This window comes from Crassostrea angulata, chromosome 1, assembly GCF_025612915.1.
Source record: "Crassostrea angulata isolate pt1a10 chromosome 1, ASM2561291v2, whole genome shotgun sequence".
NCBI classification, from domain to species: Eukaryota; Metazoa; Mollusca; class Bivalvia; order Ostreida; family Ostreidae; genus Magallana; species Magallana angulata.
The window spans coordinates 30,778,799-30,900,694 of record NC_069111.1 but is presented as its reverse complement, the minus strand read 5'-3'; the positions used below and the strand labels follow the sequence as shown (position 1 = coordinate 30,900,694).

Here is a 121,896-nt window from a genome sequence, read left to right as displayed (position 1 = left end):
CTTTTTGAATTCTGTATGTAAAATGAATGTTGTCTCTATGTTTTACTACTTTGATATAATTGCTGTCACCTTAATTCACACCTGTTTGATGATTGTTGTATTCTTGTTTTCCTATCTGTGTAGTAACTCTGGTCTTCCTAATTCTAATACTGTATCATGAGAGTGTTCTTCTTGATTTTATCTTTGTGGATTTATTGCTCAATGTGCATGTGCAGACAAAAAAGCTTTTAGTGTCGATCGTTTAAGAAATAGACAAGCATAGGCAACCTCAGAACTATAAATTTAGACATTATTTAACTATGTTTAGATTTTTTTCTATATATATATTTGAAGAAAAAGTATTTCGCTTTATGAACTGATAACAGCTAGAGAATGTTTTTAAAAGCAGTAATGATAAATTCATGGAATGCATATACTAGTATTCCCTACGCCAAATATCTTAATTGGTTTTAGTTTTATTGAGTTGCATATACTCAATCGCTTTGCTTAAGAAACAGTGTAAAATACTGATTGAATATAAATATTGAAGTTGTCTTCTTGATGTTATGTTGTGTAATAACTGTTTGTCCTTTTAATTGTATGATAACGCTATTATTACCACTTACATGAATTCAGTCAAAGGGACTCAAATGAAGACGACGAAGAAGATGATAACGATGAAAACAAAGCCTCCGATTTTGTGTCGTTTAGAACGTGAGTCCACCAAATTGATTTTGCTCGTTGTGTATAATTATAAATCATCAGACTGAAACCACAGTAAGTTGGTTGAAATGTGTGTTTTTACAAATTTTAATAGGAAAAATAAATTCTGTACACGAATGTCGAGCTTTTTTTATGACATAAGACCTCAAAGTTACAAACAGACATATTTTGTACCTGTATATCACAAGCAGGAGGTATATCCATTTAGCGCAAAGGAATAGGAAAATAATGTATTAAATGCCCACGTCAAATTGAGAAACCAGCTCAAGTTCACCATCATAGCCCATAAAACATAATAAATCAATTGTATTTCTTCAATTATTGGTAAAAAAAAAAAACTGTTATTAGAATATTTAACACGGTTTTTCCCCTTCTCAAAACAGAATATCGCCTGGAGCAGGCTATGTTCCAGATTTTGAGAGTGATGAGGAAGATGGGCAAGTTCTTTTTCCATATACATATTGCATCATTGAATTTATATCTATCTTTTTAGATATTGGTTGTTCCATAAGGTTAAAGAAAATTTTATACTAGTCATACGTTTAGGATGTGTTTAATTTTTTGGAATTTTGAAATTACGTTTGTTATGGACACCTAACTTCCTTTTTCTTCAGTGACAAAGACGAAGTCGAACAACTGTTGGCAGACGCTGAAGATAGACACGGTTTTCATACAGTTCGGAAGTAAGAAAGATAGCATATGCAGTTTGTGCATTATGTGCTACCATTTTTTTTTTACTAAAGGATATGCTAACGTTGTGAGATATTTTTTCAAATTAAATAAGTATATATTCAATGCGCATACGTTTCTGCGAGTTTTAAATTTAACGCAGCATATTGTCATTATTTTAAGTTTCATAAGATTGTAAAAAGTTTAACTTATGTTAAACGTCACCTGCGGCTAAGATTCAAAAGAAATTGTTGTTTTGAAACACTGACTGAAATTGTCTAATATCTGACAGAACAGATCATTCAAAAAATTTTATATTGTAACATGAGTACTCAAACTATTTTTTGTGTGTAAATATAATGTAAATAAATAAAACTCACTCTTTAGAAAATATTGTGTTTAAATTTGTATGCTGAAGGTGACATCAACGGTGACATTTAATGTATGAATATTTTATTTTTATCACTTATAGGGAGGTGGTGAAACCCCACAAACCTTTAGTAGGGGTAGAATTTGATCCAGCATGGAACAAAAAGATCGGAGCAGTAGAAAAAACACCAAAACCGCCACAGTAAGAATTTTTTTTAAAAATTCGAGAACTGGTCATGTCCCTCAATCCTTTTTTCAATATTGTAGATTGCATTGTTTCATCGTTATTTGTAAAACTCGTCAAACAAGTATTTCAGAGATGGTTTCAATGAACATAAAATCTAACATTCATTAATAATCAAAGAGCAAGAAGCAATGAAAGTGCAAAATGTTTAATTAGAAGGACGATTTCCTCGAATGTACAATACGTTTCCTCGTAGCTGTGAATTTTACGATATTCATTTTAATCCATTTAATTAAACAGTTTAGAAATTTAAAATCGTTGTAATAAAGACAATTGTTAAAAAACCCAGCATAGTTTTCATTTTGCAATTTTCTGTAGACAGGATGAAGATTCTCCGGCAGAAGAAGTAGACAGGTAACTATACGTTGCAATAAAGCAAATAAGGAGTACAATGGTAATGATACGAAGTACCTTCTCCCCAACCTTCTATAAACAGACAAAAAAAATAAACTTTACAACTTTACAGAACTTCACATGTTAAAATATAAGAATTCATACATGTGATAGGGAAGGCTGAAGTATCTGATGTTTTCCTACTTTTTAAACAATTTTAATTTTACTTCCCGGGTAAAATATCAAAATCGTTTTAAAAAGGTAGAAAACGTCAGATATTTCGGACTAGTAATAGGGTTAAAAAAAACCCAGATAAAATGGTGTTAAGAGATATTAAATGATGATGTATTTGATGAATAGCAATTCTGTCTTTCCCTGTTTAAGTGAACCAGAAAATTATATCGACCACGCGAGTCCTAGAAGCTGGTTAGAGGAAGTGGACTTCGAATGGTATGCTTAGCAGTTTTAAAATATTTCAATACAGTGTTAAATAATTCAATTTTGGATTTATTTCATTATTCAGATTGTTGTCTTTGCTTGCGTCCTTTGCATTAAACTGTAAAAAGGGAAGATACTGCACAAGGGTATCGCATGACCGTATTTAAAAAAAAAATATTAGATTCTTTTGAAAATATTATAGGTAATGCCAATATTGCTTTTTTGAATACTGGTAGTTTGGCAAAATGATTTAAAGATTATAACTAATATGCTAGTAAATTAAAAAATATAAAGATATTATTTTGAGAATTTTTTTTTAATCAAAAAAGAAATTGTAAAACACTACGTCACCTACATTGTATTTTGTGCCTTTTTGTTTCACATTCGAAATCTCATGTAGATTCAAATACCCTCCTAATCATTTCTTTGAATATCTAGTATCTCTCAAGATATACATGTAAACTTTATTACCTATTTTGACTTTATTAAGGTATAATAATCATTTTCTACATTAATAGTGAATCTGAAGTCACTTCAGACCCCGAAAGGTGAGTTTACTTTCAAATGAGTGAATGTATTTCTTGAAACAAAAGAAAGAAAGAAAATTCTTACAGATATTCATGACCGTAAGGTAACAAATGATCTCCTATTTCTAATATTCGTATGATGCTATTTCTTAATGACTGTGAAAATAGATATTAATATTACTTCTTTTTTATGTTAATATGGTGAAATATTATTATCATTTTATTCATACATTTGACGTTTTCAATAATTTATAGTGAGTATGATGCACCTCCAGACTTTGAAAGGTAACTTTTTCCTCTAGGGGGTATGTATAATGTCAATTAAATTCGTTCGTAAAAATCTTGACTATTATTAGATTCTATTTTAAATAAAGTAAAAATATGTGAATTTAAAAATTGAATATGCATTTCCCTAGCACTTCCTTATAACAAAGAAAGGAATAAGGAAATTTTATTACGTATGAGCGCATATCTTTCATAGGTCTTGCTATTATGTTTTCCGTTTTCAATGTATTCTTTTTGATTGATTTATTGGCTATAAAACCTCCTGTCGGGAATATTGTACTTGTTTTAACACAAAACTACATTTATATGCCACAGAAGCGCTTAACATTTAGACCTATGCTCTGTGCTCTGGGTCATCGAGCAGTTAGGATTCTTTCATATACACTTTCCTAAGACACAAGGCATCCGTCAGCTGTGTAATTTTAACATAATATCCACCACTTAGCGAGGATGATTTTTAGATTATCTTTCACATCCTCAACTGAGTTTTTTCCCTGTTGAATTGGCTTCTATAAAAGATGAATAAAGTTTGTTTTTGATAATCCATTAAGGTTATGGATTTATGTATATTAAGATCGAGAAGCCACGATTTCACAAATTTTAACTGTACAACTAATTCTGATGACTTTAACAGTTACTTATTTTCTTTCAATTTATAGCGATTCCGACAGTGATGCACAAGATGATAAACCAGCGAGGTATTATAAAGCATTTTTAGAGTGCATTGGTCTTTATAAAACACATAGTTTACAAGTTATTGTATTGTTATTATTACTGCTAAGGTTTAATGATATATGTACATCTAGTGGGCATTTTATTTTCTGGTTTGTCTCTAAAGAAATCTTATTCTGTCCATACACAGTCAGGTACTGGTTAAACCGTATCCGATCTTATAAGTTTCCATCAGTTTGTATGCAAACATACGCATTTTTTTACTTTTATAGACTGATGTCAGGCTATCAAATATAGTTGTATTATAATCTACTAGTATTAATAATAGATCTTGCTATTTCTTCTATCAACCAACTTTTTGCCGACAGTTATAACTTTCTTTTACCCAATTTATAAATAATTGATAAGAGATCCAAAACGAGGTAGGTGTCAATAACCAATATATCATTTTTCTTTGGTAAACAAGAGGCTAAGAAGGTAGGGGAATAATACATAGCCCGCAAACGTGGGTTTTTTTATTTTTGCTACCATGCTCTTTAATTTCATGTCCGCTTAAACAACCAAGAAAAGCATTGAATATTCTAAAGGGAAAAAAATACTCGTTTATATCAGTATATTTATTTTGCAAGATTCAGCATCACTCAACAATCATAAGATATTTCCAACATGTTCTTATAGTTCGAATCCTGTAGACGCATGCATGACAAGAATGACACTGTCCCAAAATGTGACCATCGAGTACCCCGATAGGTACCACGTGGATCCTACACGAGCTGTCACGTGGTCACAAGAGAAGAGGGCTGCTGAACTAAGGGATATTACTCTGCGATTCATGGAGAAAATGTGCACAGATATTTATTTGCTAGTAGATAAAAGGGACAAGAAAAAAGTGCTGGTATTTGATCAGTCTGACGAAGCAGTTGTTACTTTTTCTGTAAAAGTAAATAAAGGCGAAAAAGATGTCGGGTATAGGTATGAGGCAAGGATAAAGAACAAGTCCAATTGGGTAACCAGAATGGCCTATTGCGAGGTACTTTTTCTTACGGCAGTTCACGTATAACTGAAGTGAATTAAACAATTTTGATTTATCTAAATATTATTAAATATACCTTTTAAAATAAAATGAATTTTAAGCTTATATTAACTAGATTTCGGAAAATATATATTGTCAATTATATGAACTGTTTGCACTTGAAACCGTTTAAACAGGTATTTGTTCATCATAAAAAGTTTGAATATTTTTTACAAAATATGAACCGTTAATTATGGTTTTGATTTGTTGCATTTTTTAAAAAGGGAAATCTTGTGCAGTTTGTTACCAAGAGATTTTAAGAAGAAGAAAATCTTGCATTTAAATGACGTGTTTAAAAAATGTATTTAGATAAAACTTTTAAAATTAAGATATGAAATATGATATACTAATGGATAGACTACTTTATTCAATTATCTTTAAAAATTAGGATTGAACAGGTGTTTTCAATATAACTATATAATCAATTTCGGTTTATGAACTAAAAACGCATGGGGTTTTTTGGGGGGTTTTTTTTTGGGGGGGGGATAAAAATATACTATAACATTATGACATTATATATTCAAATGTATAACAAATTCAGTTATAACCAAATGTTCAAAAATAACGTGGAGTATAGAGTAAATGAATGTATAGTATTTCATTTCACAGGGAGACGAAATAAAATTCCACGCAACAGAAGTTGAATCGTTCTACATCGTCAAGATCCCCATAAAAGAAACAGAAATAATTCAACCCGAGGGGAACACATTGTCTTTCAAGCACTCAGGGGGCGTGTCCATGGATATGCCATCACAAACTGTGGAAATACCTCAACCAATTGCTATGCAGGTACCTTTGCAGATACAAGGTTTTTTTCTCAACAAGTGCACTGCAGCTGTGTAATTTATCAATCATACCTAGGAATAGTGTGTTATACATAAGCATCTGAATTCCTGATGAGTGTACATCATGTTGAAGACGAATTACATACAATTTTCTATTTCAGAGGGGTTTTTTTCAATTCCAAAGTAATATTTTCTATTGCAGTGGGTTTTTTTTTTAAACTCCAAAGTACTCTTTATAAAATTCTTTTCTTTATATTCATTGCAGCTCAGTAATGTGGATAAACGTGCTATGGTGAAACGTCACAGTTTATTCCCAGAGAAGTTCAAGCTCCAGAAAGTATCCCAGAGGTTGTACGTTCAGCACGACATCGAAAAGTTTAACAAATCCTTTTCCGTGAAGCTAGATCTAGAGAGTTTCCGAGACACTGATGCTGGCCCACTGGAACCAGTGGCGATCCTATGGAATGATGGGGAACCTACGATTAAGTCCAAGGCAGAGTGTTCCCTGAGTCAAGAGGCGAACAGAGTCGTCATGACAATGAAGAATTTTCCTAATAGATCGGGGTAAACGGTTTCTGATTGAATATTAGGGTTATATTTACTGTCTCATTCCAATAAGACGTTATAGTTTTATTTCCTAATTGTCAGTATAAACCTTTCAGTTAAAACTTCAGTGACGTCTGCTTTATACATATGTGTAAATCCACAAAATTTTCAACACAAGTATTAAATTACCAGTAACGCACAAATTTAAAGTCAATATTCAATATAAAAAAAATTTGATATTCGAATTCAAAATATTTCTTATTAATTCAGTTTTATCTTAGATTATCAGTTGGCTTAGTTGCGCCTGGGAAGATGAACCAAGATGAGGCTAAACTAGCTTACGCCGATGTATTCATGTGTAAAATTACCATACACATAAAGATTGTCAATCCCCAGGAAGCCACGGTTTACATCAACTGCATTATGATAGAAAACTTACCAAGCCTTCTGGACCAATATAAGCCACTGTGGTTGATTGGTATATCAGAAGACTTCTATTTGAAAAACTTTCAAAGAATCCGTATACATCTATCCGGAAACTCTATACGAAAAAGGTCCAGCAGGCAAAAGGTGCTCAACTGTTTCATAGTGTTTTCAAATCGAGCAAGGGAAAATTGTTTGTCTTTTAGAATTGATAAGGACACTAGAATGGGTGGGTGTCCGAACACGGTTTTGGATTTTAGTTTAGACAGTGGTTCAAAGAGGAAACTCCATCGGCAAGAGTTTGACCCATGGATGCTCGTAGGGAGGAAACCCGGATGTCTTGATAAAAGTTCTGTTTTCACATTGTCTAAAGGACAGACGTTTGTTGGTTTAAAGACACCAAGACCCTTATAAGCTTTGTTTGGTGTTTTGGGTTTTTCTTATCGTGTGGTATTTTCAAATTTTATAAATATGGATGGTCTTATTATTAAAAGACACATAAACTCATGAATGATTAATATTTGAATAGAGAGTAGTTTATTAGCATGTGTGTATTTTGGGTATCTACAGTAAATATATACAGTATCCACAGCAGTACTCCAATTGGACCATAATTCCTTTCCGCCTTGTATGCGGACTGAGTTGTCTTAATTTATAATCGAAATTATCGATATAATTTATGGATTTTGAAATTGTGCATATAAATTTTTGTAAGAGGTTTTGGGTGTCAGAAAAAATACTTGCAACAGTGCAGTATATTATGAACTAAGTAGATTTCCACTAGAAATATTCAGGAAACAAAATAAATTTCAATACTGATTAAAATTAAGAAACAGTAAAAACTGTATTTAAAAGCATGGTACGAAGACGTGGTGAGAAAAAATGACATATGGATTTCAAATGTTTGGAAAGAATTGTGCACCTAAGGCTTGACCAATTTGTATCACAGTTCTATGGAAGAATCTGCTATTTTAGATATTATATATGATAGAATGTGTGATGTCTTTAAAAAATTTAAACAAAAAGTTGTTAACGATATAAGCAATGCGTCAAAATGTATGTTGTATAAACATGTTGTTGATCACTTTTGTTTACAAGTTTATCTAAAGAAATCAATTCATGTGAAATATCGTAAATTAATTACACGATTACGGTTGTCTTCACATGACTTAAAGATTGAAACAGGGAGGTATGATAATTTAAAACGTGATTGTTGAAAATGTGACTTTTGTAACTTAAATGAGATTGAAGATGAATTACATTTTTTACTTATTTGTCTATCACTTCGTCGTTTAAGAGAAAAGTATGTCAAAAAATACTACTCCCGAAAACCAAGTATGTATAAGTTATACAGTTACTACGTTCCTCGAATACTAAAGAACTGTGTAATTTAGGGAAATAGAACCATTTTAACAAGAGCTTGGACTTTGGGTAGTTGTGTCAAACAGCAATGTGACGCAGGCCTGTCTATTTCATTGCTGGCCACTCAACCATGCCTCTTTGAAATCAACAAGATTTGTCTGGCTTTTGAGCCAAGACTACACAATCGGTGTATATTTCGCTTAAAACCAGCGTCATTTTTAACTTGTTTTGACGCAAGAAATAGATAGCTACCTCCTACTGAAAGTCCAAGGCCTTGTTAAAATGGTTCTATCTATATTATGCAAACAAGCATCAAACTCTTCATGAGAATAATCAAAATTGATTATGTACACTTTGTATATTGTTATCCTGTTGTATCTAATATGTATGTTTACATGTATAACCTATGAGATATTTTGCCTCTTGGAATAAAGACCCTAATATGCTTACAATAATATACTTATTACAGCTTAATTAAAGTTGCAGGTTAAAATTGCAAGCTAGTTTTATTAAAAAGATATCCATAGTTGTGATTAATGTGTGTAAAGCGATTAGGGTCAACTAATTAGCATTCAAACTCCATTGCTAAATATTTCTTTGATTTCAAATTTCTCATATCTACGAACACATTTCTTCCGTATATTATAATTTTGGAGGATGTCTTTTGATCATAGACTTATGGATTCAGCCTAGCAAGTTGTCTACCTTTGACTTGAAGGGCGAACCACTTCTTTGACACGCCAAATTTACAAACATGAACTGAACATAATTTCACATTTGATAAGCATGGTTTATCGACTGTTTGTCATAATCAACAAACCGTAAACAATAGTTAACGATTAATTAACTATAAATGTACTTAGATTTGTAAAACTATATTTAGTGGTCGTGAACTATAGTTTATGAATGATAATCTACAAGTAAGTTTATCTATCTGTAAACAAAATAATGTTAACAATATATTTTGCTTCTAAATAGAGATTCATATATGAAAGCTATAATTTATATTCGTTAACTATAGTTATAAGTGTTGTTAATCAATCATGAAACTTCATTTATCAGATAAACAATGTTTTGCACTTGCAAATGATTGTTTTAAGTGTTTTAAAATTAGATTAACAGTTCTGAAATATAGACGATCGCGTTAACTGTGGATTACAGATCTTAAAAATAGATTAACGGCGTTAACTATTATAGTTTTCTGTCCGTAAACTACAGTTTACAACTGATAAATCTAATTTATCGACCGTGAAGCTGTGTTTAGCTCATTTTTGTGAATTCGGCGTGCCATGCACTTTTAGCTGCTATCAGTATTTAATTTTTTTATTTGCATATTCAAGCAAATATTGTTTGCAAGGATAATATGTGCTTTTATTGGCAATAAATTTATTAAAATATATGTCAAAATATATTTTCGTTATCGTTTATATATACAACGGATAACAACATATGTATTAATTAAGATACCTTTCTGCTGTATTTCACTATATCGGTGGTTTCAAAAGCACATGTCTTCTCTCATAAAATTGGAACAAGTGTAGCATGAACCCGTGAATACGAGTCACATTTAAAAATGAATTACTCAAATACTTGTTATTAATAATTAGAAGTAACAAAGGCAAACTTGATCGACGGTTTTTCTATTTTTTAAAGCCAAGCAGCAAGTTTCAATTCAATTCACTTAACTATAATGAAAACAAGTGTGGAAAACGAGGTTGGAAGAGATCGAATGGTTTACAGACAGACAGACAGACGGAAATACAGAGATATATACTTTTTAGTCCCCGTAGGTTTCGTTGATTTTTTTTTTTACAGGGGGTATCTAATAAAATGTTATTGTTTAGTAACTTGATAGAATATATCAAAACAGGTTTAGAAATGGACATAAACCTGGCCTATCTCTCCTTACGATCTTACGATGGGCGGGGTACATTCTTTTCAGCCAAAGTCCAGTATTTTTGACTCGCTCCTGTACAGTTTTATGGTCTTCTATTTATCACATATATGAACATCTCGATCCTCACATCGCTATCTATGCTTCATACAATATTCAGCTTTTATCGTTGTCCACATCCTAGGTCACCAACTTGTCAGTTTTTTCACTGCCATGTGATCATTTTAGCCCACGGGCATCTCTCTCTCTCTCTCTCTCTCTCTCTCTCTCTCTCTCTCTCAATATTTCGTATGTGATAGGAATTTATAACATACTGTATCATTATTAAAATAACGCAAATGTCTAAGAGAAACAAATCGTTAAAACTTCTTGCCGCGACTTATCTTTTTCCCCATAGCGAACCTCGTGACGTCAGAAAACAAAGATGGCGGCTGAAGTGGTAACGGTGGTATGGAAATATGTGTAAAAAGTTCAATTTAGAGACGGTAAGTGTATGGGTTTGATGAGACGACTGTTTCTTTTTTGTAAGATGTTGGGCATATTCTTATTGTACTCCTGTTTTACTTTATATTAATTGTTTTTACGGGCTTCAAAAACGAGCTCCCTGCAAGTGCGCGTTGTTGACAACGGCCATATACCGCCACTATAGATCGCTATCAGAGTGTCAGTTATCCAACTTGTTTCAAATAATTAATTAATACGAAAACGACATGACACGTACAATGAAATTGCAAGGACTGTTGTTATAGATAAACTATATAATTGTTTAAGACGAGTTTTGCAATCCCAAATCACTCATGGGACCGAGGTTATATTTATTAATAAGCTATATATTTTGAACTATAGTAAATATATGTAACTGAAAACCCGTTTTAGAGATTTATTATGAAAGGAAATATTGTTTTTTTTCGATTTTTATGGTTATTCCACTTTTCCTAACACTTAATTTAAATTTTTAAATGTGCACACCATGCAATGTTTATTTATAATGTAAAAATGATTTAATTGTTCAAATTTTTAACTTTTTTACTCATTATCAATTATTGTTTAACTGACACAGTTTGTGAGAAAAAAAATTGCAATTTTCAATCAATACTATTAAATGACTGAAAAGTAATTATAAACCCTTTAATAATAATGTGCTGCTGTTTTTATTTATAGACAGTTAAATTAAAATATTAATAAGTTTAGCAGAGTATGTTTTAGTTTTTCAATCAGCTGCTGTTGATTAGTCATTTATTTTTCAAACTAGTTGAAATTTTGCCCTGCCAAAGAGCAGTATATTGAAGTATATAATTATTTATGATCGAAACACTCGATATATATAGTGTTAGTTCATGCATGCAAATCGTGCATTATACAACCAACAATTTTTAGAACAAAAATCTATATGTTGTCATTCTGTTTTCCTTCAATTTATTGACCTACCATACATATATAATTAAACATGCATTTAATGTTTCATTGATAAAAATTTCTCACCTATAACTGCTCATGTAGAATATTTCAATTAATCAATTAATACCATGTATATGATATATAAGATAAACTGATACTATGTCATCTAAAATTTTGATATAAACAACTTCATTTTAATAAAGAAATATATATAGCACATACGTATATGCAGTCCTTATTTTCCTCATAAAAATCAAAATCTTTACACCCAGTCCCGGACATTTTAAGATTATAGATTCTTCTTGCCTTGGTTGTGATATCTAGGTAATTAGAACTGTATCTCTGGTACAGATATTTGCCTTGTGACAGACATTGTAAGAAAGGCTTTAGAGATTTTAATGATGGATTCAAAGCTAACCTTATAAAGCTGTCAGATTTGAGAAATTAATAAATTTTAACAACAATAATAAAGGCTCACAAGTCAAGTATACACACAAATTAGAGGAGTGAAGCAAGAAGAAATCTCAGTTCCCATTGAATTATTAAAATGTCTGAGAGAAATCCCAGAAGATTGATATAAGTTATACATGTAAGTCCTGACTAAAATTTTAAATTCCAGCAGGTATAATAATAATATATATAACTCTTGCCCTGAATATGAAAACATATATATATATAACATTTTAGTTATACTTCAAAACGACAAAGACAAATATAGTTACAAACCAGTCATAACTTTTTTGTACCTCAAATTTGAGGCACTAAAAAGTTACCAGTTTAGTTGCAAATAGTTATGACTCTGTATAACTTTTTTTGGTATGGGTAGTTGCGTGCATGGTAAATGACTTAATAGATATTGCTTCAGCTGCATGTATTCAAACCAAAGATCTTGCTATTTCAAATGTATTTTGGCAATTTCCCTAACAAAGACACATAAACATTTAATTATCAGTATAAAAAGATTGGAAATCATGAAAGAAAATTTATTTATTTTTTGAGTCAAATCATATTTTTTTGACCCTAGAAATTAAGAAATGACAATTTGTACAGGAATTTATAATGTAAAGATTTGACATCCTTAAATCAAGAAGAACATTTGACCGAGTATACTGTAGATTCCTTATCTTATGCCAGTACTTAATTCCATGATTTAACTTTTTTGCATCAAATCACAAGGACTTCAAATCGCGAATGCCTAACTTTTATCATATAGTTTTATTTAGTTTACATCTGTCAGTAAAATAAAAGCGATATTTCAAAATCTGCGAAACCCATCTTGTGATTTTACGCGCAGATATTACCAGTAATTTCTTACGTTTAATTATAGGAGCTTGCTCAAACTACAGTTGAATACATTAACAATTAAAAGTTATATTTATTTGAAATAAAGAAAACCCACCCCGCATTGTATCCACCATATCTACTATGCTATATATCAATTTCCAGCTACTCTGCAGTAAATAAAGCATTTATCATGCAATCATATAACTAGGACAAAAGTCAAGTGCAATTGGGCAAATAGCAGCTTTTAAACCTCAATCACCACATTTATCATTATTTTGCATAATAAAATCCAAAGTCGATTTTCCTAGTTTATTATTACATTTGGGACTAGTCGCAATGTGAGAATTAATTTAAATCTGACAAGAAATAAAAACCCAAGAATATAGGTGAATATTTATTCAACATCGGTGTAGCTGAATTTGCTTTATTGATTATTGCTGGAATTAATTCACAAGTGTAGATATTAAAATATTTCATGTTTTTTATCTATTAAAGAATTTACATTTAGTTTTAATTATCGATTTAAATAATGTAAATGTACGGCTTAAATGAAGTAAACAGTTTACAAGTAATTCATTTATTCCCTTTCCCTTCCATAAAAGAGCTGCTAAATGCTATTTAAGGATTTTGCCATACTTTTCCATTAGCCATGATTAACAAATATTTACTTTGCCTAGTTTGCCAGAATTAAAGGAATGAGTTCTTTATTAAAAAGGGAAATGTTTGATGGAAATAGGAAAGTGGCTGAGTTGTCAATTCTACTAAGAAATCTTTTAATTTAGCAGAAGTAGTGAAACTTAAACCACCAGGGATCCTTTAATTATATAATTCAAAAAAAGCGTATGGAATTTAAATTGAAGTTTTTTTTTTTATTTTGAGTATTAAGTCACAGTGTTTTTATATTTGTATATTTATACGTCCATAATTGGTACTCTGTATTAGAGATTAGAGCCAGCAATCTTTTGTTCAAGTGATACTGCATGGATTTCTTTAACTTTAACAGGTGAATTTTCTTTTATACATTAAGAGCTAAAAAGCTGTAATCAGTCATGATTCTAGCGTTGTTGGAAATCTTTGTACCTTTAAATTTCAACAGATTTGTAAATAGAGTTATATACCTACTATGTATAAATTGCCTTCCAAGGTTTCTGATAGAACTCATTTTATCAAGACATCTTAATTTACACAATATAGAACATTAAAAAAATGCCCTGGAGAGGAAAGATTTACCTCACTCTGAAATTTTTGTTATGCTGTCCTACAAAAGAGTAACATTTTCACCTATAAAATTGTAGCTTTTAAACTTCTAGCTGGCAGAAATAGATCACTGAATGTATTTGATCGAACATGCAATGTGTGGAGTTTTTATCTGTTGTCAGAAATTTGGTAACTCTACCCGCAAGTCTTTCAACGTACTTGATAGTGATTTTGGCAAAGGTCCACAATCAAGGGAAGCAACTGAGCAGATCTCTGTTTTGTGTTCATTACTCAGAAGACTGCACATTGTTCTTTTAAATGCTGAGTTATATTTTTTTTTATCCTATCCTTTTTATTATTCTTTGACAAGGACTTAAAATTCTTCACCATTATCGACAGTGCTTTGGCTATATCTGTGTTGTCAAATGCCGATGGATAAATCGTGTTTGAGATTTTATTGGTGCAATGAGATTGGGAAATGTGTTTAAAGAACCAGCCTTCGAATCATCAGTAAGCTGATGAGATTAACAAAGGGATTAATTTTTAAACTTTGTATGAATTTGCATTATAACCATAAACAGTCACTGGAATTAGAGTAACACCCTTGTCAACCATGGAAGCTTTAGATTAATCAGGAATATTTCATTGCTGAGCAGGTGGAAAAAAAGTGTTTTATCGAAAAGGAAAGAGAATCAAATGACCGTTTTTTTAAATTGAGAATTCCAGGTACTTCAAATTTGTGTACGTGTTACAAATGTTCAAACATTGTTGATTTTGCATCTTGAGGATTTTGATAGAATTGCTTATTTGCATTCACTGTAGAGAGCATGGATTTCTTCCTTGGATTAACCTTGTAATGTACTGGGATTAGCGGTAGGTTTTATGGTCCTAGTTACCTACTTACTCATATATTTATATTGTGTATTGTTTGAAATATTAATAAGGTGAGCTATAAATAATGAGGTCACTTCGTTTGCAGCCATATGACTTGGTGCCTACAAAGTAATACGTTGCTCTGATGCTGTTTCCATCAAATACAGTTTTAATAAATTGAAGAAATAAATAAAGTTCGAAGATTTAAAAATGTCTTTCACTGCAGAGTTCATGCACTTATTGACATTTGTCATGTTGGCCAATGAATTGTTATGCCAATTTACGAATTTTTCATGGTACTAAAATGCATATGTATGTAGCAGGTGACTATTAGAATTAAGTCTGAAAGAGAATATCATCACATATGTAATGACAAAGTATGAATATATATCGCTAAGTTTGAGATGAAGAAATTTCACATTTTGCATTGATACCATTATGTCTCATGAATTTTATGGAACTTTTTAAAATTATAATGCTATTGCTTTTTGTAAAATGAAAAGATAGTGAGGCTAAAGGATGGGTTAGGTGGGGGCATTATAGTTTTGTTCTTTAATTGGTATCTCTCTCTTTTTTTATTCAAAATCAAATTATTTTGTACAATAGTTGGGAGCATTTCTCTGTAAAGAGTTTTTCATGTTTTATATATATTTTGCTCAATTAATTCTACAGTAAGCTATTTGATTGCAATTGAAGCAGCAAATGCATTACATCATAATGAAAAGAAGTTTAGTTGGTTTTTCTTTGATATAGTTGTGCATTGTTTGCTGGTAATTTAAATTGCCAGAAAGAAGTTATTGTTAAATGCCAATTTGTTTGAATGAACATTTTCATTGAAAAACATCAATACATTTACCGTGACATCAAATATAGATATGTAGTAACGGTTGCCATTTTGTCTCTACGTTCCTATGTTTAGTGTATTGGCACACTTCATGTACAACAATGCGATCTCATCATTATCAAAGATGGATAAAACTGCACCAGATAATGTTTAAATGCCTCTAATGTAATGGGCCAATGGAAACTTTTATGGTGTCAATAATTGTTAGGATCCTCTGTTTATTTTGTCCAGGTTTTGTTTGGATCCTGGCTCTTTTAGTGCTTTGTCATGTAGATTTGGCAACCCTTAATGAGGGTAAACATCTAAGGCTTTGATTTTGGAGCAACAGGACAACAGGAGAACAACAGCAACGTCTGAACATTGTCTGGTTACAGAGATTTTGTCTCTTGTTGGTGAGGAGTCCCTGTCATCGGAATAATTGCCAATATGGGACCGTGATAGTACACCATCAGAGCTGTTGTTAACACTCTGTGAGAACTCTGTCCAACCTGCTGAAAGTATAAAAAAATTCAGTTGCATTTTAGATCATTCTTATCATATTGCATCTTATAACTATAAATTGAAACACTGTCTTATAACTTGTACATTATGTACATTTCTTGTTTATCCTCTTTCTCATCCATTCAAAGCATATACATTTTGTAAATTTGTATTAGCTTTTGATAATAAGGGACTGCAGTCTTTGATTTCAAGTAAAACAAAAAATAATGATAAATAATTTTTAAAAAGTACTTTTATGATTTGCTGTAAAGAAACTCTGGCTGTGTTAATTACATGTATTATATCTTTTCAAGTGAAGGGTATTTGGTATCACTGCTCTCATTCCCAAAATATGGCCTATAGTTGCATTAACTGTACAGAAATCAATTTGGAAATCATAAATAATTTGATTAAACTCGCACACCTGTTTAAAGAGTACATATTGTAAATCAATCTGAATTTGTGATGTTGCAACCTTTAAGCATTCCTGGCTTATGCAAAATATCAATTTGGTCATATTTTTAGATCTGTACATATCATTGCATTATGGCAGAAAGTTCTGTTGATCGTTATAGATAAAAAATTAAGAAGACTTTAACTATTTGCAGTATAATACCATGGACCAGAGAACCAAGTGTATTAGTGTTTGAACCGAAAAAGTATATATGAAATCAATAATACAACACATAAATTAAGCATGTTGATTCAAACTGAAGAAATAATATTTTGGAGCAAACATTTTCATTTCAGAATGAATTCACAAATCAATATAAAAACGCACATTTTAATGATGGTACAATAGTTTATAGGCAGATTTCACGGAGTGAACATCATTGACTTTATTCCTCTCAGTTTGTTATGAGAATCTCAACCATTTAGGCATTGCAGTATAGTGCAAATAAATGGCTCCAATGCTGCTTTTGCAATGATATCTCTACTCAAAGCAAAGTATCCTTTTCAAATTTGTTTAATGCATTTATTTTTTGCATTATGTAACAATTCCAGTGTTACAAAAGCCCAAAGCCTTGATGCTTTCAAAGTGAGTTCTGATCAGAGAGTGAAGCCAACGCTCTGAGGCATATAATGCATAGACTTCAAAAATGGCTTTGAACTTGAACTTCAGGCTTTTGACAAAGTTATGTCACATTGATCATTATGCGGTGGGTTGTTTGTACATGACATTGAGACAAACATGCTGTTTAGGAACTTCAGTAGTGTAGAGAAGGTTGTCTTGATCTTTCGAAAGATCTTCGCAGGACTGCATTACCCTGTTTGTTAAATGTCAAACTGGAGTGGAGCAACTGTTTACATGGTTTTGCGAAATTAGGGACTAATTCTCACTTTATAAGCAAAAAAATGTTTTTGAGTTTTACAATTTTACTGAGTACAACTGTTGGCAACAACGATTAGGATATGTTGAGTTTTAGCCAGCAATCATGAACAGAATTGATTTCTTGTGATATTGAAAGAAATTTCTTTAAATTCCTAAAGAGTTTAAATTCAGGGAGATTGATATCACACACATATATATGTACAGACATATCTGTGTGTTGTTGAATATCTTTGTTCTCTGATTTAATGCTTGTTTCTATAAAAGTGTCTTCTGCTTTATTGCAATACTTTATGATCTGATATCTTCTCTTTGATTCTCTCTGTCACACACATATTTAAGTTGGATTCAATTTGAATAGGAAGACAGATTTCATTTTCACTTTTTGCTCTTAGGAGATGATATGAAATATATTTGCAGTGAATGTTTGCCCAGTCTTGCACACAGAAGGGAACACCCTCATATGGTAAATAGCTCTAGAGATTGAAAAGAAGTTGGAAGGGATTGATCCTAGCAATTTGTTTCATGCATTTGTGTACTAAAATTTACCTTTTATGTAACTGATATTTGTTTACGTGATATAAGTCTTGTTGAAGCATAATGGCTGAGTTACGTATAGGTCCTGAATTCTTTGGTTTTAAATTGAACATATTGTTCTTTAAGAGGGTTGCCTTTGTATGTTCAGTATGTTTATTGATTTCATGTAGATTAGTTTAATTACTTGACTGCCCAGGAAATATTCAAATTGAATGATTTGTGGGCTGTAAACAAATAAACGAGAGTGCACTCCGGATTTCAGTCTTTAGTTCTGAATTTGCATAAAGGTTTTTTTTTTCTCCAATCTAAGTGAAAATTATTTTATGTTACTTTAACCCTTGAATGAGGAAGCATAAACATGCATGTTTCATGCTCTGATATTTATATCAGAAGATTAAATATCTACACATATATCCATATGATAATACAGTTAAACTTGGCAATAGCGAAATCATAGGGAATAGTGTATTTTCTTTACTCTATCCATATAACAAATTCATAATGATAAGTATAACAAATTTGCAATAGGCCCAATGTAAATTTTGTTATTTTTCACCACTATATATGGGACTCAAAATCTTTTTACTTTGTACCCATTAATTTGTTACAACCAATATTGTAGTGAAAAATGTCAAGGATTTGCGAGGAATTTTTCCAGAAACTTTTCCAAAATTTGCTATATCTGAGACTTTACTAGATCCGTATTCACTCTACATGAGTTTTACTGACGTATTTAACCAAATAGATGTTCACCCAGTCCCATGTTCATAAAGTTCCTTCTTGCATGCATGGCCATGGATGCACTGTGAGTATGTGATATTTCCCCCAAAACAGATTTAAAGGTTTGCAATTTTAATTAAGTTTTGATACCAGGATATTCTTCACAAAACTTGAGATACTTCTGAATAATGATTTTAAATATTAGCTTATATTCTGTAATCTGTATATGAAAAAATGCAAATTTTGATTGAAGAAATAAACAACCTTCAAGAACTATTTCCTATCCCTGACACCCACTTAGTCTTCGATCTATATCCTTATCTCATTATCCTCTACTGGCACAGTGGCCATATCATGTTTTAATTGATACCCTGGAGATGACAGCTCAGTGTACTATTCTTTATCAATTCTACACTTTTTGAATTCATTATAATTGTTTTTTTCCCACTATGTTTCCATATATAGACATATGATAGTGAATTTATATTAGAAATGTATAATATTCCTGCTTTGCCAGTGAGCAACATGATCTGTCACATCCTGTACGGGATTTAAGTCTTGATCGATGCATACATTTTAGTGACAACTAACTCAAAATTTTCTTCTAGTTGGCATATGCTTGGTTTTGAATAGCTTAATTGAGTGCACAGGGGGTTTAATTCATGTTTATAACAGGGAATTATTCTATGGGAATGACAGCATTTTATCCTGATGTTCATATCTCCCAGGATGCAATGTCCTGCCTGTATCCAATCCTGGTCCATAAATAAATCAAGGGAGATGACGTACACATAATCTGTACCTGAGTGCACCCTGCAGCAAGCTCTGTGTGTCAGGATGTTTAATCCGACAGGGAAAGAAGATCTGAACAAAAAAATGGAAAAAAAGAAGCATTAAATCTTCACATTGTATAAGAACAAATCCCAGAAGTTTTATGACAGCATTGTGTGAGTTGATATAAAGGCCTGCATGGCGGAGACTCGTGTTCCAGTCTTCAAGGAATGATTTATATTTTTCTGTACAGAGATTTCGTGGTTATCTCTAGGATAATCCGCGGGAATGTGGGTGTCATCCCTTAGTCCATCGTATTGGAAATCAATGCGTTTCGCTCCGGGTGTACAAGATAAAACACAGAAAATGTAACCACCTACTGGTTTTTGCCCGTTGGAATTGTCATGCGTATGTATATTGACCTCTAAATTCATAGTATCGTATTCATTCTGAAGAACTAAGATTTGCAAAAGAAAAATTGTTTTTTTTTTTAAATAGTTTTTTTTTTTCTGACAGTACATATCAATGGACAAAGTTTTGGTAGTTTCTTATATGACCTATATTTGGAGTGCTTTGTAGGAAAATGGATCAAATTCAATATGCTGTGACAGCTGAAGTTTTAATGTTAATGTATTGATATGAAGGACATCCAATTTTAAATATTGGAAAATTCCAATTGTCAAAAGTTTGTAAGTGTCATTCCCACCATACTAGTAGAAAAATAGAGTAGGATTTTTATTGATTTCATATGGTAGTGAATTGGAAAAAAAATTCAATACAATTCACTGAATGCCATTTACAGAACAATCTAAAATGGCAAATTAAAGCAAGCATTTGTCTTGCGCAATTGTCCTCCCCCATCAACCCCACACCAAAATATTTATAACTATATTAAAATAATAGACTCGAATTTTTGGGCTTTAATACAGAGAAATCGGAAGAGTATACTGTCTTTTGTTTTGTATATTTTAAACATTATTGGTACTTGAAGATTACCATTTTGTTTTAATTTTTTCTCAATCAAGCTTCGCTAATTCATAATCAACAAAAATTCCTTTAAAAATCTGTGAGTTATCTGGATTTTTTGGATTTTACAACCTTGCGCATGCGCATTACATTCACGCTAAATCACGGGATGCTCTTTTAATTAGTTTATGTTTCCACATATCACATTTGCATGGATAAACTCATAAACGATATTATAAATACGTGTTTTCATTGAAAATTTGTCATATATTCTGTTCATCAAAGGAAATACCAGAGATAACTATAACTCAGTGCATTTAATATGAAAAATCCCGAAAGTTCCGAAGGTCAATATGGTGTGTAAATTCAAAGCAAGTAAAAAATGTTGATGAAAAAGTGTTGAATTCCTCATTAATATGAATTAAATTTTTAGATGAAAAGTATTTACAGCCTCAAAATGGTTTGTTATGAATAATTTGAATGTTATTTTCAATGCAATTTCAATAATTTTCTCCAAAATCGTTTCGGAGCGATTCTGCAATTTGTTGCTACATTACGGGTATATGGGAGGGATTTTAACTGTGGTGAAGGCCTGTCCCGAGACAGTTAGATTATTCTATCTAAGCAGAGTGTAGTGAAATTAATAGCATTATTTTAGGTTTAAAGTGTCAACAACACGGTGTGTCGATGCATCTATTTTGTAAATGTCCGATATCATATGCAATGTCAACCCGTGCATGCACTGGTCAAAACTAGTTTATGCTTAGTTTATTTAGTTAAAAATTTGTATAGTCTTGATTAATGACTTATTAAAAGCAAGTAGGGCATAATATTGTGATTTTATAATATTCTTTAATGAAAACTTTAAGTAATAAACTTTTGAAAATAAAAGAAGGACTTTACATATTGATGCACATTCATTTATCGATGTTTTATCAATTTCGCATTGCAGAAAAAATACATATAGCTGTGTCAACTGGTTTTGTAAATTTTTTACCCCAATTAATTGATGGGCTGGTGTATCACTTCATCTTTCATAGCCCCATGCATGCATGGACCACAAAAAAAAAAGCTGTTTATTAATTGTTTACATTTTACATCCTAATAAAATTGTATGATCAAAAAACAAAAAGGTTTCTCCTAATTTTACATGTTACCTTTTTGGTTAAGTGCTTATAGGTACATATATGTATATCAGGCATGTAGCAACAGGGGGGGGGGGGGGGGCAGGGGGGCCCCACGGATAAGGGATTTCATGTTTTGGGGGGAAAAAAATTTTTGGTAGGTAAGAGTTTTTTTTTTGGAAGTAAAGTTTATCGTACCCCCCCCCCCCCCCCCCCCCCCCCCAAACGGATTAGGATTTTGAAGATTTTGGGAAATTTTTTTTTTTGCTTGTCAAGATTCTTTGGATGAGTCTGGCCCCCCCACTTTCAAAAACGATGCTACGTGCCTGTATATATATATTTATATTATTTAACAATTATCAAACTTCCATTTGGCGCATCTAAATTCATTGAAATCTGATATTGAAAAGCCTAATTTTAAATTTACAGTAAAATCAAAGGATAAGAGGGGTATTTCAGACTAACTAAGGCACCCTGTTAGGTTACAATTGTGTTATTGAAAACTGCATGTATTTTAAACCTTAGAAAACTTCTTTTGATAATAAAAACCAATCCAATAGATTGCATGTCCTGGAGCAGTTACTCAATACTGTATGAATTGCAGGAACTGCACAGTATTCTCTATGTGTCATACCTCTCGCGATCCTTATTATTTGGAACTGCATGAATGTTTAAATTACAATTTAGAATCATTTCAACTACAGATTTACATCTTGGTCTCTTACCAGTAATTGTAAAAGTAAAAAGTCAAGCACATAATTATATCCTTGAATGATAAGTATTTTCACCCAAACATAAAAGTATACTTTTAAATAGAGTACCAGTTAATGTAAAGACACCAGGAGAAATTACAAAAGTTGCTATTTTGGCTTAAGGCACTGGTCACTTGAAGTAAATATGAACATGGAGTATATACATCTCTTAAGTTTACGAAATGGCCAATAACCATCCCAACCCCCTCCCCTCAGTCCCTCCTAAATGAAGAAAATAAATATGTAAATATTTGTCTGAATTTAATATTTGGATGAGATTTATCATAAGGTGAAACCATTTTCTCTTAATGCCAGTGAATGGGCAGAAATAGCATGTAGTTTTAGTAGGCATTTACTGGTTTATACTGGACGGGTGTTCACTAAAGTACATTTATTGGTTACGGTAATGAAATGGATCCAAAGTAAGTCATGCATTGCCAAGCATATATGAGTGTAATGTACATGTATATATGCTATTTATAGTTTTAGCATTCTTTTGAAATTCGTGAAGACAATAAACATACCTTATTAACCTTAAACATTTTTTGTTAAAGAGTTTATGTTCAAAACGAAAAGAATTAGGTGAATACAGTATTAAAGAAATTAAATGACACAATGGCTTCTTTACAATGGCAAGTTTTAATCTGGTAGGGATATATAAAGATTACTTAGTTGTTTAAAGTATTAAAGGTTGGTTATGACTTTCATTTTGATCATGTGTTAATATATTGATTTTATGGTTTTGGAATTTGTCAAATGTATCATTCTATTGTGTTCAAAATATGACATATATATACTGTAGATTCCTTATTTTACAATTCCGAGATCCGTCGTTGCGAGAATATGAAATCGCGAATGCGGTATTTTTATCCTTATCTCTTGTAGTTCTCCCCTCTCATAGAATAAAAGCGAGATTTTAAAACCTGTGAGGGGTGCTTCTCGTGATTTTACGTGGATATTAATTCTTTGCTTTTCATTAGGATTTATTAATTCACAGTATACTGCAGAGCAAATTAAGAGTCCAAGACAAAGAGCAAGCCTAAATTTTTGTAAAAATTGTCCTTCGTTCTCCATTGATCATGAAGATATTGCTACTTCTATTGTTTATATGTATCAAAGGGTCTGATTTGCTTATTCTCAAGTTATCTCTGTATAATTTTCATTAAAATACACAACTAAAATGGACCCTTGTCTAGCAAAAATGATATTAAATGGGGAGTTGTACTGTGGGTATGTATTAGAAAAAATACCTTTTTTTCCAAATTTGAATGCATGCAGACTAATTGTTGTTGAATATTATTTTGTAGGATAATTGAAAAATGATGAACCTGCTACAGCATCAAATGTCGGGAGAAGGAAACCATTGACATAGTAGAAGCTGTGAGGTCAAGGGTCATCATCAACTTATCATATTGAGGAGTGGGAGATTTGCTCCCAATGTTAAGTGCAGTCCAAATGACCGATACAATGTCCAGGCGCCCCTACCCTAACATGAATGTATCTGCCTCCCAAACCCACAAAGACGTAACGGATGACAGATACCGTGATCTACGACGACCCAGGAAGGTCAGATTTTTCGTTAACGGAGACAGGTACTTCAAAGGCAAGAAACTGTACATCACTCCTCATCGTTATTTTAACTTCAACGATTTGCTGAACGACCTAACAGGAAAATTGCCCTCAAATTTGAGCCTTCCCTATGGAGTGCGGCAAATTTTTACGCCTGTGTCTGGGAGAAGGGTGACAGAAATCGAGGATTTAAGTGATGGTGAAAATTACGTTTGTGCAGGATTTGAAGGATTTAAGACCATCAAGTATGGTAAAGCTGAACTGGAGCCTTGGTCTGTCGGTATGTAGAATTCTTGTTCATTAGAGGCTTATTTTGGTGTAATCTATCATGTGGAAGAATTAGAACTTTATTGACAGCACAGTTGACATTAATTTTGGAAGTGCCACTCATTTTTCACTTCTGTTCTTGGCCATTGACTTATTTTTGGCTGTGGTATTGTGAATGGATTTGTTTGTGTTTGCCTGGACTATAGGTTACTCCGAATAATGTTTACTGTAGTTAAAGCTAACCCGTGTGTTGTCTTAAGAAAATGTTTAGTTTTACGAAGGCAAAGTCCTAATGGTAAAATGTCAATATATTTAGTGATAAGTTGTTTGAGATCATTTTCAAAAGTCGGTTAATTTACTTCTTTTGAGAATTTTACAATTTGTTTTTGAATAATGCCAGGATTTGAATTGTTACACTTGAAATAGGTCTTGTTTGATTCACGTTTTTGTCCTTTTATAGCCAAATATGAAAAAAAATCTTCAATTTTTTAAGTTTGTGAATAAATGGAAAAAATGAAAATAACAAGCCTAAATTATTTTGATCCTTTTGTGAGTTGTCAAAAGAAATCTATTAGCACATGAAGGTTTCACCTAGCAATTGATAATCAACGACTGTTCTGTTACTTCATCCAAATCTTTGCAAAATGTTGAAAATCATTTCAATATTTATAGGAATGAAAGTTAAATTTTTTATTATAACTTTGAGAATTTTGAAATGAACATTGGCAAGAACCAAAAGAAAGAGAAAACTTAAGTTTTATATTAAGTCACTTATATACTAAATTACTCTTTAGTTAAAAAAAAAAACATTAACATGAAATGAAGATGGGGTTGAAGATCATTTTTGCTGCTGTATAATTATCTGAAGCAAGCCTTTTGGCCCATGGGCCTCTTCTTGTGAAATTCTAATGACAAAACAAAATTTACTTCTCCTACAGAACAAACCAGAAGAATTCAGAATGGTAATTGATAATACTTGTCTAACGTTCACCTCGTTTGCCTAATCAATGCTATGATGTATAACCCATTCAACTGGAATGTTCAACTCACATGAAATGTTACCATAATATTGTGCATTGTACCAAACCTCAAAACCACAGCAATCAATGGAAATGAACTGCAAACGGAACACAATCGAGGCTCCAAATGATGAGTTATCAAAAAGCTGATTATTCAGTATTTATTTTGAGTAGTTTCTATTTCTGTACACATAATCATTGACAGGGACACAATTAGGTGAAGAAACATGCAGCCATTGTTTTTTTTTCTTCTCTCTAGCTCTCAAGACTATCACTGCAAGGGTTATATACCGTTGTTATTGAATTTTTATCCATTTTGCCTTGAAGGACCTTCTGTTTTCCAGTTTTTGCAGATTTACTTAACAATAATACTGGTTTGGGATAAAATTCTTGTTTCTTATGACAGTGCAAATTTTTGTCAAACATTTCTTGTTAAATTTTAATTTGGTTGGAGGGGAATATGGTTATGTAAAGGTTAAAGTTATTCAGCTTTAAAATAGGATGCATTTCTTTTGAAGAAAATTTCATGTATCAATTTGAATACATATAAGATACTCTACAAATCAATATTCAAATAATGGGAGGCAGAAATGAGCATGGTATAGTTAGTGATAGCCAATGCTTTAAAGAAGTTTGCCATCTTGAATTGTTTATCTTGTTGCAGTTCAGTTCCGAGAAAAAGTAATCAAAAAATGACAAAATTAATCAATGTGAATGTAATGTTTGAATTTAGAATAAAAATCACGGCCTTAGCACAGCACAGTTATTGAAGAAAAAAAGTCCAATCACTAAGGGAAAGAACACGGTCACCCCAGAATCCTGGATACAGTTTTGTTCTCCAATTTTCAAGTGTTCAATATCCCATTTAATTTTGTTTGAATCACATTGCATATTTGTACAATAAAACACAACATTGACCCACTAATGCCCTGCATGCCAGCTCACACATTATCCTTGCTTCCCAGCTGTCATACGTGACATAAATTATTGAATGGACCATCAATATCTTAATTCAGGTACATTTATGTGATCAACTCACCTGCTTATGATATAGCTATACATGATTATGTTGGCTACATCTTTATTGAATATTAACCAGTAGGAGTGAATGAATTAATGCTCATGCATGTACCAGAAGAAGTGACCAAGAGCCAATGTTCATTCATTAATTATGATAAGTTTGCATTTTTTCTGCTGAAGTTGCTATAATTAGGGTTATGGGGCTATTGTGTTGGTTGATACTCATGTGTTTTTTATATATATATATATATATATATATATATATATATATATATATATATATATATATATATATATATATATATATATATATATATATATATATATATATATATATATATATATATATATATATATATACACACACACAAATTTATTTGTGTCTCATTTATATAATGCTGATAACTTTTTTTATGGTGACATCATACATCATTTTACACTCGAGTTAAAAAATATTTTGTATATACCGGCGGTAAATTTCATTTTTACCATTTAGATTTAAGAGAGTTTTTTAAATTTAGCAGAATTTTTGTTCTCATTATGAATTCATCCCTAAATGACTTTTATGTAAATTTTTCAGAGATTCTAAGTGATCATAGATCCACCAAATATGGTACTTAAGTGTGCATTTCCCTGCCTTAAGCTTGCTGAGTTCAGGGGCTGCTCAGATTAACCTCGTCCTTTGGCCTCTGTAACCTGGTGTGAATAAAGCTAAACTCTGCATATTTAGAATTTGAAGAAATACCTGAAAGGTGGAGGGAAAATAGCTCAAAAAAAACTATAAGAAAAAATTGACATCTATATAGAAATATTGTGAAAATTCATACACTTTTCCAAATTTTATTCAAAAGCACATAATTGGAAGCAAGCATTTTTTCAATAATATTTTATTTGGAATATTTTTAACATAAAATTAATGAAAAACACTTTTTGGTCAAACTAATTAGAGAGCAAGAATATGTAGTGAATTTTTGCATCAGAAAATAGTAGTTTTAGCAAAATGATTATTGATTTTAGAAACTCAAAAAGATCCCCTTTTCATATATATATATGCAAGTTTAGCAAGAGCCTTGATATTTTTTTGTTTTCTTCATAAGTATTCTCAGCCTCCAATATTATGTTATGTTTTTTTTAATTGTGAAAAAGCATTAATTAACTCCAGTACAGCTTTTGATGTTGTATATGTATCTTCCTTTTGTGTGTCATAATCCAACAAATCCACTACTGTTTTGTCCATAAAAAGCCCCCTGTTTTTAGTTCGAGAATTTGTTTCATTACGTTAATTTCCATTGATAGAATATCAAGAGGATTTAGGGGGGGGGGGGGGGGTCTGCTCCAAGCATTAGGCCATTATCATTCAAGGTTGAACTGAATTTTTCATGAATTTGACTGCATGTAGAGGACGTACATTTAATTTTTGTTAGATTTTCCTTTTTCTGTTCCATAGTTTACAAATTCTTGACCAGTTTGGTTTAGAAGTGATTTTTGAAATTTGGATTTGGATTTATATGTATTTGTATGTGTGTCACATCTTTTCATTGAAGTCCATTGAGTTATTGCAACAATAGATGCTTGGTGTATGGGCTGATCAAGTTTTAACTTAGGCCAAACCAATATATCGGTAATTTATAAAGTATAAGCAGGCAAGCGATTAAATAATAAAATTATTATTTGTTGTAGCCAAAATTTTTTGGCAGTACATAGAATAATTTGTGCGGACCGTTATATTTTTTTCATACTTGTCTCTGATTTTTAAGTAAAACTATTTAAAATGCGAAAAATAGAGCGGTAATAGGACAGAAAACAGAGCAGAATTTCCTGGATGCAGGAAATTAATAATATTATTTGTATAGTTTTATTTAAATATGAGCGTGTGGGATCTGAAGAATAAGAAATTATCTTGGTTTGGCCTTATGAAAACCAAATTAGATAAGCAGCCAAATTTCAATCAATAATTACTTAAATTTAAGGAATAGTACTGGTATCTTGAATAAGATTTACTGCTTTGCTAATGACAAGCGCATCTAAAACATCACTTTAGAATATCAATGGTCCTTGATGCGTTTGATTTTATTTCAAATTTTTACGAATTCTATTGAATATCAATGACCATGGGTAATTTACAGTGAATACATTTTTGCATGGTGGGATATAATTAATATGATACATACGTGCTGTATGGTATTGTATAGACTATCGGTATTTGGTATGGAATTTAATACTTTGATGCTTTTTTTATATGGTGTAATATATATTTTAGTTATGTGATATATTATTATCTAAACTTGCACAGTATGCTAATCATTGATCTATTGCAATTTTTGATTACCATATAGGGCTGAGAAAAAGTAAGTTTGTGATGTATATATATATTATTCTGAATAACCAACCATACAGAAATAGCCATGCTACAATAACTCAAATGCTTAGCACTAACTCTGACACAGCAGTACTTTAAACTGTATTGTACATGTCAAATGCTTGAATTCATTCAACACAGTAGTATTCCATTTTTACAAAGCATGCATGTACAGTTAAGCTTCCAGCAAACTTGTAGGAGGAGCTAAATTCCTCATGTTTTATAGATAGAGTAGTGCTGTGTCCAGCTGATAGTAGAAATGTTTTTTGGGATGCTATATATATATGGTGATAGATGTAAACTTCATAGAATTTTGGCTGCATGGTGCTATTTAATTCAATATATGATGAAACCTAAAAAAATATTTATTTTTTATGGTGATGGAACCCTAGCTGTTTTGATCAATCTTTAATTTTTTTTAAAAGAAGACATATCTATCTTTTTTAAATCGAAATTTATCATAAATGCACAAGTTTTTGTGTTTAAAAAGATAACTCTAAAGTAAAGAGCCAATTGTGACCTGGTATATACCAGTACATGTATCACATGATATTTTGAACCCTGCAAAGTTCTGAATCAAAATATTGCTGTCAAATATTAAACCTCTTCTATGAAATATATTGAAACCCCTACTCAAAATATTAAAGGCCTAAAATAACCCCCACAGATTTTCACAATAGATTGAACCCTTCTTCTATTTCAAATTCCTATGGGAGAGGGGGTTCAAAATGTATTGAACCTTCCTCTGTTTTCATTCTATTGGAGACTGGTTTCAGAATACTATGGCTGTGATAAATTGAACCCCCCACCCCCCTCCAATTTCCAATTCCCATTGGAGAAGGGGGTTCAATATTTTGAAGCCATAATATTTTTAACCTTGCATTCTGAATATTGCATAATATTTTGAATCTGGGCTCGAAATCTCGATCTCTGCTTTAAAATATTATGACATATACCAGTACATTAAATTGTGTTTAAAGTTCACTGAATGAGACCCTAACTTTGTACTTACACTCAGAGATTGCATGTGCCTTAATTTCTTTCTAATGTGTTTTTTTCTGAGTTTATGAACAGTTCAAGGTTATGATTATCATGCATGCAATCAGAGGGAGTATTTCTAAACCATGTTTGCCATACTAAACTGTAGCACTAGAAAATAAATCTTGCCAGGTACAAAAGTTGCTTGTAATTTTAAACAGTGTATGACCTTCATTTAAAAAAGGACTGTGTCATTTATTGGATCAAGGTCTTTTTGCAAAGAAATTTTTTTCCCTTTGAAAACTCCAAATCATTTTCCATTGATGAGAGTTATCTCTCTTTGCAGAGGAAAAAACTTAAAGATGTGCATTGCATTAGGGCTACATTTTTTAATTTGTTGTTTTTCAAGACTTTTTTCAAAAATTGGGTCGGTATAGCTCAAAATATAATATGTAAAGACACATTTTTGCACAATTTTTTTAATGTCATACCACTCACTCCTTTCCAACAAAAAATTTAAAACATATCCATGCAGCTTAAATTCCCTCTTGTCAATTAAACATTAAGATTCCCATTTTATATAATTACGCTGAATTTTCTGGTTTATATGATGGTCTTGATATATAAATTTATTATTCATCCACTTCACTCCACAAACTATCTGAAAATTTGGGTTGTCGGTCTTGAAAAACAACTAATATTTTTTTTTTAAAAGTGGCTTAGAGGTTAGAATGGAAAAGGAACAGTGAATGAGACTTCCATTTAGCTTGGACATGGAACCATATGGAATTCCAAGTATCAATATTTGAGATATCACAGCTAGCCCAACTGATAATTAATTTCTTATATCAAGTAAATATTAAATATTTATTAATTAAGTCTAATTTAAATTTCTTAAAAACATCTGCAGCTGCAAATGTCCTGAGAAAGTTTAATATATGATACATGCTGGTTTAGTATTCATAAAAACATCAACTGAAAACTTAAAAATTTAATGAAAGAAGATTTTATTACTTGAATCAAATTCAGCTATTTTATTTCTATGCAATAAAACATCCTCAACCACTTGCATTTTCCATCTTAGTCAGTTATGAAAAGCCTCAGAAAGCAAGCATAGAATACTATTAGTATAGAGATAAGTACGGAAAATTGCTATAATCCATCTTAATGGTCGGATTCCCGTGGGAATGAACCCTCCTAATCCCTGATACCCCCCACTCATTGATTTTATGTGTAGTCTGATACAGCAGTTAAAAAATTGTTGGGTACCTAGATGCTTCAATATTCAGAACTTGGGGTTGCCAGGTGTAAGTGCAAGCTTGTTCTCAAAATCTTGGACTTACATATTGAATGGACCTTCAATAGGAAAATTATCACAAAATGAATTGCTGATTTTGGAAAGAATGTTGAATTTGAATCATTGTGAACCTGTTCTTGGGATCTGGCTTGAGAACTTTAATATATTAGCAGAGCTAGTTGCGTTCTTTTGGAATTTATAGGATTTGACCAAAAAATACTCGTAAAATCAGACATGAATATCCGACTTTGGCAAGTTGGATAAATCATGATCAGGAACTTTTCCCTTGATCTTGCTTGACATCTATAAGATATATGGGAGACTTTGGTTTACATGTGGAAGCAGGGCTTGTAAGATCATATTGCGTATATAGGAATGGATTTGAAGGAACTTTTTGAATTGGGAATGAGTGCGAATCCCTGCTGAATGAGGATTCGATCCATCTGAATAGAAATATTTTCCCCATTTTTTGAGATTTTTTTGTGAATTCTCCAATATGTTTGCCCCACCGCAACTTCCATCACGCCCTGACCCAAGAGATAAGCTGCGATGCATGTACTCTCGGCACCCCTCGGGACGTATTGAGTTGGTCAAACAGCAAAAGACAGAGACTTCTGATACATGGAAAAATCGTGATGTGGAGGTGATAGACATTGGTCCAGACCCTCCATTTCTGTATAGGAGGTATATTTGGGGTCGCCAGCGTGAGTATTTAGTTTAAGGCAGTTGTATCATCATCAGTGCAGTAGTATAATTATTACACTTTTAAAGAAATCAATGGATGTCTTTATAGGATATAAGATCATTGAAATGTTGATCAATCCTAATGATGAAAAGATTCAATGCCTATAGAGAAAAAAAAGGTTTCTAACCAGTCCAATTTATTTTAAAAAAAAATATTTATGAACCAATACGATCTAAATTATAGAAAATCTAATGGAATGGCTTTTTATATTAAGTTTAACTCTAAAAATCAATATCCCATTTCCTTCACAAAACAGTGTACCATTTGTCATGAATAATTCATTTCTCAAATACATTCACAGAGTGTCATTAGGGCCTGAGATATTTCCAGGGATTGGAGTTCTAAGTCTAAACTTTTTAAAATTTTATACATATATTGTATTTTGCTGCATTAATTGTCAATATAAAAGAATAAATATTTGGTGTATTGTAGAGTTATCTCTCTTGGATCAGATTAATATTGCACATGCCAAACCTTTTTTTTATAGCTCACCTGAACTTAAGGTGCAAGTGAGCTTTTCTGATTGCCTGTTGTCCGTCATCAGTCTGTCTGTCTGTAAACTTTTCACATTTTTGACTTCTTCTCTAGAACCACTGGGCAAAATTAACTACGCTTTGTACAAAACATCCTTATATTAAAAGGATTCTGAATTGTTAAAATAAAGGGTCAAACCCTTTTTAGAAAGGAAATAATTATGAAGCAGTAAAAATAGGATGGTTGTTTAAAATAATCCCCCAGATCAATACTGGGGCCCCAAGAAGGGTTCAAAGTTTAACATAGAAATATATAGGAAAAATGATTAAAAATTAAAGAACTACACTTGTATAATTAGTGAAATTAATATGCAAGCATCCTCAAATAATGTATATTCTAAATTGTTATAACCTGTGACCCTTAGACCAATACTGGGGCCCCAAGAGGGTTTCAAGTTTAGCATAAAAATATATAGGGAAAATGTTACCCTGCTACAATTAGTGAGAATACTATGCAAGCATCCTCAAATAGTGTAGATTCTAAATTGTTAATATTATGATCCTTAAGACAATACTGAGGCCCCAGAACTGGTTCAAAGTTTAAAATAGAAATATATTGGGAAAATGTTTGAAAATCTTATTCCCAAGAACTACACTGCTACAATTAGTGAACATACTATGCAAGCATCATCAAATAGTGTAGATGCTAAATTGTTGATGCCAAATTATGACCCCTAGATCAGTACTGGAACCCAAATAGGTGTTCAAATTTCAAAATTCAAATATGTATGGAAATTGTATGAATTTAAATTGTGAGATTATTATGCCGGCATTCTAGGATAGTGTACTAATAGATTCTAAACTGTTAAAACCATGACCCCGAGACCAGTACTAGGTGCCCAAGATGGGTTCAAAGTTTAATTATAGAAATATATTAGGAAAACTGTTTGAAAATCTTCATTTAAAAAAACCAATGCTGTGTTTAGTTGCGGTATTTAACTATGTATCAGCATCATCATATCTTCATATCAAGGTCAAAGTGACCTTTTCAATTTTTTATAATTATGTTTACTTCATTTTACATTTTTGATATCTTTAATATGTTGAGACCTAGAATAATGAGATTAGCCAGTTGATGCATCATAGATCTTAAGATATCTTCGATATGATGTCCAAAAAGTAGGCTTCTTTATATATCGTTCTTTAATATATTGTAAAATCTTGGAATATAAAAGAGTTTTTAATACTTTTGAAAAGTTTCATATTTAAACATTTCGAAATCGAATGGTACAAGAACTATTATTCAGGTGAGCAATGTGGCCCATGGACCTCTTGTTTTAATAGATATGTAGGTGCTGTTTTTGTTTAAAATTGATACATCTTGGAGTTAGTGCTAGGGATAGGTATTAGATATGGAAATTTTGGTAAAATATTATTGATAGGGATCAATTTATTTGCTTCTCATTAAACAGTTGCACAAGAAAACAACACAATTAACAAATCGATCTGGCAGATTATCAAAAATACCGGTCCCAACATTTTTTGTTTTGCTTTTGCAAATAATTTAAAGATCTTCAAATGTTAGGACAACAATATTTCATAATACATGTATTCCCAAGGCGTGTTTGTCTTTATCAGACTGTTTTGAAAATTAAATCCCAAATCATAAATTCTCAGAGAGCTCCTTTCAGTAGTTGCATGTACAAGATAAAATATGTAGTTTCTATATGACCTGATTGACTCATTATTACGTCTTTTTCCTGAGGTTTTAAAGGCCATCACATTTTACATTCATTTATAACTCAGAAGGTATGCTTTAGATATAATGCAAGTGTTATTATAAAATTAAACTTTATTTTAATTGGATATTGAAATTCATTAGAAAAATCTTCTTTGATATTATATACCGGTACTTCAAGTTTTGCTTTCAGTAAAGACAAAAATGTATTAATTTATAAACATGTATAAATTCTAGGCACATTGTACTAATTGATAAGCTTAAGGATTTTTTTAGTACATGAATTTATTTTGATTAAAGATACATTTGTACATTAATTAAAAATTTATTAATTTAAACCATTACACAGCCTTTAGCAAGTTTCATTACTTATATATGTACATGTAATTTGTATGTTGTCCTGAATTTGATGATAATCAGTTTCAAGGAGAGAATCTTAAAAAATTATAAATAAATCAATTTCAAATTGTTTGAAATATGGACTATGGTTTGAAATATAAAATATGGTTACAAGCATGAAAATTTGCCAAAACTATGGCCTTATCTGGAACACTCTGCAACACACTTGCTTATATACATTTGCATTGTATATATAGGCAAGCACTAAGAAATGGCACCACTGGCGTAAAGCAACATAATAGTGCACAACTTCAAACTATAGACTACCTATCCTGAAAGTTTCATAGTGATATCTCTGATAGTTTCTGAGATCAACTCTGCACAAAATAGGTCGTAAAAATGTACAAAATGGCCGATAAATCGTTACCGGACGTGACGACAACAGCTGTTTAGGGACAATGATTAAGTACCAGTATTAAGTGAAGTCATCCTATATAATACTGTAAACGTATTACATTTCGCTGTGTATTCTATTTAGCGTTTTTGGCGGAAAACTAAATCAAGTACACCGCCAAATGTAAAATATATAAGTAGATAAATACGTACAATCAGAAATGCGCTAAATCAAATCCACGCTAACTTGTTAAAAATCACATTCCGCTAAATATCATACACGCTAAATATAATACGTTTACAGTATGTCTTTAATAGGTTGTTAATCAAGTCATTGTCTGTATGAATTCCAATCTTCACTCTCCATGATTAATGTCGAGGTTAGCCAGAACATCAAGTCCAAAGAAGTTTGTTCTGGGTCTAAGTATAGTAAGTCTGCTCTAATCTAGAAAAATTACAGTGCTGAATCTTTTATCTGACAGCAGAAGTTCCAGATGTTTGGAAGGATTTTCAAGTGAAGGTCAAAGGTGGTCTGGGCAGAAATCACTAAAGTATTTAAAAAAAATTCTGGGTGCAATTGGATACTTCAAGTTAATAAATACTTTCATGTTTTTTCTTCGGAAAAAAAAAGAGCTTTTTTAGTTAAAAATTTCCAAAAATAAAAACAACACCTGACAATAACAGTATGAATCTTTTCATTTTATTGATGATATCTAGATAAAATTAAACGTATGGTATATAGGTAAAAGTACCCAGTTTGTCTGACCCTGCAGGTCCTCAGAGACCTGTTTTCAGGGGAATTTGATTATTGAATTAACAGGTATTTTTATATTGACTTAGCATTTCTTTAGTTGGTTGTTTTCTATAAAGTAAGTAATTATATAAATCAAAACATTCAAGAAAAATACAAATATATGTTTCTAGATCTAGTACTTCATACTGGCAATATTAATTTAATACTTTTTGATAAAAACTGTCAGAGCCATTCAATGGGAGTGCGAACCTCTCAATTTCATTAAGTTCATATCATGGAAATTATTTAATGAATAATGAGGACTTAAGATTAATGCTTTTCAACAAATTATTAATTTAATAATTAATTGGAAATTATTTACTGAATAATGAAGACTTAAGGTTAGTGCTTTACAACAAGCAAAATGAGTCGCATAGAAATGAATTCATTTTAAATATGGAATCTGAGAAATGTTTCCCTGTACTTAAATGTTGACTCTAAGTTTTTGTCCAGTAGGAATTATCAAAAACTGAAATATCTGGTAAAAATTAGGTCCTTCAGGGCACCTGATGAATCATACCAGTACTATAATACCGGTAAACACTCTGAGCGCAGATTGGTAGTACAAGATATCCTCCTTCTACTTGATTCAAGTCAGACCCCTAACTACATGTGATAAGAATGATATTTAGGGATATTACCTTTGTTTGAGGTGTGGTTTATTGGGGTGGAATTAAACAATTTACCGGTAATTAATTACTATTGCATTGTAGTTTATGCACTGTACTGTAGGGGTAATGGAGTGTGGCCTGATCAATCGGGTCCATATTAACTCTGTCCATTCATTGTAGCTAGCTGTCAGAAACAAAGGGTTTGATATTTTTGGGAGATTTCTTTATTTGCCATTCAGATACATTTCATGACGGGTGCTTACAGTTGTCAGGAACCATTGTTAGCCTATATTTAAAGACAACGGCCCTGTGTTCATGAAATGTTAGAGCCTTCCATGTAACGAATGCTTTGACGACAACATTTTTATAGATTTCCATTTGATTAAATATTATTTAAATGTTTAACAAAAGGCAGTTAAGTTATGGGTTCTATGACTGAGGTTTGTAAAACAACGGAAAACTTCAGAAAGATGAGGAATTCAAAGGTTACATAATGCCCAGGAGCCAATGGATGATCTTCTATATAAACGGTAAATGGTCTCTCGCATGTTGAAGTTTCAACGGGTCTTTTAAAATTATTATATCTTATCTTCATGCAGTGCCTAATCTTTGCAAAAATTTAGCTATCTATCAGCAGGCCTTTGTTTATAAAGAAGAAACGCATGGGTTTTTGTTATAGAAAATCTGCTGAAGACTTAGATATGGGAGAGCGCCATTGGGCCATTGTTTGCTTTTTAAGGTGAAGCGCAGTGTGCAATGATTCCCTTGTCAATGTCCCGACAGAACGTGCAATACTTTTCAATCACGACAAATCAAGTTTATCTAGTCTCAGTTGAATTCAACAATCTTGGGTAGAGACAATCAGTGATAAAAATTTTAAAATCAATATTAAGATTTCACAGGTACATGTGTCAAGACCATTAAAGATTGAAGCGGGAATATCAAGTTGATAGTAGAACCTCTCTGTGAAGCATGCACTTTAATGTAGGATGGCTGCAGAATAAGATTTGTTTGCATTTTGGAATAATGTCTTATGTGAAAAGGAAAGGGGTCCTAGCTACCATCAATTCATTAAGGGAATTGTAGATGTCCAAAATGAATGATTTTATAAGAAGTTTTTCGGCCTTGATTGTGTAATTATTTGTACTTTATTGTCATGGATGCACACAAGATTTTCTACTAAATGGCTGGAAAATCGGCTTCTGCACGTAAGTTATTGATGATATGGAAATACAATTACAGTATAATTGATTGAATCAATTATTACAGAAATGATATGATAATATATAAGATTATTCTGGCAATTGCCATTAATTTGAATTTTACCACAGATATATGTGTTATTTTGCAAGAATTTAACAAATATTTCTTATTTTACATTACATTATTGATTCCTAATGATTCCTATTGATACTAAAAACTTGACATAATTTCATAAAGTTCACAATTGTCAGAAAAATAAAAGCGAGTCCTTAAATGGTTGCTTCTCGGAATTAAATGCAAATATAAATTAATCCCTCATGTTTATGATTAGGAATCTACAATAGTACTTTTAGATGCTTAAAAAGTAGAACTGGTCATTATGATCAGTATTTCCTGTTCCTGTACAAAGATTGATTCAAAATCCATCGTCACATCACTAAAGAACTTGATGTTTACCATGAACTAATTAAATCCCATACAAAGTGGTCATATTTGTTTTCCTTTACTTGTATCTATATAAGGCTTGAATAACTATAGAGGAAAACATGCTGGTTAAATTAAAAGAAACAGGTCAATATAACAAAAATTATTTCAAATTGTTTGTTGATTTTCAATCTCGCATTTCAATAAAGATTTGTCAAGTGATAAACCTTTGCTTCATGACTAAAATTGAAGAGTCATGCTCAACTCTTCTGATAGCTAGATTTCAAAAGAGTATAGAACAGTTTGAATGGTAAATTCTCTGTGAGAAAGCAGAACATCTCAAGAGTGTGCCTAAAGATTTGATATGCACTTGTCCGGATACATTATACAGCTATGCCCTAAGGCTAGACATCTCAGCCACAAACATGTATTAAGAATCATAATGTTTTGAATAATTTTCACATTTGGCAGACTAGTACAGGTTGATCAATACACTTGTCAGTAAAAAGCGGAAAAGTTTGAATCACGTTTGATTTTATGAAAGGTCTCTGCCCCAAAATCGACGTGACCGTGGCAGAAATTTTAATAATCTCAAATAGGGACCTTCTTCTTTTTGAATTTTCAAAATTTGTTTGGCTCTAATCAGCTTTACATTGTACATCGATTTGGTGTGCAGATGACAGGTGTTTTATAAACTGGAAAAAAACTTGGACCTCCGATTTTGCAATATTTGAAGTCAATACCTGTATGACATCTCATTCATACATCCATAAAGCCTGCATGCAAATCCTTTGTTTGCAAAATTAAGATCTATTTGTTGTAGTGCGAGTAAATGTACCTGTTGCAAATGGAATTTATCCAATATATCAATTTGTATTCAAGTGACCTACATATTTCAGAAGAATTAAAGCTGGTTTTTTGCTCAAAAATCAGTTGCCTTTCAGCCATTCATTATTATTAGAGTTTCCTGGCAATAGAAAATTGATGCAACATATTTGATTTTTTTTTTGCTTGGAAAAGGATGTATATAAACCACATTAGGTCAATAGATGGTAGGAATAGATATTGAATTATTCAATATGAGTTAATGTTTGCGAAGATGAATTTTATCAATTTCTGGCTAAACCTAGAAAGCTGTGCAAAGATTACCGGGTAGCTTCAATGTATGTTGCAGATCTGCCAAGCTTTGACAATATTAGTAATTATGATATGAATTAGGAACATCAACAACATATAAGACTCAATCGACTGGAAGTTTATTGAGAACTTATAATGTCTTTGTTGGTTAGGGGATGTGTCCTATGATTCAATGTAGCCTATTAAATAATGGGGAAGACCATTACAATATTCTCTTGGGCAATATTTTGACAAGAAAATGCATGAATAATGTGTTCAGTACCAGTTTGGTTTTAATGGATGGAAATTGCCACAAAATGATGAAGCTGTTTTAAGATGATACAGTATCAACTAGACACAACCTAACACCAAAGCAGACCCCAAAAGCTGACCCTGGTAGCTTTGCTTCATGCACACATTAAAGTGTGAAGTAGACTCATCTTTTTTTATACAGCATGTATATGGCATGCCAAATTCACAAAAATGCTAAACATAGTTTCACAGTTGATAAACTAGGTTTATCGACTGTTAACTATAGTTTACTGGTCGTAAACTATAGTTACCGACGTTAATCTGTATTTCACATCTGTAAACTATAGTTAACCCGATAATCTATGTTTCACATCTGTAAACTATAGTTAACACCGAAAGCAATCATTTGCGGTTGTTAAACATAGTTTATCTGATCTGATAGGGTTTTATGATCAGTAAACTACGGTTTACAAATCTAAAGCCCGCCAAAGTCACATAAATTAGCAAAACATAGTTTCATAGTCGATAAACTAGGTTTATCGGCGGTTAACTATAGTTTACGAATCCTAAACTATAGTTACCGACGTTAATCTATATTTCACATCTGTAAACTATAGTTTACGAATGCAAATCTATGTTTTTCTGTCTGGAAATACACGTTAACAATAGATTTTGCTGATAAATATAGATTCACATCTGTAAACTATAGTTTACATTCGTAAAGTATAGTTAAGAGTTGATAAATATAGTTTCACGATTGTGAACCTATATTTATCAGATAAACTATGTACAATTTGCATTCCTGAACTAAAGTTTAGAGTTGTTAATTATAGTTTCACAATGGTGAAACTATATTTATCAGATAAGCTATGTTAAACAATCGCAAATGTTTGTTTTCAGTGTTAACTATAGTTAACAGATGTGAAACATAGAATATCGTGTTAACTATAGTTTACAGACATGAAATATAGATTAACGTCGTTAACTATAGTTTTCGATCCGTAAACTATAGTTAACAGTCGTTAAACCTAGTTTATCGACTGTGAAACTATGTTTAACTCATTTTTGTGAATTTGTCTGATAAATGTAGTTTCACGATTTGTGAAACTATAATTAGCAACTCTTAACTATAGTTTAGGATTGTAAATTATAATTAACAAATGTGAATCTATATTTATCAGCAAAATCTATTGTTAACGTTTTTTACAGATAGATAAACTGTGATTATCATTCGTAAACTATAGTTTACATTCGTGAAATATAGTTTCATGGATGTAAACTATAGTTAACGAATCGTTAACTATAGTTTAGGATCCGTAAACTATAGTTAACAGCTGATAAACCTAGTTTATCTACTGTGAAACTATGTTTAGCTCATTTTTGTGAATTTGGCGTGCCATACATGTAAGCCCGTCCCTTGTAAAAATATTTTGGGTTTTTTTCCAGTTGTGATTAGACTTGATGATACAGTTATATCATATATTCATATACATTGTTCATGGTTTACAAATTAATGTTTGATAATTATTACTACTGTACCAATCTGTTGTATAAAAATATATTAAATCAAAAAAAGCTACCGTCTGCTTTTGAATTGGGGTCTACTTTCTTTGTCCACTCTGTGTCTGCCCTGGGTCAGCCTGGGGTCTGCTTTGGGTCAGCTCTGGGTCTGCCATTAGCAGACCCAAAGCAAATCCTGTGTGGACATAAAAAACAGACCCTGGTATTTGGTTGGGGTATGCTTTCTGTTAGATTGGGTCTGGTTGTTACTGTGATGTTGCATTGAGACTTAACAAAATAGAGGTCCTCTTACTAATGAACATGATTCATTGAGTACCAAGCATATGCATGTAGGTCGTAAATTCAAAGCCCTTTGCCTGCAGCAGCCTTAGTATTTTGAAATATTCCATAATAAGTAAAACAGCAAACCACAACAAATGGAAGGAAAATTTTATGTGGTTGACTTGGTGAAAAAAAGTAAAAGAGAAAATATTGAACAAGAACCTGTGTTCCTTTTTCGAGAGTAAATCCTTCCATAGATTTCTTGTTTTATTTTACAGTCGATTGTGTTGACCCCAGTAGGGACCTCCATTAAGCCCCCCGATTTTTAGCTTTTTTAGTTGTTGTGGTAGCAATGATATCCTGGCAACGAATTACTTATACTGCTCTGACACTGTAATCTTAGAGCTGCAGTAGATTGACAAGTTTAATCCAACTGCAGAAATGGTTCCACCAAAAAAACAGTTCAAAGTTACAGCAGTAGCTAATTTATTTCTAAAGATATTTTTTTCTTCTTGAAAATGGAAGTGTTTTAAATGCAATCTGTAGAATTGAAAAGGGTTGGACTGTTTTAACAAAGTAATTTATGTGGAGTCCTCCTCAGTATTTTTTAGTCTGACTCTGCAGTTATGTTTTGTTTTACAAAATATCCATTCTAGATTGAGTTTATGAGTTTTTCACTCACTTTCATGATTCTTGGACAGGGAAGTTATATTTAAGTCACTGACAGGGGCATTTCACAAGTCACCAGGTGTATCTTCTAGAATTTAAAATTCAAAATGGAAATTGGCAGTTCTACCTGTGTGCAGATCATTAAATGTAAAGTTTACTGTGCTATATTTTTTTTTATTTGATAAAAGCAAACATAAAACTTGTTTGGTGTACTAAGTCTACACATTGAACATGTTGTGAATTTTTTGTTGTACGTATGAAGTTGAATAGAATATTGCGACTTAATAGATTTGTATCGCGTAAATAGCTAACATTTATCTTTTAAACAAACAATGGCTGGTCTAAATGGGAACTAGGTACAGAAATGGGCATGTTTTGTTACAAATTTATGCAGTGGTCGAGGCGCATTGTGATGATTGTTGTTGATTAGTTGGGACTTGGTGATTCTCGGATTCCTTCCAATATTAATTCAAGGACAACGGTACAGCCAAGCCTATAGGAAGGAAGTGATGCTTCATGGGAAGGCTATATAGCATGTAGGAATTAACGTCACCGATACTGTGAATCAGTATGGATCTTTTATGTGATTTGTTGTGGTCTTTTTTGCCGATATGAATCATTTAGATTCGGGATCTTTGTCTGTGATGGCCGTTCAGGCTCCTCTTCACCATGGTAATCATTTATTGTTTTTTACCATTGATTTATCATGTACCGGTTTGCCATTTAATTTTCCCTTAGCTCAGGTATAAAGTGGTTGGATCTTGAAATTATTTGTTCACCAATGGGGAAAAAAGGGGGAGACTATTGAATTTCTAAGTGGCACCGTTACATACACTCTTGCGAGTAATTATTCTTAAATTTTACTGCATTTTGACAATCATTTTGAAGTGTAATATTGCATTTAAGAAATAAAATTTTTATACCAGTAAAAATAATTTTTAAGCCTTTAGAGTTTCATTATATTTGGTTTAAAATCAATTACGTGCACTAGTACATCTAATGATATATAGTTTTAAGGTTTATTGTATCATGAAAATACAACTTTCTGGAAATAGCTATAGTGTGCCGATGGGGTCAAATTTTCTAAATATTGGTCACACTTAGGGCCAAAGACCGATTGTTCATGTTGACTTAGAGTTGAGTCAACAGTTTTGATATTCGGGTATATACAAACGCCAAACCTGACTGTTTAATGAAGGATGTTATTAAAGCCGAACAATAAGAGAAGTTGTACCAAGTATTCCAATTTCTGAAATATATAAGCTTACTCCATTATTCATGGAGTCTTGGTACACTTTCAATTTGTGATGGGGGTGATATTGTCCTCGCAAGATCTTGAATGAAATGATTTTTTCTCTTGGTTTGTCAGTGAAAGCATTGTCTTCGTGTTTACAAGTCTGATAATCTGGCGTTACGTCTATAAAGTCAATTGACTTGCATGCCACCTTTGCTGCAATGACAAGGGCATTGATTGTGTTGTTCCTCTCAGCAAGGTTTTTCAACCCTGTGTATATTGTGATAAGAGTTTTCACACCTTTCATGTGGGTTAATTAAATTCTTGCAGCAGGAAGCCAGTAGGTGCTCTATGTATTGTTCAGATGACAGATCTTGGTGATACATAAACTTTGTTAATGTCCCCATTCTGTGGTCTCTTAACATTAACTTTTACCTAACATTAAATCATTTTAGTGGGGAACCATGCAATAAACTTATAAACAAGAATATTTGCTTTTTTTCATTTGCAGGTTAAGCAATTTATAGTCTAGCTTATCTATTTAATACATTATTTTTTTATTTGCTGTAAAGGTTTTGATATATGTACATGTACTTCCTAAACTTTTATTAACACTTTTCAGAGGTAATCTTCTGGTTTGTTAAATCATTTTACATGTATTTTGAGAATTTGAGGAAAAAAAACTCGATAAAGAAAATTGCACATTTAGATGAAAGATTTTATAGTGTCAATTTAAAATTTTATAATTAATTTTGCAGCTCTTTTGGCAATCTGCTAAAAAGAATTCCGCTGTCTCAGGAATATTAAAGAGAAAAATCTGTATTTATATTTTCGTTTTTTTTTTAATTGTAGCTCGTCCACATAACCATGAATTCGGAGAGACAGAATCAAACTTTGGAGCAACTCAAGGAGCCTATGGGAGGACCAGAGGAATGTATGGAAGTAATGCCTTCCATCCGGGGCGATTCTTTCACGGAACTCAACCACATCGACGATGGGCGGGGACATTCGGCCATGCCAATAAAAACACTTATCTACCAAATGCTGATAACATACCACTTAAGCCAAAAGTTGTGACGATAGTCAGAAATGGACACAAACCCCGAAACAATGTGAAGATTCTCCTCAATAGGAGAAGTGTTCAGTCCTTTGAGCAACTTATGGCAGACATTTCCGAGGCCTTTGGACCTAAATATAAAAACAATAAAGTGAAGAAATTGTTCTCAATTCGTGGGAGGGAGGTTCAAGGAATTTCAGACTTTTTCCGTGATGACGATGTGTTTATTGGTGTGGGTGGGGAATCTCTTACTGAGACAGACATTGTTGATATTGTAGAGGAATTGTATCCAGACAGCTCAATGGCCAAAAGCATTCTCCGAGAACTGGAAAGGAACAAACGTAAGCGTCATAACCTTGCTAAACAGACGCAAGCGGATCACGATGCTGATAAGAGAGACAGTGGGTTTGGTGAGGGTAGTGATGGCAGCAATAGGGAGCAGGATGGAGAATATGTCATCTACAAGGGCAGGCCTCAGGAGAAGGGAAAACGAAGAAATGATTATCCCAAGGAATATGAACTGGCTGGTAAACTTGAGCAGGAGAAGGATAAGGCTGTCCATGACGAACGGGAGAGGACAAAGAAACGGCAACAAAAAATGATGGAAACAGAGCGACGTGCATTGGATGAAGAAAGGCGGAAGAGAGGTTTAGTACCAAACAAGCCAGAGGATCCGTTTAAGAGAATAAAGGAGCAGAAAGAGAAAGAAAAGGAAGAGGCTCGCAAGAAGAAGGAGGAAGAAAGATTGAAGAAATTGGAAGAAGAAGAAAAAGAGAAGCAGAAGAAAGAACAGGAAGCTCGAGAAAGAGCTATTCAAGCTGCTCGGGATAGACAAGCTGCTGCAGAGAAGGCAGAAAGAGTTAAAGCAGAGAAAGAAAAGGCAGAGAGAGAGAAAATGGAGAAAGAAAAGGCAGAGAAGGAGGACAAAGAAAAACCAGATAAGGACAGTAAAGAAGCTGCCAATAAGGATAAGACACCAAGAGATCAGAAGGCAGATGCTGTCACAAAGGAGAAGTCGCCAAGAGATCCAAAGGCAACGAAAGAGAAGACGGATCCAGCTCTGAAAGACAAAGAAAAAGCAGAAAAGAAGCGAAAATCAAAATCCAAGATTGTACGCAAATCGAAACTGGAGCGCCAAGTGAGTGGTGATGAACACATCACAAACAAGTATGATCTAGGCAGGACTCTTGGAGATGGAAACTTTGCTATAGTGAGACAGTCTAAGCTAAAAGCAGGTAGTGGTGAATATGCCATGAAAGTGATAGACAAGCCGAAACTGAGAGGCAAAGAGCATATGGTGGAGAATGAGATTGAAATTATGAAGGACTGTCACCATCACAATATTGTCAAGTTGTACGAGGAGTATGAAACGTCAGACAAAATTTACCTGGTTATGGAACTTGTCAAGGTTGGCATTTTTCTTGAAATTTTAATGTGTATATGTAAGCTTCAGATATGAAAAAGGTATACAGAGATGGACCAAATAAAATTCAATACAATACCATTCACTAACACATATATTTCAATTTTTATCTGGCAGTGCTTCTTGTAGGGTACTTACGACATAAGTCTTTTATCTGTTTCTGTTTTGTCCTACTTTCCTTTGTTTTACATCACAGAAGTAGAATGTTTACAAATTCTTACACCAAATATTTACCCACAGTTCAACTTGTTACACGATTGATTTTTTGTAGGGTGGGGACTTGTTTGATGCCATTACTCAGAGTGTGAAGTTTGGGGAAGTGGATTCTGCTCGTATGGTCAAGGATTTATGTAATGCCCTTTTCTACCTCCACTCGCGCTCAATAGTCCATCGAGACCTCAAACCTGAGAACCTCCTGGTAAGTAATATAAGGTTATGTTGTGGGTACAGGTAATGAGCAAGAGAGAGGTCAAGGGTGATATAAGTTACCAGAACTTGTGCCCAATCCCAATTGTGAACTAGTACAATAAAAATATGTTCAATTCAAATCACTGATCAAGACACATTTATGTCCTCTTTTATCCTCATAGTACAAAAGTTAATTGAGACCTTAAGCATACTAACCTTAATGTATTATTTGGTTTATATATATGTATATACATGTATATGTGTGTGTGTGTGTGCAATACAAGCCATCAGGACCATTGAATTGGATATTATGAACTTGTATGTCAATCCACGTATGTATGCAAAAGGGAATTTAATACACACTTACATACAGTGATCGAGCCGTTAAAATTAATATTGAACAAATCTAATAATGAGAGGATCTTGAATAAACGCTGTCATCATGGTTTTCATGTGAAATATTTATTAAGTGAACTTGATATGTTTACACAATGAATTGATTTATATCCCTGTTATTAAATTCTTTTTCTTAATGCAATTTTGATATCTGAAAATTATTTTGTTTCAATTCTGAAAGACAGAATTAATATGAACTAACAGATTCAGGCATTGTTTATGCAAAGGGGTTTAAGATAAAGGCACATAACATTTTTTTTTTTAGGTTTTTCTTTAAACCATTGGAATTATATATTATAGAGACTTCTTACATAGTTATTTACAAGGTCAAGGTTAAAGATGACTGGTATGTAAGTTCAAGGTCATTTATGAAAATGAATGTCAATTAAATCATAAAGATACACTTGGTTTTATGTAGGTTCACAGAAACAAGGATGGTTCCATCTCCCTGAAGCTGGCAGACTTTGGGTTAGCAATGGAAGTGAAGGAGCCAATCTTCACAGTCTGTGGAACGCCAACCTATGTAGCCCCAGAAATCCTCTCAGAAATTGGTAAATATTGTAATGTTTACATAAGACATACAGTATATCTTTTCATACATGCATAATATTGTTCACTTAATCTGACGCTTGCAGTTGATTTTATTAATTTAAATTGGTTCTGTTTGCAGGCTATGGCTTGGAGGTGGACATGTGGGCTGTAGGAGTCATTACGTATATTCTGTTGTGTGGTTTCCCACCGTTTCGAAGTCCTGATAGAAACCAGACAGAACTGTTTGAGTTTATTAAAGCAGGAGAATATGAGTTCCTTAGTCCATATTGGGACAACATCTCACCATGTATGTGTTACATAAACATAATTATAAGTATTGCTACAATCGATTAACTTATTAATCATTTATTCTATTTTTTCATAAAGAATGATTATAGATAAGTTAAATTAATTTATTGTTTTATGAGAAATCATATTAATCAAGTTAATTGTGAAATAGTAATTGTATATTTATGCATAATGTTTCACATGAATATATATATATATTAACTTTACAGATGCCAAAGATCTGATAGAACACTTATTAGTGGTAGACAAGAAAAAACGGTACACAGCCATAGAAACTCTCTCACACCCATGGATTTTGTTAAATGGTGATATGTCAAGGCCGCCGGAGAGCTCTAAACTGGACGAAATGAGGAAAAATACACGAAAAGAGCTGGAACTTCAGGCGAAGCAAAGCTATGACTCTTATCAAAAACTTAAAGAGAAACGCAAGCTGGAGCAGCAAGCGGCCTCATGATCACTGATCCTTAGCATTTCCATAGCAATGTCTGCAGTCTTGTGTAGCCATAGCAACATGAGTTTGTTTTGTGAAAGAAAAAACCTATAGAAATGAATTTCACTGTGCCAACTTCTGTCCAAAATATATATTTGTATTGCACAGAAAGGACAGTTAATTGATTACCACATATATATTGTTTCGAGTCATAAACTTTTCATCTTGAACCTGAGGAAAAGAATTGAAATGAGTTTTGAGATTGGAGTTTTGAGTTTCATTATTCTAGTTTTATGTGACAGTTTTGTACATATTGAAACCAATTTTTTTGTATTTTATATGCAAGTCAGGAATGTGCTAAATGTTGATTGTTTTCACTGATTTTGATATTCTTTGGGGTTTTTCAACCCATTAAGTCAAACGGTGGCCTAACTGTGATATATAGAAGTATGGTCAATTTTATGGCATTGTTGATTTGTGAATGGAAAACTGGTATTTTAATTAACAATGGTTTTCAGAGTATATATGTGTATGTAAAATTCCCTGAACAGAAGATAACTGTTATAATTGCTCTTAAAAAAGAACTCAAAATGTTTACCATGACCTTATGTTTGTGTGTTAACAGCATTGAAAATTTATAATGACGGTATACTTTACTTGGTAATTTCCCTTAGTTCTTGTTTTGCGGAACACTGATATTGAATGAATTTTTCAGATGTATCATTATACATAAAATATATAGCATCAAACATTCAGATAGTCCAGAGGTGTTATATAAAAACTATCAGGACATATATTTTACTAAGTGTAAATGTCAATAAGGAATAGAGAATGATAGAGTATGTTTAAAACTTGATTTTATACAAATATATACAATGTATATACCAATTATTGTCTTATACTGCAGATTTTCAAAGTCTGAGCTGTAGTTTACTTGTCATACTGTATTACATCCGTCCTATTTGTTATGCTGTGAGTGGATGAGTGTTTACAAGCAGTTGTTATTCATTTGTTATCTGTTTATATTTCTATAACACCAGTCAAGGTCATTCAGTTGACCTTCAGTTATTTTTTATCTTTTTTGCTATTACCGTCCCTGACAACATTTGATTTATACAGCATTTTTACATTATTTTATTATTAATTTTTGTATATTTTATCATGTTAAAAAAATCAGCATGTCTGAGAGGACATCTATTATTTGAGAAATCAAAGATGGCGTCGATTCTGTTGGTGGTGTTGATGGTATGCATTTGTAGTGATAGATAGATTTGAACTGTGATACATACATGTAAATATACCATACCTACTACTGAGCGGCCTGACATATTGGTTTACAACAGTCAATCAATAGTCAAACAGATATTTACCTAGCATTTAAAATAAAAATTATATTTATCATTGAAATTCAATACTAGGTGAATTGATAAAATTTCTCTCCCTCAAACAACAGCTGTGGCTGCGCTGTTGGATTTTATTTTGTAATTAGCATAACTTTTCTATCATCTCATAGTTTTTATTTATTACTTATTTCAGGCTGAGTTTAGGATTTGTCTCAAATGAGATATAGCCCATCATTTACTGTAAAAGTTCCTAAATCATATATTCATTGTTTTAGATAGGAAAGGATGAAATACAAAGGGGTCCTATATTTTATTATCTAAGGAAAAGTACTTTATAGCTCTGAAAATTATATTTATATAGTTAGAATTTCCATTCCAGCAATATCAAACTTTACTGATAGACATTAAATGCTAAGTATATTATACATGTATGAAAATCATATATATAAGCTTAAATATTCAACTTATGAAAAAAAAAACAAAACAATGCATAAACCGTTTTCTTCATAAGCATTGATTCGTTTTGATGATATTCTTTTGGGTAGAAAACTTTCTTTTAATATCATAAATTCAAAAGATATTAACTCCTGAATTTTATTGATCATTTTCGTCAATTTTTTTCTTCAATAAATTTTAAGGGTTTAGGTGGAGAATTTTGATTGATTTCATTAATGTATTAATTTGACTTTCCTTTCATATACCAAGTCTGTTTGATACCAGTTATTATGTCCTTTGACTTTTAATTAGATGAAGGGGTAGTGGCTGGTTTTTATAAGTCTGATTAACTTTTGTTCAACCATGCAATAACCGCCAGTTTTGTTGGAAACAATAAAAACAAAGCTTTGCTGATCAACCTTTTTGACATTCCAGTAACTGTTATTTTTGCTAACTCTCTGTTACATGCATATGATATGTATATTTCATGTTATGGAATAAATTCTTTATAGATCATTCAAAATGTCCTTATACTTTATTTATGCAGATGGTGTTTTGATCTACATCTTAATTATGATTATTCTAAGCTAACAAGTATTCTTCTAGCAAAAAAAGCAAGATTCACAGACAATTAAAAGAGAGAACAGGGAATTTAGTACCTTTACACATTATAAATGTTGTTTGTTGCAATTTAAAAAACAGAAAAGTTTGACAGGTGAAGATCAAGATTTAACATTTTTAGTATATAAAAGTCGACTTGATAGATAAGTTGATTAGATTAATAGCTGATCAAAATATTAACCTTTCAAGGACGTTGGCTGGAGAATTTAGTGCAGGAGATTGGTTGGATGCAGGAGATTTTAGATTTTTTTAGCCTGGGAGTCTCCCAGTAGATGCAGGAGGGTTAACAGGTAGTGTTTTATACAAATTTTGTATTGAATTATGTTGGGGTAGATCGAGGCCTTGAACTTGTCATTTAAGGGTATGGGTCACCATTGTAACACAAAAACAGCTTGAGATGATTATTGAAAATTTAATTACATATTCTACATCACAAAAAAACAGCTTGAAGGGATTATTGAATATATAACAAGTTGCACTTATAGTAATTTGCAAGGCATGCATTGGGATTTATCTCAATCAAATTTAAAATAGAATCATTTGCCTCTCATGTGCAAGCTAACTCACGTACTGTTTACATGCAAGAAAAAAATATTGAAATTGACGCCGTAAATAATACTTAAAATTAAGTCAAATAAATGTATAATATATATGACAAAAGAAAGCTGTTACACGAAAAATGTCTTAGGCCCCTTTACTCTTGTACTCTTGTACATGTACAGAGAATTATAAAAGGCGCATATTTTTCATAATTATTAAATAAGTTCATTATATATGTGTTCTTAAATTGATATATCGTATGTGAAATTAAATTCCATATCAACATATTGTAATTAAGTTACACGTTCAGGCCTTATGTGCCAGCGGGCATGAAGAGGTTAGTGAGGTGAGAGATAATAAGTTGCATGCCGACATTCTTATCCTGCATACTTCCATGTTGATATAAATACTGCAAACATATTACAATTGGCTGTGTATTCTTTTCAGCATTTTTGGTGGAAAGTGGCTTCCGCTAATTCAAGTGAAACGTTAAATGCCTTTCATATATGTACGTATTAGAATGAGCACAGAAAAATGTCAAATTGTTGAAAAGTAATTTCCCGCCAAATGTCGTGTGGTAGAGTAAAGTATATGGCATTCCTTCTAGCTCTGGCTAGTGGGTTAACCCTTTAATTAGGTCGATCGGTTGAGTGCTGGACTGGCATGCCAGAGGACCAGGGTTCAAACCCCAGCAGAGGCAATAAGTGTCTCTGTTACATTTGTATATGCTAAATATAACACGTTTACAGTAATTTGGATATATTGACATAAAATGTCAACAATATATATAAACATGGATATATAGCTGTTTACCAATTTCAAAGAAATGAAAATAGTTCATGTAGATATCATATATAATCTAACCATTAAAAAATTAATATCCATAGTATACATATATAATTAATCTAAATATGTATTATTTATACAATCACCAGCAATGAGACTTTAAATTATTATCTATTATTCATTACTTGATGAAAAAAGGACTATGTGGGTTAATTATTATGCATTTTTTGCCCCCAAAATCAAAGTTTTATAAAGAGCTTTAAAAATTAGGCAAAAGATAGTTATATATCATATTGAAAATAATGGTGTAAAAGGTTATCACCACAGTGACGTCATAATGTAGAAATGACTACATGAAGGTTGCCTTATTTTGATAAATTGATGTTTTGTAGCAAAATATGGGTGTTTTCTGATGGTTTTTCGACTGGGAAACATCGAGCGCAGGCTTGCTCAAGTGCCATTTTTTTGTATAATGTGTATAACTATCTGAAGAAAAACATATGTGAATATCGTACTAAATTGAGCAGACCTGTGCTCTACACTTCTGAATGCAAAATATAAAGCAAAAATGAAAATATTTTCATTTGTTTGCAAATTTGCGGAAATTAGGTCATTTAAGTGACGTCATAGATAAACAGCGAATGAGCAATGATGACTAAAATCAAGATTGAAGTGATAGGCATCCTCTGTGCAATGATTCATGAAGATTTGAGTTTTATACGATACAATTTAAAAATTGGTTAAAATCGGGGGCAGATATTCGACCATACCGCACATAGTCCTTTGAGATGTATAATTTAACTTAAGTATTCTCATACATAAAATGAAAATAATTAATATAATTTTTAAATTTATTATAGAATTATATAAATAAAGTCATTAATATGGTGTCTTGAAAACCATATACATATATGTTGTTTAAACATTAACTAATTAAAATTTGATTATGAATTATAATGAACTTATAATAACAATAACCATGATAACCTTTACAAGTTTTTTTTAAAGACGAGGGCGAAAACACTCGGTGCGAAAACACTCAGAGTGCACATAGGGGCGATACCACCCGTCACCTGGAGCTATACGCGCAAGTGAAAAGCATTGTTTCGTATTTCAAAAATAAGTAAATAAAATCAGGCATTTGGTAAATTTATTGTATAATGTGGAATAAATATATTGGTTCCTTATCTTGGAAGTTTTAGAAGCTTTCAGTCAACGTGTCGATGTTTCTTTAAAATAAGAAACGGTGCCTCCAACCAGTAGCCCGGATTTTCTTGTTGACATTTTAGCTGTGTGTAAGGTAATAATTTAAAAGTGAAATACTTCAATAATCCAAGAAAAGATTCATGCTGGTATATTTATGATATTCAAAGTCATAGCATAGTTAAGTTTATTTACCAAAAATTAATTGAAAAAATGCCTCTTTGCAGTCAAAATATTTTGACAATGTAAATTGAAATGGGCGCGCAAATTACATTTTTCACACACGTGAAATTCATCCGATTCGATTTTTAAGTTTAAGGAAACCACATCGGAAATACTATTTTAATTCTTACATTATCAAAGAGGAGCTCAAAGAGGAGATACACGCATTGCCGCATCCACATCGTCATTATAATCTTTTTGATCCGCAAGTGATAAGGCAAAACACTGTAATTTTATAGGAGAAATAAAAATAATGAAAAGATGTTGGATAAATTTTATTCTTTAATGTTACATTTCTCTTTTTTGCTAATAGGTAGTAATTATGTAAGACGTAATATATGTCATTGTGATACAAGTATTGTATTGTAATTTAAAACTTTGGAATATTGTATATAGGCTTACGCTGCTTTTTGGCATCAGTCATGGTGATAGCTGATGCAGAAAGTCCAGGTCCCTTAAAGAAGCGACCAAGATTGTCTCTAAAGGTTCAGAAGAACAATGAAAGCAAAGATGTCAAAGTAGGCAAGGAGGAGAAAGATCAAGGAGGAGAAAACGGAAAAGAGTGAGTATACTCCTAACCTGTTAGAAAGTAGAGATTTATGTTCATAAAAGCATTGGGAAATTACTTAACATGTAAACTAATCTATTGTCTGTATCTTCAGGGATGTATATACTAACGTCAGTTAGTATATACGTCACTGGTATCTTTAAAATTTTTATGGGAAGAAAGATTGAGGGCCTATTTGTTTTTCTTTATTATATCGTAAATCATAACTCTTGCAGAGTCTTTGAAGAAGAAAATGATGTCATTGCAAGGGATGTAAACAAAGAAGAAAATTCCAAGTCTGTTGTTCCTGCAGCCGCTTCTTTGGAGAACTTGGGTAAAACATTGAAACTGCTGAAACATCAGAATGGAATATCAGCATGAATATTTGAATTCATAATTCATTTTAAATCTGCTGGCAAAAGTAATTGATTTAATTCTCTGTAACTCAAGCCACCTTAAGGTTGGATAGTTAAGCATGTATTCCACAAAGTTATGAAAAATTAGTTTTAAAAAACCCCAGAAATGCGAAGGTGTAATAAAGAAGGAAATAATTTTTGTTTAAATATTTAAAAATGTATCCCTAATAGTAACAGTGAGCTGTAGATTATGTATTATGTGCTGTTTTCTAACAGTAATTTATAGATAACATAAATTATTTTAAAACTGGTCTTCACTGGTATTATATAGAAAAGTACACACTTTTATCAATTGATAGATAATTTAAGTTATTTAACTCTGCCTGTGTAACTTGACTTGGTGAAGCTTTCCTGTTCAACTATTGATCTGAACTGCATCATGTTCTCAATAGCAAAATAAATCACAAGTGAAGCTTTAATTTGATCTGGGTGAATGTGTCAGATTTGTAGAGATACCTGTTTGTTTGTACAGGTAACACCTGCTTCCTGAACAGTGTGCTACAGGTGCTCAGGTACACTCCAGGCTTCTTACCTGGACTGGAGCTGTTGTATCAGGAAATAATCCAAGTCGAAAAACTCAGAAAGCAGGATGTACTCAACAAGGAGGTAAGCAAAAGTTATGCCCCTTGAACACAACTTTTTAAGAGAGGGAGACAGTCTAATTAAAATGAGAGAGGGAAAGACAGAGAGTGTGTGTGTGCATAAAGATAAGGTATTTTCAATAATTATGAGCCTTGGGGTTAATTGATACTGTAAAATTTTGTGACTGTCTGTTTTGTATGTTTGTAACCTGACCTCAAAAAAATTCTTGGAATGCAAGGTGATGCATGTTTCTTGAAAATATTATAATTTTAAATGAAAAGTAACTGAAATGATATGGTATAATGATATGTTAATTTTAGCTGAAAACTAAAAACAAAGGAGGTCTCTAGGTTACTTATATATAAGGCCATCCTTAAAAATATGATTGTTAGGAATTGCCGCCTTGAGGTTTCTAGACCCAGGAATTCAAACTTGGAAGTTAAACTAATATAAAAAAAATGGTAAAAAATAAAAATCCCTACAAAAATTTTTTTGAATTTTTTGCTTATAAAATTTTTACAGCGGGGGTGGGAAGCAATTCCAAACAAACATTAATTTTATTTTGGCCTAAAAACATGTCTTTCTTCAGGATGCTGGAGTGTTTGAACCTTTGGAGAGCAACAAAAGTATTCATCTGGTGAAAGATCTATATAGGGTACAGTTTTCTCAAGAGTTCGATGATAAAACAATGTTACATAAACATATGAAATATTCTCTCTAAAACGTATATTGTTGATTTTGAAGATTGACAGCATTATGATTGTAATTAAATAAGATGTTTTCATAATTTTGTAGCTGTACAAAAATATGGAGCAGCGTGAGGAGAATCATGAGGAGAAGGCTACCTCAGATGTCATGTCTATGGCAGTCAAACCCCAGAAGTTGCTCAACATCATTCGGTCAGTTACCCTCACATCTTCGTTGTATTCATTTATAGAATTTTAGTTTAGTAAGAATAAAATTTTTGGGAAAACGAAAATTTACAGGATAGAATTTTTTTAAACAAATTAAGAACACAGGAAAAAAATATTTATCCAATGACAGTCTCTACAAAAACTTGAAACTTGCTCGTGAGAAGGATGATTGAGCATTCTACATTTACTAGCTCCTTAATTTTCACAAAGCATTTTTTCTTAGTTAATCAGCTTCAATTTGAAGAATAATGTGACTATTTTATAAAGTTTTTAACAAAGTGTTTGTTGAATATTTGTATGTAATGATCATTTTGCCAGTCACATAGATTAGGACAAAGATACATGATGTTGAATGACTGTACTTCTTTTCAGAGAGCTTAATCCAATGTTTGAAGGATATCTACAGCATGATGCACAAGAACTTCTCAGATGTGTCCTCTCTTACCTGCAAGATTCTGAAAAAGACCTGTTTAATATAAAGAAAAATGTTTTGGAAAAATTGCCTAAAAAAGAGGTGCCAAAGAATGTTATCATGGATCGGTTCTTGTCAAAATGTGCTAGATTGAAGTCAGAAAATCAGCCTCAGAATGTGTTTCACCAGCCTGATATTTTAGATCAGATAGAACAAAGTGAGGCTGCCAAAACTAGCATTACTCAGACCACCACCCCAGTGGAAGCAGATACAGCCTGTCTAGCCCAGGAAGAGGTTTTCAAAATGGAGAGTGTGCCCAACTCAAAACTAAGAACTACCCGCACACCAAGGGGAAAGAAACCAAGCGAAGAGCAGAAATCTAACCAAAAAACAAAACAAGCTTTAAAGCAAAATACACCCAGATCAAGGAAAGGATGTGATGAACCAGATGGTACTACAGAATCCAAGGGGGTAGAGTGTAATGGCAGGAGAAAAAATACAGAAACTGGTACGAGTGAAGTGAGTGATTCTGGGACAGGGGAGGAGAAAATGGAAACAGACTGTGGGGACAATAAAACTGTTAATGGCAAAGTAAATGGTGAAAGTGGAAAAAAGGACAAAAATGGAAAACAACAGACAATTCTCGGAATGTTCCAGAATCAGAAGGCGGGGAAGAGACTAGGCATGAGTCGAACAATATTGAGAAACTCCACGGTTAAATCTGGTGCAGCTTGTCAAACAAGTGATGGACTAGTAAATGGTCATTGTCAGGATGAACCAGGTCTGGGTAAAACCGAGGATGTGGTGAAGTGTAAATCAGCCCCTGCTTTGGCAAATGGAGTCAGTGGATCCCCTTCAAAGAGCCAGTCTTCTCCAAGGAAACCAGTGGTGAAACTAGAAAAGTGTGATCGAGTTTGTAACAGCCCACTCAAGTCGGTGAGTGCTCAACTAGCCACCCAGAAACTGTCGCCCTGTAAATCTGGTTCATCTCCATCAAAGGGGAATCCCAGAGATGCTAAACAGAGGCTTGATTTTGTTGTCACTTCCGAAAATAAAGTGCTGAATAGTATTAACCTGAAAGCAATTAAAACCAACTTTATTGAGGATCTCTTCCTGGGAAAGATGATGCTGCGTACGAAATGTTGCGAGTGTGAGAATTGCCGGGAGAGGATTGAAGACTTCCATGACATCAGTGTACCAGTTCGAGTGGAGAAGACAGAGGAGAGCGATGATGAAGAGAAGGAAGAAGGTACTTGGTTTTTTTTTATGTAAACTCACTGATCAGCTTTTAGGATGAAGTTGATTGGCATATTGAAAAGGGGAATAACTCCGATTTTCAATGTAGAGTTATTAAATGAAAAGTGAATTGCAGTAACTGGCTTTCCAAATATTGCATTACAAATAAAATACTTGGCTGCTTCAGTTAATTTTAACATTTTGTAATATAATTTTTTTTTCAATTAATCTCATTGATATTCTGTGGCATACTTAAAAATATGTTTAGTACAATTCTGAGATTATGTGTATGCTATTCATGTTCAACATAATGTGTGGTTATTAACTTATGATGCATCATGTCAATGATGTTATTGCAATTAGAAAATACTGGTATGCTTCAGTATTCTATTTATTAAATAAGACATTATATTATGATTGTAGATAGTGATTCCTGCTTGAGGAAGCTGATGTTTGCGTTCACTGAAGTGGAACGGCTGCGGGATGACAACAAGTATTTCTGTGACACGTGTCTGAGCCATGTGGAGGCAGAGCGGTCCCTCCATTACCAGGGACTCCCCAACATTCTGACCTTGCACCTCAAGAGATTCTCCACCAGCTCAGGGTATATTCAGATTTAATGTGAGATTTATGTTAAGATTAGGTCATAGGGTTAGGAGTACTGTATATAATATATACCCTGTTTAAGATCTGATGGTGGTTTAAGGAATTTTTAGTACAAATAAGATTTTGCTTCAAATATTATTGGACTATATTTTCCTATGCTGACTACTAATTGGGATGCCATTTAATTTTGAAATAAATATACCAGTATGTATTTTTACCCAATTTACCATTAGTGATTACTCACAGAAATGAAAACTTATGTTCTTTTTCTATTTACAGAATGTTTGGCTATGTGTCCAAGATAAATGATCATGTGTCAATACCTCTCTCATTGCCCTGTCTACGGTACAAATGTCCAAGCCCATGCAGCAGACCAGACCACAGGTAAATATGAACTAAAATTGTTTTTAAATTTTAATGCAGAAATTGTAATTAATAAATACTGGTAAAATTTAATTTCACTATGTGTGTCATTTCTGATGTAATTTTGATCATTTGCTCAAGGTGATCTCTTTTTTCTTGGCAGATATTTATTGTATGCAATAATCACTCATGCCGGAGTGACCTTGACCTCTGGACACTACCTCTCCTATGTCCACGTCCCCAGCAATCAGGTGCAGGGTAGGGAGTCCCCCCGCCACTTCCTGTCCACCCCCACCCGCCGGTACCCCGGTCAGTGGCTGGAGTGTGATGATGAGACTGTGAGGGTACACGATGAGGAGAGCTTCCTGGGCATGTTACAGGGGGAGGAGGGGTCCCTGATGGGGACACCTTATGTCTTGTTTTACCATCGCAATACTCCAGTGTCAACTTGGTCTGTCTGACAGACTGCCATAGATGTTAACTTATATATGTAGTCTAATATGCAATGACTTTCAATTCTAATAAATCAACTAATTTTGTAGTATATTAATTTTTTTCCTCATTTGTTTTAATTGATTGTATATATATTAGAATAATACATTAAAATTGTTGAATTTCAATATATTGATTTATTATTATTTCATATTTTAAATTGATTTATTATTATTAATGGGTTGTATTATAGGAACCCTGTTTTATCAGTAGGATTTCAACATATTTCTTTTAGATTTTTATGTCAAAATAATATTTTTGCTAGACCAGTCAATATAGGACCCAAAGTTTTTGTGTGTATAAATATACTAGAGGCAAAGTCATTGAAAACACATGTTGGCACTTGGGCAGCCATGTTTATGTATTTTGCAAGTTCTGCTGCAAATTCAGCTTTACAAAAATTTGTTATTTTTATGAATTCTATATTTTCTATTTTTCTTCTTTTTATATCCTATATGAATACAATACAATCACATCAATGAATCTTTTCAAAAATGTTCAGAAATAAAATTTTGGATGTACTGGATTTTGATGTCAAATGCTCAATTACTGTAGTAAATGTACACAAACTATAAATACTTGGTTAATGTGTTGCATCTGCCTGCTGCACTGACAATGAGTTCACCAATAACCAACAGATGGAACATTCTACATCGCCAAGAATGCTGGTTAATTGGAATTCAGGGATAATTTGTGGTAATTTGCGGTACCAACATTTTATGGATTATTAAAGTATCATTATTTAGAAACTGATATACTTGTAAGCTTAAAAAATATAGTTGCCCGGGGGGGGGGGGGGGGGGTTAAGATACATATACAAATGGTTTGGACACAAGTTCTGACAACTTACTAGGTCTTTACCATTAAATAGAAAAAATATACAAAACGTACAACTGTTATTGCATGATATAGAATTGCTTTTACGATAAATGAATATAAGTGATATATACGAGAATAAGAAACATGCACATAAACTATATTAAACAAATCTTTCAGTTTCGTTGATGTACGATTATACACATAAAATCAGTCAGACCTGTGGTTTTAGTGGGTTTTATTTGGTGTCGGTGCATCTTTTCTCAAATACAAGAAACTCTGTAGATATTTAATAAGGACACAACGCCACATGTCTCCATTATGTGCAACATTTTTTTTTAGTTATTTGAAAAAAAAAATTTGAATTGCAATGCTAAATAAATTACTTGGGATTTTCGAATTTTCTCCATATTTATATTGTCTTACTCAACTTTCTTTTCGTGTGACATCTTTGACACCGATGTCTTCAAAATGTTATAAATCAATTTTAATCGTGTACCTAAGGAAGTGCGGCTTATTGAATTCAAATATATATCTATGGATGATGGATAAAATAAATTAAATGTAAATTGAGCTTCGTGTTGGGCTCCAAAAAGGATTAAAAATTTTACGTAGGAATTAATATATGAAGAAAAAAATATAATAATGAGATGGATAAAAATTCGAAAAATAGATAAATGTATCTGTATGTGCAAACATGTATTAACAAATATAAAATTTATAATAAATTAAATGTAAATTGAGCTTCGTGTTGGGCTCCAAAAAGGATTAAAAATTTTACGTAGGAATTAATATATGAAGAAAAAAATATAATAATGAGATGGATAAAAATTCGAAAAATAGATAAATGTATCTGTATGTGCAAACATGTATTAACAAATATAAAATTTATAAAAACAGGTTTAAAGTAAGATCTCCAATGCATATGATCACTAAAAAAATTCTAAATTCAGTTATTTAAAGGTAAATTGCATGCACACATTTGCAATTACTGTTCATATGATATGTTTATCATGTTTAGGCATACAGTGGATGCAGAAAATATATTTTCTATAGTTGGACATCTGGAGATTATTCAACTTCTCCCCTCTACTTTTCCGTGTAAGTTAAATTAAAACTACTTTGCTACTTAGGCCCCCCCAAAAAAATTTGTGTGTTTAGGGTAACCCGACCTAACCTACAAAAATGCCCCTATCTACCATTTTTAGATGTCAATTTTTATCCGATTGTTAATTTTATATTATTTCTATAAAAAATCTGTTTTAAATGTGACACAAACAAACATTCTTAGGATTCCTGCAGAAAAAAATATGATAAAATAAAAAAAAATCCCTACCTACCTAACCTAATTTTTTCATCAGTGTTACCCTAAACACACAAATTTTTTTTATAGGCCTTACCGCTCCCTCTTCCACCCCTTTAAAAAGAAAGATAACTCCGTCGCTTTTTATATCTTTTAAAATAGAGTGACCTCCCTTATTATGGCAGACAGCGAGTCATCTTTCTGTAATACAGAGCTCTAAGATACATTATAATAATTTCTCTATAGTCACTGGTTCATTAGGCCTAGTGTGATGTACTATAATAAAGGTAAGCATATGTTACCAACTTTTTATTGAATTGATCGATCGGAGAATGGCGGATAACTTTTGACTAAAAAAAAACCATGAACCCAAATTCTTACCAAGAGGGGCTAAGCTTCGCTGATCAATTTCCCCCTTATTAGTGTTACAAACGATTATAACAAACAATTTTTATCTGTCATTTAAGTTAATGGTCAACGGTAGTATCGATAATGTAAAGTTTTATTCATAGCCTACTGGAAAATGTCAAAAACCAAACAACAACAAAAACAAAAACGTTTACAATGCAACGCGACGTCGATAATGTATCCAATTTTGAATGGTCGATACACGTATGTATTTCCCCCAAAACAAGTAGTAACATTCCCTGTTTGCTTTGAAATATACTTTTATAGGTTGAATTTATTTAGACCACATCGTTGATTTTATTACCAAAAATGGGGGGGGGGGGGGGTGGATACCGCTGCTGACGTTGCCAGTGACAACGTCATTACTATATAGCTACGTTTTGTTTGTAGTTACGCCGAGTCATTCTTTACGAATTGGTCGAAGCGAACAGACGTGTCTGAACGCCGAGATATAACAATTGCGAATTTGATAGAAAGAAATGATCGAAGCGAAAGAAAAAATGACCCCAAGCATGAATAAGAGGGTAAAGATTGTTTTTGAGATCTTTTCTCTCGTGGGTTGCGTAGAGATCACGTGAAATTTAGATAATTTGATAAAACGGCCGCCATCGGTCAAATCAGCAGCAGCCATGATTCTGGGAAGTCTTAGATTTATCAGTTATGTTTCCAAAATTCAACGGTTTTTCAAAACGAAGGCTCTTTTTGGTTGCTTTGTTTTGTTTTTAATTATCTTTTGGTTAAAGAAAGTTTATTTCATTGTTTTTTTAACGTGACAAAAAGAATTGTGTTCCATAGCAACGGACATAACATGGGGAATCGAAACGAAACGCTTCTCCGCTTCTTCTATGTTAGAAACGACTTTCGAAATCCAAAACGCCCAATTTCACAAAATTTGCATATACAGTCCTTAACCTAACATACCCTAATTCTGTCTATAAATGATTTTTTATGAAACCACTGATTAAAACAATGATAAATCAAAGAAGGCAGTTTTGATACCGTACAGTTATAATTATAGGCCATCACAAACTTCAGTCTCAAACCACATTATGAACTAATGCAACCCTTACAATACCCCCCCCCCCCCTCCCCCCACCTCCACCACCACCACCATCTCAGCTATACTTTCAAAATTTTATCTGTACCATCTGTGCACATGTACATCTGTTTCTGTTATTCTTATGCCGGTTATGGTTTATCAATAACAATAATACACTGTATTATTATAAGGATCTTTTATTAGTTATATATGAACACGAGTGCCTATTTCTTAAGTCTCAGAATATGGCATTAGGATAGCCGAATCGCACCTTATTAATCTGTTCATGTTTTCACAAATGTACTTAAGACAATGCAAATCATTGATTCTCTCTCTGTTTCAGAGGAGAGTCGAGTCCGCCTCTGTGGCGGAAGACGCCTCCAGATTCTACAAGAGGCTGGGACTGGACATACTGACCCCGTCCTCCACTTCCGGCCTGTCTCAGCAGGTCTCAGATTTTGTAATATCTAGCACTGTGTAATTCACTGTGTTCTAGTATATCCAATGTGTAAGTGTCTGTCCGGTATTTATATACTATGTCAATTTTTATTATTTTGGAACAATTTGCAGCAACTCATTATTATATCACGATAATTTTTGTATTTCATAGTAATCCATCGGTCATCTTACACACAAAATTTATAAAACAAAATTGATATTTATCAGACTGGAGTGAACAGTAAAAACTATGTCCAGCAAACTTGCCATACAGCATCTCAAACATCAAACCCCATCCAAAGATCGGATAATGGGGTGCTACAGTGGGTAAGTAAGAATAGAAATATCAGTAATTTCATTATTTGTCTGCGTTGGGTAAATTTATGAAAATATATTATTACATGTACTAGTATCAGCCCTCTTGCTAAATTGAACCATCTTAATCTTTTTTCCAGGTCCAGTCTAATCAAAGAGACAATCGAACAAACACTGCTAGATCTGATGCTTACCATTCAAATTATGCTCAATGGAAGCAGGCAAACCATGCTCACGGATACCAGTCAAATCATGGACACCAATCAAGCCAGTCTTATGGACACCAGTCCCACCTTCATGGGCACCAGTCTACTCATCCCAATGAGAACCAAGCACGCCGTGCACAAACCAAGACTGACTTTGTCAATGGTGGCGCTTTTTGTTGGTCACGACGTGATCCACTTCAAATTCATGATCAGTCACAACCAAGATTTGACAGACCAGTCAGGAAAGAGGTAACGCAACTGATCATTTGGTAACGACAGTTTTTCAAAATTTCTTACAATATCAAGCCAGAAAAAAATGAATCTGATGTTAATTGTGTCATTAACATCAAAGAGAATTTCGTAATTTAAACCTTCATTAGTTTTACACAGTATGTTTATGGTTTTAACTCTTTTGCAGCCTCAAGTCAAGCCAATAGACAAGTATGCGCCTCCTGACTACCTTACCATCATGTATCACCCGACACCGACTCTAGAGGACCTGGGACTGACCAGCTATTTGGACAGTCCCCCCTCGTCACCGAGAGCTATGTCACCCGTCAGAGATTCTGAGCAGATTGTGACAGCGGCAGCTAGCGAATCTGAACAAACCGATAAAACAGCGGCTACAAGCCGGAAGCAGGCTGATGCAATACCGACAACTAGTTATAAGCAGACTGATACAAAATCAGCTTGCTCTAAGATAACTGATACATTACTTCCTTGGAAGCTGATAAGGATCACTATTCCAGATCAGGACGTCAAGCCGTTTGTACATCTGGAAGGAAGTCATGTTGGTGATCCACGTCTTCTCTTTGGGAGACGATCAAGAGGACAACTACCCAAGAGGGAAGGCAGTGTTTGTGTGGGACAATCACAACTCGCCAACAGGGAAGGCAGTGTTTCTGACACACGCCATGCTTTGGCTGCCTCGCAATCTACGGCTCAACTATACATGGATACTCAATCGACGGTTCTGACTGGAACAAATGATGTAAAGAGAAAGGGACTAGTATGTAGAATGGATGAAAATGAGAGACCCAATAAGAAGTTGTGTGTTTGGGTAAGAAATAAAGACGTTAATAAAAAGTGTTTACCAACAATGATAAAATTTACCTAATGTGTAATGATGGAATGTTTAATATGTTTTTACATTCATATTTACAGTCAACAGTTGCTGAGCAGTACGTAACAGAGAGTCGTCAGTCTGATAACCAAGAGGCAAGACGTGACGCAGCGTACAGACGCTATGGCAGTGACGGGCGTCCATGCATGCGTCAACAGTCACACATGAGGTCTCAAACACAATCTGCGAGGATAGAGTCATACGATGAGGTGGGTAGTTGTAACCAAACTGGAGTCTTAAACTTTTAGTTCTGTTAATTAATTAGTTCAATTATTAAACAACAAAATGTGATGTTGTAGATGTTGGCTCGCCAGAAAGCAAGACAGATTACGCATAAGCAAAATCTCAAACCAAGTGTCCAGTCTCCAAAACACACCAATTGTGTTAGCTCCACCTTGTTCACTGATTCAGACAACAAGGTAGACCTTTTGATTATCAGATTGTTTTTCTTTCAAATTTTATAAACAATTCTTAATACAGCTAGATTACAAGCACAATTATTCAGAATTTAATTTGATATATATGTTCTACAGACTTCCGGACCCGCTGTCTCTCTGGACCTGTTTGGTGGAATGTCTCCATTTAGTTGTTGGAAGCGGACAGCCCCGGAAGACCCGAGGTTCTCCTAACTTCCGGTCTATGTTTTGTTAACTTTCTGTTGTGGAACGTTTTCAAGATTGGAGAGCATGGACCTGAAACGGCTAAAGAATTGAAATACAGTGTCTTTCAAGACTGTTGTTGCTCATGGCAACCAATCTGTGATATTGTCTGTGACAATTTTTTACTTTATATGTTGTCTGTGACAATGATTAACTTTATATGTTGTCTGTGACAATGATTAACTTTATATGTTGTCTGTGACAATGATTAACTTTATATGTTGTCTGTGACAAGGATTATCTTTATATGTTGTCTGTGACAACATTCTTGATTATGCATTCCATTATTTCAACAATATTCTAATTGGACACTGTGTGTCTGGATAATAACTACCAATCATCTTGATTTAGATGGAAAAGCTTGTCATTATAAGTCCACGAAAAAGAATCATGGTATAAGATTTTGAAACCATAAAATATATATAGCTTTTTAAAAGTTACTAACCAAGGCTCTTTGTTAAGTGTTTTGACCTTTTTAATAAATTCTAAAGTTTTTTTCCAGTAATATAGTATATTTTTTGGCAGATTCTCTTTTTTTAGAGATTTTACAACATTAAGCCGTTGATCACATTGCCTGAAGTATACAACGCTTGACTTGAACTTCTATCCCTCATTGTTTTATTTGCAACGATGATATTTGAATAAATTATATAAATTAGGTTGTTTACTTTAAGATATTAGGTCATATTTGATACAAGAAGTGTATATATATATATTGCACCATTGATAAACAAGCATGCCCAGTTGTTTTACGTTCCTTTTATATCGCATTTATTTGATTTGAGTGTCGTATACCATGTCAGAAATAAAAATTTAAGTAAAAAAACTCAGTCCCTTATTACTTATTAATACGTTCAGATAAATTAGTAAAATAGGATATATAGATATGTACAAGCGAAAGAAATCCGAAGTCTTATGTGTTGTCTATTAATATTCATTTATCAATATAACACGACTACATCAAAACACCTGACGTGTTAAATAAATATAAAAAATATATGCATTATGATGCGTTATGTAAAAACACCGGTTTATTAGATACGACGATAGAATTTATTTAATCAATGAATGCTTATTATTGATATCGTCGGTTCTTCAACACACCAATTCATGCAGACAAATAGAATACCGCGCGTTAATTTCTTGGCTAGGTGCCATATCATCTTTACCATCTGAAAGCAAGAATATGAATAAAGAACCGGAAGGAAGTGGCCAGCTAGTTTTGCAGTCCGTCGAGCAGAAAGTAGACTGAAACATGCAACTTTAGAGGGCACAATAGCAGAGAGGAGGCAGGACTAAGAAGAACCCACAGAAAGTTGGATGAAGAGTTACACTCAGAAAAACGTGGGATAATCAAGCCAAAATACGTCAAATGTGGAAAAAAGCTGAGTAAGGCGATAACAACAGAAATGGGAACCAAAGGCGCCGACAAGGACATTTAAGATGGACAAACAGAGCAGAGATGATGCTGAAATGGGAGAGATGTCATGTTGTAAATTTTGAATTTACTGGGTGGGTGTGAATTCAAAATTTACAACATGACAAAGATCTGGCAGAAGGGATCACACCTTATCAGTTTCATAGGACACAGGTCGATATTATTGTGGATAAAAGTACATTATATTCGGAATACTGTCAAGGGTTGAGAATCATTAAAACAAGAACAATTATAATTCATACATCATGAGGGTATTATATGTAAATGCAATCCATTGTACAACCATTTTCATATCTTGTGTAAAAAATACCCTTAAACATTCACTTTGGGAATCACACCAATCCACTCATTTAATATCAATAGGTCCCATCGAACGAACCCTTAATTTCAAAAGTTTTTATTACAGATTCAGAAACAGACTGACCAAAACAGTTCTTCAATATCTTATATAAACATCTAAAATTCATCATCTTAAACTCACACTATTTTACTTTAAAATAAAATATAAAGCGGGAGAACTATTCATTGTCATAATATAAAATAGATTGTTACTTTTCTACTTGTTTTATTCAAATCATAAAGGCGTCCCTCTCACTTTGTTTGAAACATATACTTTCTTCTTTCTTTCAAATGAAAAAAATAAACGTACAGTTTAATTGGCTCATGCGATTCTAGTCTGGTCCCCCCACTTTGTAAAAAAAAAAAAGGTTATACGTGCCAGAATTGACAAGGTGCATAACAACCGGTTTATTTCTCTAGAAGGACACTGTGTTATTGGAGTTTGCGTTTTGTTGGATATTCCGTTGAAGTATTGATCTTGCTACGAATGATATCGATTGAAATTTAATTTTAAGATAACTCGTTGGGAAGTGGTAACCGTACAAACAAAATATACCGTACTTCAGTATGGAAATAATACTTCTGCGCAACACTTTAGTTAAACTTTCCTCGTACATTGCATGTAATTTGTCCATCACAGGCTTTTTTATCAGGTTAAATTTTCTCAACGCGATTTAAAAAAGTAAATTAAAAACAGCATTTGCTTGACCCCGACAAAACCGACATTTATTCTGTACATACGTGTTAAGTTTACATAAGTACATATGTAAGTAGATTGACCGAGGGTTTTGGCACATTTTCATACATTTTATCCATTATTAATTATGGCAATACTACGTTTTATATCATTGTAATGGCAATAACACATTCGGAGAAATTACACCGTAAAAACAAGTTTGCAATCTTAAAATCAATCACCCTCAATTGCTCAGGATTCTTTTGCATGATAAGAACTTTTAAGAAATGCAATATTGATAGATTGATAGCTTTCAATTATTACTGCACAACCCGGGTATTTAGACACCAAATAAGCACAAAGAAGAAGCTTTATCAGCTTTTTCCATTTGAAAAATTTTCTTTCGTTACATAATTTTGTACATATAGGTATTTTCTTATCTCTCATAATGTTATCGATCCGGAAGTGTAGATCTATCGAATGGACGAGTTTCTTATATATCTACTTCAGCATTGGTTTCGACCATGGTAAGTATGCTAGTGTTGTAATCTTTTTACCTATGAAAACGATATCCAAGAATGTCTTATCGTTAATATGATTTTTATTTTTGTAAAATATGATTTGTAAAATATGATTTTAATAAATGAAATTAAATTAAAGTTGATGAATCATTGAACTTCTTAAACATAAACATACTGGTGAAAAAAAGTACACAATAGTTACTTTTGTCTTATAAAGTATAGAGGTTAATTGAAACTTCTTCTTTACGCACCCCTACCCTTATTTTCAATTAAATAGCTTTATATGAGGACATTTAATAAATAAAAAATACCGACCCGTATGTCAATCTGAAATACGTACCCGTAACCGTATTGTACTATTTTAGATATTTTCTAATAAATGTAAAATACTGGAAGAAACAGCAAATCCAAATGCAAACACAAACATACAGAAACATTACATTTACTTTTACGGAAGATAATGCTTTACTAAAGTGTAGCTCTTTTTGACAAAATATTTAATGTTACATGTATGAATTATTATGTATTGTATTAATCAAAAGAGTATTATTACGTTATTTATACGTGAACGTAGAAAAATTAACGATCACATTAAGTTTCAACCATACAATCTAATTAAAATTAGACGTTCTGAATCAGCTACTGCTAGCGCTTCTCAAACGTTTTGAGAAGCGGAAGCGGATTCAGAAGTCTAATTTTAAGGTATCCGATGTACAATTGACCAAAAAATGATTTAAGTTGTATAATTTTATGAAAAAAATAAATGTATTCTTAGCCAGAAACTAGCAGCGTGACCAAAAAAACAAAAACAGTAGCCATCCTAGCAAAGCAAAGCTTAGATGGTTTCTAAATGTAGAGATTCTTGAGTTTTAGCATTATTGCGACTAGGAGATATGACAATGTTTTTGAACTTACTTGCATTATTTGTTCATATTCATAATTTAGTGATATTCTAAACAAGAACAATTCAAGTTTTTCTCTAATTTATCATGAGAATAGCGGCGGTTTTTGACAAATCGTTGTATTTTTACTAGACAGATCGTAATGCAAAATTTAAATGTCATTTTCAACACGATCTGTCTAGTCTGACTTGAACCACCATTCACACCGCAGTAACCAGTCTCTACTATACAACGACTCAGTTGATTATACGGAACTACAATGTAACTTTTTTTTTCAGATTGACGCCGTGTGGCAGTGTTGGATGGGGAGGTTTTAATGTAAAGATTATGTATTTTTTTTTAATAGGATTCCCCAGAAGTTTTAATCACTGATCCACAGGCTCAAGAAGATGGCAGCGAAAACTCAATTAAAAGCAAGGATGTCATCCCGGAAACGGTAAGGTTAAAATATCACAACTCAAAATAATTATAGATTGTAATGCATATTTGAGGTTTGAGTAAATTATAACTTGCTTATTCGGAAGTGCAAAAGAAGATGATCACATCGATACAATTTATAGCAATTAAGAGGTCATTTTGCAAAGAAAGGGTTTATTTTCAATGGAAATCTTAAAAAGGGAGAGTGTCTTTAATCCCGAGGATATTTTAAATTGTTTGACATATGATCAACACTAGGACCATTGAAGCACAGTCGGAACCGACATCAATATTTCTTGCAAATCTCTGATGTTTTACCAATTCGCCGGTCCTCAAACACACCAAGCCATGCAGACGCGTACATGTAAGTGCGGTATGATAATTTGTCTGCACGGCTTGGTGTGTAATAGAACCGACGATATCTAAAAACAAGCATCCCATTCTCGTATATTTATATTTATTTTAATGTTTATTTGCATGAAACGTTTTTGTTACATCGCATTATTGCCATTATATACGCTCTTTTTCAGGGATATAATAATAACAGCCATCAAACGACATTAAGTGAGCTTCCACTGCTAAAAATATAGTGTCCGAAACATCTTTTGAGAGACTTACCGATTATTTTCAAAAGTCAATATCAAATTGCTTATGTATCTTTAAACGTTTCATTGAAAACAGTAAACTTATTAAAACCGCAGAAGACGTTTACTTGTGTTCATACGCCGTGATCAAATCTGACCTGTGTTACAAAATGTATTGAAAATTGCACGCCATAGATTTCCAATGCTAACATAAGGGGAAAGATACATCTTATTTAATTAAAAAACATTGAATACCAGGTGTGCTATTAGATCTTTAGGCATTTGTTGCATACTCCAATACACGTAATGCCCCGGAAATTTTATGCTATCACACAACTTTGATAACGACAACTTTAGCCTGCTTATTAATGTAAAAACTTATCCCTGACGTGCGCCTTTACCCTCTTTGTTGTATATTCATACGTCGTCATTCGTTCGTGTTTTTGGTCGTAGTTTGACAGCCAATTTACTTCATTTCTACTACTTTAGTGACTTACAATTTACTGAATATGCATATATATCTAATAGGAGACCACACACGATTCAACCACGGGTGCACAGACTCACAAAGATGGCGGCGGGAACGTGTACGTGGAAATCCTTCCAGAAACGGTAACGAAAGGTTTAATAAGTTTGCCAATGGAGTATCGCTTTGTAATGTATAGAACATCCAAAATTTCAAATGTTCAAAAGTATCATCAACCATGTAAAAGGTATTCATATAAAAAAATTAAAGAGGACAGAACAGACAATAATAAAATAATCTGTGAGTTAATCAATGTACTCGGTATCCTCTGCTGATGACATTTGCATAGTGAAAACGCTCTACAGCATTTCTAATTCCTGCTGTTGCATTAATGGTCGAACAAAATGCTTTTGTTGATAAATTGACATTTAATCCATTACTGATAATTTTCCAAATTAATGATTATAATTACATAAGGATAAGTGTATAAAAGTTAGAAGATGGTGAAATGCTTTGAAAGGTTTTTTGGGAATATCAAAATGTGATTTACTTTACAATTCTATAATGTACATATTATTTACATAAAGGTTGTTTAGGAAATCTCGGAAACCAACATCAAAATGGAAATAAATGCATGTAATGCATAACATCATTAATAATCTTTTTATAAATTCCGGAATACTGTATTTCCACGATATAAATATTTTTTACAATCAAGATTTGAGAATAAGCCAAACTTCAATTGATTTAAAAAAAATGTCGTTATAAAATTCTTTGTATTCCAGCAAGGTATGGTAACCCAGTCGCCAATTCCTACCAAAAAGACAGAAAGTCAGGTAAACATTCTTTAGAAGATTTTGTTATAAAAATGAAATGCATTTGGAATTCCTTTGATTTTTTGAACATAACAGAACCTGACTATTATAAATATTTCTTGAAATTGAAAAAAAAAACCTTTTATGAATAAGAAAAGGGAAACTTTTATAGTTTATATACAATTTTCACGATGATGATATTTTCCCATTTTTTTTTCTTTAGAAAAGGCGTCGGAGATTTATTCCTCTAAGGGTAGGTAAACACAGTTGTTTTTTAAACCAATGTAAATAAGACCTAAAAAAATATAATGTAAAAAATGAAAGTAAAATCGTAATGTAATAAACATTTCAGTACCATTCCAAAATATTCAAGAATTCCAAAAAGGTATGTAAATTCAAAGGTCATACATGACAGTTTGCACTCGTTGGGACGTTATTAATTTGTCGTTGTATACTTGCGCTTTTAAAGAATTCATAAACTTAATAACAATCTTTTGCAGAAGAAAGATAAAAATGGAAATGAATTGTCCGTATTCAAAGGAGCAGATCCCCACAAACATGGGGTATAGAGAACAAACACTTTTAAATATCAATATTATTTTAGACTTACGTATAGTTGTATAAAAGTTGAAATTTTTACGCAAGGAATGTATTTCTTTCATCATAGTCTTAAGAATAAAAAACTGTTTGAAGTCATATTAATAGATATGTATTAAAAATACTGAAATGAGATAAAATTTTACATATAAATGTGACGATTGTTACAAAATCTTTAAAAAGTCTAGTTAAAATAAAACGTCAACTGATCACAGGCTGAGGTTAAAATATTAAGTCATTCGCCTTAACAAAATAGGCACGACATGCCATTGAGGATAACCGTCCAAGCACCAATAGCAGCAGTTACGCAAGTTGTCGGGTAAGTCTGTAGATGTTCTCTTGTAAAATTGTAAAAAATAAAAACGAAAAGCTGTTTGCACGTTATTTTTGGTTAGGGGTACCAGTGTCCTAAAACCGACGATGTTTTGTTTTCAGTAACTTTTATTGACATTTAATTAATGCACTCCAAATGGGACATTATATATAGCGTTTAAATATGTTTGAATGTAATTAAGAACTTCAAGTGTTATTATAATATCACACTAATTTCTGTACTGAAGTGCCTTGATACTAATTGCTCTAAGATGGAAAACTATTTTTTGCAAGTACCTAGTTAGAAGGTTTTGGTTTAAAACAAGGTCTTTGATTCCATTACAGCCATTCAGAAATACGTGTAATGGGTCTTGTCATACATACATGGATATTGACGAAGTACGTATTGTCAAACACAATTCAAGATCCACTGAATGCCTAACTGTTTTCCCTTAAAAATTCGGTCATTTCATTTTGATTAAAATTTCTCTTGTATATACTTGTTCTTAAAAACTGATGTTACATCTTATTAAATTAGTTTCAGTTGTTACTGACAATCAGTTATTTTCAACAATAACGCGCAAGACTTGTGAAATAAAACTTCGGAATAATTACAATTAAGAGCTCTGACTGGTAAATGTAAAACAAATGTCCTATAAAATTCTGCTGTAAAATTGAAGCCATTATCTTTAATATTTTTCAGTTGCGTGGTCATAGAGGCGTTGGCGTAGAGCGATGTGGCAGCATCTCCACGGTTTCTACATTGCCTATGCATGTTGTTTCAACACCGCAGATGGTATACTGTTTTAAAACAAATACTTTTTATAAACAATTGCCAATTTTTATCTTACGTGAACCGAAGGTTTAAGTGAGCTTTTCTGATCGCCTGTTGCCCGTCGTCAGTCTGTCCGTCCGTCTGTCAGTCTGTAAACTTTTTACATTTTTTACTTTTTCTCAAAACCACTGGGTCAACCTTAATCAATTTTGGTACAAAGCATCATAATGGGAAGGGTATAAAATATGTAAACATGTAGACTTTTCAAACTAGACTATTACAGTACAATCTGTAGACACATTCAAAAGTTTTAATGCTGGTTAATTGCTTAAACATCTATTTCAAACAGTTCGGAGTAGACGAACATGCTGGAAGACAAGACGTTTACAGAGAAGAACAGCCATCAGCCACTATAACTCCACAAATGAATTACGAGCTCGAAGTAACTAAATTCATGCTGCCCCTCCTTCCCTTGCTAAAACACCGTACCACATAAACATTATCCTTGTCGAAAGTATCAATGAAGCATGAATGTTCCATACAACTTAATATTTCGTAAAGTTATACATTACCGAAAGCAAGTAATAAGAAAGAGAATTTCGTTTCATATACTGTAAATACTTTTGAATATTAGCTTGCTTCAATATTCATTTCCAAAAATGTATCAATTTCTTCTTCATGAGAGATTTTTTTAGTACAATTGATCCTTTACTGTGGCCTATATTTTGCACCTAATGGTTGTAATATGAATAAAAGAGAATTCATTAAGATAAACTTGCTTTAATGGATGTGTTAGTTTTACAAATAATACTCTTTTCTAGCTAGGAAAAATGTTTATTTTTTCTGTTCATTTCTATGGTTTTGGGACCCCAAACTGTTGATTGTCCATTTTATCATTTTTATTATTACTTACATTATGAATTTTTTTTCTCTATAAAGATGAAGGTTCCTGGCAAAAGCAAGGGATTAAAAAAGTACATGGTCCTGTTTTGCATAGTCCTTGTTTCTATCGTTGTATCGACAGTCTTGGCTGGTTACGTCGGTACGAAGGATGTCGTGGATGATATCCCCACTAAGGTCCAAAATCAATTTCAGATAATGCCAGAATGGAAGAAACTGGAAAAACAATCTAATTTGACAGCGATTAAAATCTTTTTGGATAATGGTAGTCTTTTCATCGCTATGTCAATAATTAAATGAAATTATAGTTTTAAAAATTTTGTCATTTTAATTTTCCTTTAATATCTTTTTTCTGGTTAAAAGGTCTATCCGATTTTTCTAAAAAGCTCAAGACTCTCAACGAACAACACTTTGAAAACTTAACAAGCGAATTAGGTAGGTAATGCTTTTTATCATTTTATGTTTATTAATTTTCATTGAAATTTATTATTAACTAGATCATAGGGACATTAGTAAAGAATATTATTATAATATCCTATTTTACCAAAGCATATGATTTGTAGATTGCTGTGATCGTGCTATAAATCTGTTTTGAAGCTTACTATACTAAAAATAGGAAATTTATAAATCTCACTATACCAAAATAGTTTTTCATGACAAAAAAAATCTTATTTTCTGGCATGTGCGACTTGGTGACGTCATAATAGTGACATCAACGCCTATACAAAATGTACATTATAAACAAAACAGTTGCTGTAATATTCTTGAAGAAATTGTGGAGAATTATAATATTGATTTATTATAATAAAACAATCATAGCCTTTTGATATCGATCAATACATGGTTTTATAGACCTGATGAGAGTATATGTACTTTCATCAGGTTATAAAACCATGTATTGACCCCATCAAAAGGCTTTAATTGAATGATATTTTCGTCAGTGAAATATATCAAAGTCTAATTCTTAAAAATTCAATTTGTAAACTCTCTAGCAAATGTGCAAAGATTTAAAAAAGAAAAAACACAGAAACATATTTTTTTTTAACAAATATTAGTAAAATAATATTTAAAAATTGATGTACATGTGCATTATTAAGTTGATTTAAGTAACTTCTTGTTTCATGTTTTTAGAACTGAATTTGAATCTGTTTAAAAATGAAACAAAGAATCACAACGAGCTAATCCAACAACGCATTTTGAACGAGACAGGTTGGTTTAAAACAAGTTGAAACGTGTGCTTTATTATAAGATAAAATGAATGCACAAAAATCATTTTTTTAAACAATATCTCGATATTTTGATTTTTCTAGCGTCGAAAGAAGACGTCATGAAAAATTTAAACACCATGCTTGACCTTACACGTAAGTTTACACAATAATATGCCTAATAATAATGCCATTACAAAGTAAAATATCACTCGTCTGTATAAGGCACAGTTCCCAAACATTTCAAAAGTGTGATGACCAAAACGGGAAAATTTTACACGGATTTTTGTAAAAATATTTATGTTATAAAATTGGAAAAGAGATCATTATCTTAAATAAAAAGCAGAAATGATGATGGATTCAGAAAATGTAGTAATACTGTATATTAAGTAATTTCCTCGATGATCTAATTTTCGTTTTATTCGCGATGTCTTTTATATCGCAAATTATTGAATACACAGAAATATATTCTGTATTATTTTCTATAAGAAACTTTTTAAATTGCAAAAAATGACTGGCGCAAATTAAAAATGCTACACATTTTCCTCATTTTCGCAAATTTTGTGACACGCGAAAAAAAACACCCGGATATACGGTATTTAAATCTTTTTTATTAAGATCATTGAAGATTAAAAATTACTTTTTAAAAATAGCTTTTATCTATAAAAACATAATGAAATTTTTCGTGGCCAAACAGCTCTTTAGGTTTGGTGATATTAACACTTATCTACTCTCAAATCTAGTGTCCTTTAGTGTCCTGACCACCCAAATATGCTAGAATTAAAATTACTAGTGATATTGTTTTAGAAATAATATCATATATTGTTTGCTTATAAATATATTTTTACAATCATTTTCAGAATCAAACACGGATGGTTTGAAAAATGAAACAAAGATGCTCCATGAACTTATCACGCAACGTGTTATGAAGGATGCAGGTGTGTATTATTGCTTATATAATTGATTCAATTTTCTAGGCTTGTGCGCTAAAATTGATTTACTAAATCAATATCTTATTAACTTGATTTCCAAAGTGACGATATTATTTGTGTCAATGCGTATACAATAGCAGTAAGTTACATTTTGAAAAGTTTCAACAATTAATTTTGTTGTATGAAATGTGGTGATAACGAACAGTGTTTTAATCTGATTAAAAACACATTTAGAAAGGCAAGATTTAAAAATATATTTACAATACACGTAAAAATGCTTAATTGAAATATTTCACTACCCGTCTTAAGTTACTAACTGGTGAATGTTTATCTCAAATAAGCGTGACTTACTAACACTGACAATCAATCTATTTACACATTTTACCTGAAATACAACTGTTTTCTTGAGTCTTTCTTAAATTGCCTACAGCTGGTTTTTCATGGATGTTTTGTGACTAATTTGAGTATCCTACAACAAAGTGTATAATTTGCCTCCCCCAGTCTGTCCTAAATTATAAAGTTTGTTTCCTGCAGTTTTCTTGCAATGTTTTTATAATGTTTTTATTTTGGCAATGGTCGAATATATATTTACTTTATCGGATCGGGTTACCTTCATTACAACGATCTCGTGGTCAAACTACTTTTAAAAACGAAAGTAATCCCAGAAGAGTTTACCACGTACCAAACAAGTTCAGATTACATTAAACTTTTTCATATTGTTTTTATTACTATCATGTGGAAAAGTCAAATGATTCAGAATTAAGAATTTTTTTGTAATACTTTAATAGTCAAACCATGAGCTCTTGCAATGATCAATGAAAATTTAATTAACAGTTTTGCTCTTTTATATCTTCAGGTAAGGTACATATTAGCAAATGAAATGTAATAAATTTTACAGAGGTTGAGAGTTTCAGAATTGGCTTAACCCAATGACGTAAGCAAAGAATAAGCAAGTATAAGATGTTTCATTTACGTTCATTAAAAAAAGAAAAAGAAATTGAACCAAATTAGTGAATTTTAAAAAATGGCTAATTTTAAAAAATAAACGATCATGGTTAAAAAGAAACTGATCTCGGTCCAAATTGCAATAAAATAAACAATTAAATAAATAAAACAAAAGCCACAGGGGCTCACCTGAGCAACAGTAACCATAACGCTAATCAAATCGTCATTACAGAATCAAAATCAAAATATCCTGACAACCAAGTACTGTATCTTACTCAAAATATAAAATAAAAATCTGCCGAATTTTGTGGTGAATACCAAGCCCCTTTGGTGTTTTAGTATTTGTAAGAAGATTTTTTTATATTCCTATACACCTCCCTTCCGATACACACTTTGTGGTCCCCTGGGTTGATCAAACTTTAATCGCACAATCCGTACTTTCACAAAAGTTTCTGGTCTTTGGACTAAAAGCTTTTCGAAAAGAGTTTCAAAGATGTTTCTCTATATCTTGCGATGTAAATATATAAAAAAAATAATAAAAAATTTGAAAAATACAAATTTTCCTCATTTGTAGTCGAGAAGTCAATTGAATTTTATTGTTTAGTTAATTAACAAACCATGTTACAACCAAATATCTTAATTTTTAGGTGAAACTGAAAGATATTTAAGTTTTCCATCATTCAAGTCGGTATCAATTTAAGTTCAATCGAATGTGGTTTATTGTAAAAATTTTCAATATTTCAAACATTTCGCGATCTTTGGTCTAATTTCTTTTTTAAACATTATTGCCTGAATTTTTTTCTTCATACGACACGTTTCTTTAAAATATTTCATCCATAGGTTTAAGAAATATGGGAGAAATGGTTATTTTCATAATTGTTTTTGATAAAAAAAAGAAAAGAAGATAAAACGTCTTATTGACAATGCTGTAAATGATTTATTAGATATTAATATTATGCATTTTACTCTCCTCAGTATGTTTGTTGTAACCAAAACAAGAATTATTTTCATGATTACCAGCATGAAAACCTATCCCTACCTAGCAGTCATGTTTTAGCATCGTCCAAGATTTAAAAAAAAGGAAAGCATCGTTTTTAACATTCTCTTTGCGTAGCGAGTGCAGATTTAATTATTCTTACATGCACTTGTATACCTTGGATAGCTATGAAAGACCCAGGGTGTGAAAACATTTGGATATGATAAAACTTACTAAAATTACTTCACCCTACTAAAACAACCATTATGACATAGTAAGAGTAAACATTTGTGTGGTTGAAAAAAATACAGAAAAAATGAAAAAAAAATCAACAATATTTTCTCATTTGCAGCTCAGAAGTCAATTTAATTCAGTCGTTTAGTTAATTTACAAACCATATTACAACCAACATTTTAATTAGGGCCCCGCAAGGATTTGCGGGTGCCCTATAGTAATCACTCTGTCCGTCCGTCTTTCTGTCTGTCCGTCTGTCACTCTTCCGTCCACAAATTTTCTGTTTTTTTCTAATAACTTTTTTCATGGTTGCCCAATCAAGTTCAAATTTGGTATGGTAGTTCAGTAGGCAGAAATACATATTTTGATGCTAAGTTTGGTTCTCTATGTCTTCTGGTTTGGAGCAGGGGTAGTGGGGTAGATTCATAATAATGGGCAAAGAGAGATACCTGCTGAGAATGTTACCATTGTATACTTGGAAGGCTGTGCAATATTTGTCCTTTAGGATTAATTAACCTTCCACAGGAAGAAAATCCTAAGCTTTATCTTTATCTGTCACATTGAGATTAATTACTGCACTGCCTGTGTCTGCAAATGAACTTTGTTTTGAAGTAAAGGTCAATTTTGAATGATGTGTAGTATTGTGTACATTCTTTGAAATATGGATAATTTAAAATATATAATATTCATACTTTATTTTGATCAAAATACCATACACAATGATTTATGTTAATTTTATTGAATTCTAAAATCAAGATATATATTAAGATATCCTTTTTCACTACATGTATTTTATTTTTTAATTATTAATTTTATTTTTTTCTGCCTTTATGCTGTTAATTTTAACAGGTAATCAGATAATAACCCATTCTGTCATTTCTGCAAAAAAAAAATCTTATTGTAAATTTAGAAGAAAAGGATGAGAGAGCAGAACAATTAATCCCCTGGGATTAGTTATCTTGCCTGCTGCAGAAAATTTAGAGGCTTATCTTTATCTCAATCTGTCATATGAAGATTATGAACACCTTTGTCTGCAACTGATGTTTGTTTTGAAGTTGAGGTCAACCCTGGGTGATACAATGTATTTGCTTGCATTGGCTTGCATTTTATAAAACACCTGTTTAAATCTTTTTTAAATACACATTTAATTTAGGTTTTTTTTATAAGACATGAGGTTATCTCTGTTTTATGCAGATACAAGGTTACTATTTAGAGTTTTTGGACATTCAGGAATTATCTTGAAATTTTAAAAATACAGTTCTTACTTATAATTTTCATATTTTTTTTTTACCACCTTATATATATTGCAGTTCTTTACATCTTATGCCGGGCATTTATTTTTCATCATTGTTAATATAAAGAGGATGGAATTCAAAGTTTTTTTCACTTCTCTATATTAATTGTCATAGCGGGGCCCTTCATGACTGGTCAGTTTTCTAGTTTTGAGTGAAACTGTTAGATTTTTAAATTTTTAAAAACACCAAAAAACTCGTATATAGCCTTCTTAACTTCATTTTATGAATATTGACAATAAAACAAAAGCAACAAAATGCTTGTGTCGACAATTAATGGATATTTTTATATTTTGTAGCATCGAAAACGGACATAAAAAAGACATTATTCACCATACTCCACGTGTCCAGTAAGTAGATGTTATAGTATAAAAATCCAACGAAAAACGATAGCTGGTTAGTTCAAAATATTGATGTCAATATGTAGAAAAACAGGATTTTTAAACTAAAAAAATAAATGTATAAAAATAAGGTTTGTTTAGTGTTTAATCTATTCTTTTTTGTACTTAGTAATTTCGGACATATATCGTGTCTGATATTTCTTTTCATTACTTTTTGTGGTAATCTTTCTTCCGTATTTTCATATCATTTGAGATGTAAAATAATTCTTTATAAATTCTTGTCATTTTTGCTACAGTTTGTGTTAGTGATTGCAACGGTATAAGTGATGGAGACTACCAATCCTGCTACACTTGTGAAGGATTTGTCTCATGCAGTAATAATGGCATGGTGAAAAAAAATTGTTCGGAGAGCTATCCTGACAGACCCGTGTATTGGGACAATTTTAAAAAGAAGTGCCTGTTTGAATCCCGTACATGTGATCAAAAATATACATTTGACTAAAATTAGTGCTATTTAAGTCATAATGTGATGTTTAATATTTAAAAAAAAACTTTTTGCATTGGATAACGAAAGGTCATGCGTAGTTTGCAGAAAATTTTCTTTCATTTTATTCTTGTCTGGGATTAAAACAATTTCGATTTTTATATTCTCTCCGTTTGCTACAAATTTGTGAACTGAATGAAGAATACAATGTTGAATTTAGCTTAAAAAATAAAAAGTGGTTGATTGGTTAGGTTTGACAAAAGCAATACTTTCTTTGTTCTTCCAAAGATCTTGATATTACCAATTGTATGCCAAACTACCGTATATGTATACCGGACTTCTAACTGATGTTCATCAGAAACATATTTTTATAGGTCATCTTAGTCATGGATATGGGATCACTGGATAGTCCGTGTTAAATGAATACTGTCATTTACTTAAAATTTATTTTATCAAATTAAATTGAGTTTACTACTACGTGTACTCAATTTAAAAAATAAAGTTATATTCTTTGATATATCTTATCTAAATTTTGGTGTTAAGAGTTTGTACTGGAAGGAGGAAAATGATTGAAAGATAAACCCACAAACATAAGTAATATATCAACAACTGTGCATATTGATGATTCATTTATTTTTTTCTTCTCTACTCCAGGGTACTTAGCAGAAGAATAGTCTTGGCTACTTATACTATAAAACTTAACTACTTCACTACTGTGAAAAGGCATTATGAAATTTATACAAAAAAATTGAGTATTAAAACAAACGACAACAGATTAATCTGAACAATCTAAACATATTTTTTTCAAAACATTGTTATCTAAAAAAGTATTGTAAATATTCCCAATGTTGAGGTCACCTGAGTCTCCCAGGAAACCTATTGCATTTGGCATTCCTCCGTCGTTGTGCGTCGTGCGGTGTGCGTCGTCCGTCGTGCATTAACAATTTTACATTTTTAACTTCTTCGTTAAAAATACAAGGCCAATTGCTACCATTTTTGGTGTGAAGCATCTCTATTGTTATATTTACGGATCCCCCGGGGCGCTATAAGTGGGACCTAATATGCAAAAAATCCAAATTAATTTTTTTTTCTAATTCCACACATGCGGGGGAAAACTAAATGCATTGTAATAATGTCCAGAAGCCCTCTACTAAAAATTGTAAAATACATGGCCCCTGGGTCAGTGGTTCAGGGCCAAGGATGTGGCTAATATGGCCATATTATAAAAGTATATCAAATATTATGTTTTTATGAAGCCCTCTACCTAAATTGTGAAATCCATGACCCCTGGGTCAGGGGTTCAGGACCTAGGGTGGGACCAATATGGTCATATAGTAAATATATATTAAATCTTAAGATCAATCCTCTGTAAATATCAAAATTCAGTGGCCACGCAAAATCACCTATTTTCTTCATATTTCGTATTATGATACCCTTTGGTGAATAGAGATGCACACAACCTTAAAGGGTTGCTATGGGGACTGGTTGCCATGGTAACAGAAACAAAAGATTGAAAAATGGCCATTTTAAGCTTTTTTGAACACAAATTGTAAGAGATTGCAGCATTATTTTCAGCTATACCGAATAAAATAATTGCATGCAAAATAGTGAGTTTTTAAATTATTGAAAATTTTCCATGGGCAAATGAATAGTTCAATAAAGTTACCATGGTAACTAAAAATCACTTAAACGATATTATTTTTCCATTTTATTCGAACATAAATAGTTTTAAATGGAAAAAATAAACAGTTGTTTTAGTTTGGCAACAAAGATAATATAATATATAAAATTGAAATTCGTTGCTATTATAACAACAACTAAAAATCACAAAAATCTGCACATCTTGAGGTACTTTAGAAGACTTTTTACTCATACTCATGATACTTTAAAATGAATTAAACAGAACTTGTCCTCAATTTTAATGCAATAGGCTAAGATAATGTCGTTGCTGTGACGTTTTGAACAATGAAAAAATTCTGTTCAATTTTCTTAAGTCAACATTTATTTTCTTAGCAATGGCAGCTTTAAGATGGTGAATAATGCTTGAATATATATGATGCAAAAATTTAGCATGTTTCCCTCGAAAAGCAGCAAAAATGGTTCTAAATTGTGTTAAAAACTAGCATTTTCGCTTGAAAGAATCACTATTGTTTTCTTCATTTTTTCTTATCTTTAACCTTTTAACCATAGCAAAAAGTATTAATATTTGTATATCTAAAATGTATATTTTAAATACAGCTATAAATCTATGAGTTTAGTTCAATGATAACTTCTTTGATTTTCAAAATATATGAAAATAATTTTTGGTTTCCATGGTTCCACATATCGACCTACAATGAAGTCCATAATTGTATAGTGACCAATGCTTGCTTCCTCGTGCAATAAAAAGATATATAATAAGTAAAAGAAGGATTTAGGTATATCAAAGTTTGATATTAAGTTCCGAGAAAATAAATCTGAAACGTTATTTTTATAAAAGAATGAAGAAAACCAGACAAAAAGGTTAGATGTGTTTTCATGTCAGACGAATCAAATCCAGATTGCCAGATATCTTAGAAAGCCAATACGATAATCATCTTTTTAAAATCACTTAAATTATACGCAATCCTTTATATGTTTTCTTTTACTTAGAATGGATTCTCAATGAGGAAGTGCAGACCAATCTGAATTCTGTGAATATAAAGATTTAATATCGTGGACATGGTAAGTCTGCTGCGTACTTTTTTATATTTTCTTTTTCTGAAACTTTTCATGGTTTATAAGAATATACATTTTCCACATCAAAATCTTTCATTCTAAATAAATTGAAACCGCATAATAAAAATGTTGTATTTTATTTGTGTAAATACTATTTTTGATAACTTTTGTATCAGTAGTATAATACTTTATTCAAATTGGTATCTTTGGCATACTGATAAATTATGCTTGTGTCAATCATATTTTATATTTAGGAGCTGAATGAAGTGGTGTTAAATGTTGGCAGAAAACAAATGGAAAATGGACAAAAACAGCCAACAACTGATATGACAACAACGAAACAGAATGAAGTAACCTTAAAAAACCAATGCAAGCAATGGAATCAATATTAAATTTTATTAAAAATTACAATCAAGTTGTTAAAACCTGAGTCATTCAATATTCTTCAATCTACTTCGTAGTCATTATAATCTCTTTTCAAGTTTAAGAAGATAAAGACGACAAAAGGAAATATTTTGATAAAATTCGTGGTTCTGTTTTCTATAATACTGGTCGCTGTCGTACTATCAACAGTCCTTGCTGGTTACTTCAGTACAAGAAATCGTGTAAAAGATATCCCAATTCAGGTCAAAAAGGATCTGCAGAAGATGCCAGAATGGGAAATTCTTAAAAGATTACCGTCAAATCTCTTAGAGATGAAGTTTGCTCTACAACTTGGTAAAAATATCTTGATCGTTTTACTAAAAACCTATTCAACCTAAAATGATGAACTTCAATGTATGAGATCAGTAGCTATATATATCATGTTTCTTTATATAGTCCATTTTTGACAATTTTAAAAATGAAACAAAGACTGTTATTACCTAATAAAAGGGATTTTGTTGTTTTATTACAAATTAAATATTTTCGTCTATTTTGTATGTGTATTCAGATTTGCAAGTGATCTATTGAACTGCCGGTCAATAGACTGCGATCTATTAGACCGGCGGTCAATAGACTGTGATCTATTGGACCGCCGGTCAATAGACTGCGATCTATTGGACCGGCAACGTATTTTAGAAAAAGTGAAACTTCTATAAGATTAAAAGATAACTTTATTATGTTTATTTTACAATTGTTCTTAAAATTTATCTTCATGATATGAAAACCTTCGATCTGTAATTTATAATTGTAAACACAAAATACTAAAAACGGAATTAGGTAATAAAACAATTATTAAATGCTTGAACAGTCAATACACCCGAATTTTTTCCCTTGGTGCAGAGAACAGCTCAGTATGATCTATTGCCCTCGGCCGTTGGCCTCGGGCAATAGATCATACTGAGCTGTTCCCTGCACCTCGGGAAAAATATTCGGGTCTATCGACTGCTCAAGCATTAAATAATTGTATATTATTAATCTTATCGCAAGATACATGTAACACGATTGTGTAAAGTGAAGCTTTAACGGCATTATCCTGTTATTCACTTCGCGAAGTAACTAAGTTTGACGTTGTTGACGTTAACGTCAAATGTGTCAGAAGTGTTCACAATGACATTTAATGTGCATTCTTACTTCAATTATACACATTCAGAACAAATTTCCATTCCTGTCATTTTCGGTGTAAACAAGCATATATTCATTTATTCCGTAAAAACATCCATAAGATTTTCATGGACAGTGTTACTGAGGTTTTAGTGTAAGTAATTGGTCATGTTACCTTTTCATTAATATTCATTGTATAAAACTGAAGCCGCCTCCGCTTTCATAAACTAGAGTTATCGTTATTGAAAGAGTTATCCTCTCTTACACAATTTCCGGTTGGATTATGAATTTGTAAAATCTACTTTTATGCTAACATGTTATTATTATAGTACCAAATTATGTTCGTAATCCTTCACTAAATATAAAATAAATGATTAAGATTTTATTCTACTTCATTCTCCGTAAACAATAACAATATCCGGTTACGGAAATTGTCGAGCATTAACGATCCCTACTATACTAAAAAATATTGCTTGTATGCTTATTAAAATGTAAATATCCCGTGTGCCTTCTCTTGTATTGTAAAAAATTGAACTCTTCTCAGGAAGAAATGCGATTCAGAACGATTGAAATTTTTTACCTTGACTGACAACAATTCAAGTGCGCCTCATGGGCTAATGATTGCGGTAGTTTTGAGTACATTTTAAGATTTTGCGTCGGTATTTACTCCTGTTATTCGCTTCGCTTTTAAAATGAAAACTTATATTTATTAACCTTTTAGAATCTTCATTCCCCCCCCCCCAAAATACCAAGCCCCATTTTTTTTATATATCTCTCCCCCAAAGAAACCCTTTTCCCGGAGAAACCTTCCTCTTGCAGTGCTATTTAGAATGAAATGCCTCGGTATATATATACTCCTGTTATTCGCTTCGCCTCTGTATATATATACTCCTGTTATTAGCTTCGCGAAGCAAATAAATTCCAAGGTTTTGCGTCGGTATTTACTCCTGTTATTCGCTTCGCTTTTAAAATGAAAACTTATATTTATTAACCTTTTAGAATCTTCATTCCCCCCCCCCAAAAAAAAAATACCAAGCCCCATTTTTTATATATCTCTCCCCCAAAGAAACCCTTTTCCCGGAGAATTCTTCCTCTTGCAGTGCTATTTAGAATGAAATGCCTCGGTATATATATACTCCTGTTATTCGCTTCGCCTCTGTATATATATACTCCTGTTATTAGCTTCGCGAAGCAAATAAATTCCAAGGTTTTGCGTCGGTATTTACTCCTGTTATTCGCTTCGCTTTTAAAATGAAAACTTATATTTATTAACCTTTTAGAATCTTCATTCCCCCCAAAAAATACCAAGCCCCATTTTTTATATATCTCTCCCCCAAAGAAACCCTTTTCCCGGAGAAACCGTCCTCTTGCAGTGCTATTTAGAATGAAATGCCTCGGTATATATATACTCCTGTTATTCGCTTCGCCTCTGTATATATATACTCCTGTTATTAGCTTCGCGAAGCAAATAAATTCCAAGGTTTTGCGTCGGTATTTACTCCTGTTATTCGCTTTGCTTTTAAAATGAAAACTTATATTTATCAAACTTTTAAAATGTTCATTCCCCCCAAAAATACCAAGCCCCATTTTTTATATATCTCTCCCCCAAAGAAACCCTTTTCCCGGAGAATTCTTCCTCTTGGAGTGCTATTTAGAATGAAATGCCTCGGTATATATATACTCCTGTTATTCGCTTCGCCTCTGTATATATATACTCCTGTTATAAGCTTCGCGAAGCAAATAAATTCCAAGGTTTTGCGTCGGTATTTACTCCTGTTATTCGCTTCGCTTTTAAAATGAGAAGCTATATTAATGAAACAATGTAGGCCAATATACTCCTGTTTACGGAATAAATTGATAAGTTCATAAATTGTTATTACGGAATAAATGGATTCTACTTGTACGGGCCGAAAATGACAGGAGTCGAAATGTGTGGAATTAAGGTCTTATTGGGTCGACTGACATTAGACAGAGAAGGAGTGCAAGAAGAAACAGAGCACACAGGTATGCAGATAGATTTGACGTTAACGTCAACAACGTCAAACTTATTTACTTCGCGAAGTAAATAACAGGATTATGCCGTAGGTGTCTCTAAACAACTTCACACCAAGATAAGTTACAAGGAATTGTTAAAATTTTCACGCAGCCCAGAAGTCAATTTGCCTTCTTCGTTGTAAACAAATCATAGACCAACGCTGATTGGCTAATTGAAAATAACATCTTTTTTGTTTAGTCGACCAAAAAAAAGATTAGAAGTTGTTTCTAATCTAATCAACTGCAATTATTTCTGACAGCTATTCGTCATAGCCATTGGCTTTTTCAGCAATGAAATGTGAACTCTTGAACTGTATATCACTTATAACTTGAAAAATGCCAGTAGGATATTGGCTGACAATTTGTTAACATTAAAATTAGAAACTTAAGGTTAAATTTAAAGAATTTAAGAAGTTTTTATTCAATAATGAATATATTGAATAATTTCAAAAAACCCAGGCAATATGCCTATACAATTGTATGTTCTCAACTGAGACTAATAGAATCATTCATTATTACGAGTGTGGGATAGTGAAATTCCACCGAGGGGACAAGATTCATAGTCTAGGACGAGGCTTTGCCGAGTCCTAGACCGTGCATCTTGGACCCGAGTTGGAATTTCACTATCTCACACGAGTAAATAATGAATGATTATTTTTCTCGCATTATTTTACATTAAAAAACCATGTCTGACAACTTTCTGTCATGACGTTCAAAAGATTACTTTCGGTTTATCCCTCCGCGTGCTTCAAATAGTGCAAGTAAAAATAAGAGCATCCGACAGTTTCATTAATAAAAATATAATAAATTGTAATTAACGAAGCAAAACAATTTCTTAATGAATAATCTCAATCAATCATTTTGCATTTCCATACAGCAGAAAACTTTTGTTTACGTTTTAAAGCGGCGTAGTAATACACAGTGTAAGACAGAAAAATCTCACACTGCTGTCTCACACTGGACAAACCGATCTCACACCAGTGATAATGCGAGAAAATGACCTAACAGTACTCAAAGTAGAAAAACGTTTGTATACCGGTGCATCAGTTACTCTAATTACTTTACCTCTGGTTAGTAGGTCTTCGTGGAGCTTCTAACCCAATCAGTTCGTTGAATGGCGTATCGTAATATTAACACTTCAAGAATAATTAAAAGTGTCTATATAAAAGGCAGATTTGTGGTACGAATAAACAAATTCTGGATTGTTAAGAGCTATTGAACATTGCTGCGGATTGGAGATCTTTAAACATTTATTAGTTGTAATTTACTGGTAGAAACGTTGTAGGGTGTGTGACTGTTTTATACATGTATAAAATCTTAATAGTTACTCGTGCTGAAACGTCTATAGCCTGAGGCGAATCATACAAGATATTTGTCTGCGTACACATTTTTGTTTTTGTTACACACGAACTCTGTCTGACATGTGGGGACAAATTTTGCCGTTGTTAGAGCTCGTTTCAATTTACCATCGATTTTCCCACTTGGTGACAGTATTGTTTTCGTCAGCAGCTCGCTAAATCCAGACGCCCGTCGCCGAAAGTCCCACGCAGTACGACCGCATTGAAGCTGGCTGGGTCGCCTTGCCGGTGTAATGAAGAATAATGACCCCCGTAGAATAATGACCGGGGGTCATTTTTCGACGTAGAATAATGACCCCCCTAGCTGAAGTATAATTGGATTTTTCTGAAGAAAAAAGACCCAGGGGTTATTTTTCTTCATGTTAAACATGAAGAAAAATGACCCCCATAGAAAAAATGACCCCCACCCGTAAACATGAATAGAAATTGGTTACACCTTATATAAGATATGACCTTGAAATTTACTTAATTTTTCACTCTGTTTGAACTGCTTTTGAAGTTATAAACACCGAATTTGTAAATAAATCGCTGTATATAGTTTTGCATATTCGTAGCAGGCACACACAAAACACTCTTATATTGCCACAAATTGATTGTTAATAGTTACGTCACTTCTCTCATCGAAATACGGCGGGAAATGGCGCAAATAAAGACAGATTCATACACAATGAGGATATTGTGTGATAATTAACGAACAATAATCATGAAACTTAAGAATAATTGTTGTAATAATATAAGCAATATTCACTGGTGAATGAATTGTCAATCTTAGAATGATACATGTATATATCTTTATGGAAAAAGACTAAGGGGACAAGTAACGTGGGAATATGAATTATTCTTATTTACATTTCTTGAGGAAAGTAATTTTTAAAAAATCATTTTGAGTTAGTTTTGTTTTCTTCTACATCATACATGAACATCAATATTTTAAACATTTGTTGTAATGTTGTATTTGTAATCATGAATATACTTTATTCTTTTAGAGCAAATGTGTGAAGAGTACCTAACTATAGTAAATCTTAATACATAATAAACACTGATCGATTATAATAAGAAAAGATTGTTTCTAAAAGCGTTGATACGAGGTTAGGCCCCATGTTCGGGGTTTATATCCCCTTGATTTTGATCACACGATCTTTATATTGTATCCAAAGTTACCAATGCTCATACAAACTAGTGATGCATTAATCATCTTGATATTAACTAAACTTACTAAAGTATGCCGACGATAAAGTAAAATATATTTTCTGTACGAGTTCTCTCAGTACTTTGACGATTTTCCTTATTGGCTGTTAACCTCTACTGGCGTAATGGCTGCTGTCAGTGCCTACTAACTTCAGCTTGGTTATAATGCCTAACAGTGGAGTAAACTTTTCATAATTTTGGTTTTATCATTAATTCCGCGTGATGCACTTGCATACCCAGCAGTTTGTAATAGTTGAAATCCTTAATGCAAGTATAATTCATGAACAATAGGAAGAATATGAAAGATGCGACGGCGAAGCGCGGAGATGCGAAGACGAAAGTGCCAAGTTGCGAAGGCGAAGAAGTGATACTACTATCGCTTCTTTGCCTTTGCAACTTCGCGCTTTCGCCTTTTTAGCTCACCGAGACGAAGTCAAGGGGAGCTTATGCTATATTCCCGGCGTTGGCGTCCGGAGCTGGTTAAAGTTTTTGGTGCATGTCCTGTATCTAAGCTATTACTACTTCACCTAACCTGAATGGATGGTGAATCTTATGATACAGATGCACCTGACAGGCATGGATGCTGAATCAGAGCCATAGGTTGGGGATGCTTGAGGAGGTAAAGGTTTTAATTGCTGGTGCCCCTGATGATGATATCTTAGTTATTACTGGTCCTAACTTCACCAAACTTGCATGGAGATGCGTCTTATGTATACTGATGCACCTGAAAGGCTTCAATGCTGAATCTGAGCCATAGGTTACGGATGCTGGATGAGGTTTAGTTTTTGGAACAGGTCACATGTTTTATAGATGATAGCTTGCATAGTTGATTTAACTATATCATAAATGAAACGCAGAGGTTGCTTCAGATGCAGAGCCTGATCTCCATTATCAAGGATGCTAAAGAAATCTCCTACCTCACTCAAACCTGCTTGATAGATAAATGTAGTTGTTGTTAAATGATATAACATGATTCCTATGATATAGTATTGTATGATATGAAACACTATTGTTTAAAAGGATACAATATAATACCATATGTTATATTGTAAAACGTTATATGATACGATATAATATTGTATCATTTTTTTTATATTTTATGATATGATATTGTATCATGATATTGTTCTGTATAGTATTGTATATTATGATACAATATTGTATGATATTATATTGTTTTATTAATTAATAATTAAATCACATAATATTATTACATATGATATTGCAATATATAATATTGCATCCTATGATATGATATTGTATATTCTTTGATATTGTATTATACAGTATTTTATATTATGATATTGGTTTCTGTAATATAGAATTATATCAAATGAAATTGTATATATGATATTGTAATATTAAAAAATATCGTATCATACGACATTGTATTATATGATATTCGTTTATATGATATATTATCATATTACATGAAATTGTATTTTATGATGTTGTTATATATATTATTGTTTCATATGATACAATATGTACAATATAATTATAATTTATAATATTTTATTTTATCCCATGTTATTGAATCATTTGATATGATACAGTGTTGTATCAAATAATATTGTATCATATAATACAATATCATATTATTTATCAAATATTAAACAGTATCATACAATACAATATCATATTATATTATACAATATAATAACACAGGTTTCAATGTTATGATGTATTATTGCAATATGATATTGTTTCATATAATACTATATTGTATTATGTTTTATGTTATTGTATTATTTTATCAAATACAATAATGTAAAACACAATAAAATGTCATATCATACTTTACAATATCATATCTTACAATTTTTGTACGGTATTTTATGGTAATATATGATATATATTGTAAGTATGATAGGATGCAATTTTTAATCTTATATAATTGTATTGATTATCATTAAAATTTGATCATATGATTATTATACAATTTTTTGACAGATGATATACGATAATCTGTCAAAACAGAATCCATGAATATCCAAGATCATAAAGGATGGTTTTCATATAATATGATAAAGGTGGTCTCATAAAGGTGATGCCTCATAAAGGTGATGCCTCGTCTCGGTGAGCTTTGTAATCTCTGATTACCTATGTTTTATAATTGCGGAGCTCTCTATCGTTTAAGGGTTCCGAGGCATATTTTGGAAATTTCATTTTTATAAAATTAATAAAATTAAATTATTCAGGGGGATAGGGTCCGGACCCCCTCTCCTCTTTTACTGCGTGAAATTAATATTGAATTTTCCCGGGGGACGGACCCCTCCCACCCCCCCACCCCCTTTCTGGATCCATGCATAAGCAAGGAGTGTTGCATCATGAAATTAGAATGTTACTGCATGTGTTTTGTCCACGGTAAACAGACGGCTGGTAAGTGATAGGAGTCTGGAAGTGCATACATGTATGTACACATTATGGTGGACATTAAATTTTGTGTGGAGTATATAATGATTAGGCATAGCCAGCACTGGTAAACATATATGTCACATGTACACATTAAAATATTTATAAACATTCATAGTAAGCGCGATGGCCTAGCGCATGCGTACCAATAATAGCCTGGATTAATCGAAAAACCTTGGTGAGTACGGTACCTACATTAAATTCTATGTAATCGACCGAGACTTGCTGAATGCAATCAACAAAGGCGAAGGCAAAGATGCGAAGGCCAGAGTGCGAAGTTCGGAAGGAGCGATAGTAGTATCGCTCCTTCGCCTTCGCACTTTAGGCATCACATCTTCGCGCTTCTTCGTTGCATCTTCGCACTTTGCTCCTTCGCCTTCGCACTATCGCCTTTGCAACTTCGCCCTATATTAAGGTCGGAGTGGCCCTATCGGAACACCATAGATATATGTAAATGTAATTGTTAAAGGGGCGTGGTCACGATTTGGTCAAATTCTATTTTTCTGTTTTCATTATTTACATTGCTTAAGGAAAGTATTTCTACTGATCAAATGAAATTTGAGGGTCAGTTGTAAAGTTATAAGCAAGATACAGGGCTCACAATTCTTTGTCATGTAAACAAGGCTCGTGCCCTGTTGTTGTTTACATAAGTTCAATATACCAGTTAAAAACCTTTCAAGCTGATTTGTCTATCTTCTCGTTCATTTTAAGCTTAAATAAACAGTTCCTTACGTTTAACACATTCATTAGGTCTAAAATTAGAATTTTCACTTCAACATTCAAAATGTAACGAATGACACTCAAATATTTGTTGCCTATTAAAATGCCTTACTAAAGCATTGTGATCATTAAGATCGGAATTTTTTTTTTACTAAAATCGTGACCATGCCCCTTTAAGATGACAACCATACCCCGATGCAATACGTCAATGTCTTGTTATAACGGAAAAATTTTTATTTTCTAAGCTATACCCCTTCTTTCACTTTAAGGGGTATTTGAATATGAATTATAATTTCTGTTACTTTCTGTAAACTGCAGCAGTAAAAATTACGATAATGTAAAGACTATTTCACAAATACTAAAAAACATACTGAAAAACTTTAATCTACAAGGGGGTCATTATTCTACAGGGGTCACTTTTCTTCATGTGGAGTGTGCTCATTTTTATGAAAATGACACTTATTCTTCAGGCAAAGGGGTCATTTTCCGACGTAGAATAATGACCGGGGGGTCATTTTTCTGCGTAGAATAATGACCGGGGGGTCATTATTCTACGTCAAAAAATGACCCCCGGTCATTATTCTACGGGGGTCATTATTCTTCATTACACCGGCATCAAAGAAATGCAGCGATTATGAATAAGAACTGTTTAGTTTTCTATGGAACGCCTCAACTGCCTCATGTAGGTAATCTTCATAATATGATGATACTTCAACATTACATGATGGTTCTTCAACATTACATACTGATATTTCAACATTACATGATGGTACTTTAGCATTACATGCTGATACTTCAACATTACATGATGGTGCTTTAACATTACATGCTGATACTTCAACATTACGTGATGGTACTTTAACATTACATGCTGATACTTTAACATTACATGATGGTACTTTAACATTACATGCTGATACTTTAACATTACATGATGTTAAAGAAACATTGATCATTAGATATGTTTTGATGATCACATTATTATGTAGTGTCGACATGCATCAGAAGGAATCATATTTTAATCAGGTATGTCTTATATTTCGAAATGCAATTTTGTCGACTATAGTACGAACTCCTGTTAAAATCGTCTGATGATTTCTCAGTTCTCGAAGGATTTACAACAAGAGACATTGTGCTGCCCAATTGAAAGGTAGAAAGGTCAAATTAAACGCAAATGGCCAGCAGTTGTTCCGTTTTTTAAAAGAAACTTCATTTAAACTTTCATAAATGAAAATGAAATCAATTTAAGTGCCCGTACAAGAAAAAAAAACTTACACTAAGCAAACAGTAGAATGCACTTTAGAATAGATGAGTGTAAAAAACTAACAAACTGACCATATTTAAATGAAATTGTATGAGTATTCCTTATCGGAGAAAGAATAACTACTGTGATTAACGAACTATTGCTTTAATTTCACAGAATGATATAAACAAGAAACGCATAGTTCTATCTTGTGATTTCAATGGATACATGAAACACATGGCAACCTGGTATGGTACTGTCATTTCAGTAGTGGTGATACTCTTGGTCTTCCTTTGTCCAGCAGAATGTGGTAAGAATTTGGATTTTTTTTAAATTTCTGATTTCTTTAAGATTCTGTACCCTTGCTTTGCACACAAGGATATGAATATATCCATTGAAATTTCAACTGTTTATCTTTTATGCTGTTCGAGTCATACTGCAGGCACGTAGCATCAGGGAGGGAAGAGCAGCCCCCATTCTTACACTTTTTTAAGGGCATGTTAAAATAAAATTGAAAGGGGGGAAATTAACAGTCAAATTGATTTTGATGTTATATGAAGTAATAGGTACGATATGCTCTGCCCCTCAACACCACCTCCCGCCCTTCCCCAGCCCCAAGCGATTAGGATTTTCATGAAAAGTTGTTTTTTTTTCTTGTCAAGATTTTTTGGCCCCTATCTCCCACTTTCAAAAACGATGCTACATGCCTGTACTAACAGACTTTATTTAATTGCATTACTAAGTACGGTAATTCTTCATTTTTTTTAAAAAATGCGTTGATATTGGTCGTATTTCAGTTGTAGACCTAAGTTGCGGATCCCCCTCTACAATTACACTTAACAGTGCTTATGAAAGCTACAGGTATCCTGCATCCGGAACATATCCAACGTGAGTATAGAAGCCAGTTCGTTGGTAACAACTTAATTATTAAAAGGAATTAGGACTCATCAGGGTGATTAATTACAGTCGGAGGTATAGCAAATCTAATAAAAGCATGACAGATTTTTTGATAGATTTGATCACGCCCAACTGTATTTGGTCACCTCAAAATAATAAAAAAAAAATGATTCCTTATTACTTATGTATCTATTATAGAATTTTTAACAATTTTAGATATTGAAATATTCATGGATGAAACTTATTAGACTATACATTACAAAATCGATTTGAAGTGTTATCACAGACAAAGATATATACTGCAAAATGTAAATATAAGAGTTTCTGAAACAGAAATCGTTTACAAAGGATATGAATCCCTCTGCCATTAGGTCAACTGAAATGTGACTGAAAAATAACTAAAGATGACTTAATGGCTTTTCTCTGACATTTTAGTCAATATGATTAAAATCAGATTCTTGATCCGCTCCTTGTTTTTCAGCTGTCGCTAAACGAGCCTCGTGTAGCGACAAAAAAAAAGAGCGGACCTAGAATCTGATTTAATCAGACTGACACTTAGTCACCTTTCCAGATCTTTCAGTTAATCTTCATTTTATTGATCTGCAGATTTTCATGTACCAGTAGTAGTCTTCGTTGTTTGTTGGTTTTATTTCATGTAGGGCTGATCGTTCGTGCATCGAAAATCTATTTCTTGAAACATTTCTTTTGGAAAACAGCCTCATCTACTTTTCATCCATAGTTTGTGTCTTTGTTGTGTTCAATTGATAAGAAAAATGTTTTTTTTTTCAATTAAAATAAGATAAAATTGGCATTGATCTACGATATATTCTCAAACAAAAATATATTTATGAATATCAAAGAACATATAATAATGTTCTCTTTATAATAAGTTGAATGAGCCTTTAGGTTTTTATTTGACTTACTTGTACTATTCAAATTACCATTTTTTTTTAAAAATAGTTTTTCGTATTTTTATACTGGATTCAAGAGAAAAAAATTGTTATATATATCCCACCTTTCTGTATGTTTTTTTAATTATTGTCTAGTGATATAATTAGCAGAGTAATGATGCTCTATTTTAGACTAACAACATGCGAATGGCTGTTTCAATCACCTGATTCAAGTTCGAAATTTTCCTTCGTTGTGTCTGATATATACGTCGACTGTGGAGATGTTTTCAATTTCTATGACGGTGAGAACAGTAATTTTCAACAATTTTGGTCATAATTTATCATAAAGTAAATAGGGGCATTATGGAATCATTTTTATTCAAGAGTGTCAATGTTCGTTGGTAGCAAAAATTTTCCTGTTTCGTTGGGGCGTAATTTAGTTGGTACATTTAGCAAGTTCGGGACAATTTTATTGAGAATTAAACAAATCCTTGTATATAGCTATATGTTCGTGGGGATGTAAATTCGTGGGCAAGGGTTACCAACGAAAGCCAAAAACATTGGTTTTCCACTAACAATGATGATTCCACATTAATTTAATATATGAATTATTATGTCTAAAGACCAGCACTCTTTTAATTGTGTAAAACTATGTCAAACAAGTAAATGTATTACAAATGTAGAGTGCGAATGTTGATAGATATGCCAATAGGACCTCCTCGAAGGAAAGATAAAAATAAAAGAAACTTAAAGCTCGCATACACTTGTTTATAATAAAGTTTAAAAGCTTGTTTATTTGGAACAAAGACTCCTTTCTTTAGCATAGCGAAATGATTTTTACAAAAGCTATCAAGTGTTATGACATTATGTACCTAACACAATTTATCTAACCATTAACTGTATAGTGGTAAGGTGTTACATGCATTGTTGAAATCGTCAATAAAGTTTGTTGGGTCTTTTTAAGAACTTTTTTTGTAAATGGACAAAATGAATTGATTCAGTGTTTATATTCATAAGAACTATCTATCAAAAAAGGAGGGCAATACTAGTTGTTCATCTGGCACAAGTCATGTCTTGCGTAATAAATTAACGAATTTTATATAATTATATTGCAGGTGATTCAGACAGCGCCCCGACTATTGCTACCTCTATCTGTTGTACTACTTGTGGGACAACACTGCCTCCGAAGATATCAACCGGAAGTAAAATGTATGCAAAGTTAACCACTGACAGCACTACTAATACGGGAAAGGAAAATGGCTTCAAAGTATCCATTGTTTATGGAAAGGATGAATGTAAGGAAGTTTATTCAAGTTTCGATTTCATAATATTATCTTCCTTTAGTATGGTTTACATTATACAATTATAACCTATTGATGCAGTCAAATATGTCTTATAGTCCTCAAAGTATCAATTGTTTATGAAATGGATAAATGTTAGGAAGTTTTTGTCTTATTTTATTAAGTTGATAAGAGTTTATCGACCGAGGACGAATTCCGAGGTTGATATAGTATCGTCAGGTATAAAAACAACCCTGTAGCAATTGATATCGAAAGGCTAGAATGTTATATATATATATATATATATATATATATATATATATATATATATATATATATATATATATATATATATATATATATATGTATATATATATATATATATATATATATATATATATATATATATATATATATATATATATATATAAAACACAAATAAACTATAGTTTTTATAAATACTATTCAACTATAAAGATAATCAAAGTACTGAAGAACTGACGGGAGTTGATTTTATCGATGTTTATTTATTTTAAAATCAATGATAAGTTATTTTGCATGACAAGTACATGTAGTTTTTAATTTGAATTAATCACATTTTAATAATATGAATTTTTGGACTTTTCGACAAGAATGTCGAGAAACCCCCATATGAATCATGTTAGATAATATTTAAAGATAAAATTAATTCAATCAAACTATGTATCAGTAATAGAAATATTTCTCGAAAATAGTATGGATCCAAGCAATATTGAACCTAGTCTCGTTAAAGCAAACGCTCGGCTGACACCGTAAATCTCCGACAAGGATTTACGACGACAGCCGAGCGTCGAGTTGAACGAGACTATATTGAACTCTGGAGTAGGAATACATACGACTACAAAAAATATTTAAATTGTTCGTACCATTTAAAATCGGACAATGTTCAAGGTATTTATAAATAAGTTTCCTTGAAAAACAATGCTTTAGCATACATTACATCGAATTCATCAATTATTTTCAAGAACTAAGTCTTGTCAGCAGCAATGATTTGTGCTGAGGTCCAATCACTTTTTCACTTTCGGTTTGTCTGAGTAACTGCATAGGAGAGTTGATTAAAATCAACTCCAAAAATGAATGTGTGGTCATAAATAATAGGCGTTTAAGTCGCTATCGTGATGTCACAGAGCGTACACGCCAAAACCTGTATTTTGTCATAAAAATAATATGTTATTATAATAATACCATATTTAATATAATACCAATTATAATACTAAATAAAATTAAAAGATAATTTTACACTATTATTTCGTTAGGGATAGAGATTGGATGATTTTTACATGTGTATGTGTTATCTCTTGACAGTATAGATTACTGTTGCTCATGTACCGTTGATGATATATCTTCTCGTTGCTTTTCTTAGCAAACTGTCCTTCCAATGGAACATCACGTGATTTTAATCTAACAAGTTCTGTGACTCTTTCTTCGCCGCTGTTTCCTGCTACGTACCCAACGTAAGACTTCCACATTTTAGTTTTTTTCTACTGAATATGCTATGCAAGAGTTCTTTTTAATTGTTAATATTTGATGTTATGTTAACTTTAAAAGAATACTTATTGAGATTCCAGCAGAGAAAATTCACTTTACAAATATTTCTTTTGTTTCTGAACCTTATTTCATGTATTTTTAGATATTGTTTTAAAAAGTAAATGGCAATTTCAAAAAATGTGAATAGCATGAACAATTTTATTTATCTAAAACATAAATTTTGTTAGATACTATTAAATGGGAATCTAACTCTTTCTCAAACTCAAATCCCTAGCCTTTTATGTTGATTGTATATAAATGTCCTTGTGACATATTTAATAAAAAACATAAATCACGGTTGTTTTAAAAGGGTTAATTGAATTAAGATATCCATTATATATTTTAATTTTTTGTTCTCTTTTTCACAGGGAATACGTGTGTTCTTACACTTATACAAACCACAATGGAATAGTTAAGATGGAGTTCCTATTTTTAGACGTCGAGTCTAACGGGCCCAGCGGTTGTTATGATTATATTAAGATATATGACGGTAGGGAATAAAAGGACTTTTTCTATACATAAAAATTTAATTGCTCAGCTTTAACAAACTTAACATACTGTTTTCCATCAATGAATCTATTTTTCTTCATTTGAACAAATTGTGGTTGTTAGGAGATACAACTAGCTCAACGCTAATCCAGCAGGTGTGTGGAACCACTGTTCCTGGCATAATTACATCAACCGGATCCTCATTGACCATTATGTTTTTTAGTGATGGTTTCAGTCCAAAAGTAGGATATTTAGCCAAAATTTTCCCTGAAAGTAAGTGCACATATGATAAGGTCAGAATCAATATCTATAGATACTTAAATATTTAATGAATATTTCCCCGTATGTTTGCTTAAGAAATATGCGACGTTCAATTGTCTTTAACACTCAACCTTGTTACGGTGCACGAGCACACGTATAAACGTCATCACGCTAAAGTGCATTATTCATTTTGTCTGAACGAGCTGGTGTGCTATAAGACAAATGACATTCAAGAACAAGACTCCCATGCTTAAAATCGAATAACAATCAAGATTTAAAGAGTCACTGACAATTTTTATCTCATGAAAATACCTAGTAATTTTCATCTCTTTATTCCTATGAGAAATAGAAATAATGTTCCCATTTGATTTTTTTAACAATATATTATCGTTCATTTCAATACATTATAGATATCACAATTGAATTGTAATGCTAAAAGTTAAATGACATTTGCAAAGTGCAAAATAACGTCAGTTATAGATTATGCTCAGAAAATATGCTTTTATAAAAATTGTTTTTTTATATCACCTCAAAACACAGTAAAACTTTGTTACGATATGCATACAGTAATTATGATAAAGATGGATATTCAGTAACATTGATATATTATTTAATTTAATTTGAAAGAAGAATATGCAGGGTTCTCCACATCTTGGAATTTAACCGTCAAGGAGATTGAGAGTGTTCAAAGTAAGACAAAATTGCACCTTTGATCATTTCTATTTTCATTTGCCCTTAGATGAGTTTAAAATCAATAACAGCATGTTTTTGATTGCATTCCACAATTTTCATAAAAAATACTCTCAATATATATATATATATATATATATATATATATATATATATATATATATATATATATATATATATATTAAAGCACTTAAAATAACCAACGACACGAACAAAACTTTAGATAACGAGTGTTGTTGGTTTGCTAGTGCTTCTTTCGGAGCCGAGAGAAACAGCTAGATCAAGTGTACTATAAAAGCAAGATTTGTCGGGTAGTTATATTCACCTTTAGAATACATTTGGAATATTAATTGTAAATGACCATGATTTATGCTTGACCCTTTGAATTCTGAAAGAATATCTGTTTTATACTGGCTGTTGTATAGCTGATTGGCTTTACTGCCGAACGACCATTTTCGGTTACCCCGTCCTCCTTATTAAGCACAAATGGTACATAAAGGTTTTAGTCCTGTTGTGTAAACACAATTACATGTTACTACGTAAGTTGTCACTAAAACACAAAATTTTTGAACTATATATGATAAGAGTTAAATTTTGCCCCCATAATTCGCTATTTTTTAAGTGTTTCGGGTACTATAAAATGTTAACTAATTCTTTAGAAGAGTTGATATAAAATATATTTTTCATCTATTTATTTGATTTATTTGCACTCACTGGCAGTATATGACGTCAGAAGTGACGCCATTCTTATAATTCAATCAAAATCAGCCAAAAATTGACATTTTTCTTATCTATTTACGAATGGGAAATATAGAGCGCATGCTTGAACAAGGAAAATTTTTTTGTCATTTATTAGTCTTGGCTAGATACATGTCTGATTAAAATATTTTATTTGTTCAAGAATGCGCTCTATGTTTTCGGAAGGAAAAACTGCTTGAAAACAAGCTGTTTTACGCTAAAAATGCAAAATGGCGGTAAAAGGTTGTCTTTACAATATCGTATTTCTAAATTGTGGGCACTTGAACCAAAATGAATATTATGTAAACACATCACATATATATCTGTACTAAGAAAACAAAGAATGATAGTAAAATGATGATGTTCATTTTAGGGGGCCATTTTAGGCCCTTATCATATATAGTCCTTTGGGTCAGTAAAAGTAAAACTTTATGATAGTTTTCATTTATTTTTAATATTTCTTCAGAAAAATGTCTTGTTTATCAGGTTATAAATAAAAATGGTATATTTTACCTGTAACTTGTTTTGCGTATAATGCGTCATTTTTAGCCACAGATTTAAAACCTTGTTTTGCTTGGAAAATGCATTACATGTACAAACTGCAAATCATAAAATTTGTTTAAAGGTTGTGGAGATTCTGGTTAGGAAAATAACAAAAACTTAATTATGTTTTTTAATTACACTAGATCCCATACTATAATATTGAAGAAGAAAATCTTCATTCAAATTAAAAAGATATCTGACTAAGAACCCAATTTAATTACCATTTTTCAGCTTATAGAATAAAACAGTTAAACAATATCATCAACTAAAATTTCATATCATCAGTGATATTGCTGGGTGGTGTAATCTAAACATTATTATACAAATTTGATATGTGTGATATAAATCTTATTGATGGATAATTCAAGCTGTTCATCTTTTTGTCAGATTTAATCTCTGCTACCACTACATCTCCAGCTCAAACCACAAGTTGTAAGTACATACATGTATAACATATTTTAGTATATACAATGCACATTTCAGACATTTAGCAGGTCAACTGTAAAATTATTATACTCTTACTACATTACTGGCACTGTACCAGTTATCGGCTAAAATTTAATGTTTTCTTTTCAAATTTTCTTTTTTCTTGATATTTTTGGATAAAACTTGCCATTCTTTAAATAATGAACTCCTTATTTATCAATCTGTTAATTTATATCATTTTTTAGAACCGCAAACATCTTGTTTTGTGATTTTTATCAGGCCCCGAATTTGCCGAGTTTTTACGATCTACTGTACCAGTTATCGGCTTCGTGATAATAACATAGTAAAATCCTTGTACATGTTGTACATGTTGATTTTATACTCTGCTAAATGAAATTTGAATTATGTCCCTTGTGGGGTCAGACTAAAGTAGTCGGGGTTTGATACATTATAAACAAAACTCATAAAATCATACGGTAATTCACCAAATCGTACACTATTCAATGCATAATTGTGCAATCAGGCGTTCAACTGCGCTACGAATCTCTCGGAAATTAATGAATTACTTTTGTTTATACATGTTATATGTATTGATATTATATGTCAAATCAAAGAAGGGATATAATAACGTATCACAAAGAGGTAATATTCTATTTTTAACTTACATTGTATTACGTCATTTTCCCCACTGCTGAAAGTGCAAAGATGTAAAATCAGCCGTAAACAATGATCGTTTAAGCTCATGTATAAAACAAATTCAAGAAAGTTTTCAAGCAAATTTACTTTTCTTTATTCGAAAAAGACGACTGAATTAAAAAATCTTGGATTGCCCCGTGCTATAAACCCGAACTCTCAGTTTAGCCGATAACTGGTCTTAGCCGATAACTGGTACAGTACCAGTATACTGAAAAAACCCAGTGTTACATTACAGTTTCATAAGATTGCATTTGATAATGCATTCAATATAAGTAAACATAACATATCATTCGTCATTCAATGGTTTTCCTTAATACATTCACTATTAATTGCTGTATAGCTTAAGTTCAAATGTCTAGCTAAATCATATTTAAAATTTTCAATGAATAATTAACCCTTCTTATTTTACAAGAAGATGTATTTGTGCAAAAGCTTATGAATATCAAACTACCGTACCATCCATTAAACAGTTCATTCGAATTTCTGATATCAAAGATTTTCAATCTGAAAGCATTGCATAAAAAATCACAGTAAATACTACCACAGGGTAGCTTATTTGTAAAAAGAAAATGGAAATGATTGTAGTTATGATTTTAAAAAATCAGTTTTTTCCACGAGTGGATTCAAAACCAAGTACAGATAATACACAAATTAGCTCATAATGCACTCATAGTAAGGTAGGACTTTGCAGACACCAAATACTTAGCACACAGCAATCCTATGTTTCACATCGTAGTCATGATGATGTGCTTGCAATCATAACATTTAAATGATTGTTATTCAGTAGGAGAATCCACAACAGTGTATATGAGTAACTCGTCGAGCGGTGAGTAGAACTTAATAAACAGACCTCACATATATAAATGGAGCATGATACAACTGGTTTAATCATGTGATATCATGACTAATGCATCAATAATTATGTATGCTAGAAACATGGCATGGCCTGATATTATACATACAGGATTTTTCTCCTTTGTAATACACCGTAATACATGTAAGTTTATCATGATATATAATATACTCTAATTTGAAAGAAAAAATATGAATGAAAGAAAGTTTTAAAGGTTTGAATTAGTAAAGTAGCAAATTAAAAAAAGCAATGAAGAAGAACATTTTTCACATTTGTTTTATGTTTTATTGTATATGAAATTCATCTGCAAGAACACATAACCATATATTTCCTAATCAGTATTACTGTGGTTTCATCAATTTCCGTTGTCGTGGATTCGTTGTTATATTTGGCCACGAAGTTTAATATTCGTTGAAGTGCAATTTCTATTAACATTTTGTCCCTTTGACCCTTGGCTACGAATTTACGAATCCCCTAAACTGTGATTTTCACTTTATCCACAAATTAGTGACCACAAATATCAATGAAACCACAATATCAAGAAATAATTATTTTAAAACACATAGTAAAATTCAAATAACTTGTGGAATAAAATGTCACTGTGTTTATACATTCAATTAATGAGATAAAAAAAATCATGTTTGCCAAAACGAGCATATCTTATGTGGAAAGGGTTTTAAAACCTTGACAAACGTGCAACTGCAATGGAGGAACAATTTATTATAATTGTTTTGTGTACCTTTGGTTAATACAAATGCATACATGTAGCTTTACTTTTAACAAATTTAAAGACACTTCTTTTATCACAAAACAGTAACAGAAGCTCGTATGACTCTCATTAAAAGGACTCTTATTGTGTTAACATTTATCATGATTGTCAAACACCATGTTGTTATAATAATCAATGGTTTAAAATGTTCCGATTTAATTCGTCAGGTTATTGATAATCTATGCAAAAGTTATTCTCGAATAAAAGCTCTATGCTATTACGCTCAAATATGAATTGAGCGGATAAACAGTGATTTTGATTGGTTGATATAATAATCAGTATTAATTAAATTTAAGTTGAAGAATCGACAAAAACCTCTATATTCACATTTGTGAGTAGTTTGTCAAGTGGTGAGTTCAATTTTGTATACTTCTTACAATGCATGGAACGCATAGATATATTAACTACAAATGAGAAAAAGCAACTTCACTTTCATGAATATTATTTGAATAAACATTTTTAAACATTGTGTCATCGTATAACTATTAAAAATAATACATGTATCCATCTTTTATGATTTGCCTCATTTTTACCACACAATCTGTCTAAGCAACGTTGCGTTGCGCTAACAAAACGTCAGGTTGAACCAAGCATTTATGATAGCTCGACAGATACGCAAAGCTACGTACTTTCATATTATAAAATTGACCGTATTTTAGCGCCTATTGCAGGTATTAATCATACACAATGCCATTATGTTTTTGATGTACCAAAGTGTTTTCTTTTGTTTTGTGGTCTTAATGTAACTTACTCGGTTTTTGGGTCGTTGGATTTCATAATGATACTTCTCAAAAAATATTATGCAAATGTTTCAACCGGCAATATGAACATAAATTTCATGATTTGTTAGAACTGATATTTTTCTTTTGTTAAAATTGAATCGACATCAATAATTACCGTTCCTTCTAAAAGTAGCTTGTCACATGGTAAGTTCTAACAGCTATTAAAAAAATTTTCAATATACGACATCATCTAGCTTTGTCTTGGATTCACAATGACTTTTTTATGATGTTGAATCGATTTAGGTATTTTTGCTATACTTTAAGTAATAAACACCAATTTGAATGAAATTCATAATAAAATCCTATACAAAGGTTTCTTTCATGATAACTCTACTGATACATGTAAGCTATAAACGGATTATGTTAAAGAATGATAAAAACCCAGAATTTGAAGGTATCAACTATACTGAAAAATATACATTCTTGTTTTAAAAGGGCCTTTTTTTGTTTTTCACTTAAGTTGAAACATCGACCTCATTTGAAGTTTCCGCTACATCAAGTAGTAAGTTAAAGCTCATGAAATTAGCATGTCATTTTAAGTGAAAATGTACACATTTCTAAATCCTGCACATGTATCTGATGCATGGGTGCATGGGTTTGAAAGAGTTTGAACTCGTCTGTGAATGCTTGTATCTTTTTTAATTATGCTAAGTAAACGTAAAATTCACATGTTGCAAAGCATGCGTTTTCTTAAAATGGTGTTTCTAGTGTCTAAAAAATTTTGACGTCAATCTCTTTATCAAGTGGCACACAAAAGTTTTAAACAATAGCATATTATCACACGCATGCCATCTCTATCATCAGCAATAACTTTCAATCCTAAGATAGGATTGTTTTTTGGGGTTTTTTTTCATATTTTCCTCGCAATTTTCCCCGTAACAGTATCACAAAACACGATTCAATTTCAGGAATTTTGCATGTCTTTGAAAAGTGATACATGAATGTACATACATGCAGTAATTTTAATATTTTCTTCTGCTCGTGTTTTATTAACCATTACGCTCTGTCAATTATAAAAAGTATGATTTGAATTTTTGACTTGTCTTTATTCTGTTTGTAGTTTCACTCTTGAGTTAAGATAGGGTTTAAACATGTTTGTTAGGCTTATTTGTCAGTACGGCATCGTCCTTGCGCCAAATGATTTTGTTTAAAATATTTAAGTTCCCTGTAAAAATTATTTTCTAAAAAATCATTTCATTAAATGTAATAACTGGTCTTCTTCATTAACATCTCTAGTTTTATTTAATTTTAAGTAGAATCATCAACTTCATCACTAGTTACAAGTACTTCTATGACTAGTACATTAACAGGTGGGTTTCATTGATTTTCGGATGGTAAAGCTGCAGATTAAAAAGTCTTATACAATACCTGTAATTGGCATGAATATTGCATGGTGCCGAATCATTTGAAAAAAAATATGTCTCCCTAACGTTTTAACTGCATTAACAATAGGTAAGTTTCATTGTAAATCGAATTGCACGACTAGAGACTAAATAAACATAAAGTACACTTAACCAATATAATACATTGAACATTCATTGTATATCGAATTGCACGACTAGAGACGAAATATACATAAAGTACACTTAGCCAATATAATACATTGTACATGAATATTGCATGGTGCCAATTAATAACAATTGATAACAATTATACATGTCTAATTACGTTTTGACTGCATTTACAATAGATAAGTGTCATTGAATATCTAGCTGTATTGCTAAAGACGAAGTAAACTTAGCCAATGCATGCAATTAACAGGAGTATTGCATGGTGCCCAATTAGTTGCAAAAAAAATATGCCCCACTACCTTTTGGCTTCATATTCATCCTCCCACCACCTTTTGACACATTATATTCAAAAGGTGTTATTGTATCGTTATTATGCCCGTTGCAGGAATATCGTTTATTTGAAAATGCATTTATGTCCTTTTTAACCTAACCACCATATATCTAAACAAGTATTAAAATCTTGTTACTATCATTTTTCTATTTAGCATGTCGAACGTATTGCTTAGTATTTTTATTTTAGCAATAAATAGTTGTGTTTATACATGAAACTTTCAAAATAACAATATCATTAAGGTTAAAAATAATTATGTTTAGGTATACTATTTGATAGTTTAACAACTTTAAAACACCGATGACAAGAACAGGCAATGCATTTTTAAAAAGGTCTGTCACTTTCATATTAGAATACATAATATAAGAAACGAAAGAAAATGTCAGATAAACCAGTATTTTTTATCATCCTTTATCATTTGTTTTGATTTTAAGTTGAATCATCAACTTCACCACAAGTTACTAGTACATCTGTGACTAGAACTCCAGCAGACTAAGAAGTCATATCCAACGCATGGAATTGTATACAATTATTTAATTATCGACCGTTGGCCTCGGGCAATAGATCATACTGAGCTGTTCCCTGCACCTCGGGTAAAAAAATACGGGTCTATTGGCTGCTTAAGCAATAAATAATTGTTTTATTACCTAATTCCGTTTTTAGTAATTTGTGTTCACAATTATAAGTTACATAAGGTTTTCATACCATTATGCATTCACGTCATTGTTAATCAGTAGCAAGATGACCTAAAAGATAAAATTTACGAGCAATAGTAAAGAAAATCATAATAAAGTTATCTTTTAATCTTGTAGCAATTTCACTTCTTCTAAAATACGTTGCCGGTCCAATAGATCGCAGTCTATTGACCGGTAGTTAAATAGATCACTTTCAAACCTGAATACACATACAAAATAGACGAAAATATTAAATTTGTAATAAAACAAAAATATCCCTTTGATTAGGTAATAAACATAAATGTTGCATGGTGCCCAACCATTTACAAAAATATGTCTCACTACATTGTTGTTGCATTTACAAGGTTTCATTGCTTTTGAATTTGGACGGCTGCAGAAAAAGTATACTTATCCAGTGCATGCAATTAACATGAATATAGCACGGTGCCCAACCATTTGAAGAAATATGACACAATTTTTGCTTCATTTATTCCCCCACCACCATTCGACATATTATGTTTTAAAGTGTTGCTGTATCGTTATGATGTATATTGCAAGAATATATTTAATTTGAAAATGCATTGACGTCCTTTACAACATAACCAAGTTTCAACTTTTTTTATAATCATGTGACTATTTTTTGCTTATAAGTGCGTTCAAAATAATTTTTAAGGATTATTTATTTTAGCAATGAATGATAGTGTACATGTACTAATATAAAAGTATTAATACATGAAACTATCAATATAACTGACATATACATCTTATACCTGAGGTTCAAAAGCAATAAATATTTACGTAAACTATGTTATTGACAAGAAAAGGCATTGCATTTTTTATGATAAGTTTTGTCATTTCCATTTATAATAGACACGTGTAAAAAACGAAAGAAAATCTCGTAATAAATGCTCTTTTTCATTAACCTATTCATTCTCTTTTGATTTAAAGTGGAATCATCAACTTCACCAAAAGTTACTAGTCCACTTGTGTCTAGCACATCAACAGGTAAAGCTGCAGACTAACAAGTCTTATCCAATGCATGTAATCAACATAAATGTTGCATGGTGCCCAACCATTTACAAAAAAATATGTCTCACTACCTTTTGACTGAATTATTAACAGGTAACCGTAAATTTCATTGTAAATCGAATTGCAGTGCTAAAAATTAGGTATACTTAACCAACTGACATGAGTATTGCACGGTGTCAAACCATTTGCAAGCAATGTCTGTCTATGTTTTGGCTTCATATTTAATCCCCGATCACCCCTCGACGCATTATATTTAAAAAGTGTTACCGCATCGGTATTACATATGTATGTCTATTGCAAGAATATCTTTAATTTGAAACTGCATTAATGTCCCGTGAATGTGAAACATTACTGCAATATTTAAACTTATATTAAAATCCTGTTAATAGTTGTAAGTTTTGCTTTTTAGCACGTTGAACGTATTACGAATTACGGATTTCTTATTTTAGCAATGAATGATAGTACTAATACATGAATGTATAAAACAAACCATATAAATCATTCATTTAAGCTTTAAGAGCAATAAATGTTTAGGTAAACTACTTGATAGTTCAACAACATTTGAAACACCTATGACAATAAATGGCATTGTATTTCTAATATGTTTCCTACATATAAGAATGAATAAGAAACGAAAGAAAATGTCATAATAACTTGTATTTTTTATTATCCTTTTACCATTCGTTTTGATTTTAAGTTGAATCATCAACTTCACCACAAGTTGCTAGTACATCTGTGACTAGCATTTCAGCAGGTAAGGCTGCAGACTTGGTAGTCTTATCCAATACATGCAAATAACATGAATGTTGCATGGTGCCCAACCATTTACAAAAACATGTCTCACTACATTTTGGTTGCATTTACAACAGTGGGTTTCATTGCTTTTCGAATTTGAACGGCTTCAGAATAAGTATACTTATTTAAAGCATGCAATTAACATGAATATCGCACATATAGCGTACATCATTTTTGCTGCATTTATTACCCCGCCACCTTTCCAAACGTTTCCAAGTGTTACTGTATCGTAATTATGTTAATTGTAAAAAAAAATATCGTTAAACATACATTAATTTGTGTTAAATATTATAATTTTGTTATTTAGCTGGTTGAATGATTGACTTGGATTTTTTTAATTTTTGCAATGAATGATATAGATGTTTTTAAAAAGAATTGATCTTATAAGTTTTTATATATACTTTCCATATTCATTGATTTTAAGTTGAATCATCAACCTCATTCCAAGCTACTAGTCCACCTGTGACTAGCACAACAACAGGTACGTTTCATTGATTTTCGAACTGTACGGCGAAAGACGAACTGCTATACTTATTCAGTGCATGCAATTAATATGAATATTGTATGGTGCCTACCTGTTTGTAAAAAAAAATTCCCTCACTACGTTTCGGATGAATATACATTTCCCCATCCACCTTTCGGCACATTTTATTTAGAAATGTGTAACCGTTCCAGTATCGTTTTCAAGTCCATTGCAGGGCTATCTTTAATTTGAAAATGCAGTGATGTCCTTTATAACATAACAAAATATTTAAACCTATGATAATTGTATTAACTATTATTTTTGTATTAAGCACGTTGAACGTATCACTTAAGATCTTTTATATTAGCAGTGGATAATAGCATTAATACATGAAGCTATCAAAATAACATATGCATCATTCATTTTAGGATCAGAAGCAATAAATGTTTACGTAAACTATTACAAATGATAGTAATATAAATAGTTTAACAACATTTGAAACATCGATGATGAGAAAAGGCATTGTATTTTAAGTAGAATCATCAACATCACAACACCAATTTACTACATCTATGATTAGCTCATCAACAGGTCTATTCATTGGTATTCGGATTATACGAATACAAACCGGATATATTTATTCATTGTAGACAATACACATAGATATTTCATGTTGTCAAATTGTATGCAAGAAATTTAATGGTTTTTTTATTGCAGCTACATTAATATTATGCCTTTCCCAGACACTTACTATGTTAAAACATTAGGAACACTTTTTTAACATGTCATTTTTTCTACCGTTTGTCTATTAGTGCAATATCAAAAATCAGTCTTTAAAAGGTTTATAACACTTTTAATCAGTGAGTTTACTTCATTGACTTTTAGTCAAATATTTCCTCCTATACATCGATATATTAGGAATATTTTAAGCTTCCTCAGTGCGATTTTAAAATTCAAAATATTCCATTGTCTTGAGAAAAACTTAAAACTTTAACAATTATACTTCTGCAAAATTATATGTAACCATTGCATACAAAATAGCAAGCTAACACAGAAAACAATTTTTGAAGAAAGTTGGCTACATTTGAAAAGGCTGAAATGCCATTAAGTCACCTGTCCAAACGTATCAGTTGCTTAATTAGTACCTTTAAGTTGACTAGATGGCAGAACTGCATACTTTGAATGCTAGTTTAGGACAAAAAAATATCCTTTTTGAAAGCTTAAGGCAAATCTTATGATGATGATGATTGTTTTACCATTCAGCTTGTATTAAGAATTAGTCTTACAAGCAGCATTGATATTTATTTTCTATATTCATTGAATTAAAGTAGAATCAACAACTTCACCCCAAGCGACGAGTCCACCTGTGACTAGCACATCAACAGGTAGATTTCATTGGTTTTAAAAATGTACGACTGAAGACTAAGTATCTTACTTACTCAATGCATGCGATTAACACGAATATTGCATGATGCCCAACTATTTGCGAAAATACAGAACCGATCCGACCGAACCTAACAGAAAGTAAACCACAACTAAACCCTGGATTTACTTGCTTTGTTAACTCTGGGTTTCTTCTGGGTTACATGTAACTAGAGTGGACCCAAATTAAAGCCAGAGTAAACCCATAGTAAACTCAGAGTGGACATAGAGAGTAAACCACAATCAGAAGTATACCTCTGAAGGCTGACGCTACATGTGTATTTGGAATATGCAAGGGGCAGGAATTACACCCAGTAAGATGGTAAGATTAAATACAGACTTGCTTCACACTTCAGTGCGTACATTTGACATAAAAATCAATTCTCGAGTAAACCCAAAGTAAACCCAGAGTAAATCCCGAATGGACCCAAATTTTCAAAAAGTAAACCCAAAGTAGACCCAGAAAGTATACCCGGGATATACTTGGTTTTTGTTATTTAGTTGGATCTGATCGGTACTGTATGTTACTACGTGTTTGCTTCATTAAGTTCCCGCACCACCTTTAATATTTAAAAAGTGTTACCATATATTTATTATGTGCATTACGAGAATAACTTTAATTTGAAAATGTATTGTTGTCATTTTTAACATAAACATAATGTTATTATATAACTTGGAACCAAATATTGTGCAACTATCGTTATCAAATTTAGCACGTTAAGCGTTTTATCTTGGATTTAATATTTTAGCATGAAATGTGGTATTAATACATTAAGTTATCGAAATAAAAAATACTTCATTTACTTCAAGTTCAAATGCACTTATAAATAATTATTACGTAAACAGTTGAACAGTTAAACAACATTTGAAACGCCATTGACAAGAAAAGGCATTGTATTTCTAATAGGTTTGTCACTTCCGTGTTAGAATATATATGACACGAAAGCAATTGTTGTAATTACTGGTCTCTTTTATTAACTATCTATTCTATTTAATTTTAAGTAGAATCATCAACATCACACAAAATAACTACATCTATGATTAGCCCATCAACAGGTAAGTTCATTGATTTCCAGGGTATATACAGTACTTATTCATTGTGGACATTACACAGATATTGCATGTTGTTCTATAACAGGCAAGGATGTCACTGTGAATCGGTTATTGTTACAATTTACATTCCCTATACACATGATATATTAAACAAGTAGAAACATTATTATAACATGTCTATTTTCTACATTTTGTTTATTCATGCAATATCAAAAATCATTCTTTATAAGGTATATAACACTATAAATCAGTTAGTTTGCTTCATTGACTTTTATTCGAATATTTCATCCTATACATTAATATTTTAGACATATTCTAAGTTTCTTCAGTGTGATTAAAACTATATTATCTTAAGAAAAAAATTTATACTTTATTAAGATAACTTATGTAAAGACTGCATACAAAATAGCAAGCTAACACTGAAAACAAATTTTAAAGAAAGTTGGTTACTTTTGAAAAGGCTGGGCTCTGCTATTTTTAGTCACCTTTCTAAACCTTTTTTTAAGTTAGTACCGTTTTAGTTGACTGGATGATATAACCACATCCTCTGAATGTTAGTTTAAGGCAAAAACTTCCTTTCTCGAGGTTTAAGGCAAATCTGATGATACATTTTTTACAATGCAGCTTTTTTAAGACTTGGTCTAAGAAGCAATTATAGTAAAACAGGTGAGTTTCATTGATTTTCGAGAGGTCGAGAGGCATGTCCACCTTTCCCATGTTTTCAGTAAACAGATATTGCTTGTTGTCCTATCAACTGAATAGTTATGACTTTCTATGTTTTGGCTGCGCCTACTCCATCCCGTATCACTTTGCGGATCATACAATGTAAAAGTTGTCAAATGTAGCCATTTTCCGTCTTTGTGTTTGACAACCAAGCAGGTTGTAGCTTAAATTAGAAAGTAATTCGTTATAGATTCTCAGCAATTAATGCAAATGAAACATCAGCATTGAATTTTTTATTTAAAAGCAGTGTAAGGAGTTTGTTTAATTTGTAAAGGTTGCTTTCAAAGAACATGCACATGGTTTATTAACATTTGTAGTTGACGAAAACAAAACAAAAAGAATACAGGCAAGCATTGTATACCTTCATTAGATACAAAATAACATGAATATGGTCAAATGAATGCTTCATCATGTCACCAACGGAAACAAAAAAAAAGGCTGGATGGTCAGCAAATGTCAATGATAATAAAATCATAATATATTAATTAAGTAATAAATTCTATAATTTAGCTTTGAAATTTGAATACTTTCTGTATATTTATAAAACATTTTCCTTTGAAAAAGAGTTACATAGTTTACGTTAGTCTATAAGGACATGATCTCATCTAAGAATTCTTATCTTCAAAATAAAGAGTTTACTGCATTTTGTATTTTGCATATGTGATTTTAAATAAGATAGATTATTTGCATTACATGAAAATAGGGCAACTATGGCCATAGTAATGAAGGGAAAGGACTGTTTAAGCATTTTAAAAATATTCTTAATTGTTTATCAATATCAAATTCATTTATTTTCATTGCTTATTCCGACAATTTCCAGGAGCTAGAATTTGTAAATAATTTTGTGTTTATTATCAAATGTAATTTCTTTATTTTATACATTTTAAGTCAGACATGAATAAAAGTAACACAAAAGAAAAAACATATTCATGAAAATACACGTATGTAAATATTGAGAACATTATAAGATATATAAAAGTTAAAGATATGTAATCAGTATCATCATTTATACGTTATCATGCATTTCGTATTGTCAATATTATTATCAAACCTTCAGAGTTTATATATGTATATACATTGACTTCAAATATGTCGATTAGTTGCATCTATCGATTTTACGTCAACTATGATTAACACACCAAATGGTAAGGGAACCCATATTTCCACAAAACCAAAGATTCCAACAACTTAAGGGTTTTTTTTATACTGATATTACAAGAAGGCATTAGAATATTTTGCAACTAACATTGATTAGTTTTTGTGAGACTTATTTTCTTTTAACAAAAATTAAACTTTGCAGAACCTGAAAAAACATCAATATTACCTTCTACTTTTGATAAAGGTTCAGTAAATGTGTTTGTTTATACAACATAGAATATAGATAAGCTGCAAATATATGCACCCTAAGTAACTCCAAAAGATAAATATTCATGCTGATTTAAATCAGCTTGATAATGTAGCTTTTATTTTATTATAAATTGCTAACTCAAAAACTTGTTAGCAATTTTTAATTTAAAAACAAAGCTACATTATCAAGCTGATTGTTTATTTTGTCTTTCTTCAATATTTTATCAATATTTTTTTTTAGAAATAAGAAGTTTTTTTTCTTCAACAATGGCCATTTCTTTTCTTAATCTAATGTTATGTACTTTAAGTTACAAAGGAATCTAGCCTAGCATGATTTCCCTAGACATATGCTTGTATATAGATATTGAACGGAATCTTAAAATCTGAAAGTTCATTAAGGCTGTCATTTATTTAAGATAATTCATTTAATCGTTAAATTTATAACATGCGTGCAGTGTACATTTGATACAAATAATATACTGCATGTCCTTAAAATCCTAACTTGTATTGCATGCAGTATTTACTTTTAACAACATTTTCTATTTTTGAAAGCAAAACTCAGAATAACACAGAATCCATTACTACTGATGACTATCATGTACAAGATTCAGCATTGTCAACATTCCAAGATGACATGTTAAAAATGAAAGAACAAATACAAAATCTAGAAAAGATGATTGCTGAAATGAATAGATGTTCCTCAACTGGTTACCAACAGAGGCCCAAGTCAACTCCAAGCCAGAACACTATTTGTTACAACTGTAAGAATGTTGGACATTTTGCGCGTGACTGCCCAACCAAAATCCAACAGTACTACAGAAATCCTTCCCACATGTCCAGATCTCAGCCAAACATTCAGCCTGGAACGGTATCTCAGCAACCTGGAAATTTAAACTTCAGGGGATCGTAACTGTAGGTCAAGAGACGATCCAAGGACAAGCTCCAAAAGAAGACCTACCTGAAAAGAAAAGAAATGACATTTGTAAAGATACATATACTTATGATGTTAAAGAAATTTTGAAACCTGTCCTGGAATTTATGTCAAAGGCAAAATAGATGATGTCTCTGTTGTTTTTACAATCGACACTGGAGCTTCAAGAAGTATTATGTCAAATAAAGTCTATAAACAAATGAAGAATAGACCTGAACTTGAACATACTACTGGTGTTATAAATGCTTGCGGTATGAATTTGAATTCCTTCGGCGAAGCAGAATTTACTCTGACCTTTGGAGATCTTGTTATACGCCAGAACATTATTGTAGCTAATATAGATGACGAATGTCTTTTGGGGGTGGATGTCTTACAAAAAAAACAAGGTGTCGCTGCAGATATCATCCTTAGTCAAGGAATTTTGAAATTACAAGGGGTAGATATACCCTGCATTCAAATAGAGTCCAATAATAAATGTAGAAGAGTTACTGCTGCAGATGACTATACTATTCCGCCTTATAGTGAAAAAATCATACAGGCCTTTGTTGAGAGAGAGGATGTCATCTCTGAACCTACAGAGTTTATTATAGAACCGAATGAAAATTTCAGTTCTAGATATGAGTTATTGATGGCAAGTACTTTAGTGGATACAGCCAAGAGTACATCAATACCTATACGAATAATTAACCCAACTTGCGACGAGAAACAAATTAGACAAGACGCTGTCCTTGGAATAGCTGATGAATTTCTTTATGAAACTGTTTTTGATGATGATTGTCAGAATGACACACCTCCCATATCAGTCAGATGTTCTGCTGAAAAAGAGAGTACAAAAAACATTAAAATACCTGAACATTTAGTGCAAATGTATGAGAATTCATTAAAGGACAACAATTTTGACCAGACTTCTCAGAAATTGCTTCTTGACTTGCTATTAGAATATCAAGATGCATTTTCAAAGAATGATCTAGACCTTGGTTTAACTCATGTGAGTGAGCATATCATAGATACTGGTGAGGCAAAACCTATAAAACTTCCTCCAAGACGAGTCCCCATTGCATATGCTGAAGCAGAATTACAGACTATCAATGATATGGAAAAACAAGGAATAATTAGAAAATCTAATTCTCCTTGGGCATCCCCACTTAACTTGGTACTCAAGAAAAATGGTAAAATCCGACCATGTGTAGACTACAGAAGGGTCAATGATGTGACGATAAATGATGCTTTTCCTCTACCAAGAATACAAGACTGTTTAGATGCAGTATCTGGTGCGACAATATTTTCTACATTTGACCTTACATCTGGTTACCACCAAGTTCCTGTCCGAGAGTCTGATATACCAAAAACTGCTTTTATTACAAAATATGGATTGTGGGAATTTCTTACTATGCCCATGGGAATGAAGGGGAGTGCACAAACTTTTCAACGTACCCTGCAAATTATTTTAAATGGCCTACAATGGCAGACCTGCCTAATTTATCTTGATGATATCATTGTATTTGGGTCCAATTTTCAAGAACATTTGAAAAGAGTTAAGGAAGTACTGGAAAGAATTAGAAAAGCTGGCCTAAAGCTGAAACCTAACAAATGCCAATTATTTCAAAAGGAAGTCTCTTTCCTGGGACATGTTATTAACAAAAATGGTATTACACCAAACCCTGACAACATTGCGAAGATCATAGATTGGCCTATTCCTAAAACTCCGACCGAAGTGAGACAGATTATCGGCATGGCTTCATACTACAGCAAATTCATAAAAGATTTTGCCAGTATTGTAAGGCCTTTAGTAAATTTGACAAAGAAAGACATCACCTTTAATTGGACTACAGATTGTCAAGATGCATTTCAAAAAATTAAAGAGCTACTAACAGGACCAGAAATTATGAGCTTTCCTATAATGGAAGGGGAATTTGCACTAGATACTGACGCCAGCAACTATAGTATTGGCGCTGTTTTAAGCCAAGTGCAGGATGGTCAAGAAAAAGTAATAGCTTATGCTAGCAGAGCATTAAACAAAGCTGAAATAAATTACTGTGTCACAGACAAAGAGTTACTGGCAGTACGATATTTTGTAGAGTATTTCCGACAATACCTTTTAGGAAGAAGATTTAAAATTCGAACTGATCATCAGGCATTAGTTTGGTTATTTAAAATAAAGGAACCCAAGGGCAGAATTGCAAGGTGGATTGAAATACTCTCGTCCTATGACTTTTCTATAGAATACCGCCCAGGAAATAAGCACGGAAATGCGGATGCATTATCTCGATGTCCTAATCCTAAAGATTGTCAATGTTCCAATTTTGATAACCTAGAACCATTAAAGTGTGGACCATGTAAAAAATGTACTAAGCGTATGGAAGAAACTCCAGAGAGAAAACGATGGCCAGAAAACAAAAATACCGTAGAAATACGTGCAGTCACCAGAAATCAACTAAAAGCGGAAGCAACTACTTGGAATAATATTTATATACCCGTCAATATGGAACAGATACAAAAAGATGACCCGGATCTGAAAATTCTTCATGAAGCTAAAAGAGAGCAGAAGAAACCTGATTTTCATCAAATACAGACTTTAAGTCCTGCTACTAGACATTATCTTTGTATATGGGATTCTATTGTACTAGAAGATGGTATATTAAAAAAGAGAAACTTATCTAAAGATGGTTCTTCTAAGAGTCTACAAATACTTTTACCAAGAGTTTTAAAAGATGATGTTTTACACCAAATGCATGATTCTGTCATTTCTGGTCACCTTGGTTATAAGAAAACCACTGCAAAAGTACGCAGAAAATTCTATTGGTTTGAAATGAGACAAGATATTAAAATATGGGTCTCTAAATGCCAAATTTGTCAAATGAATAAGCCTCCTGTTAAGCCACCCAAGGCACCGTTGGGAGATATGAGAGTGGGCGCCCCATTAGATAGAGTAGCCACAGATATTTTGGGACCATTACCAAGAACACCTCGAGGAAATAAATACATTCTAGTAGTTATGGACTACTTCACCAAATGGGTTGAAATTTTAGCAGTACCTGACCAAACTGCCATTACCTGTGCAGATAAAATTTTAAATGAGTTTATTTGCTCGTTTCGGATGTCCCTTGAGTTTACATAGCGACCAAGGCAGAAATTTTGAGAGTCAAATATTTAAAGAACTTTGTCAACTTTTAGAAATTAAAAAGACAAGAACAACCCCTAGAAATCCCAAAGCCAATGGGATGGTAGAAAGGTTTAACAGAGCACTAGTAAGCATGATTAAATCCTATATCAAAGGGAAACAGACCGATTGGGACCTCAATTTGGGATGCTTAGCTATGGCCTATAGATGTACGCCGCAGGAGTCTACAAATTTTTCCCCAAATTTTATAATGTTAGGTACAGAATTAAAACTACCTCTGGAGATTTTATTTTGTCCAAAGGAAGATGATGATAACTCTTCTTACGGAGAGTATATCAACAATTTACGTGATAATTTGTATGAAGCCCATATAATTGTCAGAAGAAAACTACAAACGGCAGCAAAAGTACAGAAAGATGTGATACAAAAATGTCCTTAAACCTGTATAGTCCAGGAGATCTTGTTTTGATGTTACATGAACAGCCCCAACTTGACATGGAAAGCAGGAAACTACTGTTGAAATACCATGGACCATTCCTCATCCTACAAAAGTTGAATGATATATTATACAGAGTTCAAATAGATGAAAAGGGAATACAAAGAATAGTTCACCATGACAAAATTAAGCCATATCAAGGAAACGAATTGGCGTGGATGAAAACTGCTTTGAAGAAATTTCAGAAGTTTACTTAAACTTTAATTTTACAGACAAAATATTATGTACATGATGTATAACATTCTATGAATTATATACTATATATGTACAATGACATATTGTTACATAAAACAGACTACAACTATGGGTGCATAAGAACATTGGGGCTGGATTTATGATATTTATATATATAAGTATATTTATACTTACCTTTACTATCTGTAAAATTTAAAGAAAACCATGGATATTTCCAAGGCAGAGAAGAAAGGAAGGGTTTTCCAGTGCAGCATTTGTGACTATAAACAAATCAAGAAATATGCCATAAAACATTATTTAAAAACGCATGTTACCAGAGACCAGGTCCCATTTTCATGTAGTAAATGTGACTATGTTTCTCTTACCTTGAAAGATGTTGAAAACCATGGGAAATGGTATGGACCGCACAAGAACACAGATCTGCCTGTGGATATTGTCAGAGCCGCTGATCCATTTGTATGGAAGGATGACCACCTTAAACGTTGGGATCAACCTTCATCATTAGCACACTGGATGAACCAACAGAAGAAGAATGACGAAAAGAGCCTCCAGAATTTATTAGAAGTGGCTGCCAGTCTTCCCAATATTCTGAACATTGAGTCAACAGAGAGTACCGGCATTGTGACACCGGAACCTCTTGGTGATGTACCACCCTTTGAGGATATCCTACCAGATCCTCTAGGAGTTGGAGAAGGTGTAGAAATAGATAAGCCAGAGAAGGAAGACACACCCACAAATATTGTCCTTTACGGTATATTGAAAGAACTTTAGTCTATAGACTTTATAGTTCTTTTCTCTCTAGATAATTGTATTTTTTTTATTTATTTAAATTTTCTCTTCAATTTTATTTTATTTTTAGTTCATACAAGCAGCGTAGCTATGCTACAAGTTTGTACTCTTTCTCTCATTTTGAGTCCGATAGTTGAGAGATTCAACGAAAGGTCTCATTTATTATTTGGATTTTTTTAACGCCTTTTAAAACATAAATTTTTCATTGAAATTTTAAGATTAATATCCGTACCAAAAATTATGCCTGAAATTTACGGTCCCTTTGCATTTTTCTTAAACAAGTCAAGCCTGTAAATTTCATACAGCACAACTTGTTGTTAGGTTTAACAAGTCTCAAGTTATATATAACTATGACTTGTCCCCTATTAATATGCGTCATTGATTAAAATAATATATTTTTCGGGTTGGGATTTTTATTCAAAATTCGTAGTCTGTTTTATGGGGTTTTTTTTTTTAGTGTATTCAGCGACTCCATTAATTGTTTTATTATTATTATTCATTATTTATTCATGTGTGTACGATGAGTGTAAGCGGCATACTTATTCATTAATATAAATTGTCATTTGTTGAAATCGTTAATAAAATTGTTCGTTTAACTTTACAAAGGTCTTATATCTTATTCTGCGAATGGTTGAGTTATTTAGTCGTTATTTAATCCAATTATAAATACACCCGGTACTGCTACGTTATATATATATATATATATATATATATATATATATATATATATATATATATATATATATATATATATATATATATATATATTTGTATATATATATATATCTGTGCGGGGGTCATTTTTTAGCTTGCTTGCAGTGGCTCTAGTTATTTTTGTTTTCTACTAAAGGTTTGGAAAATATGGCTGCCAGTCTTCCCAATATTCTGAACATTGAGTCAACAGAGAGTACCGGCATTGTGACACCGGAACCTCTTGGTGATGTACCACCCTTTGAGGATATCCTACCAGATCTTCTAGGAGTTGGAGAAAGTGTAGAAATAGATAAGCCAGAGAAGGAAGACACACCCACAAATATTGTCCTTTACGGTATATTGAAAGAACTTTAGTCTATAGACTTTATAGTTCTTTTCTCTCTAGATAATTGTATTTTTTTTATTTATTTAAATTTTCTCTTCAATTTTATTTTATTTTTAGTTCATACAAGCAGCGTAGCTATGCTACAAGTTTGTACTCTTTCTCTCATTTTGAGTCCGATTGTTGAGAGATTCAACGAAAGGTCTCATTTATTATTTGGATTTTTTTAACGCCTTTTAAAACATAAATTTTTCATTGAAATTTTAAGATTAATATCCGTACCAAAAATTATGCCTGAAATTTACGGTCCCTTTGCATTTTTCTTAAACAAGTCAAGCCTGTAAATTTCATACAGCACAACTTGTTGTTAGGTTTAACAAGTCTCAAGTTATATATAACTATGACTTGTCCCCTATTAATATGCGTCATTGATTAAAATAATATATTTTTCGGGTTGGGATTTTTATTCAAAATTCGTAGTCTGTTTTATGGGGTTTTTTTTTTAGTGTATTCAGCGACTCCATTAATTGTTTTATTATTATTATTCATTATTTATTCATGTGTGTACGATGAGTGTAAGCGGCATACTTATTCATTAATATAAATTGTCATTTGTTGAAATCGTTAATAAAATTGTTCGTTTAACTTTACAAAGGTCTTATATCTTATTCTGCGAATGGTTGAGTTATTTAGTCGTTATTTAATCCAATTATAAATACACCCGGTACTGCTACGTTATATATATATATATATATATATATATATATATATATATATATATATATATATATATATATATATATATATATCTGTGCGGGGGTCATTTTTTAGCTTGCTTGCAGTGGCTCTAGTTATTTTTGTTTTCTACTAAAGGTTTGGAAAATATGGTGGAGAAAACTATCGACACGGAAAAATTTCAAAATTTCACGAATTCGATATACACTTTGATCTATTCAGCTTGCAAGTACATTAGAATTCAATATTTCAATTTGATTAATATTATCATGCATTTAACTGACAATTAAACAACCTCTATAACTTGATATGATTTGTGTTAACAATATTTTATTGTTATATTTACAGTTTGTACTAACAACTGTACTGGTCGTGATGATGGAGACTACCAATCCTGCTACACGTGTCATGGATATGTTACATGCAGCAATGGCATTATTTTCGACAGGCCGTGCCAACCAGTTCACGATTACGAACCTCCTCTCTTGTGGAACAACATTAAAAAAAGATGCGACAAAACATCCCCTACCTGTGATCCAACTTATATATCAAATTAAAGAAGACTTTTCTTATCATCAACAAAATCCTTATTACGGGCCGCCGGAAGGCGGTCCGTTATTTGATACACATTTAGATATTGTTAGTGCGTTTCTGCGGGATAGTTCTTTTTTAATAGAATTGATATTATAAATATATTTTTATGAATTAAAAGTAAATTTGCATGTTGAAATATGTTTAATGCCTTTTAAAAAATATCACATATTTTTTGTTTTACTCGTAAATGAAAAATAGGTCATACTTAGTAGATTGACGTGTTTGGCGCGACTATAATCTATTCGGAAAATTCTGGTATGCGGGACATACTAAAGACCTGAAATACTAAAGACCTGAATGTCATTAAATTTTATATATTAAATGATATATTTGAATTTCTATGTGCCGTGTCAAATAAAATGACTTTCTGTGTGTATTTTTTATATTTCCATGTAAAATGTGGTCGAAAGTATCATGAAGTGACATCCATATCAATTATTTACGCAAAAATATGACAGAAATGAAAATTTGAATTGACTGGAAAAATTGAACTAATCAATTTCTATTTTATCATGTGGTCCCTTAAATTCATATAAACTAATGCATTAAGTTTTCATTCAATACAATGCAACAAAAAATGGTTTGAAATACATAATCTCCAGGAGAAAAATGATGAGTTGAACTTTGTATTGTACAAATCAATGTGTTTTCCATTACCTCATACTATGGCAATGATCAAACAATTACCGTTAGAAATGCTTACAGTAACGAACTCGATTCTTTATGATAATAGTAAAATGCTAAACTTCAAAACAAGTTGCTGAAAGTATATTTAAATTTACCATAAACATTAGTTAAACCAACTCTTATTTTATTCTTTGTGGTGTGTTTTTATGTAAACAACCAATGATTCAATTATAATTATATTTTTGCGGCCCATTTGACGCTTGCGTCAAGATGATTTCTTGTTTAGTCATCAAGAGTGTAAACTGTTAAGACTAACGATAGCAGCCACTGCTTTAAAAACTGTATATGGTGTGTATTT

At 32.1% G+C, this 121,896-nt stretch overlaps 6 protein-coding genes across 36 annotated transcripts; all 6 read left to right on the top strand.

The window, feature by feature from the left end:
- Positions 1–595: 595 nt before the first annotated feature.
- LOC128192101 (uncharacterized) lies at positions 596–9,552 on the top strand (the record flags this gene model as incomplete). Its single annotated transcript, XM_052864556.1, has 13 exons — positions 596–693; positions 1,086–1,139; positions 1,317–1,385; positions 1,844–1,942; positions 2,303–2,338; positions 2,702–2,767; positions 3,274–3,303; positions 3,538–3,567; positions 4,227–4,265; positions 4,918–5,269; positions 5,921–6,100; positions 6,362–6,660; positions 6,924–9,552. Coding segments are annotated over 13 exons (1,908 nt in total), but the record flags the coding sequence as incomplete, so codon positions are not given.
- A 1,127-nt stretch (positions 9,553–10,679) lies between these two features.
- Positions 10,680–49,732, top strand: LOC128172648 (serine/threonine-protein kinase DCLK1-like). 8 transcript variants are annotated; one of them, XM_052838433.1, is made up of 10 exons: positions 10,680–10,806; positions 23,905–24,446; positions 25,372–25,395; positions 27,053–27,085; positions 28,809–28,820; positions 43,730–45,342; positions 45,629–45,775; positions 46,580–46,712; positions 46,832–46,999; positions 47,211–49,732. In XM_052838433.1, exons 2-10 carry the CDS (start codon positions 24,035–24,037, stop codon positions 47,453–47,455), a joined length of 2,787 nt encoding a protein of 928 aa, XP_052694393.1. In that variant the 5' UTR covers positions 10,680–10,806; positions 23,905–24,034; the 3' UTR covers positions 47,456–49,732. The 8 variants fall into 8 exon arrangements, with proteins under 8 accessions (XP_052694393.1, XP_052694387.1, XP_052694397.1 ...); XM_052838427.1 differs by lacking the exon at positions 10,680–10,806 and adding an exon at positions 14,492–15,073; XM_052838437.1 differs by lacking the exons at positions 10,680–10,806; positions 28,809–28,820 and adding an exon at positions 14,493–15,073.
- Positions 49,733–52,308: 2,576 nt separating this feature from the next.
- On the top strand, positions 52,309–58,277 carry LOC128160720 (ubiquitin carboxyl-terminal hydrolase 1-like). The gene is made up of 10 exons (XM_052824070.1): positions 52,309–52,456; positions 52,978–53,143; positions 53,365–53,462; positions 54,017–54,150; positions 54,716–54,781; positions 54,922–55,025; positions 55,413–56,701; positions 57,112–57,292; positions 57,574–57,678; positions 57,821–58,277. The coding sequence occupies exons 2-10, from the start codon at positions 53,004–53,006 to the stop codon at positions 58,116–58,118; spliced, it is 2,415 nt and encodes an 804-aa protein (XP_052680030.1). The 5' UTR covers positions 52,309–52,456; positions 52,978–53,003; the 3' UTR covers positions 58,119–58,277.
- A 2,899-nt stretch (positions 58,278–61,176) lies between these two features.
- LOC128192094 (uncharacterized) lies at positions 61,177–65,194 on the top strand. Its single transcript, XM_052864544.1, has 8 exons — positions 61,177–61,200; positions 62,059–62,163; positions 62,382–62,480; positions 62,609–62,923; positions 63,093–63,734; positions 63,839–64,006; positions 64,097–64,216; positions 64,331–65,194. The coding sequence occupies exons 1-8, from the start codon at positions 61,177–61,179 to the stop codon at positions 64,424–64,426; spliced, it is 1,569 nt and encodes a 522-aa protein (XP_052720504.1). The 3' UTR covers positions 64,427–65,194.
- A 2,163-nt stretch (positions 65,195–67,357) lies between these two features.
- On the top strand, positions 67,358–80,106 carry LOC128189083 (uncharacterized). The gene is made up of 18 exons (XM_052860537.1): positions 67,358–67,436; positions 68,679–68,768; positions 69,862–69,945; positions 70,585–70,635; positions 70,838–70,867; positions 70,967–70,999; positions 71,115–71,177; positions 71,468–71,530; positions 71,869–71,922; positions 72,227–72,319; positions 72,648–72,740; positions 73,238–73,463; positions 73,562–73,633; positions 74,330–74,407; positions 74,509–74,559; positions 75,264–75,341; positions 79,082–79,132; positions 79,420–80,106. The coding sequence occupies exons 1-18, from the start codon at positions 67,434–67,436 to the stop codon at positions 79,623–79,625; spliced, it is 1,419 nt and encodes a 472-aa protein (XP_052716497.1). The 5' UTR covers positions 67,358–67,433; the 3' UTR covers positions 79,626–80,106.
- Positions 80,107–92,158: 12,052 nt separating this feature from the next.
- Positions 92,159–121,728, top strand: LOC128188973 (uncharacterized). Of its 24 annotated transcripts, none has more exons than XM_052860358.1 (20): positions 92,159–92,225; positions 92,964–93,096; positions 93,584–93,674; positions 94,766–94,875; positions 95,689–95,868; positions 97,256–97,346; positions 97,788–97,909; positions 98,032–98,181; positions 100,528–100,572; positions 102,047–102,088; positions 103,181–103,234; positions 104,127–104,168; positions 104,920–104,976; positions 107,131–107,187; positions 107,909–107,965; positions 108,431–108,487; positions 109,798–109,854; positions 110,894–110,947; positions 111,569–111,610; positions 120,666–121,728. In XM_052860358.1, exons 1-20 carry the CDS (start codon positions 92,178–92,180, stop codon positions 120,872–120,874), a joined length of 1,698 nt encoding a protein of 565 aa, XP_052716318.1. In that variant the 5' UTR covers positions 92,159–92,177; the 3' UTR covers positions 120,875–121,728. The 24 variants fall into 24 exon arrangements, with proteins under 24 accessions (XP_052716318.1, XP_052716312.1, XP_052716303.1 ...); XM_052860352.1 differs by lacking the exon at positions 92,159–92,225 and adding an exon at positions 92,490–92,569 and having other exon boundaries at positions 109,801–109,854; positions 110,897–110,947; XM_052860343.1 differs by lacking the exon at positions 92,159–92,225 and adding an exon at positions 92,490–92,569 and having other exon boundaries at positions 109,801–109,854.
- Positions 121,729–121,896: the final 168 nt, after the last annotated feature.

What these genes read in the sequence shown, in the direction of transcription:
- LOC128172648 (XM_052838433.1), top strand. Translation starts at nt 24,035, where the DNA reads ATGTTAAGTGCAGTCCAAATGACCGATACAATGTCCAGGCGCCCCTAC. An exon ending in TGGTTATGGAACTTGTCAAG is followed by an intron (nt 45,343 to 45,628) that starts GTTGGCATTTTT and finishes GATTTTTTGTAG; the next exon opens with GGTGGGGACTTGTTTGATGC. An exon ending in AGAAATCCTCTCAGAAATTG is followed by an intron (nt 46,713 to 46,831) that starts GTAAATATTGTA and finishes TTCTGTTTGCAG; the next exon opens with GCTATGGCTTGGAGGTGGAC.
- LOC128160720 (XM_052824070.1), top strand. Translation starts at nt 53,004, where the DNA reads ATGGTGATAGCTGATGCAGAAAGTCCAGGTCCCTTAAAGAAGCGACCA. An exon ending in CGCTTCTTTGGAGAACTTGG is followed by an intron (nt 53,463 to 54,016) that starts GTAAAACATTGA and finishes TTGTTTGTACAG; the next exon opens with GTAACACCTGCTTCCTGAAC. An exon ending in AGGATGTACTCAACAAGGAG is followed by an intron (nt 54,151 to 54,715) that starts GTAAGCAAAAGT and finishes GTCTTTCTTCAG; the next exon opens with GATGCTGGAGTGTTTGAACC.
- LOC128192094 (XM_052864544.1), top strand. Translation starts at nt 61,177, where the DNA reads ATGACCCCAAGCATGAATAAGAGG. An exon ending in ATAATGGGGTGCTACAGTGG is followed by an intron (nt 62,481 to 62,608) that starts GTAAGTAAGAAT and finishes TCTTTTTTCCAG; the next exon opens with GTCCAGTCTAATCAAAGAGA. An exon ending in ACAGACCAGTCAGGAAAGAG is followed by an intron (nt 62,924 to 63,092) that starts GTAACGCAACTG and finishes ACTCTTTTGCAG; the next exon opens with CCTCAAGTCAAGCCAATAGA.
- LOC128189083 (XM_052860537.1), top strand. An exon ending in GCAGTTACGCAAGTTGTCGG is followed by an intron (nt 71,531 to 71,868) that starts GTAAGTCTGTAG and finishes ATTCCATTACAG; the next exon opens with CCATTCAGAAATACGTGTAA. An exon ending in AAATGAATTACGAGCTCGAA is followed by an intron (nt 72,741 to 73,237) that starts GTAACTAAATTC and finishes TTCTCTATAAAG; the next exon opens with ATGAAGGTTCCTGGCAAAAG.
- LOC128188973 (XM_052860328.1), top strand. Translation starts at nt 92,513, where the DNA reads ATGATCACATTATTATGTAGTGTCGACATGCATCAGAAGGAATCATAT. An exon ending in CCTTTGTCCAGCAGAATGTG is followed by an intron (nt 93,097 to 93,583) that starts GTAAGAATTTGG and finishes GTCGTATTTCAG; the next exon opens with TTGTAGACCTAAGTTGCGGA. An exon ending in TTATATTAAGATATATGACG is followed by an intron (nt 97,910 to 98,031) that starts GTAGGGAATAAA and finishes TGTGGTTGTTAG; the next exon opens with GAGATACAACTAGCTCAACG.